Raw genomic sequence first — 142,746 nt, forward strand, 5'->3', positions numbered from 1 at the left:
GCGCATGCCATCGCTATTATATTATTATTGTCTGTATATCATGTGGAAGCAGAAGTACACGTGAATGCAGTTATAAATATATATGTGTATACATTGTATATTATATCGGCCTGCGGCGAGGACGGAAGTTGTCGGAATTAGAGAGTTGTATGTTCCCGGGTCGACGCCGACCGTTCGTTATTGATTTATATCTTATACGATGCGAAACTAATGTTTTTAGGTATATAGAAAATACGAGTACCTACTCGGAATTTATCTTTTATATAATAAATATATATAATATACTGCTGTGACGATGGACAGAATCGAACAAAAAATGTATGTCTGCATTGTATTGTATCCATGTCTTTTTTTCTTCAATTATACATTGTATAATATATGATACTCAAGACGGCAGCTTAGTTTATGTCATATGGAAACCTCGTGTCTATTGAGGTCTATTTTGTACGTAAATAATAATATGCACTAAATAAACAGTGTCAATGTACAACATATGTTGTCTGAATGTGTTGTCCACTTTAGAGTGAATTGCCTATTATCAAATTTAAATATAAAACTATTAATCAAATGCATTTGATGGACGCAATAAACTATATTCTTCAAAATTTTTTTTAACAAATTAAACAACATATTTAAAATGTTTGAATAAACAATGAGTATTTATAAATGTAAACTTTAATATTTCAGTATTTTATTATTATATGGTATATAATATATATATAGTATATATTATAATGAATTCTTTTTTTCATAAATTATTATAGGTACACTTTCATTTAAATATGAAATTATATTGCTTTATTATTTTAGTACTGTCGAGCATTCGTTTTTGTAAAATTAACCACTATGATAAATTTTATAATATAGTCGTGATACTAGTAATGAAACTTGTAAGTATAATAAAATCATTTTTAAATACAAAACTGCAATGTATGATAATTATTTAAATAAATAAAAAAAAAATTTGGTCGCATATTAAACTGGATTTAACTAGGTATTGTACATTACTTGTATATTACTTCTATATTATTTGTCTATTAAATAAAAACATTTCTGGAGTATATAATATACTTGTACACCGTGGCTCGTAAGTCGTAGGTACATCAATTATTGTTTATGTACAAATAATAAGCGACTGAAACACTATATATCTAAATTTCTGATGGAATTGATGAGTCTTCTAAAAAAACTACTGTACATGCTAATATATATGTTATGTAGTATCACGCACCACTGTACACATAAATACAAATATTAATTATTAAGTCACGACAAACGTGATACATAAAATGAACCGTATCTATAAGAAATTATTATGTGAAATTTCATAATTAATTTTTAGAAATTTAAAAATTTAAAAACTATAATTAAAAAGTGAATGAAATCAGAACATTTAAATTTTCTAGATAGTCTAAAATTATTTTGAATTTTCTAAATCTAAGAATTCAACAGTATACAATGAAATAAAATATAATTTAATATTTAAAAAAACCACTGGAAACTTTTTACTTTTAATCTTTATAATGCACCAAAGATATTCACTTTGTCATCGGAAATCACTCCAGAAGTTATGAATTGAAACATTATTTTGACAAGTTAGTGTAGGTACATAGACACAAAAAACACGCATTATTGTAAAATCAATACATTCATCACTTCATTCAGAATCTAAAACATTTACAAAAACTATAAAAACTTTAACACAAATGAGTGTTTAGTGTTTACCTTTAAAAGTATCACACAAATTTGTATGTATCCAATTACTGCATTAACATTGTATGACAGAACAATTTTCATTTATGAATATCGATTATTGGGGTTGTATCGAACCTGTGTTTTGATCTTCGAGCCACAAACCTGTAAAATAACGTTCATCGTTATAATATTTACCATGTTATCCAAGTCGAATAATACGCGTCGTGTATTCGTATACAATAATATAATGGTGCAGATGTCTGAAAATAGTGGACACGCCTGTAATGTTGTGTTTTCAATAACGTACTCATTATTGTTTTTATTTTGTTACAAAACATAATATTTTTCAAAGTGATAGGTAGTATTTTTAATGTATAACAACAACTTTAAATGCGATTCAACGATATAATATTACTATATATAGCTCAAATGACTGTGGGCAATGGTGTGCCGAAAAAGTCTTTTTGAGGCAGATGTCTCAAAATGGGTATGGGTGGATGAAAAATATAAAAATATAAAATAAAGTATGAGAATCAATTTCATTTTTAGCTATATAAAAAAAAAATACAAATATAATGACATAAAAACCCATATTTAGGTGTCGATCCTTATTTTTTCTCAAGTTTGAAAATTGTTCAGCCCAGCATACCACTGAATGTATAGGTTTATAGTATAATATTATAATCACATTGCAGGTGTTATCGATATATTATATTATAGGTATTAGTTTTGTTTCTATCGCCAAAATACAACTCTATAACAGCGTAGCGCGGCATATTATGTACATACAATGTAAAAAAAGTAGGATAATGATTAGTTTTTAGTTTTTACACACCAACCTAAATAGAATAATACGAGTAATCTAATTAAAATATAATTTAAATATTTTAGTACAGTTTTAAAAAAAATGGATATGCGGAAATATTAATTTTTAGTAAATAGGACTTCATTATATTTTAAAAGAAATAATTTACAAATAAATCCAAAAAACTTGAAAATAATAATTTACATCTGATTTGTATTTTCATAAAATTCTGTATGAGGTGTATTATTAATTTTTTTTTATAATATAAAATACTCCTTTCAATCGCCTGTATTTACACGCATTGTTCGCCAACAATAATTCAATCATTTCGAATCACACATACCAATTATTCGTATTTTATAATTTAAGTTCTAATAATCTTTTATGGTATTATAATTCTTTATTATTAATACTGAAATACTACTGCACAAAATATTTAAATAAGTACCACGAACACAAAACGAGTTTTCGTGTGTTTGAGTTGACATTTTTTTCATAGCGAAGTTTGATTAAAAAAAAAAAAATCAAAATACTACATTATAATAATGTAATATTCTGTCATTCAATAAAACAAATAAATAATAACGCTATATAAATATAATAACATTACTAACCAGTAACAAAACACAACGTCGCCGTTTTTCCCCTTCGTAATATTTACAATACAATTTATTATGAATTAATTAAAAATCTAACATTAGCACTTTTTCTGTTCGTTTTTGCGCTAAAAATAATACAAGTGTTACGTGTAATGATAGTACGATGAACTACCTCGTGTGTAAAAACTAAAAACTACTCGTATAACGAATCGGTTGTATTAATGTTTAAATTGCACATAAATTAAACAGTCATTTTAGCTGTGAAAAAAATATAATGTAATAATAAAATGTATATTCTCTTATTTATATAGTAATATATACAATTCTTTATCGAATTAACAAAACGATAATATATATAAAATCATAATATTATTATAATAATAATTATAAGCGCTGCGCTCGCAAAAAGTTGGATGAATTGAATATTTTTTTCAAATGATTTAAAAAAACAACCACACACACGTACACATACGTATACAGTTTTTGAATTATTATTATTTAGTTTTAAGATAACAACGTCCAACAGGACGTCCAACAGGGATAGAGGTTTTGTTGGCACTCTCTGATGACACCGTTTTAAAATATGCAAAATATTATTCTTTTTCTTATTATATTATTATTATCTTATACAAATATTTTTTGTTTAACTTCTAAAACAGCAGTTAGTATAAAATATTTAAAATGAAATTATTGCATTTTTTCATAAAAAACTATAGTTTGCATAAAAGATATAATATTATGTCAAATCCAAGATAAAATTTTTGTTTTTAATTTTTACGACGAGTAATTTTGACTTATTTTACGCATTCATTTTAAATGAAAACGATTCTTCAGCCCTAGGTTTTCAATTGTAGCATAATATATATAGGTAGTAAATATAGCATATACAGGCATTTGTATAGTGCGAGAAATAGATAACGTGTGATGTGTTATTCGTATGTTATGTATTATTATTTATTTATTTATATTCATATTGTACAAGGTATTAGAACTTAAAAGAATACAATTTAAGTTTTAACAAATTAAGGTAATTCCATTTCATTTTTTATTTTCATATTAAAATTCTAAAAATACAAATAGTAACAACTTTTTTATATGCATTTGAAGTTTTTCATAAACATTTACAAGCTACAAACATTTTATAATAAAAAATGTATATAATCTTCAATTTCAATACCTATAATTTTTGGTCATTTTATACGATTTTACCTATATAAAATCAATTCATACTATAACTAAAAGTTACAGTTATTTTAGTATTTGAAGTTCAAATTATTCAAAACCGAACAGTTCAGATTTTCTGAATCGTTTTTCGTATTTGATGACATATTATTAACTTCAAATAAATCATCTATTATAGTGGTTATTAGGTTAAGTTATGTCAATATTTAATAATAATATAATAATTATTATTGCATACTAATTGCGTCCCAAAGATATCTAGGAAAATAATATTTAATTCAAATTGCGGCCCAATTAATTTTTGCCCACATCCTAGCCGTTCCCGTTCGATAGTAACGACTAACGACAGTAAGAACTAAGAAGTCATAACATAGATTTAAAAGTTTAAAACATTATATCAAGATAAATTCTTATCTTAGCTGATAACTTGTTGACTGTTTATAATTACAGCATGAGTAGATAATATATATAAAATAGGTACCAAAAACACAAAGTCGTCTTTTATTTACCGATGAGAATGTGTCATCGCTTACGGATTTCAATTTTAATTTTGTTCGTGTATTACATTTTTTTCTAATGGCTAATAAAATGAAAATTATACATAAAAAAAAAGTTAAGAATATATAATTTTATATTTCAAAAATATTTAATTAATGAAATTTGGGCCGCCATTAGAAAGAAATTTTTACCGCGGGACTCAACTAGTTGCCATCCTCCACTCGACACCTAATGTAGGTACAGCAGAACGGTGTATAGTTATGTAATTATGTCTACATTTTTGTTGAAATTAAAAAAAAATTATATTCGTAATGATTTAAAACATTTAACTCTTGCTTCAAATATAATTGTCTACACTTAGTGAAAGTTTCAAATTTTAATCTATTTATATATTTTTTTATTTTAAATTTTCCAATTCTTTTAGGTTTTTCTTAAACAATTGATAGATGAACGATTCTAAGCTCACATAAAAATTTAATATATTAAGCTGTTTATATACTATAAAAAATTATGTTTTAAAATTTAGACAGTATATAGAAAAATTTTTAGCTATAAGTTATAACCGTATAAGTTCAAATATGAAAATTTTGAAATTTTGAAAACTATAAAGGCTAGACAATTTAATATAAGGTGCCTCATAGATATATTTTTACAACAACCCAAGAGTATAAAAATAATCATGCTTAATTTATTTTTATACAAAATTTCAAGTGACAATTTCGATAAAATTGAATATTATTAAAAAAAAGAAATGATTTGTCTCTATGACCTATGTCTAATTAAAAAAATATATCGTCGAGACTTGAAGAAACTTTTCACCAATACCTACGTATTATTTTGTATTTATTATTATTTATTTTAGATACTATAAAAGTATACACATTCTCAATGAAATTTTAAAAATATTTAGATTTTAAACTATATCTACGAGTATACAATGATATTATAAAAACGTTATACATGTAGATATACAAGCATTATAGTTTTTTTGTATAAATCGTGAATGCACCCATTTATTAAGTGCACTTAATGAACGGTTGTTTGATAATAATCAATTAAATAGCACTTTCCATTTCGTGATAATACGCTTTATTAGCGATATTGTTTATCTCTTATTTATCTTACACGATAATGATTGGATGTTGAAAAAAAAATAGTATGATATGGACATTTGTTATCGTGTTGGTCTGAACCATATCATTAGGTATATATTATTCATAAATTGCTATTCTTACTCAACGATATCGTTGATAGTCATAACGATATACTTTAAACATACTATTTATCGATAAGTCCACAAAGCATAATAAAACATATACCAATATTTATCAATATTTATCAGATGATCAACACATTTTAATTGTTTTTTAGATTCTGAACGAAGTGATGAATGTATTGATTTTACAATGATGTGTGTTTTTTTTTTTTTTTTTTTTTTTTTTTTTTTTTTTTTTTTTGTGTCTGTGTACAGCATAACTAGTCGAAATAATGCTCCAATTTCAAAGAATGGGGGTGGTTTCCGATGTAAAAGTGAATATCCTTGGTGCATTATAGAGGTAAAAAGTTAACATTTTCCAACAGTTTTCAAAAAAATCGAGAAAAACAAAAAAAAATGACGGAAAAACGGCAATTTTTACGCAAAACCAGTTTTCGACCAAATCGATTTTTTTTTATGGTTGTAATTCAAAAACTAATTACTGAAAATACTTGAAATTTTCACCAAATGTTAATGTCAGTGGTATCCGTATATAGTTAAATTTTCAAAAAATTTTGACTTTTTTTGAGTTATTTATAGACCACTGAAATTTTCTATTTTTTTGAGAAATTTTTTTTAAAGTGTCGATAAAAAATTTTTGGATGACCAAAAAGTTTTGAAAATTTAATACAAGGTTCCTTATGAGTTGTTTTTAATGTAGCTAAAAAAAATTAAAAATCGTTAGTCACAATTTTTTTTTATAAGCGTTTTTAGTTCAAATTTTTACGAAATCTGTCGAAAACGCGAAAATTTGCAAGTAATTTTGAAGTTGAAAAATCATAAAATTTTTTTCTTTTATAACTAAGTTTTGAAAATTTGGTACAAGGTTCTCCATACATTTTTCTTCAAATATCTGTAAAAAAAATTCTACCGGATTCAGACAAAAAATTTTTATGAGTGTTTGAAATTTAAATTTTTACAAAAACCGCGTTAAATAACAGTTTAGCCTCAAACGATTTTTGATATTTGTTATTATTCAAAAAGTATAAGTCGTAGATACTTGAAAATTTTACCAGTTATTTAGATTCGCGTTTTCTTTACGTGATTTAAATTTCAAAATATTTTGACTTTTTTTGAGCTATTTATAGACAACTGAAATTTTCAATTTTTCTGAAAAAATATTTTTGAAGTGTCGATAAAATTTTTTTGGCCCTATCAAAATACTTGAAAATTTAATACAAAGTTCCTCATATGTTATTCTTATAGTGATTAAAAAATTATAAGAATACATAGGCACAATTTTTTTTATTAGCATTTGAAGTTCAAATTTTGACGAAAATTCGTCAAAATTATGAATATTTGCGAAATATTTGAAGTTGAAAAATCATAAAATTTTTTGTGTTTATAACTAAGGATTAAAAATACAACACTAAGTTTTCCATAAGTTTACCTTCAAGTATCTATAGAGAAAACTCGAAGCATCATTATAGGAAAAATTTTAAGTGCGTTTGAATTTTAAATTTTAACGAAATAGCGTAACGATAACGATTTATCCTCAAATGATTTTAAATATTTGTTATTATTCAAAAAGTATAAGTCGTAGATACTTGAAAACTTTACCAGTTATTAAGATTCGCGTTTTCTTTACGTGATTTAATTTTCAAAATATTTTTTAATATAAGCTGGTTTTTTTAAACCACCTTTTTTACCAACCACTTGAAATTATATCCTAGGCTGACAAATCATCTTCGTTCAGAATCGTTTTTCGTATACAATGATAACTATCATTGGATTCAAATTTAACACTCCTATAATATATAATAATGATCCATACGGCACCTAATGTACAGCAGAGCGGTACTCACTTGCCCACTTTTTTTTTTTAGATTTTTTTTAGTTTTGACTTTTGACTTAATTGATTGCATTAAACTTTTTTATGTATTTTTGTAGAAGACCTGTATAATCTAACTTACTTCAATTTTTGACTACACTTTATGAGGCATATACCTATATATTTTTACATTTAATTAGTACCGAATAGGAAACATGGTTTTCTATAGGTAAGACATAATATTATATCGCTAACAGTAGGACGCATTAATTACATTTTTCTGAATGCTTTATTGTTGTCAATAAAAATAGAAATATTCAAATTCTATTGATTTTAAAATATTGAAAAAAAAAATATAAAACGCAGAATTAAAAATTAAAAATATTCTTATAATAAATTCATACATATTAATATATTATAACGTAAGACACATAAGAAATGTTATCACAAAATTAATTTTCATAATTGCTTACAAATTACAATATAATATATCAATTATTTTTTTTGTTTATTTGTCTGATGTTAGACATTTGGTGACAGTTTTCATCAAGGTTAGTCTAAAAATATGTTTGGATTAACAACTAAATACATAGATGGATGGATTATATTCCTTTTTGAGCAAATATTCTTTTAACAATATAATATAAAAATAACAAAAAAAGTTTAAAAAAATATAATATTTTAGTCTAATCAAAACTTTTTCAAGTTTTGATATTTATGTAATTAATATAATAAATTGAGCGAAACATTAAAAATATTAATACATCAATAATATCTAATATAATAGCGAATGAAATATAAAAATATAAACTTAATTCGATATAATCACAGTTTCAATATATTATTTTATTAATCTAATTTGATAATATTCTAAATTCTAATTTCTTCTAATCGACGTCACAAGACATACAAATTAGGTATAAAAATATGTTTAGGATGAGTATCTGTAATCGGCAGTCACCAATAACTGGCTGACATTAACTTAAAACTAATAAAATATATTATGTGTATTGTGTAGTGTATAATAGTCTAAAGACTCTAAAGTGCAGGTGTATATACATTAATATCGATCCGGACTATCCTGCGGTGTGGTACAGTGTCTTTTGTCGGACGAAAAATGTTTTTCTTAAAGTCTAATGTGTGATGTGAATATATTGGTGCATACATATAACGAGTGCGATAGTGCGAATATATAGTGAACATTAAATATTATATTTAATGTATTATAGTGCTATTTATGTGTTTGAGTGCGTTTAAAAGTGCGTACAAGCGTGCGTGTCGGTGCAATTGTGCGGATGAAAACCAGTGCGAAAACAGTGCGTAAAATTGTGCATATATATAAATAAAACGTGATGGTGCGCGTGTTAAATAAAATAAATAATATAAAATAAAATATATAACAATATCAAAAAACAACGAAAGACATGAGGTATACGCACGCACACATAATATTATGACGGTTACAATGACGTATAATATTAATTATGTAGTGTGTGCTAGGTAAACTATTTACGATTTCTCCTCCCCCACATCCACCCCACATCCGACTACGAAGAATCAAGTGTGTGGTCGTCGCGGGTCGTTAACGTACAAGTGTTGCAATTTTTCGACCGCATCCGCCGTCGGATTGGTGTAAGCTGACGCCGGTGCGGGTCTCTCGTTCTCCCCATTCTCCAGCATCTCGTTGACCGCGTTCTGGGCGCGTTCTTTGACGTCTGCACGACGGTCGTGCCCAGCCGTAAACAGATTCTCCAGGCTCTTCCAATGCTTGTTTAGGTTCACCCTAGCCGACCTGGTGATCAGTCGCAGACAGTTTGCGTTGTTGTCTCGATACGGTTTCAACGCCTGTAATAACGATAAAAATCGGTCTTAGTAAAGAAATAATAAATACAAAAAACGGCATTTATGACGCGCTTGCGGGCGACCCTATAACCGTGTATTGAAAAGTCGAAATTTATCGGCCGAGGGTGGTCATAGCTCTATATATTCTATAAATTCTACAGTCAAACAATAATTGAGGTAAATTAAATGAGGTACTCACTTGTTTTAAGTTGTTGAGACGGTTAACGTAGGAATTGTTGTTGACGTTGCTGTGGCTGTTCGGGATCAGACCCATTTTCGGATGCGGACGGCTCAATGTTCGGCACATGACTGCGCTGGCGACGGTTCGAACGGCTGATTGAGGTCTGTATGCTATGTAATATTATGATGTTGTATATATATATATAGGTACACGTATGTGTCTACACAATAACGTGGGAGCGCGGAGACCCGTTCTTCCAGGTGCGTCGTTTCTCGGAGAGCGCGACCAAAACTCACAAGGTAGCCGTCGTCGTCGTCGGGTCCCGGATTGGAATGCGGTCCTGATCTCGTCTGCAGCCACCTTATATATACTTACTATATAAGCCAGCCGCCTCCTCGTCTTCGTATGCGAAGAATACAGCGTACCATGTGTATGTGCGCGCACGCGCATGTGTGTGTGCGTGCACACGTCCCATTGTCGTTCACCGTATGGCATATACGCGAGTTACTAACGGCTATGTAAGTTTAGGGACCGCCCCGAAAAAATATGTTTGAAAATCTTATTATGCATAATATAGTTACTATATTATTATGTTTCGTTTTCATTATAATTTACCGATATATTCTATTTAATAGTATAATGTGTATACAACGCTCGACTAATATGAAATAATATGTACAGTTCGTCAATAATAACGGACAACATTCTGTGAGCAGATCTGACTCTCCACTGTACGTACCTACCACAAAAATGTTATCACTTTATCAGCTATTAAAAACCAGAAAACTTTTCATAATGATTATTAATAATAACAAAAAAAAAATACAAAACAATATAGTTCCGCGTGATTGTTCTAAAAGAAAGTTTAGGTACGCTTTTAATGCTGCGAATAAACTTTTTTGAAATATATATTGCGGTATTACACACTAATATTTTTTGTTAATAAAATATTGACATACAATATAAACGGAAAACGTATTCTTGATATCATTCTAATAGAGCCATAAGTCGTCCATCAGTTATCAGCCTGAAGTTTGTGAAGGGATACGCTAAATTGATTGGCACAATATGTTTAAGTAATCGGTCCCCTGCCACCTCTCCATTGCAAAATAAAAAATCAATTATTGAATACGTACCTCATCGTTCTCGCAGGTACATTTTATCGTGCTCGATCACAAAGACGTCACGCGCAATCCAACCTCAACTCTCTCGAGTAAACTATATTTTGCTCGTCATGTACATAATTGTTAATGCAATAAATAATCATATTTATCGGTTTTCATTCCTGCGTAATATACTCGTAATATTATTGTTGTTTTGATATCTTTGTCCAACGGTCGTATTTCTCTCAACACGTATACATGCTCTGCGCCGCGTCATCGTCCGTCCGGAGATGCGTTTAATCGACGAGCATTACGAATTATGATTAATAATTATACCTACTTTAAAATATTATGTTAGTATTGTACGCGTTCAGGGTTATTTTTTGCAGCTTATGTACGCACATGTAACACAGAAATATAAAAATTATGCAGTAAATATTTTCTTCAATGTTATAATATACGCACTCTCGTGTATTGTTGTTTTTGTTGTTGTTGTCGTCGTTTTCATTTTATTGTGATTTTGGCGGGACAGCGAACGTCATGCAAGCCATTACGGGTTTGGATTTATACGCAGTCACAAATTATTTTCTTAAAAATATCTGTTTAAACACCAAAATGCCCGATTAAGTTACAAAAATGTTTATTAATTTATTTATTAGCATATATAATTTCCGAAACAAAAAATTGGTGTTTAATATAGGGTAGAGGTAACTCAATAATATCATTAAAAGATCAAATATATGACCTTAAAATTGTATAATGTACTCTAAAAACTGTAAAATGTTGAATTATATTCACGTGTTATTTCCATGAAACATATTTTGTGCTTCGTATTCGTAAATATACGGCTGACCAGTAAAAATATGCAAATGAATACAAATCCATATAATCATGACATAATACGTATTATTATAATAAAAAACGACTGAGTGTAGGTCACTGTATGCTGTATTATATTATATTGTATCCATATTTCGACGCATACATATTAGTACATTTCTATGTATAAGTAGTGTAATTTATATATATATAATATATACTTTATTGATACTTTCAAAGTTTCAAATTGTACATAAAAAAACTATCAACTCATTTTTTCGGGTAAGTGGCCAGCCCTATACAAAACCGAATTGAACGTGGGTGATTATCTGTTCGTGAAAAAAAAAAAACAAAAATGTAACCAAATGTACTCGTGAATCGACTCACATTACTAAGGACGCCACATCAGCATAATATTATATTATCATAGTGAAATTACATTCAGAAAAATCAATTTTATGTTGCTTGCTTTTTAAATATTATAAATGAATTGATTTATCTACCTGTTGTCAAAACAATTGAAAGTATAGGACATATTATCTGATAATGCATTTCTGATTTTATTATAGCCTATTGCTGGTTCAATATTCACGTGACTGTTTTATCTACTTTGAGTGTAACTTAAATATCATATACATATGCATATTGCATACATTTACGTAATATCACAAACACATAAATTTACTTTACATAATAGACGAAAAATGTCGTCTATAAAAACATTCACTCAGATCAGAAAATTTCTGTATTAAAGCTGCTGTATACAACAATAATAATATTATAATTTATAATAAAATCACAATATCTAACCTAAACGGCTTATTACGGTTCTTTGTGATACTTTGTAATTATATTATTATTTTAAAATTTAAAAAGAATCGTAATTTATATAATTATTTATACTGAAAAGCTCGTTCCATTTTTCAGACTCTTGAAAGTTGCAACGATAAAAATATATTATGATTGCAATACTACAAGACGTATAGTAGTGCAACTTCAACGCTCTCAAATACGACGAAATAACGCTTATCATAGAAAGTTCAATCTCTTTGCAGCTTTATACAGATATATGATGGACAAGACATCGAAACAATAGTTTAATTCAAATGGAAATTAATACTCATCCTCCACCCACACTGAACAAGTAAGTTCTTATATTACTTATAAAGTCATAAACATTATTTGTATAATGCATATCATATACCTATATAATATTATGAGTTCGATGACCATCCGAAACCGACAATGTAACCATCGACTTAACTATTTAGGTCTTCACAATAATTATTATGCATTTATAGCTGTTTATATGCGTCCGCATCAGACCGCATATAATATGTTAGTATTTGTTTTTGTCAGAGCACGATCACTAAAGTGTAGGCAGTAGGTCAAGTTAAATCTCACTATAATATTATAATCATATACTCGATAATGTCCGAAAAAAAATAATAATATTATTTTATTTTATCATTATAAATATTTTTATGGCATAATATAATATAATAAAAGATTCCGTAGAAATAATGTAAGTATAATCTTAAGTTAAGATTCTTAACATAACAGATCTAACATGATTTTTAAGTAATATAAAATTATAAATGAAAAAACAAATCATACTCGTATATAAGCTATATTAAAATGCTTTTATTTGTTAAGTTTCATAATATATTTTTTTTTTTTTTTTGAAAATTATAATTACCAATAAATTGTACACTAAACACTATATGCAACACTTAAATTTCTTGGTTGTTTTGTTTTCGACATCATATCATTAATTGTGCTTTTTTATATTTTTGAAATTGTTAGGTAAATTTTGATTTTGATTAAAAAAATTTAATCGCTCTTAAAATAAACTGCACGGCTCATGCCGAAAACCCGACACGTGCAATTATGTATATATATATAAAGTTATAAGTTGTAATTGATTAATTTCCATACCAATGTCTCCTAACAATGAATACGACTTGGCTAATTCGATAATATTGTACACACATGACAGATGAACTTAAACGAACTCTGAAATTCATCGCTATTATTAAAATGCAGTTTATAATATAATACATATAATATCATTTATCAGCATTACGCAATTATACAAAACAAATCAACTATTAATAACCACGCAATTATAATTATTTTGCTGAATCGACAGAGTCCTTGAATAATTTATACGCGTGTCGGGCACGAGTCGCGTAGGTAGGCACACTCATTACTCATTACAATATAATATTATTGTATTGATACAAGGACGGCGGTCGTGCGCCACAGCGTGTGAACAAAAAAAAATAATAATAATCTATATTATTAAGTATTAACTATATAATGTCGCTAGCTGCAGCTTTCTCGCACCATTGATAATAATGTATACATTATGATATCATATTATGATAATATTATCGATATAATTCTACTTATATCTTGTCCACGCGGTTCGTTTATAAAAGTCTCGCATAGATTATTTAAAACGCGGACGTCCACATAATATAATATATTAATATATTATAATGGAACACTGCTCGCACATAGTATAATAATAATAATAATATAATATTATGTCACAACTTACAGTTCATCGGTCGCGCGTGTATAACACAATATCGTGTTAAGTTATAAGCGCATAACATTATTTCGTGCGCACATATTGAAATAATTCGTATAATTTATATACGTCGCCTATCGCCGTAATGCGTATGCCTATATAATATATTCAGTGTACGCGTAATATTATGCACATTATTTGATACCTAAATTTACTTATAGTGTGTGTTATATATGCGATAATAATATTACAATAATTGCAGCACGGTGCATATATATTGCTATATTACTCAATTACTCTGTGACTCGTTCGTCCGAACAGTAATCGCAGCATCGTTAAACGTTCGACAAATCCATATGATTTACTTGATGTCCAGATCGTGCGATCGCGTAGGTATACTACGTTATGCTTTAAAAACGAATAATAAGGAAATATCGCATTAGGTATTACAATGCAGGACGATTCTTTTAAAAACAGTAAACATTCGTTATTAGTACTTATTATAACGAAGATCGTAAAATGTAAATGTTTTCAAAAAAATATATTTTTTTTCTACATAATAATATGTTTTGTATTATGTCATTACAATAAAATATTTTGAAAAAAAATATACATTGCGCATAATAAGTTAATAACTTTATTGGAAAATCGCATGCATTTATGTTGTCGTATTCCTAAACAGAGTATATTTCCGAGAATTTTAAACTAGTATACAGTTGATTAGTTTAATAAGTTTAGATTAGCATAGTGGAGTGCTGAGAGGGTGGCTGAGGAATAAGGTATTCAAGTTAATAGACGTTAGTTCATTACTCTATTCTTATAAATATTCTAAACTTTATATAGATTAATATAAGACATCGAAAATCGAAATTCTTCAAAAAATAAGAAAGATTGAAAATGATTTCAAATTATGTAGAAAAAATATTTTCTTTAAAGACGTCAAAACGTTTGAATAAAATGTTTTGCGTTTAAAAGATCACTTTGTAAGTACAGTCTACGAATTTTTAGGGATGGCGATCATCGATAAAAACATTCACCCTGTATATATAATATATATATATATTATTTATATGAATATGTTGTTGTTGCACAGATCGTTGATGTATATACTATGTTGGTATGTTAATTTATTTTCGTTTACCTATCAATGTATTGTAATGTATTAAGCTTTGAAAAAAATCATGCCCGGTGCATCGTTCAAAAGGCGACCGGATATTTGTGACGTTGCACTTTTTCACGCATAACGTGTATTTCTATACGATATGAAAATATACAATGCGATTCGTGAATCGCAATATTTCCGGTTTTTGGTGTTCCTTTCAATATATTGATTACTGTCAAGTCTAAACAACTTTGAGTTCCATTATTTTTAAAATATACGTGTAATATCATATATATTACTACATTAGTAAATTTTGAAGCATGCTCGTAGATTTATGCATTAATTAACGTTGTTCAATTATTAAAGTTTATTGAAAAAAATTCTTCACATTATGTTTACTAATCAATTATATGTTCTCATCTGAAATTTAAAGTCGACTCTCAAAACTTTTTCTAAAATATTGTGAAAAATATAAAATTTACAAATAATTTTAGATGTATCTACATATAAATAAACTTTACATTTTTCGCTATTTCAAATATTTATATAGGAATGATAATAAAATGGTTGTAACATATAATGAAATTCATACATTTTGAATAACCCTGTGTAGTTATAACGGCATAATAAATTATTAACGAACGCCTACAATTAATTATTATCGATCAACTATATGTCAATATATTGATCCGCTATATATAACTATATAATTTAATTTGGTCTCGTGGATGCTGACGACGTGGGACGCATTCGATTACGAAACAAACTAACGAAATTCATAGTAGCCTAGGAATTGTATACGCAGCTGATATCGACGAGTAATGACTATTGAGTATTAATTAAAGTCAAATAAAGTACGATTTTTTGTACTGGTTGACAATCTCGTAGGTATTATAAAAGAAATACCATCAATATTATATTTTAATGTATCGTATTTTAGTCGTCACACTGCAAACATACATGGATTTAACATAATTTGCATTTCAAAGGACAGTAATAATATCTAATAGGCAATAAAATAAAATATGTATTATAATTCCAAATCGATGACATATTGGACACTCCCTGTTCTGTTACAAGACGACTGTTTCCCAAGAGTGAATATAATATTATATACGCGTATACGTTTAATAATAATGTATATATATATATTTATGTGTGTGTATTATAGTCGCATGAAACGTCATTACACCCCATCACATTATTTCATCAAAATTTGGTTTCTTCTTATCGAGCGTGTATATTATACGTAGGTTCGATAACAAACGGTTTCTCTTTTTTTTATTTTTTTTTTTACGAGGATCGAATATGGACTCTTAACTGTATGGGTAGGTTATGTATTATATATAGACATTGCATATTATATTATATTGCAGTAGGTGGGTAACGTACTTACGCGTACGCATACATTGTACACTTTTAATTTTTTTTTTAGTGTCCTTTTGTGTGCGCGGTCTGCTACAAGGACGATGGCGTGGTTTTAGGTCATGTGGGATCTCATCGTTCTCAGCGTTAAAAGTAATAACCGTTCAGTGAGCGTTTATCGGCGGGGGTGGCGTGTAGGAAAAAAATCGGAAAAAAAATAATAATAAATAATAATAATAATAACAATAATAAAAATCCGTACACCTTAACGGTCGCATCGTACGCACACACACACACACATACGGTGCATTTGTATATTTAGGAGCCATCGTTTGTATGTGCAGCGGTGGTTTCGCGGACGCTATATATCGGTATGGGGCGCGGGGGTGCGAGCTCGTATATAGGAAAAACGGTGTACGGGCAGGTGATGTTATGGACCACATCTGGACGATGACGGTGAAACGACGTCGTCAATACACCGTGGGAATGACGATCGTTCACCAGTTCCCACGCACCTCCGAATATAAAATAGAAAAAAAAATAATACTGGCCAAACATCACCTGTCGCGTCTTATACACTTTTAACCACTCGAATCGGTAGTACACTGCAGCGATGGCATATTATACACATAATAATAATATATATAAGTTGCACGTGTGTGTGTGTATATATATATACTAGTCGACGCGCTTCGCAGAGGAGGGGTGAGTGGGTGGGGGTTATTCGAGTTCTAGACGTTGTTGGCTCGACGAAGATCGGGAGGCGGGGGGTTAAGCCGTTCTCCTGCACAATCTCGCCTTTCGTTTTCCAACCCCATGATTATTGTAAACAACCCGTCGTAACCCCACACGTGCATATATACAAAGGTACCTACCTCTACCTAAATATACATATATATTATATATACCTACCTACCTGTATACGTATATAATATACAATACGGGTTATATATATATAATATTGTGTGCTATATATATAATATTTATTACGAACGACACGTATCTTACGATACATAACGCACATAATATTGTATAATAAATATATATAGCTAGGACGCACCTGCCATATGGCACGACGACGACCCGAGTGAAAACCCGAGTAGTAAAAGCGTTTTTACCTCCGCAGTCGAATAATAATGGTATTAATAATTATTATCATTGTGGCGTTTTGTATAGTGTGCGCGCACACAACAACTCTTTTATATTTTTCGATTTTCCTTTTTCCTTTCTCGCTGGTAGACGGGCCCCAATAACGCGCGCTATAGTCGTTATACATAACGTACCTACACATTATATCGACGAGACGGTATGCGTATATTATAATATTTTTACCGCTGTGTATTATACACTATATACAGTGTTCGGTCGCGCACCCGTTGTTATTGCGGTCCTGACCACCTCGGCGAGGTCCGGAGAAACACTCGCTTGATGTATATAATATTATAATAACACAATCGTAACACAACACAATGTGTGTACATGAACACGATATAAGGACGCATGCACTTTATTATGCGCGTACTTACAAAACACAATATATACACCTGACTAACCGTTTACGGAATGTGCCGCGAATTCTACCAATCCGTCAATGCATATTATTATAAACATATTACATATAAGCAGGTATGGAAGGTACTCACCCCACTGGTGTGCGTACGGCAGCAAGTGTTTCGCGGGTACAATAAAATAGCGATCTGCGGGGACGACGACTCCGCGGACCACGAGGGGTACGATGACGTACGTGAATACAATTTGGGGGGACCTTTTGATGATAATAATAATAATTTTGTTCCCTACACCTGTAAAACGAATACTTTTGCAAAAACCGATAAACAACAACACCGCCGCCATACCGAGGTCGAAAACACTTTCCAGCGGTCCCCTTTATATTATTTGATATTATTATTAGATGGTTGTAGAATATTATTTAGTAAGATATGCAGTTGTTTTGTGAAATTAAATGTAGTTTTAATTTGCATGTTTTCGCATATTTTATTTTATATGTCTACAAAAAAAAAATGTAGATTATATTCGACAAATTTAAACATATTTACCTATAACGATTTTAAATTTTTGGTATCTTAGTAAATATTTTCTTGAATAATACCGTTTTCTTTTATAACTAAATCATTTTTTTTTCAGTAATTTTATTCATACATATTTCAAATATTGACCGAATCTTACACATATTCCTACCTAATAAATAGTTAAGAAGTTTTTAAGTTTATAGTCAAGAGACTTCAAAGAGTTCGTTTCGGGTACATATAGCATTATGTTATGTTTACGATCGGACTCGGCTGCACGTGACTTCACCCCAGAATTGTGAATGAAACTTAAGACGGATATATTTATATTGCGGTGGTGTCCTTGTCGTCCTCGATTACTGTGCCGCATGTATACAACGCACGTTATAAGGATGTATCGTATATATATTATATATGTTAGTGTTGAATGGGATTCGCGTGACGTAATTGTTTACGCACACGTCTTCGCCAAACACGCGTGCTAGTATGCACACGAGCACACGTATAGTATAGAGAAAGCGGAGCCGTTCGCATATTATATATTATTATGTGTAATATAGGTAGACCGTCGTCTCCACAACGCAGTTTTTTTAGTGTAATTCGATACGTCGTCTGATCACACGGGCGTTAAATTAAGAGATTGTATGCACTATTATGTTAATGTAGCAAGTGACATTTTTACTCGAGTATTAATAATGTCATTCAAAAATAATAAAACGGCATACAATGATAGTAATTTCACGAATACTAAATATGTCTCTGGAAAAAGCTCGAAATAAATTCTTACGTTTTCTAGCTATTTTAATTAGTATAACATACCTAATACTATATACCCAATACCTTCCATTTATCATATAATCCTTCACTTAATTGCTTAAATCTTGAATCCCTAGAGAAACACAAAATCAGACTTATATATATATACTTCATATTTTATAAATTGTTAAATTGATAACATAAATATTAAGCCTATAACCTCTTGCCGTCTAACTTTCCGATATTTCTTTACTCGCGTCCGACCAACAAACCTACCTATTTTATTTAAAACCTTAAATTATGCTACTATAACACACCACTGTTATACGAATATTAATTATAAATGTATATGTTCGGTTCAATTTCTTTTCTTTCATTTACAAATCATTCAGATTTTATTAATCTAATTTCATATACTCATTGAATACCATAATCATTACAAATTTCGTACTCAATAACTAAATATATACCTAACCTAACCTATGTGTATTTAATACATATAATTGAGTCCAAACACATTAATATTTAAAAAATAAATATACGAATCATAGATTTTTGTTTAATGAAAAAAAAGTATTTAATGTAATATAAAAACAACTGTAAGGCAGTAATTTAAAAGGCAAATTTTATGTTTCTAACTATTATAAAAAGAAACACTTTTTACATTTATACTAATTGTTATTCAAGCAGTTTTTTAATTATTTTTACGGGGGTTGGCAAAAGTTCAAATATTATAATTATTTTATTTACCTTATAATAACTACCTATAGTAAAACAATTATTGATAAATTTAACCATTTTAATATTAACCAATATAAAAACTTTCAGAGAAACTAACATAAAATCTAAAAAGCTCTAATAAGAATTATAATAACTTTGTAGTATGTACTTTTCACTATAACACACTTTTTATTTTACATTATAATAAACGCTTAAACCTATAGGCAAAAACACGCCTACTTTAGAACACAGCATCTTACTAGAAAACCTTAATTAGACAACTGATAAGGAAGATATTTCTTTAAGTATATTTATATTTACTGTAAATTAATTTAATATATATTGACATGTTAAAATAGTTAACAAAAAAAATAAAAATATCCCAGATAATATTATTACCTTTAAATTTGATAACAGGTAAATTCACTCAAGTATTAAAGCTAACTGCATAAAATCGATCCCGCTGAACGAAAATTTGCTATATGTTGTACGCGCATGTAAAACCACGGAGACAATAACACATGCCGGTGTGGCGTCCTCTTAACATCACTGTCGTAAATTGTAAGTACATATAAATATATATTATACATAAATACATATTATAGTATGCCCGTTATTCGGTTTACGACTCGGCAAAACTATATACGTGATCAAATATGTCGTCGCAATAGTCGCGGCGATTGTCGTGTCGAGTCGATCGACCGTCCGTTTTTTATTTTTGCACGGTATGTATACACGATACACGCGTGCCCACTCGCCAACTCCGGGAGTCAGAATAATAATTATCTTCACAATAAATCGCAATAATACTATTCAATCTTTATGCGAGAGAATAAAAATAAATAAATAAAACAACACTCCAAACGCGGTAAAAAACGAGAAGCTTATCGAGAACTCGTCCTTCGGTCGCTCGCGAGTATAAAGATAATCGCGCTTGCGTATGCCGCATAGTTTATCTGCAACTGTGTATATATAAGTACGGCTATAATAGTGCCCGTGCGTAGGAAATATTTCATTATAATAACGTGTACGACGAACATACAATATAATATTATCGCGAGATAAAAATCGCGACCAAGAGAAAACGCATTTTGTTTTATTTTTATATAATATAATATTATATATATACGACCGACGGTCGCGTGCACATAGCAGAAACGCCAAGTCGAACGCAAAAATTATTTAGGTATAGGTAGCCTTACGTATATCATTATGTTCATTGATTATCCGTGACTACTACGCATACCATAAATTGAGCATTTATGGAGGCTGTGAAAAACAGACACATTTAATATATAATATACGCAAATGTCATATCGTATACACACTGAACACATAGGTGTAACCGTGTAGGTATTTTATATGCTGAGTTTTTTTTATTGAAAATATATTTATTTTTTTTATACGTGATTTGAAGTTGTCATAAAACGACATTTTTTGAAAAAGTTATTTTTTAAGATTTTTTCATTTTTAAACGACAAAATACACAATCTTTTAAAGTTATAAGTACTTATAATCAACCATTTTCATAAACTCGTTCGAAAACCGATGTTTAATGTTTGAGATTCTCATCAAAAAATTTCTGCTTCGGAATATTAAATCAAAAACACATTTATTCATTAAAAAAAGTAACGTATGCGACAAAAGATAACAACATTTAGTGGAAATTATAAATTGTTTACAAAGAAAATATATACTGAAAAACGTTAATTCATTTCGAAGTAATGAATGTTTACTATTAGGAAATTAAAATAATCAGCCTATTATGTATAAAATACATAATACTTTTGTATTTGGCATGCGCATTACAAGAGTGGAGGCGTTTTTTATAAAACTGCTGCTACAATAACGGGCGTATATCTCATAAAAATAATATTTTATCTTTATTATTATTATTTTTTTCGGTCCGCGGAGGAGTGTCTAAAATATTTGCTTCTCGAACAGAGCTGCTATCGACCAGACACGATAATAGTATGATAATCACAATAAGAAGAGGAAAAAACAAAGAAAACACTACACATACACACACGATTTATTGTTGTTGTTAAATAAATAATATAACGAAGGTGCGGATTTGGGCGGTCGAGACGGTAGGATTATTTAGGGTGATGTGGAGGTGGCGCGCGGAAGGGCGTTAAGTGCGGAGTAGACTCGTATATATACACATAAAAAATAGCAATCGTGTAAAGTCGTTTTTTTTGTTATCAAATATTTTGCTTCCCTACCACTACCGTCGCCTCACTCCCAGGTAGCTCATATTATTATACCTATGTAATGTAATATAACGATGCGCGTACCCAAGTGTTATTATTATTATATACATAATATTATTTGGTATGCTGCAACTCAGATACATGTATATATATATATATATATATATACAGGAAGGTACGTATTACCTATACGCTATTACATCACAGCACGAACGTTACATTATACCATCATTTACACGACAACGTAGCGGTTAAGTACAACAAAAAAAAAAATCCCAAAAAAGGGTTTTGTGAAGGGTGTGCGTGCGACGATTAGACTCGGGTCGGAGAATGTAACCGTATACATAAACACTGCTACATGTACACGGTTGTAATAATATAATAATATATTGTACACAGGTATATAAATTATACAATAATACTTAATAATCTCTTCACGCGTATCTACGGTAAAATAATAACGTATACACACCGCAATGGATATTATATATATATATCAGTATTATAACTGCAGTAAAATGCAGACGAGGATGTGAGCAGTGTGTTTAAGATTCACGTTAAACAATAAAATAATACCGAAAATTATCCACTGAAAAGAACTGCAGTTCGTATACCTCCATAATAATATTATGTATATAATACGTATACAGTTTGAGCGAGCCGTACGTAATAAATATTATTATAATACAATTAAAATACAATGAGGAGATTGCTGCAGAAGTGTTGCTGCATGCAAGCGCACATTCGGCGTGTCCATGAACAGGCTGGAGAAAAATAAACCCTATAACTACCCAAGACCATATTATTATAACATTAAACAGTCACAGTTAGGCGTAATCTAGGATGACATTGGTTGGTCCTCGACAAAACGATTATTTGACCTAAACCCGCAGCCCCATGTTTTGTGTATAACAATACATTAGTTAGGTATTTAAAAAAAAAAACTGTATGTATATAATATTGTATATAGTTATAAACGAGTGAGAAAAACATAGATTACAGTGATATTTGAGATTACTGTATCTCTATATAAAATAAAAGTAATTTATGCATTATCCCGTAAATTAATAAAAATGAAAATGGGTACCTATTTCATCATTTTCTATTTTGTGAAATATTCATATTATTATAAGCTATTTACCGAACCTTGTAATTTCGGTGAAGTTTAACACGGTAATGTATTATATAATACTATGATAAATATACTTACCAATATTTATTGTGATATTTACGCATGTATAAACATTAAACTTCATCACGTCTCGGAGTTTACTTTTTGACTTTTATACCCGTAGGGTACCTGTTATACTCAGAAGCTCATATGTGTGTGTGTGTGTGTTTGATCGAAATTATAATCGCTTTCCAAAACAAGGTCGTGCCGAACATTTACCGTGGTTCATTTTATAATGTACCTACACATACACTATACATAATATATAGTTACGTATACTACATGTATATATTATAGGTATAATATACATCAAACGGAAACTATAAACAACATAATTATGCGAGTATTCTACAATACATTATAAGTATAATGAGTACTTGTATAAGTATATGGACTATAAAGTGAATTTTTACTGAACGGAAAATGTTATGATTTATGTAATACTTGAATGATCTATGCGACATGCGTATTAAACATGGCAAAATGACATATCCTATATCTATAAATATATATTGAGTATAGGTGCATTATACTCATATATTATTATAAACACTTAACGAATGCGTGTATCGTTATCCTGCAGTAGCAAGCGAAGATTCGTTGGACGATCAAATAAAAATCATAATAAATTTGCTTTGATTCGGGTAAATCTTTGTAACAAAATAAATGTAATATTTTTTATTATACATACTAATCGAATATAATATATTTGAGATAAATATACATATTTTCTTGAATATACATGTTTAGCATAATTATTATAATGAAATAAATTATAACAAAATAACATGTTTTAAGAAAAAAAAATTATGTTAATTATTTTAATGACGGCGTAATACAGCATTTTTAATTTCATATTCCAAAACAGAATGTTTACCAGATAATTTCAATGCATAAAAATTGAATTTCGAACGACATTATGGTTCATTAAAATAACATTAACCATACTTAAATAATTACATAAAAAAATCACTACTGGCAACAGTATTGGTGCGTCATCCCCCAATATTTGGCCAAATCATCATCTACATAATAAATTAAAATTTGTTAGTTGCTCGTACACGACTAATGAATGGTGATTCATATCATTGACAACAAAAATAATTGTCGAATGATGACAACTCGCGCATATCGTACCTAATACCTATTAAGTAAAATATATAACATACATTCATGACTAAAAATATAAAACCTGCTATATATATGCAACATTGTCCACCACCAGATTATACTAAACGAGTTATAATATGCGCATACCATACGATATAATGGATATTCGTCTAGACTATAGATAACGCTGACGATTATATTATTATCAGAGCTTGGCCGTTTGAGACTTATAGCATTTGCATATTGATACCGAATGTAGCAAACCGTAGTCAAGTGATATTTATAAAAATATAAATACGTTTCAAAGAAGTTAGGAATTTATAGTTCATGGATGAAATTTTGTTTTGCATATTTCGGAGGTTAATTTTAAGCATTTTGCTTCAATAATGCGTATCAAGTCTGTATTTTATGATTTTTTTTTTGTACATATGCCAGTTGAGCAATGAATAATTATCGAATGTTAATTCAAAAAAAAACAAAACTTCGAATTGAACATTTAGATAATTATGTAACTATACTAAATTTAATTTGATAAAATCGTTGAAATTTATTCAATGTATAAACACTACATATATTACAACTTACGTAATAAAATGCGGCTGGCTGATAGCGTACCTATATACACTGTTTAGTGTTTAGGTACACGCGTTAAGTCATTTAGATGTTAAAAATAGTCATTTGAAATCTACGACATGAAATAGTTGATAGTTATGTTACATCCATCTAAATAATAATAATGTATTTATTACTTTCAGGTGTATATACGATGACATGCGTGTGCATAAATAATATCAATCGATGTGTACGACTGTGATAGCAACTTGTTTATAAACGTCTGGTGGCTGCTACAGATTTTGGACCACACTTTAGCGTCCGAAAACATTCATCCCGACGATCCGACGAATCATTTGATCGAGAATTTGACAGTAATAAATACTCTACATTATAAGGTTAGTCAAACGAAACATGATGTATGGCGCAAAACTCGAATAGGAGCAATGAAAACGCGATTAGTTTCTCTTTATTGACTTTCGATTTTACTGGTTTCTAGTATATTTTGTAGGTACTTAATAAATAATAATATTATTATAATCGTCTATACATAGAAATCAAATGTACTCGTATACCTACGTATAAAGTAAAATCGATCGATATCTGCAGCGACGCAATGAGTGTGACGTTAAATTATTCAATACGCGTATTCTATGAGATCCTATGTGTCGCAGCGTGTAGGACGACTGATATTATGTTGTAACTTTTAATATTATTATTATTTACACTATAATCGCCCTGGCACGACCGGAAAGTAGAAAATATAACATAAAACATCGAAAATATAACTAAAATATACGACGTAGGTAATGATGTTATGATCACACATCGTCTGCAGTATAACGGTGTGGTTTTGACTGTTTCGAGGGGTTATGGGCTTATGGCCTCCGGGGGACCGTATAAACCCGCGTAAAACGCGACGTCTCTATTATTTAATACGTAAAACAAAAAAAATTGATTAAATACAATATAATATACACTATACGTGTGTGTTTAACCTATAAACCTGCAGCGTATAATATACGCATTATAATATCGACGATGAAATTACATCGTCAGTAGCCGCGACAACGAAAATTACGAATAAATAATAATAATAATATTTGGTCTACATAATATACGTGTAAATTATAATAATATTGTGTACGACGGAGTCGCAGGATCACGCGGGTTTGATGCGTAGAAAAAAAAATGTGTTTACTACTCTTCGAACATAATAATAATAATAATAATACGTGCGTGTGTGTGTAAGTGCATAATTTGACGTATATAATTCGATCGTAAAACGACTGTATATACAGCATGTAATAATAATAATAATAATAATATGTATGTGAAACGATTTATTCAGTGCGCCTATCGGGGGGAGAGACGGAGGGTGAGAGAATTAGAAAAAAAAAAAAAAAACTTAACGAAAACAAAACAACAACGCTGCAAGAAAGTAGAGTATACACCACACGCACTACACACGAGCGCGGTCGAGCGCGCGTAAATTAGTGCCGGTAAAGATTTATGCGGCGGAGGCGGCGGTAGCTACGGCGGCGGCGGCGTGCCCCGCGGTACCGTCGTCGGCCGGGGCCGGCGGGGCGGGTCGGGGAGGCGCGCCGCGTGACTTGTGCCGTCGACGGGATACCGGCGCGCACGTTATAATATATTATGTATCCGCCGCCGCCGTCGTCGCCGAACACCTGCTCACGGTTCCCACGGTACGGGTTTGCCTCGTATATAGTAGCGCGCGGCCTCCCCTCGCCCGTCCGCTCCGCTACCGCTGCGGCGCGCAACAATAATATTATATATACGTCGCGTCTTGTGTGTAGCACGAGCGTCACGTAAAATAAATATCTCCACGGGCGCGCGCGCGCGCGATCGGGCTCGCGACCCGCCGACAGCGCGCGCCCGCGTTCTCACACGCGCTCACACGCGCACGATCGCCGCACCCGACGGCGGCAACAATATATTATAATATACCGTCCGTAGTAGTAGTAGTAGTAGTAAGAAGCGTTCACCGCGCGCGTATATATTGTATTACGAACACGATATTACTATATGTATTATGTATAGCGTATATATTATATAGTAGTGGTGTGTGGGAGGCGACTCGCGGGTTTTTTTTTTACTTCTACGTCGCCACTGTTTGCGCGCGATTTTTCACCTCCCCCGCCACTGCTGCACACACTGCAGCATACTGCTCGCGCCGCCTTATTATAGACTATTATTGTGTACGTAGTATACGCCAGTATACGTCATCGACGACGATTTAAACGCGAATCTGAGAAAAATGCCCATTCCGCTTATGTGTTTGAGGTTTTATTTTTCTCATCTCGTTAAATTTACTTGACTTTGATAACTACACTATAGGTGATCCAAACGAGATAGATCGAGATATAATACAATATTACTATATACTATACAGGCGTGGATCTGAGGGGGCTAAGGGGCTTTATCCCCCCTTCTTTCGGCCGTATTTTAAGTTATATAAAATAAAATTACTTTAAAAAATATTTATAAAAAAATCTTTATTTATCATTTTTTGATAATAAACCGGAGGGGGGCTTTAAATGGGGGGATTTGTGATTTCTAGATCCTCGCCTGTATTACTATAATATATTATATACGCATAAGGATACCTGCGCGTGATATAACCACGTGTAGCAGTTTTATACTCATTGCACTTGCATATCGCTGGTGCAGTGTATTTGCTGCAAAGGTATAATGTATTCTTTTATTGTGATATCTGCTGCAGTTCTCACAAGACGAGTGAACGGCTCTTACGGGTATTATATAATAACACGTTTCGGCGGGACCGATGTCGTCATCTTCACGTGGTCCATTGTTCACGCACGTGCAAGGGACACATTTCGGCGGGACACAGACTCACGCACACACCCGCACACCTACACACGCACACGCCGATTGTATATAAGGTTATAGTACAATGCTCGTACAATACGGCGCGCCACAGGCACGTGAAGACGGCGCGGCAAAATCTTATGTCCATTGTGTTGGCCGTCTTTTTGGCGCCCAAAACATCTGCGGGCCCGCGCTTTTCGACTGAAAATTTCCCACCAAAAAAAAATTGTTTTCAACAAATTTCGACCACCTGCGCGCGCCCGCGAAAAAAAACGTCACTACAACAATATAATAAATGCTGCACGCATTATACTATACGCGCCATACCTGTACAGCGCACACGTGCAGCACCCCCGCTGACCATATAGTACGTAGTATACGTAGTAAAAGTGTACCTTTACGCTAAGGCATGATTGTTGTGCACTTCTCGAGCCCATTGTAGCAGGTGTGTTCTGCGACAATCTATGAGTCCACGACGCGCGTATATTACGTATATGATATCGTGTGATAATACCGCCGATACATAATAATAATATATCATCGGTTTATATTATAGTATCTTACCATTGTGATATATTATGCACCTCGTGACAGGTAGGTTTAATACAATAAATATACGATTGTGCATAACTTGTGTTATTTATTATTACGAGACTCGGGTCGTTCGTCGACACGTGGTCTCCTTGGTAGTGTATATGGAAATGTAGCGTGTAGATGCCCAAACCTGTAACGCGTGCGTGGTTTTCGCGTTTTACGCGGATATCATCTATAACTACTCCTAAACGAAATTGCCACGTTAACGAATTTTGTAAAGGAAGTGCATCAGTGAGTGCAATATACCTGCAGGACTTTATTACTTCAATGTTGATAACTGATGGGTTTGTTCTAGGGACTTCGCGTTTTCCTAGATATTTTGACTTTGTAAAAAAAGTAAATAAATATCAAGAATATATCTAAGAATTGCAGCAATGGACTCAATTTTAAGCTCTTAACCATATTTGCAGCGACTCCATTTAATAGATAACTTCGTGAGACATGCAAAAACTAGATAGGTAATTTGTTTTATTTTTTAAAACCATTTCCACTTTAATCAGACAACGAAAAAAATATACAATTAATACATGCGCCATATATGTAGGCCCTATTTGTAAGTAGTTGCTATGCACTAATATTAGTAATTTCTTAATGATTTTCTAAATTTTAAGATTAAAATCATATATATAGGTTTTTTATAATACGTACAAAATATTGTTTAGTGGTGTGGATTTTGATAATGATTTATCTTTAAGTATATTATTATAAGTCTACGAACGATATTATTTTATGAACTCTTCACCACTAATTCAACTTAGTTGGATAAAGGGCGTGAATTATTGTGTAAATCTAAAGTTATCTTAAGTATCTTAATCTCAAGGTAAAGTACTTCTGCAGGTACTTATTAGCTGCACTGTATAATATAAATATTAATATTTGTAATGTCAATTAGATATTATGAAAATTACTCGGTAATAATACACTATCATCATCATCATCATCATCATCATCATAATCATTATTTTTTAGTACGTTTACTATACCTATAATATAAGTATACCTATTACATATTATTACTATCAATTCCTGGCAGTGATACAAATATCGGGTTTTTAACGTTTGACGCGCGTTTGCAGGGCCTATCCATGTATAATTTATAATAATACGCGTATATATAGTCAGCGGCCAACGGGGCGTACGCGGAAATGCGGCCCATATCGGTACCCATATAATAATATAAATGATGCAGTTAGGTATAAAGCAAACATAACGTTTTATGAATGAAATCAGTTAAAGGGTTGAACACGTTCGAAATCTCATTCATCGACCGTTCAACCCTTTCGCGGGAAACTGAAACCACCTGTAGTACCTGTATCTACTACGCGAGATACCGGCGAGTAACAAGTGCACCGCGTTGTACACAAACATACATATTATATGCATATTCACGTATAATATACACAGTCACTCGCTCACCACGAGTCCGACATTTCCGCACTATACAGCAATACGTTTTATAATCAAATAGTATATTGTATATACATTCTTGCTATAAGCCTATATAAGTATATATTGTATTGTATTAATATTTATTTGTCAGTTGTTTGATTAGTCGTTGACGTCATTCAGGATCTTTATAGTCATTAAATATTTAAACGATTCATATAATAATCATATATATTGTTAAAGATTATAGTTCATAATTTATACACTGCGAGCATTATAAGCGAAGATTAGGGGTTGTATTTTTTTGTAATATTAAATAAAAATATGTACATTTATTTTTATTGAAAAATATGTAAAATAGATATATTAAAATGTATTACTAAATATTTGTCGTTTAGTAAATCAGAACAAAAATTAAAAATATTTTACGATGTAATATACCTACCTACTGTACCTACTTTGAACTATTTTATTTAGAAATTCATTTAAGCACGCAGCTACCTTATTACTTGAATTATAAATGTTAATCATTTTAACTAAAAAAAAAAAATAATAATAAATAACAATATTTTCAGTAACAACACAAAATTTTGATCTGCGAAGATACTACGACGCTAGATATAGTAAAACACAGAAAATTGAATAAAACAGAAATTAAACACACGCATATCGGAAAAAAACATTGTTAAGGTATTTATAAAACGTATAGGTACATAATACATATTTACAAAACACATATAAATATGTATTTATACTTAGGTAAAATATATGCAAAATTAAATTAGTATAAAATATGTCCAGGTATACCTAAATCATAAATTTAACCTAAATCAGTAAAATGTGAAATTATACTAAGATCTGTTCCTCGATTTTAATCAATATTTAAAGATTTACTATATTGATTATTATAAATTCATACCGCGTTCTCTTTTGAGTATTTAATAATCCAATGAAATAAAATAATATCTTTTTAATTACAATATTCGCTGAAAGCTATCCCATAGGTACTGTTTTTATATACGATCATTTTATATAATTGTTTCAATTTAAGCAAAAAACAGTAATTTAAATGTTGTGTTTAATATATTTTGTTTGGAGAATTCATTATCCAATACTAGTGTATAATTATAATTCTCAAAAATATTAAACTATATTTTGGAGTTCGGGCCTGACGCATAATCAATACTATATAATATAATATAATGAATATAATAGTATTATAATATTTATTGTACTAACCTGTTTTTGGTACTATGATATTAATGCAGTGGATTATTAAAAACAATATTTTTGAACTCCGTTATTAAAACCATTGATACTACACCTGAAAAAATAAATAAATAAGTAAGTAAGTTATTAATTATTGACTAATATGTGTGTAATAGTAGGTACCTAATAAACTATTATGATCCGAATACTGCATACTTAATTCATATAATATTTAAGTGGATGCTTTTTTCGAGTGTTAACTGTTTTGTCTGTTGATAAACACATATTTTTATTATTTAATAGGTACAGCTTAAATTATTAACTACACAAGCACTTAGTTAAAACCACTATAAGGTTCATCGAGTTTATCCTAAGAATAATCATATTTACCAGTCAGCCTGGTACACCAAAAGCTATAATGAAATATAAAGGCCCAAAAAAAATGTCTTTGACATTTTAATAAGACAATTCATTTTATTAAAATGCTACCATAAATAAAGTTTTACCAATATGAAAATATAAAATAAAATGTGTATTATAAATTCAGGGTTAGGGATTTAAAGCATTTGTAAACATCAAAAGAAGCATTAAAATATGCATTAAAAACCCACAAAATATATAATCAAAATCTAAAAATATGTATTATTCAAGCCAAGCATTAGTATGAGTAGTAAAAATAAAAAAGGCGATATCGTTTTCCTAAAAATAATGTTATTTATTCGTACTCGAAAATTATAACATGCTGTGAATATAGCAAAAACATACGAATATACGATTACATTACTATTTTTTTTAACTTAAAATGTAATATTTTTATGTGGAATAAATAATAATCTATAGTATAGTATTATACACACAATATTAATAAAAAGATAACCACTGAGTTTCTTAATTCTCTATGTGGGTATAATAAAATATTATAATGCTGGAAATAACGAACATTTTTAGAGTATGTATAATACTTACACATGTCGAAAAGTAAAAAAGATTCAAATTTAATTTAAATTTATTAGGATAGCCGCTTTTCTCGATAAGTTTTCATGTAATTCATTATTTTCGGGACAAATCGATCCCAAACCAAACTACCATAAAATAGTAGTTTTTAACAAACATAAACGAAATCGGACTTAAGTAACGACAGGATATTGTGCGTTTAAATATAAAACGGATTTCTGCTGAGAGACTTCAAAGTTAAAATAAGATTCATTTTCACTTAGACCTTCATAATTATTATATTATTCTTATAGTATTTCCAATCGGTTTATGTATTTTTTCAGTAAGATTAATATGGTCTGACCGTATATAATGAATGTAGCATTATATTTTTATGTTTTCGACGGTAAAAACCCGTATGGTTATTTAAATTCATCGATATTAAAAACGGTCGTTGGAGCTCCGATTTTTGTTTAAAAATAATATTACACTCAATACAATGTTGTATCGCGTGCGCCGTTTTCCCGGATAACACGCGCCCCGACGTAGGTTGTTTTGCGGAACCGTCGAGATCGAGGCGCGCTGTTTTGTTCATTTTATTTTCCACCCACAGTCGTCGTTATTATAATATTGTCGTCGTCCACGATTATAGGATTTTTTATAGTTATTTCCAAAGCTACAAACACGACCCTCGCGACAACGAGCTTTTATACGTATACCTTTATATATATATATATATAATTTATAATAAATTATGTAGTATGTTGTCTAAACGAGATTTGGACAGTGTTCGAAACGCGTGTAAAAGTGACCGTAAATCTCCTAGAAATGGCTCACGAAACTTGCACAATCATGAGTGTAGTACACGCGTGACGTCTGCGGACGATCGCATGTACCCGTTTGCGACTAGTATCGGCGCACTCACGATGCGAGCAATAAAAATAACGTCTTTATTGTTATATTATTGTTCTACAACTGCGCAGTCATCCCGAAACCGATCGAAATAAATGTTACGACTTACTACAGTCGTCGCGAATCATTAATCACGCGCGAATCGCGTTGGTCGATTGCGTTATTTTTTTGACGTGTAGATTTCGAGTTTGACTCGCCATCGGCAGACTACTCAAAAGACGACCCAAAACGAACTTATATCTACGTATGTGGGTGCGAACAACGGGCACAACCGTTTAAACGATTTTAAACGACATAAGACAATATGCTTGACAAAAAAAAACATTTTATACTAACCTCAACGTGTGCGGTGTGCGGCGAGCCTTTGTGAGTAGACAGACTTTACGCCGTAGCGGTGCGTCCTGTTTTTTTTTTTTTTTATCGGGGCCGGTTTTTAATCTTTCGGCGCCCACGTTACACCAAGTACCTACGCTGCACAGTCGCTTCGAATTGCTCTCGTCCCGAGTTTATAACGCGCGCGAGCATATTATTATACCCTATTACGATCGTTTGACGGCGAAATCCTCGCTACGATATTATGCGTTTGCGCTCGTCGTTTTACGGCGTACAGCTTCAACTCCAGTTCAGGAGACTATTATATTACAGTGAGATCAAACTGTGGACGATATTATATTATTATTATCGTCACTACCGGGAAAAAAACGTTCGCGTTACAATGTTTTACGACGTATATTACGTATTATACGCGTCATTATCATAATTATTATTATCGTGTTTAGGCCCCGGGGTTGTGGGGAGGAGGGTGTAAGACCGACATAAAATATCACAACGCGGCGTAATAAGTAACACGGGCGTATACTTATACAATCTTGATATTGTAAATTATGATATTATAATATTATATCATACGAGCGAACGCTTGTCTACGAGTTATAATCGAGTTGTCTAACGGCGCCCGTACTCGCGACGAAACGTACGTTTATAAAATAAAATATTAGTGAATCGTTTTGGCCAAGTGGTTTTTATTTTTCCGAGAACCTTAGAATTCTTAAAATTTTCTATAATTACGACGTAGTCTATAATTTAAGTGCGCACGACGTATGACGTGCTGCGGGTCGTGCGCTGTGTCCGTGTGTATACGGATTGTTTCCCCGTCACCCGAAAGTTCGTGTGTATAATAATAATATTATCACAGCTGGAGATCACGGGACGGGGCCACGTCCAAACCGTGGCGGATGCAATGATTATTGGTCTGGCTTTACTTTAGAAATTCGAGTCCGACGAGTGGCCTTCCAAAAACGATGTCCTATAACGAGTTGATGTGTTTTATTTTCGTCTTGAATATAAAACACCTGTGTTTTTACACTCATTTTTATTAGTTAATTGAACAACTATAAAATATAAAACGCTACCTTTACGATATAATGTTATTGCGCATCATTTTTTTATCAAACTATTATCGATATACCGACGGTAGAATTCCAATGATAAAAACAAAACATAACAATATACACTTCTTGTCGTTTTTTTCGAATGATCTTTTTGAATCACATTTAAAATTCAAAATTTAATTTCAAAATCCTAAATTGTTTTAGGTAAAGGTGTTGTAACGGAAAAGTATATTGTCCTGATGTCCCCGATATTTTCTATCAGTGTTTATTATTTTTTTTTGAAATATTTTGAATGATATACAATATGCAAACAAAATGCAAATTATATATAATTTAATTTTCCAGTAATAAGACAACTTCAGCAATGGTTATCGGTTTGTTCAGTGATAATAATGGCTACATAGCAGTGTCAAAAATATGCCGTAACCTAAAACTATTTAATCCAGGTAATAATTCAATTTAAACATCAGAATTTTCTATTTTTTGAAAGGACACATTGAAAAACTTGTGATGTATTCATGTTGAAGCCTATTATTTTTTAAATAGATACATAAATACCTAATATAGTAATATGATTAAATATATAATATCAATGATTTTGTATCAGGATTTATTTCAAAGATTGATATCTCACTTCAAGGCCATAATTGGAAAAATGTGAGATACGTTATTCAAGACACGCTTATGGTTGGAGATAACACAACAGCCCAATTACAAAATATGTTATAAACACCGACTCACAGGTACCTATTACTAAAATATTTTAACTAAAATTATTGTGCTACAAAATTTATAAATTAAATTTATATGCTTCATAAACATCGAAATCGTCGCATAGTATAAATAGTACTATACGCTCGAGTGTAGTATAATAAAATATTATAATGATAACAACAAGAATGAAATTTCTTCAACACAAAATATTATGTTATACATCATGTGCTGTACTCACGAATGGATTTCGCTTCGTTGATGTATCTCGATGCAATTATTATTTTATGCTCGTGTATAACTTTCGAATACGACGTCTTTTTCGCACACCATAATATTATGCTATTATAATTCTAGACCTATAAACGAGTACCTAATAGTTATTGTAGTCAATAAGTCGAGATTATAATAGAAAGAAAAAACGATTCAAATAATATAATAATACATTATTCGTCATATCCGGTCGAAACTAGCGGGTGTTATTTTATATAATATACATTTATTCGTCGAATATGATGTATACTAAGAGTTAAATAAAAAAGTGACTTCTGACCAATTGGCTACAAATGTAGTGAGTTTATTATACATGCCTCAATTATGTTTTAACTGGTAAAACATTTGTAAAACAGGTCTTAATTTAACGTTTATTATTTTAATTTACTAGGTATAAGCGTATGTTTTATATCGGACCCTTTATAAAAATATATTATTATTACATATTTTCCAAGTTGAGGCGTAATAAATACAAACAAATCGTACGCTGGTCCACATCATATAATGGTATAAAATAAAGTATAACATTATTTAGTGTCGACGGCGTCACGAGAGAGATTTTCATATACTATTTCCGTCATAACGTAGCGAGAATGAGCTACAGATACCATATACGTCATATATCTACATAAAATAAAAATAAATAATAATAATAAACAGAGTGGCCTATTAATTGCAGAGTAGCTACTTTCACAGTGAATTTTATAACACCTCATTAATCGAAAATGTAAAAAATAACAAAATACGATTTTAAACGTTATACTCGCGCGCACCGGGGCCGAATGTGGTTCTCGAATTGCTGTAGAACAGTCAACACTATATGTATAATAATATAATATAATATTACGTTAATAATATTACATATAACGACGACGATGAAAAATGGGTGGACTGGATTTCGGCTGCGGATTAGTAATGCAGTAATTTTTAACCAAAAAATTTAGTTCCTAAATAGTTTTTCCCACCGCCGTTGAATGTGTATTATATATAATATATAAAATATATATTATATATGTACTATAATATATACCGTTTTGATCCGTAGATAATCATATAATTTTTTTTAACGGTAGGTGTAACATTATTACAGCGTGGACGGGTAATCGGTGGAAAAAAAGTAGTTAATTATCCCACTGCTGCTGATATCATCTCGCGAGCTCGCATATACGACGTCGCGTCCTGAAGCACTGCAATGATGACGAATATTAGAAAGTCGTATTATTTTATTTTTTTTACGACAAGCGTGCCCCCTCATGTCCAAGTCTTCACAAATGACGGCACCGACTGTAATACATAATAATGATTCGATATATAGCTATTATAATATGCAACGCGTTCGGACGTCGAATTTCAAAATAAAATAATTATTAAATACAAGTTGGCGATATTATATTAGGGTACTTATACAATTTTCATTATAATAAATGAAGATTTTTTCAATTTTTTTTTTTAATCTATGCAGCATTTAAATTTTTTAAAAGTGATTTGCGTTAAGTATTTTCATTTCAAGTTCGTAAGACATTATATAATATATATAGCTAATTTACGTTAGAGCTGCAGTTTGTTCCCGATTGGTTTCTTCAGTTGCATTACTGGATTGATGTGTTCATCGACACAATACGAGTATATCGTCAAATACTATATATAGAGGTATAACAACGATATCTGTGTTCTATCGGTTAACTGTCACGAATTTGCGAGAAGGAGATGACAAATTTTGGCGTATAGCGTCGTTAAACGAAACATAGCGAACGAACACCGAAATCTCGATTCCTTTGATGCGGATTCAGCGTACGTATGCACTCGTTGTTCAGTACCGGTTCTATGTTTCGGAGGGCCAGCGGTGTGCGCAACTACTATAATATTAGAGGCCACTTAAAAAAAAAAATGGTATTTATAAGTCATTTGATGCGCATTAATTATATATATTGTTATTTTATAAATGTGAAAATGGAATAAAAAAAGAAAACATTTCAACCGTATAGGTCCATTAAGGGCATAATACAAAAACCGAGTCCGCGTAATAATTTGAAATGAACGGGTGCAAGTAATTTCTTAAAATACTTTTTTCTTCACCACCATTACCTAGGTATTCAATCTTCTTAATAATTTATCGCTTTAGAGAGTCGGAAAATCTAGCTAGGTTATCAACACGACGGGTCCCCTGAAATAAATTCAGCCCGAGACCCCGGTGCCTTTGTAACCCGCGCACTTTCCTGCGGTCTAGCATCCGGCACTGACTTCCTGACGACAGCGACGGTACAAAAGCGCGTCCAACTCGCTCGTGTCACGCGTTATTGTTGTTTTATGTGCCTACACTGGTTTCGTGTCCTCGGGTAAAAGTCACCGATCACTGAGGCAGCGACACAGTCGTTTAGGCGACAACAATAATAATAAGTGGCGCGATGAGAGTCGTTATCATCGCGTCACACGCTCGCACGCCTTATAGTTATTATTATATATTATGTACACACACACGCACACACACACATACGCGTTAACACTACACCACGACTATTACCAGCACTTTACTGTATAGGAATTATATTTATATATATATATTAAGTACATTATACACACACACGCACCATACGGCCACCTGTTTCGGGTCAAGGAGCGCGGCGGCGGCGGAACCGTGAGAACTCTAGGCAGGTGATGGCTACCTGTGTTACTCTCGCATAAATCTTGGCGGCCGCAGTCCATTTACACGGAACCGGTCCATTGCCGCCGCCGCCAACAGTAATTAACCCGTGACGGTCGCGCGCTCATTACGACCGACCGCCGCCGCCGCCGTTTATATTATATTATCGACAATCGCTTCCGCCACCGTCGCTTATCACACGAAATATTATATATTACCTACCGTAACAGTTTTTATTTTTATTTTTATTTTTTTTTTAGATACGACCCGCTAAAATATGCCACAGTTCATTATATGTTAATATATTAACGATACTAGGAAAACATTTTTCAGTTTTTCTACATTTCCTATCCGCACACCCGCGGGGTTCGACGCAAATTTCTTATTCACACGCGAAACGTGCGATCGGCACGCACTCGGCCGACTATACATATTATATATACTACGTGCATATATAACTGCACGCGTAGGCGTATCGTTTAAACGGTTTTACGTCCGGACAGGTGCAATGTATACTCTATATTATGCATAATATACATTTTAAATGTTATTATTATAACAAACAAACTGTTATCGTGTAAAATCGCACCGTGTGCATACGAAATGCAGCAAGTGTATTTATAACGATCGTAATTCTTTCGAATAATCGTTATCGATCGATCACGAAATCGTCAACAGTCCATCGAAGCGTCCACGGTTTATACCTTTATATATTGAATAATGGTAAATGTCGTACGAAACTGGCACACTTTTAATGTAAAGGCCAGCAAAACCTGACTTTTCGACGACGTATTATACACATGCACGCACACATATACGATTACGACGTCAAACGATAAAACGATATGTCGAAGCACAACAAAAAAAAAATATAAATATATAATTAATATATCCTTCATAATACACACGTTACGGGTAAAGACTAATATAGGTGCGGACGGTGCGGTGTGGTCGACAAATTATCGTCCGGCAGGTCGGCCTATTTGCTCGCGGTTCGACCGACAAGGACGTAGCGGTTCCTATGCGGCTGATGCACAGCAGCAACGGCAGTTGCATTATATGTGTATAATAAATAATATAATGACTCGTCGGACGAAAAACGCATACATTCGTTCGACCGCAATCGTAAATACACGAAGACGTCGTTATATTAAACGAGTGCGTATAATATTATATATACCGTTCCGCGGTTTTGTTTCGTGAACGCAGACGAGAGACGGCGGCGCGCGGCCGACAAAATAATTGAATCGACGATCGCGTCTATTTTCGGTCGTTTCCGCGCGTTTTTCACACGGTGCGCGCGGGCCTTCGAGTATACAGCCCCGCGACAGCGGAGGTCTTAGGAATTCCGAAGAGTAATCACCGGCGATTTGCTACCGTCTGTCACAGTCGTCGCAGACGATAATAATTCAACTACGGTCCCTCTCGGACGGAGACTGGTGCTACAGCGTTCGTCTACGCGACTACGCACAGCGATTATATTATTATTATTATTATTACTGCTATCATCATCGTGTATATACGTATATATAGCTGTGACGATGCGTATAATACGCGTGGTAGTGTGTAATAATACGACGAGGAGACGTTCTCACGGGAGGGATTTCGACGCAATTAAACCACAGATAGCGTCTCGTAACAGTATTATATATTATACAGGTACGTGGTGTGTTTGTTCAGGCATCTCGCGGGGGCGGCGGCGGCGTTACGGGCGACGGGTTAAATTCAATATTTGTTCGGTGACCCAAACGAGCGCGCGGGGAGAGTGAGAGAAAGAAAAAAACCCCCCAAAAAAACACGTTATAATACGAGTGCTCAATTCTTCGCGCGCCTATGCATCGACAATATATATATACGCGCTTATGTAGGTATATAGATAATGATAATATGATTATTATTTTAATATTTTTCTCACACCCCGGCAACGACGACGATGACGACGGCGGTGGCGGAGGCATTGCGTTGTAACACAACCTGCTTGGGAACGTGGTCGTTATGTTCGGCTAAAGGTGTATAAAATATCTGTATAGGTACATGTGATACTATATGTATAGGGCTTGAAGCAACGCGAAGCTCTGCGATACCTATATATTCGATACGTCAAGGCCGAAGGGTATAACGTCCATCGGTTGAGCATCACCGTATTATATATATAACAATATTACGTGCGTTATTTTATTAAATATTAACTACTGTATACACGTATATAATCATATGATATTGGAATAGATGTACGACGACGCGATTAACTATGGCAAACGACCATCGCTTATTCATTAAAGAATAACTGTGTCACGTATTCACATCATACGTCATAATAAAATTATATGCTACTGTTAAATTGTTATGCTTTGTTTTTTTTTTTTTGCTCCAGCTCTTATTTCCCAACGATTTTGCAATATATTAGTATTAGTGTTGAAAAACGACTGAAATCCATCGAAGTCGTATTTAAGGATACACGCACTCATTATCCGGCTCATTATATAGCTCAAATATTATGAAGTTAACTGATTATTGTTGTACACGTCTTGTACCCGCAACAGTTTAAACTTACTTTTGTAGTGGTTTGTTCTTGTATAGTAATTTTAAATACAATAATTATTATCACCTATAAAAACGCATTGCAGAATATTGTATGGCATATTTTTCGGGATAATCGGGATCATGTTAATATTCATAGAGATTCTCTTAACAGTCATAGCGATGTTTCATTATTACAAAGGTTAAAATGTCAACAAGCCACGAAACGAATGTTTAAAGTATTTAAACACTTTGTGTTATATGCGTTTGCATGGTTGTGTACTTCACATTCTATTTACAAAACGTAACCGCATTATTATTATTTTCGGTACACGCGAAGTCATCGATGGGCAATCGTTGGCCATAACGGCATATGCCCTATGGGTATACGTCATGGTTAATTATTATAATAAACAAAATATTATTTTATGGATATAGTTATTAACGCCGTCACTGCAGAGAGAAGTTGATAAGTATATCATATTATTCATATCTGACTGGACCTGAACATATTAATTCCATATCCACACAGACGTGCAAACCGCATTTATAGCTGAAACATATTATATATGTATCAAAACGAGGTCTTTGGCACGTGTAACTACTATACTAAATAGAGTCGTTACGAATATAGACCGCGATGTGATATCACAAACACGAATGTTCAACGTAGGTATACAAATCTACAATTTATTATTATATATCTATGTGCAACGATCGTCGGCGTGTCTGTTGTGTATCGATAATATAGGTATATATAGGTATATAATGTATGTACGGACAATATTATTCGTTTGTACGTTGTGTGTGCATTAGACGTCATTTGTATGTTATATTAATATTATTATTATTTTTTTTTATTCTGTTTCGTATAGCTGCAACCCAAACGAACCGGTTGCCCACCGCCGATTTCCTATATTGGAAAACATGCCCAATTTCCACTCGGCGAGAGCGCCGCGCGCCGAGTCATCTAATCGAGTTATGCAAATGCGGACGCGTATGCACACAGGACACGGCGTTCCCACAGTCCGAGTGGCGGGTAATTAACTATATATAACGCGCGCGTACAGCGAGTAGCTGGAGTGGTCTTTCACCTTGTTTGGACACGTGCGACCGGATCGGAGAGTCGTCGAAAATGACGCGATAGTCGCTAATTAGAATAACACACTTAAATGCGGACGTCGTGGTACCCGTTCATATATATATACATATATATACTTATACTTATATACAGGTAGTTGTTATGTACGTATATACTAATATACTATATATACGTTTATCATTTTCCGCGCTAACGAGTATCTTCCCTCCCCCCCGCCCAACCGTATACTGACCAATGACGCGACAATTTGACCCGCTTTTAACGCGACACGATTTAATAATATACATAAAATTTGTGTATTTTTTTTTTTTTTTTAGTGCGCTTACGTGCGAATCAAAGTACATTTTTATAACGAGACGACGTCAGTAACGGCGCCGCTCAAATTTTTTTTAAGAATTCATATTATTTATTATACACATCATAAATATACGTATTTAAAAAGACTGAAAAATATACATATAAGTACTCGTCTATATTATGTTTGTATTAAAATACCTATAGCGATTCGACAACTACTTTGACCGCCACGATGCAACTTCCCTGGACGTGTACCAATAATACACAATAATTATTGATTATATTATGTATATTATATTAGGATATGCGCGTTTTACAAGAAATTCGTGCGTCCAAACTCGTGTGAAAAATTTCACATCTGGATTCTGGATATTCGCACTATATCATAGACATAGATACTTATTAATATCATTCATTTTCAGGGCGTGTGTCTTATACAATACCGATCTGAACCAACGAATTTATTGATAAGTTTTCATTGATTCCTTGTTATCCGTTCATATTTTTATATAGGTAAGTTATATACTATGTAATATATATATAGATGTAGAAATCAGTCGTTTAAAAACGAAGAATCGTGTTTCGACGTGTTATTTTTTGGGTCAAACTTTACAATTTAAACACAATACATGGTTGATTACATATATAGTTTTTAGTGAGCACGATTTCAAATATATTGTTTATCTATCAAGTCAGATTTGTTACACTGTTACGATATAACCAAATATTCGGGAATCTGTGTTTTAAGTTTCGATTTTCAAAAGGAAAACATATTAAACATATTAGCTATTTAGCAATAATGCGAGATAAATTACATTAAAATTTCAATAGATAGTATTACAATAAAGATAATATATTATTAATATATAGATATTTTAATCATCAGGAGACGAACTTTATAGCTTTTTTTACGCATACATTTAAAACATTAAGAAATACCTATAACAAATTTTGTAAAATAATAAAAAAAGCGAAATAAAAAAATTACCTGTGATATTATACTCTTTATTTATTCATTTTCTTTAAGATTTTAACGCGTTTTGACTTCTTTTATTGTATTCCATTTAAATTTAATAATATTAGTTAAATTTTCTAAATTTACGATTGTATTTTTTAAATTTTCCAATATGCAAAAATATAATTTTATTCATATCTTTATCAACCATCATCCATCCCGACATTATATTTATGTTATATAATATAATACTATTACTTATATAAAATTTGATGTCACGTTATTAAATCGTTTATAAAACATCAATTTGCGTCAAATTATGCATTTTTAAGTGCTATAAAATCCGAATTATTCCAGATTATTTTAATTTTCAAATCTTCAAAACCGTTTAAATATTATAAAATATTATTATTTATTATTTAAATCATTATTAAAAATACAGATTATATTATATAACATTATATAAATAAAATATTGGTTAAATACAAAATAAATCATCCGTCAATTAGTATTAACATTATAATTTTATTGTTAACAAAAAACATAATTTTTTTCTTGTGGTTATTAATCTAGAATATGTATAATTTCATTCATTAATATAATTATAATATTATTTTCATCGTATTAATTAAATAGTTATTTAAAATACGAGTACAATCTTAATTATTATAAATAATATCATATTTTATTATTATGTAAGATAATTATTCTAATAAATTATAAATCACATGTAAATTAGACTGAATGTAAATATACCTAGCCATATTTTACTGAATTTTCCAAATTATATCTAACGCCACATGTCGCAATTTATTACTGTTAGTAAACACCTGCAGGAACTAATATTTGGAAACCAATTATTTAGGTGCAGCCATAATTCATATTTTTGATTAAAAGAAATACGAATAACCCAACCCGATGAATTGCACATTGAAATGTATTTAAATTTTAAATAGTCAATAAGTATTTTGTGAAATGTGAATGGGTAAATAATAGGTAAATAACACTTCTAATGGTATAATGTCTACCTAATAATACTTATTCCCTTGAGCAGAATAGCAGAAGTGGGCGTGATGTGTTATGTATAATGTGTATTATATTATACACATAATGTGTATTATTACTTATAAGTTATATTATATGAGATATGAAGAAAGTTGTAAGCGATTATAATATAAACGTATGTTTTTAAAAAAAAGTACTTAAATATAAGCATTTTAAACAATAGCCGTTAAGTATGGGTATTTGTTTCATATAATTAGTATTATTAATACTAATTATCTACAATATTTGCGAAGTAAAGAAAACAAAACGCATCTATTGTAGACGTCATAACGTCATAAAAGTAGGTATAGTTATAAACAAAAATTATAAGTCCTATATTAAACTAACCTAACCTAATCATAATATAACTTTAAAAAGTTCCAGTAAAGCATATAACTACGATAGACTAAAAATATACTTGACTGTTTATTATCATTATTACACAATGTGTAGTAGGTGTACCTATCGTTTTACTAACGTTACAGTAACATTTTATTGCGGCATGCGAAAATAGTTGAAAATACGAATTTGCATTATATACTATATCGCCAATATAAATGCCATCGATTATAATAATATATTATATAAATTAATATGATCTTGTTTCGCGAAAAAAACACACTTATATCTTTCAAACTTGGCGTGTTTTTATGCAATTATTTTTAAAATTCCCACAGTCTATGATCGTTTAATAATATTTTGAGCGTGTTTATAATGTTATAGCAATAATCTTAATATTTTATAAGTGCATACAAATATAAATACACACACAAACCTGACATACGAAGCACTATAGGTAAATATTATATATAGAATACATATTGCGCATTTCAAATTTCCATCTCATTGCACGGTGTGCAGTCATTATCGAAACGTTATAGCCGTTTATGTTTGTTGGTTTCGACAATAAAATATAAAAATGGTGTTTCATCAGGCATACTCAATTCCATTTAAATAGGTATACTGAAATTTTTTTACAATTCAAGAGTTTCTTGCAGTGATACAAACTACTTTTTTTTAAACAAATCACCTTTTTCTTTAAACAGTTTAGATGTATAAATGATTTTTTTTTATTGTACCTATGTGAATAAATCAAAAATCAAATAAGTATAGTTATAGTTTTTGAATACACTTAAAAAACATGTGGAATGAAATTTATATTCGTCTCAGATAGTAAGCTATAAATATCTATTTTTATAAATTAATGGACTATTATATATATTTGAGTACCTATATAATAAGTACTATTTTATCACATATATTTTATACTTTATACTTCTATTATTTAAATCATAATGTGAAACCGTTGTTAAGGACTATTATTTATTATACAGTATAATATTATCTTGTAAATTTCATAAAATTTGACTCGGTAATTACTCTTTAGAATTTGATTTAAATGCATTTCAACATTTTCTAAACAATAAAATAAATTACACTTTAAAAATAAAAACGTATACGAAATTCCTTTGACAGAATTCTTACCTTTAAGTTTAACTTGATCAACTCACATTAAACGATTAAACCTATTAGATCTGACAACACGAAATCAATTAGGTTGAACATAATCTTATCGTGTTGTAAATATTTCGTGTAAGACCAAGGTGACAACACGTGTGGGCATCGGGGATCCAACTTCATGGACGTGAAATGCTTGAGAATTATTTCACTCGAGTATTAGCGTTACGTTCCGTATTGCAGCAATAGCGTGGTTTAGACCACGCCCCTATAATCGCGCGCGTGACGGGACGCTCGTGGTAGCTGCAAGTTGTAACTTATATGACGGAAACGCCAATAATTTCGTGATACGTGAGTCACATCAATTATCTCAATCAACATTCACGTATTTATTTTATGCGATATGTACGTATACCTATAGATATTTATAGTAAACTCGACTACAAATTATTATTTAAGGCTTCTGTTTGCTTAAATCTATTTGCCAATGTATAAATTATACATTTCGTAGTTTCTTTTTAGTTGAATGACCCACCCAAATTTTATTTCCTTTTCATTCTGGACCCAAAAACCATGGACTGGTAAAGTTTCAATAGCATGAACCAAAACAACGAACAAGTTTTGTATCGTTATACTACATCAACTATATTCCAGGGGCGGCCAAACGGTCGATAACAATTATAGTCATTCAAAAATAAAAAAAATTTCTATGGAAGTCGATCCTCAAATAGGTGAAGTATATTGTTATTAGATCGTGAACAAAAAAAGTTTGACCCCCTCTAATAGTTACCATTCATTAAATTATTAATTTATAATAATATCGACTAATAATTGGTAAAAAAAAAATGTGTTTGTGTGCTTATTTGTCAATTATTTAAAAAATTAAAAATTCGATTTTTCATTAACTTATATATAGAATCCGAAATAGGCTTCCGAAACCTGCTCCGCACGCGATGTGCTCTTTTATTGAAAAAAAAAAATCAAAATGTTCACCACAACAGTGTAATATGTATAGATAATAATATATAATCGTACTATATAGTTTTATTGCTTTGATAAACATTATTTTCTTTTTAATGAATTATTATTATAGTAAGGATTTGTATATACACTTTTTTTATTAACAGGTGTTATAATATAATTAAGTACCTACCGAGTGCTATTTACTCTAAGCGGTAAATAAACAGTAATTTACACGTAGGCATATACGTATTAATAAACCTATATTTCTTTAATCGCCTCATGTTTTGTCAGCGTCAGGGGATTTAGGCATCGATGGTATCACGCGACGAGTCTTACTATATCGAAAAAAATCACACGTGTCATAGATACCGAAACCTTTTTATATACATAAATTAGTAATTCGATAGAAATCAATATCGTCTTACTCTATATTCGTTATAATATAGTATGAAGAACGGGCGTTGACTGCGATTACATAAGAACGATACGATGATCACGATCGTACACGCTTCCCTAGTTTATATTGACACATTCGCGTCCTATACATCATAATTATTATTGTACTATTTTCTTAGATAGATATTCGACGTTACGTAGTAAACTCTGCACCCGGTCAATCTAAATACACGCGAAAATTTTACAATTATTATAATCTATGACATTGGTTAAGAGTTAAGAACCATTAATTACATGATTTCGAAATAGTTTAATATGAGACAAATAATATTGGTTATTATTTCTTCACATATTTAAATTTTAACGGGGAAAAAGCGATAATTTAATACTGTTGTGTTTATGCTTTGTATAATATGATATAGATAGTGAATCTATCGAAGCCCATTATGATGGATCACAGATTTTGATATTTTAATAACCTTTACTTTGAGTATTATATTGTTACAAAACAAACGTTACTAAAATCATGGAAACTTTAAAACACGTTTAATTATTGTTAAATACTGTTTATCAATACGGTTAAAAAAAAAAAAAGCGGTATATTATTTTAACTTGAAATCAATACGTAAAAGTCGTTATCGAGTTATATAAGATATAACAAATCCAGTATAATATACAACAATAATAATACTAGGTAAGACTAGTTCGCACTGGTCTCGTTAGCACCGTGGTAGTTGTAGAAGTTTCTCGTTAGGTTCGGTCACTTAATTCTCCGATTTATCGGACGCCGAAGCAATATAACGCGTTGTACGTGCGTTGTCGGCGTTGACCACTAAAACTTCAATTGTGACAGTAATGGACATTGAAAATCGGTTGGTATTATAACTGGTGCGAAAATCCTAAGTAATCACTTTATATGCTATACCTAGTATATACCTATTATAATAATATAATATATGGCGTATTATAATATTTAAACGCGTGAATAATCAATTCGTATCGCCGGATAATAATCTCCGTGGACCGCTATATAATACAACCATATAGCCGCATATAATAATATAATATACGAGCGTCTTCGTCGCCAATCGACTTGTTATTTATTGCGGTTCTCCATACAATTTAACCATGCATATAATATTATAAATTTATAAATATTATGTATTAGGTACGCGTATATACGGTCGTATAAAGAATTCGTCGAACTTATCTGCGCTATAGTAATAATAGTGATAATAGTATATAATATACAGCTTTTTTGTACATAGCTGGTTGGTGTATTTAACAATTTTAATACGTATATAAACACTATAAACGTATAATATTGCAATATAATGATGATATTATTATATGTTTTACATAATATGATTTATAGAAGTACAAGTACCTACCTACTAGAAAAGAGACACTTTGGCAACAGTGCAGGGGATATACGAAAATACTGCCACGATGTTTCCATATTATTATTATTTATTATGTTTCTATAATTCGCTAGTATTACCTATATAATAGTATAAAACATGTATGATAATATGCAGACTCGCAGCAGAATAAATGCTTCAACCATGCCATAAGCATAGAGCTATATGAGAGAAAAGAAAAATTTTTGAATAAATAACATTATAAGAATTAATGTCACGAGGTAAAAGTACAGATACACGTAAATTTATTTTATTATAAAAAAGTACTTATACATTTTTAACCATTTAGGAATATTGAGGTGCCACTGTTTGATGCTGGGCAATTTGACGAGCGGGTACATGCACGATTGCAACAGGTATAATATACTCTCTTATTGTCAATCTGTAATGGTTTCGAGTTAGAGTACGAGTCAGGAATAATTTATTAGTCGAGAGATAAAATATAAAGAGGTTATAGGCAATTTATCAAAGTGTCAGTTATCTTCTATTATATAACTGCAGTCTATAAACGGCATCCTTATAACTCCATCACCGCTAGGCTGAACAAAATGAAGAAGTTAAAAAATCAAAAAAAAAAGTCAATATTAACTTTAATTTAACACTTATATAACAATAGACGATGTATTATTAACGTTTAAAAATTATATAAGACGTGTGCAATAAAAAACAAACTGCAGACTGCAGCAATAGGCTATACTCACTTCATCACGCAATAACAATCGAACGGGTTCGCGAACGGAAAAAAATCGCGAGACATAAGATCGGCGGTAATATGTAATACTCACACAAACACACATAGTGAAGGATTTATGGTGGCGGGACTTTTCTCGGCTTGCAGCGGGCTGTTTTTTTTTTATATGTAATTAATGGACTCTAGAGGCATTTCTGACCTATGTCTGTAGAGAAAAATGTATTGAATATTATCGATAGGTCATTGTGTTAAAAAAATAAAAGTGAACTTTGAGGGCGACTTGTAAAACGTTCTCGTTGGAACTCCGATACGAAGAGTGTATTCATACCTCGATTCACCATTACGATATCCGATTTCCAGGATAATACTTAAACAAATCGTTGGGGATCGAATAGTCGAATAGTTTTCGCGAGCCGAATTCGGTTTTTTTTCGCAGGTCCGCCACTGCGCATAACACGCAGAACAATATATAAACAACAACGCGATAACCGGTCGGCTTGCGATTAAGGTAGCTGTGCAGGACGCGCATAATAATATAATATATAGCGAGTGGCGTGCGCTCGTTCGCTCGCGCGTGTGTGTGTTTCGCGTGCCCCGACGGCTGCGACGGCAATATTCCTTATTCTTCTTTTACCCGCGCGCACACACACACACACACATATTATATATGTATTATACGTATAGTAGTCGCGGGCCGTGGGAACGCGCCGCCCGACCGCTTCACAAACCTTTTATTGTACTTTATTATTATTATTGTTGTATTTGTATATATATATATACGCCTTGTACAGGTATATTATTACTATTATATATATTGTGTAGCGGCTCCTCACACTCTTCTCGTACGTAATTTTTTTTTTTTTTTACAATATATAATACATCGCTCGTGACGTCGTCTTACACACACACACACACACCGTAGCCGTGAGCGTGCACCCGTATTGTGTACAATATAAAATAATATAATATCGCGTGTATGTGTGTGTGTCGGCGCGCGCGTACGGTCGCGAGCGGAACGTGCGATACATCTCGCCCCCCCGCGCCACGACGTCCCCCCGGGTCCAGATAGGTGGGAAATATACGAGGTGGCTTTTTATATATGATATTATTATTATTATTATATACATCACGTCAGTCACGCCGCCGCCGCCGCCGATTGATATTATTATTTATTGTTATTACGGTGTACCTATATAATATAATATATAAAACATTATAAACGTGCACAAGCATAAGCCACCGCCGCCGCTGCCGACACGGAGTGTTGAGAAACCGATCGCTCCTCCCGTCCGCCGCGCCACCGCTGCAGCGTCCGCTACGTGAAAAAACACAATTGTATTCGTATGTTATAATATATGCGATCTCCGATCGATTCCGTCCACGGTTCGTTTAAAATTATATCGACGAGTTCGAATATGTGCAATACGCCACTCTGAACATTTCGACGGTGCAGTTTGTCATGATTATACAACGCGTCAATAATAATAATATTATGCATTTATTACGTATAATAATCGTACCGTCATTTGTACGCAACCACGACATCGTATTTCGACTATTACGCGTCTTATATCTTATAGGTACTTCGTGCGAGTCGTCTTCGATAAAAATCTACTCGAAAGTTCAAAGCGTTTATAGGTTTTTCGAAGCACCATTATACTCGTATTATTGGGTCGTATATACCTATAAAATACGGAGTGCTCACTCTAAATTTTTCCTCAAATCGTAAATTTATTTAAATTTTGGATTTTGGAATTTTTACACACATTATTATAAACAGCACGCTCGATAACCATAATATTTTCTAAATTGAAATACTTGGGTATTTTGAATTCAAATGAGTCACAGTTTTGGAGACAATATACCTTATTAGTTATTACAGCCTATCGATAATATATGTAATGGTCTATATATTGGTCCTATCTTTAATTCATTTGGTACATTAAAAAAAAAGTGATAATTATAAAAGTACGTAGCGCGATTTGTAATTCGTATTTAACATAATATTATTATATTTGTTTTAGGGCCGTTCTTACAATGGCCGGTTAGTGTCTGATAACGCTAACCGGCAGAATTTATTATGTGTTAACCGACAGAATTTTATTGGTTAGTTTTAACCGACACTTAACCGGACATTGTAAGTACGGCCCTAAGTCGATTATGTATTATTACTTTATATTTCTGTCGAACTAAAGTGTAATCTTAGCACAAAAAATATGAAGGTAAATTGATGCAATTTTAAACATAATAACGAATGAAATTATATATAATTAAACTTTGAAAAATACATACAATCTGGACACGCCAGGGGGACCCACTTATATATAATAATAAAATCCATTTTAATGTAGTAATACAGTCAGATGTTTTAACTGTTTATACAAAGTACAATGTTCACAGTTTATTCATTATAACGATTAACTGGTACCTGAAAATTGATAAACGGAGTCTAAAATGTAAAACCCGAATTTTAAATTACTATTACACTGTACTTATCGAGTTATCAAATAATGTAAAATGTAAAAGGGTTAGATATACATATTATATAGAATTGTACTTGTTCACTATCAAACATTAGGCAATATTCCACCTCTCTATATCTATTTATTTATATTTTATACCTATTTGAATATATGTATAGTCTGATATAGATATAAATATATTTTTTTTATTAGTATAAGTGGTTAATGAAAGTATTTATATATATATATATAGAAAAAAATTAACACTAAATTATCAATTTCACCTGAAATTTTTCATAATTATTATATAATATGTATAATGTATATTTATACATATTTTTTTTTTGTTTATCAATTCAATAAATAGCAAATAAAATACTTACATTTATGTTTTTGTGATATGTTCTTAAAATAATGGGATTATTTTTAAATGTTTTGATTCAACTTGAAAAAAAACAATTTATAATTATTTGAATTACATTTGGAGTCCTATTAAATTCTGCTGATCTGTTAAAAAATACATTTTTTTTTTATAAGTTTGCTTCTCAACTATTTAACAATGTTTTCGATCGCATCAGTTGTTCAGGAATATATTCAATTTTGATTATTTGTTTTTTTGATTTTAAACATTTAATAGTCAACGAAAAAAAATTTGTTGATGTGGGATGGTTTCATCAAAATAATTCTCGTGTTCTGACTATCACCATGTTATACCTTATTCTTTACCCAATTCGTGTGTTGTCGAAATTAAAAAAAAAAAATCTAACATTTAAATGATTTTTTTCAGTTGTGTTTTAATATACATATTATAATGTATATATTATACTATATTATATTGGTTTATTTAAGCGTCACAGGTATTCTTAAATTACCAGTCACATTAAAATCTTGTTTTTTTCAACATTATTAGCATAATATATTTATATATTTAGCGGTACCTATTAGAAATACCTAATATAATTAATTAATGGCCATTTAATTTTTCGATACAAAATTGTGTAATATCAACCTAATGGTGCAATATTTTAAATTTTTATCCTAATACCAAATTTATTCATGACTGAAACACAACTAATTCCATCGCATTCCATATTCTAAAATCAAGCGTATCGAAGTATAGCTATAACCAATGTGTATTTACGAGGAAATACTATGTATGACAGGTAGATGTTAAAAAAAGCGATTTACAACGTAAACACTTAAGTGCTTTTAATTAAAATAAAACTCTCCATTTAAAACATACACACACACACACACACACGGTGCACAGGTTATGTCCATACGTTTAATCGGTGGTAAATTATTGTTCCACTATTCCGATAATGTTGGAATATATTTTATCGTATAACAGCTGTTGTACAGACACGCATTACATAATTTCGACTGTATAAATAGAAAAACTTAAATGCGAGTATAAGGTATTTTTCTTCACTCCGTTTGATCATCAAATCATTTCAACCACCGTCGTTTTTCTTGACCACGGCCATAGCGCTTCTAGGTCAATAAAAATATAATACATCTATTATTTTATTTATTAGATAGTTTTTTTTTTTTTAAAACAAACCCATTTTAATGCGTAGCAGATTGGATTCTAATTTATGACCGTCAAGTCTGATTGCATTTCTGTAGTTTACCAATATACCTAGTTGTTTATAATATTTTTAACTAAACTCAATCACCTACAGAACGAAACACTATTTATCGTGACCTAACCTTCCTAACCTATTAAAGTCGTGATCTGATTTGAGTGATTTTTCCTTTTTTTCAAGACTTCGTCGATGACGTTTAATAAATCCGGAATAAAATACGACCTCGATGACAGGATCAATAATTTCTGTATAACTGCTGCACGCGTACTATTAAAATATCAATATAATAACACTATATAATTATACGTACAAAGTGTATACGACGGGAATTAAGTTTTGTTTTTCAATTTGTTCACGGCTATATCATTGTATATAGGAAATAGAACGGTCTTGTACACAGAAAGTCATTCTATAATGATTGTTTCTAATTGCTATAACACTTATAATATTCAATGTAATGTTATGAAATGATACAAGTATAAGTGACTTGACTTAAAACTCGTTTTAATAAACCTAGAGAATATATATATATATATATATATACATCAATAGTCAATAGTTAATAGATAAGTATAAGTAATAGCATATATGTATAATGCGTTTATTCTGATATAATAACATGGTAGAGGTTTTAAGTTTAATTTAAGTATTATATATTCGATTTCAATAAACACGTATATATATATGAAATGCGGTTCTACAACCTCTTCAATAACTCTGTAATTTATCGTTCGTTAACGAGGCGCCTAGCTGCCTATATCCATTAACTCGCCGTTGTACGTATTTGTGGTATTAAATGCTGAGTATATGATATTAATAGTAATAATAATATTTAGTTTATATGTTCTTTTACCGTGCGCCGCTGCGTATAATAATTACGCAGTGCACACTGCACCTATATAGGGTCCTATAGGAGGTCATTACACGTTATGTAATATAAAAAAAAGCAACGCTTGCGGACGACGATAAGATATAGACGATTTAGCTGGTCATATAGGCTTAGTACACGGTGACACGGTGTATTGGCTTTGGCTGTGCTTAGGAGACAATATTTACATATCGCGGGAATTGCGTCAACATTGCCATTATGTACAACTACAGTTCTATATGGAGTGGATATTATTCGTGCACAATCGTGGACTCGCAGTGCTTGAATTTATTTGAAAAAAAAAAAACGATCGTCCCGAATATCGTGATGTTGACCAGTGTCCAGTGATATAGGTATAATTTACACATTTATAAAATATAATGTGAATATTGTGTATAAACGTATAAAATATTATGTATACGTAGAATCTGGTTTCGACGCTTAGGCCTGCAGGTCGTATACTATAATATTATTTAAAAATTACTTTTTCGAGAAAAACATCAAAAAATCTCGACGTCGTGTACGCACCTGCAACGCGTTTATATTAGTATATTTAATTCCAGGCCTGCGTGTATAATAATTTATTCTATTATATAGTCGCCAGTTTAAGCGAAATCGTTCGCTGTTATTCTGTAGTAATTCAGCAGTTGGCAAATAATATAGACTTCGTGTAGTGTAATAATTTTTGGATTTACAATAATACGTCAACGTCAACGCGCCTACTCTGATAGTGTGAATACTCGTGTGGGCATCTGCAGCGTTAATAATCAGACACGATATTAACGTACTATACGGAGTTTGAAATTTTTAATTTTACATCATATATAAAGCTGCTGAGGCGCGCTTGATCGGCTGGCAGGGTGTATTTTCTAAGAAATATTTTGATTTTCTAAGAATGAATTATTAGAAAACACTCGGCCGCTCGTTTCATATAATTTTTAATTTCTGTATCGTTTTCCGTGCCCAATGATTCCCGCACACGCCAATAAATTTTCTTACGATAGAGCCTCCCGAGCTCCTCTCGCCTTCTCGTACCTATATAATACCATTATGACTTTTCGGATTCGACGATAATTATATACACAGCGATATCATAATATTATTATCATCGTCGTGAAATAGTAATAAAACAATTTACCACTGCATTATAATTTACAATATATACCTACATCTCGAAGCGCTGTCGAACGCGTATTTTCTGTATTTCCTCCGATCCAAAACACGAGTATATTCTCGGAACACGAGTTCACGTACACGCATATAATTATTATTATATATTGTGTATAGTATTAAACGCGAGGTACAATCAACCGAACTATTATGATATATTACACTGCTGCACGTGCATCGTGCCGAGACGAATAGAAAATATTATTAATAATAATTACCGGTTTCCGTAATAATGAGATTTAAAAAATTAACGAGAACGTATACACCTATCGTATATCGTAATATAACGTTTTGATTACAAGTGAGCATAATATTATTATACACAAGTCTATTACATATTTTATGTTTGAATGCGCCTCGCACGCGTACGTGTATCGTACGCTGTCCTAACCTAACCTATGCATTTATATTTATTAATTATTATATACAGATTATTACGATAATATACATACCTATGGATTGTATCCGAACCGTTGTCCAATTTCAATTTATGTCTTATATAGATCCGTTTTGTACCTCTTTTAACATTTTAAATCAAATTACCTACATGTATACCACGGTTAATTAATAGTTTTCGTTTTATTTTGATTTCGTTATGAACTTTATTTGTAAAAAATCGTATGCTGCTTATATCGATTACAGTTTATCAAATATTATATAAGATACCTACTACTTAATAATCTAAAATGTCAAGGTATATAATATTATTATCATGGCACATATTCTGGTTTTTATCAAACACGTGACATTCAACTGTACTTACTATTTAAACAATACAATTTAAATTATATAATAGTACTCATGAATTAACTTATCGCCGATATTAATATAATATACATGTATACATAAAAATTAACACAAATCTGTACAATTATAATGTAATAATCGTTATATATTTTAACATTATACCTATTCGACTTTTATGCATCGGCCTGATTCGGCCGAATTATTTAAATATAAATCGGACCGTTGGAGCGTTTGTAAATTTTATAACAGGTGAATATTATAACGCGGAAAAAAATAAGGGTGCTAAATTACATCCTACCGCTCTACAAAGACACCCCTAGACGTATAATACCTATATTTCATTTATTTGAATAATTAGTCGATTTTTGTCTGCAGTTATATATTATAAAATATGATACTTATATACTGTATTATACAAATGATTTAAAATATGATTAGAGTGACTGTTATTTATTTTTTGTATTTTATTGTTTATAAATTCTAACACGTATGATTTTAAACAGGTACTAACCAAATCTATACAGGAGTATGACATACTGTTTTGATAAGTGCAATTAATTCGATAGTCCATGGTTTCAAGAGTATTCACACTACAACCAACAAATCATAATAGATATCAGTACATGTATATGTCTACTGTCTAGTTATTGACTAATTCACCACGACAGTGAGTTATTAAGATAATTACTTTAATTAGCTTAAGTTACCATAAGTTCCACCTTCCTACACTGTCAAACGACTATCAACCAATACTGATTTTATTTATATCATTTATTATATAGGTACTAGGATACGGTAACCAAGTTTCGACAGTTGTATACGAATTAATAACACGTCTGTGTAAGGACTAAGGACTATCGACTGCGTTTAAGGAGTAAGTATAGGCAATATGTCATTAAGCTTATATTTTAATGTTTCATGTGCATTGTTAATTATTACAGGGCCCTGTTAACATTTAATGACTTAGATCAACTTTATACTTAAATATTTAATAATAATTTAATAATTTGATAATATACCAACTCAATAACCAGGTTTCTTTCCCTAAATTTTTGAATAAAATACGGCGCTATATCCGTGTATTTCGATTTTTCTGTACACCGTAGTGCTAGGGAAAATAGTGTTATCGGTGTACCTTGGTTGTTATCAAATTTATCCGAGATGGCCAATCTACCTATGATGGTTAAAACTACTCTCTAAGTTTATTGATATCTCTAAGAACAATCTCTAAAAATTTCTTAGAAATCTGTTAAAATACACAAATAGATTTTTCTGTTAAGTATCAGTTGAATAACAAAAAATAAATATAATATATTATTTTATTTGGAAAAAAAAATCCTATAGAGACTCATAGTGGTTTGGTTAGTTGTGAAATTGTTTTAAAATGTTATTGCTATTACCAATGGTAACTCTATATTTAAAAAAAAAATGCAACTTACCTATGTGCAATTATATAAAAAATATGTAGTCATTTTTTACTCAAATATTATGCAAAACTATTAAAAATTATAAAAATATACCGTTAGACTTTAGGTATATGTTACAAAAACGGTAACATTTTTAATTAAAATTATTTTAAGTAAGTTGTAAAAGAATATGCTTTTCCAAACAACTTAGTTATAATTTTACATATTATATAGTTTTTGTGCAAGAACCGTGGTTATATTATGATATATTATATTATATTATACCAAGACATAATTTTATTGATAACATTTTGTTATTATTAATAATAATAACAATATTATATTATACTATATTATATTATATTATTATGTGGTTTTTAGTTTTTACCGCTCATCCCACATTCTCAACCAAATGTTCACAATACGTAGAAATTAAACCGTTATTGTCTACAAAATATTATTATAATATCGCTAAAAATCTGTAGAAATATATAAGCGCTGTATAATAATTATATAATCTTAGATTATCACTACCTACCTCTATACCATTACAGGGCTATGGCTAATAAATAACTGTGACAACCGTAAAATATATTATATCATTACGATTATTTATTAAAATTCACATATTGAATGGTGCATAATAAGGGTACTATATTGATATTATTTCTTCAAACTTTAACTCGGATTTTACAAACCTATATTGTGTATAGTATTATGTACACACTGTGTTCGAACAACACAATTAATTCTAAATAATTCGGTTTTTTAATTAATAATTGAAACCATTTATACATACCTATATATTCCTACAATAAATCTGTGGGCTGTGAATAATAATATATGTACATTTGATTTATGCTCGTCGAAAAAGTACACAGACAAAGCCTTGGCTATAGTGGAAAACGGTCGATCTGTTTTTTTTTGGTTAGACCGGACCTCCGGTGTAGGTAGTTATTAACTAATAAGATTGAAGGGAATTTCGTCACAATGCACATAATTTATGAATCAATCAATTTTTAGCATTAGCAATAATGGATGTCATCATATAGTCGCATTCGCAGATGGAAGCTCGAAAACAGCTTGATTAAAAATCGGACATAATAATTGCACATTAAGTATAAAGAACGGCATATTCTAAGTATTTAAATTTTTTAAACAGTTTATATATTTCGTTATATTGTTTAACTTATGAAAGGTGTTTTACGTAAGATTATCGCTGCATTGAAGTCTAGACTTTGCTGCCTACATCTAAAATATTATACCGAAAACGCTTTGGAATACGTAGAGGTACTTATATTATATAGATAAATATCTATTTGGAATTTAAAACTAATCAGTTTTTCTACTATCCGATTCGATATCATGAAAATGATTACCTATTTTTTCTCTCACAATCAATAAAATTCTGATATACCGGCATTTATTGTCAGTTGGACTTATATGAAAATCTACATATACTTTTATGTGCGTATTGAGCTGCATTATACAGTTATAGTTAATACTGTGCACGATACGGTCGTCAAAAAATTGAAAACGTTTAAAAAATATCCCAGATATACCTGCCTTTCTACAGCAGCTCTACATGTATAAGATATTATAACGACCGAAACAGATGCATAATAGTAATTATGAAAAAAATAATGTATACTTTGCGGAAACGCCGTGTCTCGTGTACAACAATAAAGTAATAATAATAATATGATATTATTATATTATACTACTTAGGTATATACATAGCGATAATACGGTTTCGATCGGATACACGGCCTTTCCCTCTCTATTATGTCGAAAACGTCGTACTTATTACAAATACAACGGTATATACCAGCACGACAATGTTTTCGATTTCCAAACACTGTCGCCAGGCGTTTGAAAAGGATGCGAATCCGTTTCCATTGTCGTCTGCTGCCGTACATAATGTTATTATACACTATTAGAATATAATATAAATAATAATATAAAAGCGATGGCTGCAGCCTGCTCTTGTGCCGTAAATCGCAGCAATATAATATTATTATGTACCAATAATATATTATATTGTATTGCAATGCGCGACGATAAAAAACGTATACATATTATATTATTAGTTTTATATATATATTATTCCTTTACTATATATATACGCTATATAAGTGCGTATTGCGGACGCGAAAGAGTTAAAAATCGTCTCGTCGATTGTCGGTGGCACGGGAAGGCGTGTGCTAGCGTTTAGGCGGAGCGTGCTTTGTACCAATGCTCACGAGTGGGTGGCGGCGGCGCGGCCTTCCGCCGAGCACCTGCCGACGGTTCCCACGATTCGGCGACGGCGGCGACAGAGACAGAGAGTTCATCAAACTCGACTGTTTTTTTTTTTATTTAATATTATTATTTTCAAATGATTTTTTTCCACTCGTTTTTCGGTAGTTTCTCCCGTAGATACCGTTTACATGCTGTAACTACCATGTACGTGTATATAGGTATATACAGAGATTGTCCTCTTCGACACCCACTCCTCTACCCTCTCGTCCATATCGACCGTGAAAAGTGAGTGAGAAAAAAATATAGAAACCGCATTTACGCATGTACCGCGATAAAATAATATGACGTGTATATATACCTATATATATTATATTTATGTATAGGCGACTCGGTGCAGGCGGTCGCGATAAGGCGCGCGTGTTTTTACGCGAATGATTTGGTCGAGAGGGTTTTTTTTTTTAAATTTTTTTTTCGCTCCGTTAAATTATACTTAATATATACGCGTATTTCCGTTGCTGGACACTGCATAACAACATGTTATGTGTTTCATAAACTTGAAACGACCGCTCAAGATATACCCATATATTATATATATTGCTGCAGAGTGCAGACCTGCAGTACTGCGAAATTATAATCATCGTCATATATTATATAGACGGTAATCAGAGGGGGGTCTTTTGGTTGTTTGAAAAAATTTTCGCTTATTTTATATCACGATGGCCAATATAATGTATTGGAACGATTTATGAATCGTACTTAATATGATATTTTTGGCATTCTGCAGAGTCAATATAGTTTTTATCTTTTGTCCAACCATATGATATATATCGTTCCGGAAATAAAAACATTTTATTTTAACATCACAGGTATTCGATTAAAATATACGTAATACTATAAACGCAGTTAACTACATTTTTGATTTATTGGTTGTGTTACATAGAATTATTCTATACCTATACGTTTGATTGTTATCAACCCTGTTGACCTGTCTTCCATGCTTTACGTGCATAAGTTTCACGCTGCATATCAATATTTATTGGCAATAACTGCAGTGTGTTAGTGTTGCAATATTTATGATTAAAAGGAAACAGTATTGATATTTTAAATCATTGCTATGCATTCGTTTGACTGTATATGAGTTTAATTCACGATCAAGTAGGGAGACCCAAGAGGAGATCCAAGGGGGTCCTTGGATTCGACTAAATATCCCCCAATATCTATAACAATATAGGTAATAATAAAATATGCGCAATAAGCAGTAGCAAACCATATCAACTCACGCCCATGTCCGATTTATCTCGAATCCAATAATATAATCCGCGAAATTCTCTTAAAAGGCTAACGAGAAACTGGCGTGCCAGTTATGGCATAGGGAAAAAAATCACGTACGAAAAGAATCACTTTGCAGACTTACTGCTAGATAATTCATTTTAGCTCGTCTCTCATGGTCGTATAAATGTTTGAATGTTTACCTATAGACTGCTCTACATACAATATGATCTGGTCGAGTCGACAGGATAATTTAGTCGGGTCGGACGTCATATCAGGTCGTGTGTATAGACGTGTAATCTGACAAGCATCCTGTCGATCCTGTCGGGTCTTGTCGGGTGGTCGAGCCATATCCGACTGCGCTATAAAACATGCAAACAGCTAGTATTGGAAGTAAGATTCAACCGACCACTTGGTCATCCGTCTGCACACAACATATATAATAATATAATACTCAGTACCTATACTCACATATTATATATTATAGTTATTATTGTGATGTAATATATATATAATATATCAAATAAATATTAAAAAAAATATATATATATTATAAAAATCCTACGACTACGATGAGGTAATACAGTCGCGCTGTTGTTATTGCGATCGAGTTCTGGTCGTCGTCATCACTCGTATATATAATCGTTTCCCGCACATTACGCGTCGTTAATTCTCACGCTCTCGATCTTTTCATACGCGCGCGCCAGACACAGTGACGTCACACGCTGCTGCATCACGGTCGACGCGAGCGTGCGTGAGTTATTATCATATTTTATTTATTTATTTATTATTACTATTACTATTGTTTATCGGTCGAATGAATATAATATGCGTGTGTGTGCATATTATACACCGACTGACGTCCACCTTGGTAGGCATATACGCCCCTAAGTGTATGTATAATATGTGTGTGTGTGTGTGTGTGTGTGTGGATACGGTTCGCGAGATCGTATACACATATATATAGGTATATATCGTTTTTTAATAACGATCGCCGCCGGTCACGACGTTATCTGAATCTCACGTTTCGGGAGCGAATCGGTCACGATCTCTTATCTCGGAACCCCGTTCGCTCTTGCATCGATCCGCTGCTGCCGTGGAAAAGTTAGGTATACGATATTATAGTATTATTATTATTATTATGTACTTACGATGAGCATATTGTAATATGTATATAAGTGCCGTAGCGGCGTATATCCCATACGATTACGAGCTCGGCGTAGGTGCCGCGTCTGTGATTATGTAATAAAATAATAATATAGTCGTCTCGCCGCGCGCGTTAATAATAACATTATCTCGCGTCGCGACCGTCGACATCGTCGCCGTAGTCTTTCCCGCGGCTAGAATATATTATAGGTATAATGAGGGTAGGTAGGTAGGTACCCGAGTGGTAAATACGTACTCGTGTCGTAGACTTTAACACCGTAGTCGTAACGAAACGATGGCGTTTAACGGAAGAACATAGTACGTCGTTATTATAGGTACTTCGATCCCCTTGAGCTCCACACAATATATATAATATTATTAACACCCTCGTGTTGTTGATTGTTCGTAAACTTATAAGCTAGTGTACACGCCGAGATTTTGGGGGCGGTCGGTGGGAAAGTCGGAAAACGCAGGACGTCGTTATTACCATATATACTTACATTATTGTTATTAGAAGATATAGGCGAGGACGAGGACGTGGCAACGAGTACGCTTTACTGCGCGGTGTATAACTTATATAATATGGTTCTGTGTGTATACGATTATGTTATAATATTATAGACGAGTCGACGGGATAATATTATGTAGTAATTGCAGTGGTGGACGGAGACGACGAAGAGCAGCGCTCGGAACGATTGAAGTGTCCAGTGCCCGATTTGACGAACACGTATACAGTAATAATTCATTATAAAAAATGCATACCTACTAAATAGTGTATCCTTTCTGTATGTTTTTTTCATAATATTTATGTGAATAAAAGTGTGTGTTTGGGCACGCGGAAGAAAACTGTTTTCGAAACGCCAGTCGAAATCGCCTCGGCCTGTATGCCGTACGTATATTACATACCGATATATTACACATATTATTATATATACTTATATACTTACACGCGATATGCTCCGTCGAAACGCAACCTAATACGAGTATTATTGGTACTTACTCGCACACACGTATAGGTACTAACAGTGAATAATATTACCTACCACGTATTTTACCGTACACGCTTTGCTGCGCATGTCGTCTACATCGTCGTAGATAATAATAATATATGCCCCCCCGTGAGACGTAATATTAGGTATATATAATATAGTCTTGTACGCGCGCCGGTCGAACCGATTAACAGCAGCTCGTTTAGATTTCGCCCGACGATTTTCCCGGATCGATATAGGATTTCTCCGCGTGATTATGTACATAGTTGTTGTGGGTATATAGTATTTCATTGAACGGCGGCGATCTACGCGTACAGGTATATTATGCAATTAAACCGGTTCGATAATAAACGATTCCGTCAATCAGTATGGGTCGGACAAACGGATAAAACGGATATAATAGATAATACGAGGATATAATAATATTATACTTATAATAAATATATTACGTGCCATGCGTGATATCGAATGTTAAACACTATGTTTTTTTAAAAATCTAAAAAAAACCCACAACTTCTTAACTATACTTATACGAGTTGGCGTGCTTATAATATATAGACCGCGGTGTATTATAATCACTCCGTTGAAAAAAATCTCTATTAATCTATATTTTATTTTATTCTAGGTATGTATATTATAATTATAGTTCGGGGAAATGTTGCATGCGGATATTCCCCTTCACCAAACCACCGAGTGATCAACAGTGCGACATATACCTACATTTTTTTTTTAATATCACCTTTAAATACAAGCTATGACCCAATTCACATGGTTTAGACTTATTCAGAGTAACATTTTTTGCCGATGCTCAGCCTCGAAGTCAGCGAATCCATTGCAGATGATTGTATACTTATCAATTCGAAGTGCCTCGAAAATATCATTTAATTGATCATATGTTGTGAGTATATAATCGATTTAAATCACATATATTAATATTCAATACTGTAGGCAGTTACGTGTCTATAGACTCCAGAAACATTTTTATAGGTTTCCGACATTTTTATTAGAAATTCATACTATTTTTTACTTGTTAGTTGTTATACACCCATAACTAGATATAAGTTATATTGTTATGACGATTAAAAATATAATTACTACTGGAATTAAAAATATATGTATTTATTCGGTTGATAACAGTGAACCAATTCACTGCAGTATTTTGATTGCTATATAGATAGATAACACAATTGATACTTTTGGGATGCAATTAACAAATTCAATTTTGTGATGTAATACGTTTACATAATTTATCGGATTTATCAAATCGCTTCTATGCTTAATATTTACCTCTCGTTTTTGAAAAACTATAATTATTTTTGTCTTTTTAAATTGTTTATAGTTTTGTATTTAAAACTTAAAAAACAACCATTATAGATATTATATATTATAATAATAACCACGGGGCTTGTCGATACCTATAATACCGCAGTAATTGTCCAAAAATATTATTATAAATATATATGCGACTGATTGGAAAATAATAAGTTTTCTGCGGACACGCGCAGTGAAAAGTCCTGCTGTAGTAACAAACCAATCGATCGAAGATAATATCGACTAACCATTATGATGTCCGTATATAATACTGCGCAACAATAATACCTATATCATTACGGTAATGCGTATTATTACATAGTATTAAATCGCAGCCTCCATACGGTTGCCACCGTTCGCGCGGGCGGTCGTTCGCGTGTCTTAGCTAGCTATACGTGCCAACTCGTTCGTATAGCCACCTCGATTCCTGGGTCTCACGTATACCTAAACTCGTGTGTACAGCTATATACACCGTGTACGTATATACAATATGTAATATATAAATGGCCACGCGGACGTATCATTATTTTAATGATCGGTTGAGGAAATGGATCGAGTCGGACTCGATCGAAACAAACTGGAATATCAGAGCATATGATAATGTATATTTCGATTAAAAAAAATAAACGTTTAGCTCGGCCGAGAGCACTGCAAGTGGGCGTAAACGAAAGTTTTACTATTATAGACTAAATATTATTATACATAGGTAATACGTATATAAATGGTGATAAATACAACATCCGCCGCGCGGACTCGCGCCCTGACGAAAAATAAACGTTACATACAAGTAATAATAAACATATAAATTTAGTATACTTGTAGTGTTATATTAAAGTCACCGACTTTCATGAGTCATATAGTAGCAATTATACACCGACGTGTCACATTATTTCGTACATAACAATATATTATATAAATAAAGATGTTTTATGGCGTTTGAGAGAAAAGATTCGTCACCAAATTATTCCCTATAGTTTTCAGGAGATACTAAAAACTCATTTTGAAGTTTTGAATACATCTTTTAACATGAATTCGTATATCAAATAAAATTACAACCCGCGATATTCATATTATTATGGTCATGGTCACTATCGGTCCATATCTGCAAAAAAATTTCCTAGAAATTAATGTATATCAAGCAAATAATTATTAAAAGGAGTAAAAGGGATTGCATATACCTCCCCCCGTATACCATCACTTCGACCACTTCATAAATATCAATTTATTATACACTCAATACATTAAATAACTTGTAAGTTATAATTATACATGTAATTATGACTATTATACTCGAAGACAGAGATTCCCTTTGGCATATCCGTCATATTTTGCAACGCGCGTAAACCGAATATTATTATCGCGTGGCGGAAGTATAATAATAATATATATTATTTGTGTAGGTACTAATATAGCCAATGACGCCTAAAGCCCAATATAAGTGCCATAAGTACGCCGTTACTTGTGCGATCACGCACGTAATGTATGAACGAATACAGGCATTGTGTTCACAGCGGGGTCCAGACAATTTCATTCAACAACTGCAGCAACAGATTAAGGAATATTTATATTTACCATATGCGTATGTGTCATGCGTGTGTGTGCGTACAACGCAAATTTAAGTTTTTGTATGGAACCGGAAGAAATGATTATTTATTTATTGAATTAAGTATACAGTAAGTATAATAACTTAAAAATTAATTCAAAAATATTTAACAGTGTACCTACCTACTATATCTATATATGTAGACGTGAAATTGGAACAGAATACAGTTAAAGCAATTTATTTTTATTTATTATTTAATTTTTGAGATTTAAAATAAAAATGTTATCCTCGCCTAATTTTTCATTTTTATTTATCGATACCTATAATATTGTTATTTGTTCATGACATTTTTGGTTAGGTTAGATTATTTCCAATTTATCATAATGTTTTTATAAAAGACAATATGTTATATTTCAAAATTAATAATACATCAAAAATAATATATAGTCATTTAACAAGTATTATTTTTTTATAACCAGAGTGGTGTTTAGTATACATATACTTCTTAGTTATTAGTGAGTAGTGAGGGAGAAAGGAATTGTGTACCATTTCATGGTTAGTTGTTTGGTGCACCGCAAATTTCATATTATTATCAACATATTTTATTTTATATAATTATATGTATTTATGCATATTACCTATGGTTAGACTAATAAACATTAAACAGCAGTAATCGTTTAACGTGACATTGTAGCTATAGTATACTTTAGTCGTGTAATATGTATATAACATAACGACCATCGGGTGTTAAAAAGTTTCAAATCCGACGAATTAAACTTTTCTGGTTTTCAAGATTATTTTTTATTTAGATTTAAGTACGTAGATATGATTTTTAAATAATTAACTACATGAATATTATTATAGCACACACCGTTTAAATCAAATACTTCTTAATTTTATTCTAGGCGTGTTTATTGCAGGTTTCGTTATATATATATAGCTGTTTCTATTTCCTTTTACAGGATGCATGATATTATTGTAATGGTCTGTATTATAACTCTGTATAGTGACTAATGACACATTAACAAGGCATAATAAATACGGCTCTCGTCAATAGTAAACTATTTGAATAAATCATATTTGTCACGATGACGTATTACAGAGCAAATACAACATTAAAACTGTTTAGCCAAATCGTCGGATGCTCTATATAATATTATACACTGCATTTAAATACTATAATATATGGTCATGGGCGTAATGAAGTTGTATTTTAACCACAGTAAAACCAAAAGAAAAATTACGAACAATGTATGCGTTATTTGCATAGGTCGCAATATTATCGTACACAATTATTTCTTCACGAGGGCTATATTTTGTCCTTCTTTTAATGATCGCAATCGGCGTACTTCGGTATTTGTTAAAAATAGATAGTATATCTCATTAAATTAAATTAAAACGAAGGATAAAAGACCAAATTAAAAATTATTGACCAGCCCGCTTTAATTGAATTAAGGGCTGCAGTCGTTCTATAATAGCTTATCTGCTCCTATTCTAGAGTTATCCGGGTATATACGACGGCGCAGGATAAAAAGGAGTATAACACGACATTTGTAATCTTCAATTCCTTGTAATCTCTTTCAATATATGTCGTGGAACTATTTTAATAGCAACGGGTTTAAAACCACTAAACTAGAGAAATTTAAGTAATCACAATCACGATGGTAAATAGATTTAACGATATTAACAATTTGAAATTTATAAACCAAGTCAACCCTCGAGGTTCAAAACTTTGGAATCAATGTTTTTAATACATTCAGAATGCCATAATGCCATGAAACCAGTACACCGAAAGACAAACTCATTAATTTTGTAAGTTTGATACTTGGGTTACAAATTCTTACTAATTGAGTGTTAATTTCCAAGGAAAATGTAGTTAAAACTTTTGAATTCAAGGTGTCACGATGGTGTTAGGACTCAGGTTACAAATTTTTAAATGTTGGTTTCAAATCCAAATAGAACTAATTTTCTAAAAAGTTGAAATAAAAAAAGTTTTTGTTCTAGAGTACCATAAAAAAAATATCGATGGAACTTTTGCGGCCAACGACTGTAGCAGTGCGTAAGTACGACTGGCTCCTATATTATTTAATAATAATTATCATTTATCACGCATCGTCGTAACCAATAAATTAATAGGTACCTATTATATACAAATAACAAATGTACGCGCACACATTAATATTATATTGTTTTCAGACTATACACTACGGTTGAGCCGGGTAAACACCTTAAACATAGAGTATTAAATGTATAATATTATGCGATATTATATTGTTGTATTGCGTCCGTTCGGCGCGCGCGCTAGTAATAATATAAATAATAATGACGGTTTCCACGAAATAACCGTCGTTAAATCTATGTGGCAGGACGGTGTTGTACGACATAGTAATACGTACCTATGTGTTTTATCGTTATTATTATGTCGCCCTACGCCTGTCGGTGACGTTGCGGCTAGACGTTTCCGCCTCGAAACGGACGACACGTTTTTACGATCGCGATTTCCGCATTTCGATCGCACCGGTATGTTCTATTAGAAATATCATAACGATTTTTTACGGGCTGTGTAGCGATCGTCCGTTGTCCATTTTACGATCGACGAAAAATAACGCGCCGTAAACGACCGCACCTATGTACCAACACGAGTGAACGCGGTCGATCACAATATTTACAATTTTCTTTCGTATCAGCATAGGTATTGGCGGCTACAAAGGAGAGAAAAAAAGGGAAACGCCGCGTACCTTTCGCTGCAAACCCGTAATATAATATACCGCAATAACGTATATTATAATACGCAGGTACTCGGAAGAGTTTTTGAAAATCGAACGCTGTTGCAGTTCCGCCGCCGCGACACCGTCAACACGGAAACCGCGCTGTACCACATGTGACCCTCCTGCGGGTGTAACAACCCCCGAAATTCTCGTTTATGTATTTTAATATACTTTCCCCCTTATACCCACGTCGCTCGCACGTATAACGGTACCCATATCCGTGAGATAGTTATCGACCCGGCCGCGATGAATCTCTGCAGCAAACGCGTCCCTCTCACGCATACCGCGCAGTGTACCTGTTGCTCGACGCCACCACCTGTTGCATATAGAGCGCAACAACAATATACCTGTTGATCATCACACACACATATTATATGTATAATATTACCATGTGGCAAACAATATATAGTAATGCACCTACCTTCAGTGTGTGTAATGTGTATCGTATATATATATATACAGCGGAGAACAGTATAGAAAAAAAGCGAAGACCGCAACACCCTTCGCTTTCACGGGACGTGAGTACAAAAAATAAAGTACAAACAACCGTTTTCCGTTTCCCTTTCGGTATATACATGCGCGCATCGCTCGGGCTGTGCGGGCTGCTGCGGAACCGTCTCATCCTCCGTCGTCTCGGCCGTCGCGGACCTTGCTGCAGGTGCGTGTGCGGTAATAACGTCGACGACGACCCGCGGGTCGTGGACGGGACCTATCCGCTTTATATTTATTTGTTTATATTTTTTTTCGGGATGCCAACTGTTATTTTATTATGTTTTTTACGTACCAAAATAATAATACATATTATAATATACGGCAGTTGTGTGTACACCTAACGGAACTCGGGTTCTTATAGCTATATGATGCCTGTATTGTATATTATAATATACAGTTAGGTGTACTTACCTGACGACTAGCACAGATTTCTTACATGTTTATGTTTATATATAGAACGCTGCATTATGTATACTCGCGACTAATGTGTGTGTGCGCAGACCCTGCACGACCGTGGCCGAGACGATATTGTAAATTATGATAAACGCACAGTTCGATTTTTTTTTGTTCTCGTTCGTTTGAAAGGGACATTGAAAGAAAGAAAAAACGACGGATAAACTTTGTTTCATTATCGTTGTCATTATAATACGTACGCGAACCATAAAAATAAGCATAATGTATATGTTTTCGGAATATACGTATACCTATATGTATATACGTATAGTATAATCATGGGCTGCAGGTACAAGGCGATTCTTCTAAAGATAGGTTATTTTCTCATAATATAATATATAATATACATGCTAAAAATATATTTTTTTTTTAAACTACTTGTACTCATTATAAAGTAACGTTTTTAAGATGAAATTATGTATTTTAATCGTCTTTTAAGTTTTATTCTTCTATTTTGAAGAAAAGCTAGCTTATTTTAATTCAATATGAAGTAGAATACTTTTTTGAGAATCTCAATGTATTGACATCTCATTTTTAAGTGTTTAAGTTTAGAGGAGCGTACTGTTTCGGAATATGAACATAAAAATGTTTGTTTTTCCAAAAAAAAATTAAAATTAAAAAACGATAATAACTGTAAATTTTTTCTAATGTTATTTAATTTGTCTTGAAATATCTTCAAATTACAAATCGTTCCGTAAACATTAAGCAAACGTTTTCAAAACAATGATTGTTTTCCTTTAAAAAATCATCTTGCATGATATCATAATGTACAACACACATACATGTGTGCGTGCGGCGTGACCATACAGGTATAGTTTTCCGAAGCAATTGCGTTGCCAGTTGTGGGTTTTCTGTTGGAAACCTGTTCGTCGTATAGACGTATAGTATAGTATTATATAAGTAACGAGTATACACTATATCTTCACTAAGTCCAAACGTGTTGAGAAAAAAAAACCACTGAGTTACGTTTTCAACAACACTTCGGGGAGATTATTTTGACCAATAAATCAAATCGGATTTATTACAATCGTACCGTTCAACGTTATATATATATTATAAACGATATATCGTATACCTATTACTGTATATATATCTACCTATATCATTATATATTATCAGCGAACACAAGTCGAACGCGCGCGGCTTTTAGATTATGCGTTAATATTTTATTTTCGTCCTATGCGTTAAAATATGTTTATATTGTGTGTACACAAGAAGAAAATCAAATGCATTATTCATAAACAGAGTTCAACATATTATTATACATGATATCGGTACACCGTCGACTTCCAACACCTATTATATGGCGAATTATTATACAAACGCCTATAATATTATGTATATATAGGGACACGAAAAAATTCCACGAGCGCAATTTTTTTCCTACACATTTCGTCGCTACATAGCTCATATTATATGCTGCAATTCCTGCAAGCAGGTACACACAGTGATCTCTTGCATTGAACTCGGCCGCAGGATCGTGATCGAAAACGTAAAGTATAATCGTGTCGTACAGGGCTTGAACTATATCCGTTTCGGTGCTTTTTTCCGAGTTCGGCATACCACCTCACGTATCCTATATATATATACAGTATACATACATAATTTATACCGACAAACTTTCACTCATCGGATGGTAAAATAAATACCTCAGCCGGGAGTGTTTAAAAATACCCCATATAGCTCTTATTCACGCCGGGAAATATATTCCAACAGGAAATCGTTAATGTGCATTGAAATTATGCGTTTCTGGTGTAAAAAAAAACGTGACACTTTGACACAGCGCGGCGGGTTATATGCGTTGTTGCATAAACATTACTCCCTGTTAAAAACGTATGTACGAATATCAATATTCTCATTTACATAATATAATACATACTGGATGATTCACCAAGTACGCTCACCCCTTTTTCTTTTTAACGTGTAGTTCTTCGAAAACTGATTTTTAAATTTTTATAAAAATGCTTTAAGACCGTATTTTTAAATCCTTGAGATTTTTTTTAATTGTTACTTGAAAGAGAAGCCTTGGATATACCGTGATCTGCTACAGTTTTACATAAGTTCCCCCTTACTTACTGTAAATTATTTAGTAATTTTTTTGAAAATACTCAAAATTCGAACGAATATTTAGTTCTCTAACTTTGTATAACAAAGTATGTAAGGTCTATAATTGGATTTGAAAGACATAAGGCCTATATTCCTAATGATGATGATTTGAACATTTTAGTAAAATTATAATTTTAAAAAAAGGTCCAATATGTTAATTATTTAATGCAATATTTACCTACATATTATATTTTTTGCAAAATCATTTTTAATAGCTATTTTCTTCTTGGTTATAAATATACTCGTATCTAAGAGTTTCAAAAATCAGATTTTGAATAAATCCATGTTTTAAGAATGACTCTATTCAAGTATCGACAGCGATCTTTATTTTTTACAAAATGTATAAATCATTAAATATTTGATTACATTATAGATAGGTATAAATTATATTATTGTATCCGCATAGTAACATACGCATAAAGAGTTAAGATTTTAGTTAAAAAAAAAAAATTATTTGATATGTCAATATTGTTATAATATGACATTGTTGTTTGTGAACATAAATTTACACGACATAATAACTTACTCATTTTAATTCAGTAAAACAAAATTGATTTTAATGCGGATGTAATACAAGTAAATTAAAATACAAAACAGTTAATAAAACTTGTAAGCGAAATATAAAAATATCATATCATCTATTCTATACTCCGTCTATAACAAAAAGTATACATTACATGAGATTATTATCAATAAACGCGTTGTTAAATTTAAAATTCATATTACAAATACAGGTCATCAATAAAATATAAAATACGAACATTTATGATCTCTTGAAGTTTCGAGTATATATATAATTAAAATTCAATTTTCGTTATCCTAAACTACAATGATAAACGATCAACACAATATGTATAGTATAATATCATAATCCACATAATATTGTATAATTTGGGTTTTTCAATGCGATTTCGAATCAGTAACAAGTGTTTATAGTTGTTTGACTAAGCCACTATAGATTTATGAATCATACTTGCATCGGTAAAAGTAATATTTTTTATTTTTAGCGATGTATCAAAATCTATCAAAATGTCTTATTGATCACACTGACAACAAAATAATAAAGAAAAATATATTTTAATAATATTAAGCAAGAATGAGAACACTTGATTTATGTGGGACATGATGTTTTTAATTAAGAAATTTGTGGAAAATTCTTCCAAAAGTATTTGGTATATTTGAATTTTGAGGAATACTACCTATTTGTTATATTTCTTCATGAAGAAATCGTGATCAGAAATTAATTTTTTTAATGGCTAGCTTTCCAAATAAACTTATATTTGCATATTATACTGATCCATTTTATTAGATAGCGATTAACATAATGTAGTCGAGTAAATGTAATTAGAAATCTAAAACATTATCGTGTAAAATTATATAAAGGATAAACGTATCGCAGCTATATACCTGCTATTAGAACTATTCAAAACATGTAAAACGTGCGTCGTAGTGAGTACTTATAATATGTGCGTATCTAAAAATGTGTAACATATTATAATATTACTGTAGTACTAGAACACGTATCGATACATTGGTGAAATCACAGACGAATAAACATGCGACGCGATAAACAATATAATGATCAAAAATGATTGGAAAAAAAGACCTGTTCTAATGTTTTCACCGTGTAAAAAAAGAAAATCTCAATGATTATTTTTTTTACTCTATGCCTATATCCATCTACAGATACCTAACTCTAGGTGGATGTTTAGGCCCAACACATAGCCGCCCAATCGTGCTACCTATGTGGTCTTATTGATATTTAATTATATACGTTTGAATCGTTTGATACACTGTATATGGTAGTATTGTATCTACCTACGGCGTGATTAATGACGTACCTGATGTAATAAAATCTGTTTTTATCATTTTATATAATATAATATTTTATAACAGTGTCCATAGGTGCAACAAATTCAACGCGCGCAATGTAAGGGCGTTGCCACATTACTTCTCGACTGTCAAAATTAATAATATTGTTTTGACATATTAAATCGCTTGTTAAAGTTAATGTGTTATAACTTATAACAATTGTCAATTATTATAATAATTGATAATCTATGTATACCAACGGGAAAAAGAAAGAAATTATCGTTTAATAACAGCTCCGAGTTGTCGTTTTGACTCTTTTGATTGCTCTTACGTGCAGACATGGTGTGATTATGATCATAATATATATTGTGTTCAACTACATTCTATAATAACGTATTGCTGAAATATTGTTCTCACTAAGCATTTTTATTTATTACTGAAATTGTGGGACTTTGATGTCTGATTCTATCAGACTGCAAGGTAGTAGTATTACAATAGGTCGTTTTCAAAATCAACAAGTTTGGAGTTATCATACGAGAGTTTAAAAGCTACTATACACTTTAGTACAAAATGTCGTAATTGTTGTCCTCAAATTATATATATTTTTAATTTTAATGTATTATTATAGGTATATTAATGCTTGTACCGCATTTTCGATAATAAGTTTTTGTTAGGTAAATATTTAGTTGTGTACAATTATTTTGGAGAAGATTGGAGAGAGTTGGTGGCACTAAAATGTTAAGTCACTCGTCACTACAGTGTACAATTACCACTAGCCGCCACTAATGAGTAACTATATAGTATAAAATCTATAAGTATTTACTATTTTCATTGCCGCAATAAAACTGTATTCAACACTCATAGATGTCAAGTTGGACGCAATATGCATTACAAAAAAAAATCGCTAGAAGTTTACTAGATTCTGCTGTTATTTTCGGAATCTCACCAAATCGAACACGAGAATTTGAGTACATACTAGGCGTCTACTGTCTAGGTTCAATTTAATTTAAAGTTACAGGTACAAATCAGTCGAAAAAACTATTGCATACGATACTATTACAACATATTGTTTTCACTTGCATATTTTGAATCGATAACCGATATAGGCATATTATTTTCACCGTATCGTCGAGGAAAACGGTTTAGACGATATACCTACGTATCATCGGGAAAATGAATGAAAAAGGAGGAAAATACGACTCGAGTACCTATATAATATAGGTATCGGACGCCCGCGAGTCGGCGGCGCGTACGACACGTACGCACGGCGTGAGTTTAAATAAATACGCGAGCGCGCACACACGCGCACACACACACGTTCACGACGACGACGACCGTGGGAGCCGAATCTTAATAATAATAATAATAATATAATCGACGAGGACGCGAAAAGCCGTCGCGTACAAAAGGTTAGGGGAGCGCGTGCGCGTCTGTTATAATAATAATAATATATAATATATTAATGATAATAATATGCGTACCTATACCACCGCGCGGACAATGACTACGACCACGGTATATACACACGCTCGTGCTTGTGTGTGTGTGTGTGGAAGCGCGCGCCGCCGTACCTCTAAATTAGCGCGTGGCAGGTGTGCGCGCGTGTTGTGCACGTCTACCGCTCTCGGTTACCGGGCGGACGAAGAGGACGGGGGGGACGGCCCGAGGCGGCGCCCCTCTCGCGGGCATGCCTACGACGTACGTGTATTGTCGTCGTCGTCGTCGTTGTGTGCGTGTCCCGCGCGCCGCTGCACAACCGGCGGCGGCGGCGGTGCGCGCACTGTGGGAATGCGACCAAGATTCCCACGGGCGCCCCGTCACACGCCGCCGCAGCACACTTCCCGCCGTCGCCGACCCGGCGCGGCCGTCTATATAAAACCAGCCGTGCCCTTGGGTCATGCCGTCATTCGTACGATCCGTACCGAACCGTCAACACGCGCTCTCCAGAGAAGAGAAGTCTTCGCCACGTCTATTCGTTTTTTATTTTTTTTCGTCCAAGTTACGAAGTCACGTTACGAGTTTCCACATTATTATTATTATTATTATTATTGTTATTATTACGATAATAATAACACGATCGTGTGTGTGTGCGTGTCCGAAAAAAATATCGTTTCGAGTGCCGTTTCCGAGTGTGTCCACTCACGTCGATATTTTATCATATTATAATATTAACCACAACAGTTTCGACATGCGTCCAGCCGCCGAACTCAGACCGTCGTACCGGGTACAGATGCACATGCAAATGCAACAGCAACAATATCATCAGCAACACCAGCACCAGACCGGATCCGAATACGACGAACAACCAGTGTCCCGGACTTATCAATATAGAAAGGTAAGAACGGATTACGTTTATATATTTTTAATTTTTTTGGTTTCTCGTCGTTCGATCGAATTTTTGATACGTTCGGTTTCGAAAACGCGATCGATTAACGACAATAAAATAATAACACGGACGATGGTAGTACGTCGTACCTATATATTATCATATACTTTTATAAAAATACTTGGTTTCCGTTTTTAATAAAAAAATTTCTCTATCAGGTTATGAAACCGCTGTTAGAACGGAAACGCCGCGCCCGGATCAACCGGTGCCTAGACGAGCTCAAGGACCTGATGGTGGTCACGCTGCAGGCCGAAGGCGAGAACGTCAGTAAGCTGGAAAAGGCGGATATACTTGAACTCACGGTCCGGCACTTGCACAAGCTCAAGCGGCACAACGCTCTCGGCCTGACTGGCGTCGACTCAGTGTACGCCGACAAGTTCCGCGCCGGATTCGCTCACTGCGCCACCGAAGTGTCCAACTACCTGACATCCGACGTCCGGTCCCCGCCCGTCGACCCATCAGCCGGTGTCAAGCTCCTCCATCATTTGGGAGCTTGCATGCGCAAAATCGACGTCGACTCCAACCGTTCCGCTTCCGGTAATGCCGCCAACACTGCCGTCACCACCACCGCCGCCGACCAGTATAGACCGTACACGCCGCCGTCCACGCCCGGAAGCGAGCTCAAAGAAGACCCGAATTCCGTCTGCTGGAGACCGTGGTAAACACCGAGTGTTTATTTCCGACCCTTTACCTCCCCCCCGTACCCAACTCGATCCCACCAACGCCCCCGACTAAGACTGATATTCGACCCCGGGGGTCGAGATATTTTTATGTTACATAAAGACAGTTATAGGTTATATTATATAGGTATTATTATTATATTATTGTGCGTATGACTATATCATATTGTCGTTCGCTCATTATAATATTATATAATTTATTTTTTTTTCGAGATAGTATTATTTTTATGTTGTAATAATTTTTTTTCCATTTATTCGTTGACGACCATTCGTTTTTTGGGTATAGAGTATATTTTTTAAATGTATAATATTATAATGGTTGCAGTGGATACGGCATTACTACGGCTATTTACCAAAAAAAAAAAACTTCAAAAATACCTCTTTCTCTGTGCTTATATATATGTATATTATTTTAATATATATTGCATTGAAATAGAATTTAAGACATTTTTTGATTGTATAATGATATAATATGTAAAAAACAAAAAAAAAAATGTATCCTATACGGACACGATGCGTAATATTATATTATAATATTATGTATACATGAATTCCGCGTTTGTGCGGAAGACATAAAAAAAAAAAAAAAAAAAGCATATCTGTGATAATAACAATAATATATAATATGTGTTTTACTAGAATACATTATAAGTCTATTTAAACATCTTAAGCGTCTTGTTGTTGTTTTTTTCCCTAAAAAACTGAAAAAATAAAAAATAAAGAAATATCGATCAATCAATCAATTTGCTGTCGTCGTCGTCGTCGAAACGATGATATGATCGCCGCATCGTATAATGTACGCATAATGCCCCCTCCGCGGCCGACGACGACGATAAGTCAATTTGTGCTCGTACGTGACTAAACCGTTCGGTTCTGGGAACGACCGGTCGAAAGGGGAACGCGATGAGAGAGTAAAAAAAAATCGAAAAAAAAAAAAACTGTTCTCTGAACAAGGGTAATATACGCGCGCGACACGGTACAGGTATTATAATTTACACATGACTAGTGGCAGTGCGCGTATACATAGGAAACGATAATAACGACAACGACGACCGTATTATAAGACGGCTATATAATAATAATAATAATATGACGATTCACCGCCGGGGCCGGTATTGTTCGGACTACGGAGGCGAAGCAGAAGACGGCCAAGTTCTCACGGTGTGCCGGACCGGTGCGGTGGCGCGCAGAAACCGTGACCGATTATGCGGGCGCGCACATACACGCACACACGCTGGCAGGACAAAAAATACACAATCCGATACGTGTCGTCGTCGTGACGAGCTCGGCGCGCGCTCACGTATCTCCGGGCGCGCGTCAGCCCCCCCCCCCTCAAGCCACACATCGTAAGTATACGATAAGTATGTATATAATATTTTTATTATTACGCGTGTTTGTATATTATATTATTATTATATTGACGTTATTGGTTCCGGTATTTACGACCGGTGCGTCGGTGTGTGTTCACGTCCGTAAGCGGCCCGCCGTACGTGACCGGCGATTGCCCGCGCCGTCACACGCCGTAATCGCCGCGTCCGCGCCGGACGGCTCAGGAAAAAAAAGGACGCGAGTCGCGCGGTGTGTTCCAGGGTTAGGGCTAGAGATTTGCACGTTTTTCAAAAAATCGTTCAAAACATAGCTCTAGGTATAAGCGTCAAGCGATATTATATAACGATTTGTTTCGTGACGCACTAGGGGTTTGAAGCGATCGCGGTTTTCGCATATAGATACGACTTTGCACGTTCAGCTCTTTTATTCCCCCAATGAGCTCACATTTTGATATACTCTCAGAACTTTAAATGTACACACGTTTATCCTCGACCGTGCTTGTTATAAAAAATTATACGTATTAAAAAATAAAATAAAAATAAATATATTTCACTATTTTATTCAAAAAAAAAAAAAAAAAGTTTAAAGCAATATACCTATATGATATGGAAAATAATATTTTATATTAATTATTATACAATAATTAACGTGATTTTTTTAGAAATTGGAAAAAAATAGATTAAAATGATTAAATGTAAATAATTATTAACTTAATCTATCTACCGTGGGTTTTCCCGATAATTCCTGTATTGCGAAAACATAAAATCGGCCGATAAGGAAAACGCCGATTACGATCAGTTGATGTCCATCGTCCGTTCGTTATCGTTACCTTTACCGTAACCGTTTTCATCTGACATCTTGTGTCAATATAACTAGTGTAATATTCTAAACTAGATAAAGTTTTTTTTTTTTTTTTTTTTTAATAATAAATAAATTTGTTACGTTTTTGGTTTTTTAATGAAAAATGTAAAACTTCAGGGGTGGTTTCCGGTGACAATGTGAATATCGTATCCTTGGAGCATTATAGAGGTCAAAAATAAGAATTTTCCAGTAGTTATCAAAAAATCGGGAAAAACAAAAAAAAGGTACTGAAAATTTTTTTTGTATTTATATTTAAGTTTGAAAAATTCGACATTAAGCTTTCCTTTAAATAGATATAGAAAACTCGAAGCCTCATTACAGAAAAATGTTATGAGCATTTGAATTTTTAATGTTTACGAAATCGCGTAACGCTAACGATTTTCAATATTTGTTGTTATTCAAAAAGTGTAAGTCGTAGATACTTGAAAATTTCACCAGTTTTTTAGATTAGCATTATCTTTATTTACATAATTTAATTTTAAAAATATTTCGTTTTTAAGGCTATTTATAGGCATTTGAAGTATTAGTTTTTTATAAATCATTATATTCGCTCAAGATGACATACGAGACTATATATTTATCAATTTAATTTTCATAGTTTTGTACCTATCACTATGACACTTGTAAGTTGTATTAGAATATTTAAAATTATGCATATAGATATAAAATTACGATAAAATCATAATGTACATTGTACTTTTAAGATTTTTCTTTAAAAAAATATGATGATCCACTCCCCGTTCAATATTACGGTCGGACGATTTTCGTGATGTGCACATCGGAGGGACGGGACAATATTATTAATTCGACGTGTATAATAATATGCCACCGATTTCAGGTCTGTCGTGAATACCCGGAAAAATCGTCTTGAGTTTCGGTTGGAAGAGGAGAAAATAATCGTCTGAATAGTTATATTTTGTCTCATAATTTTTAAAATTAGTAAGTTTTCAAGGGCAACTACTTATTAAAAATCACTTGCCGCCACTACATGTGTTCTCAAAGTTTTTTTTATTTAGCATACAGATTATATTTATATAGGTACTCTCCTATTTTCGAGTATGTTACTATACATAATTTGGACTCAACTTCCTGACTGTACTGTTCGTGCCTTCATGAACATACGATAAATATTAAGTTTTTGAATAGCCTTAGTGGTGGCGATCCTTATATCTGTTGAGACCGTAACACAATATATTAAGTTAGGTGGGTGGGTTTGTTGAGTAGACGAATTAGAATAGACGTTTCAATCGTTACACAAAAACAAATACATAATATACACCTGCTTCGAGTACTATAAGATAAATCAAGAAAAAGATGTGTATACGTGATCGGTGGCGCCGTGGTGGGTGGTTAAATTAATTGGGTCCAGTTGGCAACATAAAGTTTTTGATATACATCGGCGCCACTGAACAGACTTCTTAAACATAAAACAGACTCTTCTATCTGATGTCTTTCCAAACTGCCCTCTCATCCTATAATACCTACTCACCAATCTTTCGAACTTCGTACATGTAAACCACTGCTTTATTTTTATTATATCTTTTAGGGGAGGAAGGTGATCAGACTGGAAGTTTTAAATGTTTTGTTTTTATAGATAAACAAATAGGTAGTTATTGATAACCCAAAAATGTATAGAATGAAATTGGTGGGGGCGGTGCACATCAGTGTGTTATAGTTGTTCGTATATTCGCACGACGCGCAAAACATATTATATTATACGACCGTCCGTAAAAAATTGGTTCAAGCAAATAAAAAAATAAGACTTCCCCGTCACACACGCGCGAGTATACAAATGTCTATCTATCTACAATACAAGCAATGCCATATAAGTATACACATCTGCAGCAATGACTTTATTATATCACGTGCACGTGATACGTGTATGGTGTGCGTGTGTGAACATTTGGACACAATATACCGCGAACGGTACTGCGCAAGTGCAACGCTGCAACGGACGATGCAGGTCGGGCGCGCAACGAGTGAGATGAAAAACGGTGTTTTTTTTTTTAGGAGAGGTCGAAGACTCGACGATGTGGTGGCACGGCGTGCGGAGAAGAAAAAGACCGTAGTGAAATCCATTTAGTAGAGGCCGTCCCCATCCGGTCCGGTACACACCGGAAACGCATATAACATAATAATAATATATAATAACGTACTGTACATAATATACGAACATCGCGCGTCATACACAGTCGTATTTCGTTTTTTACTCCTCTGTCCGTCGGTCCGCGACTCTGCGTTCATCTCTCTGTCTCTCTCTCTCTTTCGAGGCGGCACGGACGGACGAGAGGGCATAGCATTGCCGTTCGTGTGTTGTAGCGGCCTAATCAACTCTGCTATTATTACCATTATTTTCTAACTCGACGCCACCGTCGATTTAGCCGAGCATATACCATGACATTATCTATAAATTAATGTTGTTTGTTTGTCCGCTGTACGTGTAGGCTGAAAACTTATATCGGATCGTTTTCGATAAAAGTCAAATACCAATAAAGATTTCTCGAGACTCGAAAGGACGCGTTTACTGCTTATACTTTTCAATCCCTATTGGCTGTTATATATAGGAGGATCACACGTTCGAACATAAACTAGGTTTTATAGCTCGTGATAATAGCACGTCTTTTTTGTTTATTTAATAGTTGCCATCGTTGATTTCAGAATTATACTACTAATATATAACAAATTATACTTTAAATGTGATACTCGTGAACACAATCATAGTATATGACTATTACATTTATGATTTACAAATGTTCTCCGAATTTTGAACACGTTTCTGAAGTAAACATGAAACATACAAAATATACAACATTGTATTGACGTCGACTTTTATGTATTCTTTTAATTTGTCTCTATAGTTTTTCTTGTGTTTACATAAAAAAATATGTCAGAATTAAGAAGCGGAAAATCATAAAATTAATCATTGTAATTGTGTCGGTATTATGCATTTCAACTGAAGCAAAACGAAAACGATAGAAAAATAGTTAAACATTAACACGGATGAACTCGGGTATTACAGCTAGTAATATATATTATAGCTATAGGATGATTCTCCGAGCATGCTTATCGTCTATTTTTTAATTTATTTTAAGTATGATTGTTGAAATTTTAACGTTTAATAATATGCTTCATTAATAACAAATCATATTTTCAAATAAACTTAAATTATTTATACTATTTAAAGTACCTACGGTCCTTGCAGGCTGCTATATCAATTTCTTTTCTTTTCAAATGATAATCACACGTTTTTTCCTTAAATTTTTATCCAGATGACATTATTTTAAATATTTCGATATATCTGAATGAAAATTAAAAATTTTAACCAGCAGTTTTTGAATTTTGTAAGTTTAAGTACTATAATACCATTATAGTTTATAATAATGATTAGTTCGATGATGATAATATTGAGTTGGAAGATATAACATTGCAACGGCTTTATGATCTGACATTTTACAATTTTTAAAAATTGTCAGAGTATAATAAATATTATATTATTATATAGAAATTACTCGTATTTAATATTTTTGAAAACTATTCTAATATTATTATTAAAAATTAGTATCTAGCTATATACATATTTTAATAACTCAGAAATTACTTGCTTGAATTTTGATTTTTATATATTATTTTAAAATAAAAATCAACTGGTAACAATTACAAGTAAACCGTGGTTGGGTTTCATTCAAAAATTAGAAAATTGTGATGTATGTGTATTTATATTATAAATATTTTTTATGATATAAAAATCTAAATAATTTAAGTCCTTAAATAACATTTTATATATATCTACTTGACGTTTTTAGAAATCAGAATTTAAACAATACTAGGAACCCATAATAGGTATGAGCTTGTTTGTTACATCATTTTGTATTATACTTAAGTTACTATGTACATAATATAATTGTACACTGCTTTAGCTACTCAAATGTAACACTATATATTATATTACTATATTAGGTATAGGAACTTCACCGTGATGATGACCCGTTTCCCGCTCGTCAACGCCCATAATATAATAATAATACCGACGACGTATATAAATAATTATATTATACAATTGTCGCCACGAAAAGTCGACAAAATGATATCAACCACCTCATCGCCACTGCCGCAGGACATGACAGTAATAATTTATTCTATGAATATTACGTATATATAAATATTACATGTGTTGTTGAAATCGTCTATAATATATAATGATATATTATAAAAGGAACCATCGCAGCGAAAGTGCTGTTTTCGAATAATATAGTTAAAATATACCACAACACAGGTGGTAGAAAGAAGAATAAATAAATTTTCAGGAAATTTTTTTTGAGTTGTCTAGTCGAAAACAATGTTCTACAATGTTTTTTTTTTGTTACTGGCACATAAAATATTATCGTCTTATGGTTTTTAATTAATCTCAAATTGGCTGTGATCAATGAAAAATCTCGTATACCTTTTATTCCATGTAAAGCAGTAGTTGCGATTTATATACTTTTCTCTATTTGAATACCGTCCAATTAATGTTTGTACGTGTTCAATTGCACATAAACTTTATAATAGTCGCAATGACAATTCGACGGGGTGCATCACTGTTGTCGCGCGAAAAGACACGTTGCAAGGTCCTCATACACAGGTTTAGTTACCGATGTATCATATTCATTACACACAAGACACGCGCTGTGATGAACTTAAAAAATCTTCCCCAAATTCGGTCATTTTATCCCACGGCCGTGCCCTCTTATACCCACACATATCCCGACACCCCTGCCCTCATCTACTATATTATAGCCCTCTGCAGGGTGACAGGCCCCCTGAATGCTGTATCCCCCTTTATTGTACCTTTTAGAATACGTACCACGTGTCCACGTACCACCTTTTGATCCACGAGCCACGTGACATATATATATATATATACTGTTATATCTCTTAAAATCTCGGAGGTAGCTAATTCTCAAACACAGAAAAAAATGATTTTTACTACACCGTTACGTACATCACTACGCCGCATGTGATTTAGGTACACGGCGAACATTTAAACACGCTTTAATAATAATTTATATTATTGTATAATAAAATACCTATGTAAATTATAGAAAATTTACATAATATACTGTAAGTAACCATATACGAGCAAAATCAATGAAAAATTGTTAAAATGTTAGAGTTTAAAAATATTCAAATTAACATCATAAAATTTTATAATATATAGGAATCTACGCCACGCATATTAATGCATTAAATACTAAGTATAGTATTAGGCGGGGCTAACATTTTTTAGACGATTTATAAAGCTGTTTAACCTAATCGTGTTGATAAAAAGCAGTCTGCATTTTATCATTCCGCTCCTCCTCCCCCCAACCACGCATTTTTATACTATTTCTTTGATTATAATTATTGTAAGAAAATTCATAAAAACTTTTTTTCTATTACGATTTCCTGTCTACTGACGTATTCTTGAAGTTCTGCTCTCATTCTGGCACGACAAAAATTCTGATAATAGTCCCCTAGGAATAATATAAATGTCTAATAGATAAATAATTAATCGAGAACAATCAGTACGATAAAATAATATAGATCGGTATCGTACCAAACAGCCTATATGATATATCTGCAGGATAAAAAAGTCGGCTATAGTGGGATATCGTTTAATCGCTCTCGAGTCTCGACCCACCTCCTCCCACTAACCGGAGGACAAATTTGTTACGTAATATGAACAAATTATGTTATTATTTTTTTTCTGGACTCGTTCGCGGGGCAGCTCGCCGATCGCTCGCGTATACGTTTTATTGCAAGCGTCGAATTAGTTTTTTTAACGTTTGTTTTCCGTCGCACAGGTTTCCGAGACGCAACATAATTATAAGCACACATATAATACGTACGTGTACGGTAAACATATTTTGAATCACAGATATTACCGCACAAGACATCCCATAAAATAATAAGCTATGGCAGACGGCGTGTGTTGGTCCGAGAATTACAAAACGAGAAGTATATAGGAGTGTACCTACTCTATAAGTAGTATTTATTTTATTTTATTCATGCTAATCCGGTAATGCGTTTCTATAGTATCCAGTTTCGAATATCGTTACGTAGACGCGTGCAATTATAAGTTTACAACTTGCACGCGATTTCAGTTTAACCGCTGCTTTGATTTCTCACGATCTGAAAATGTATTTCAATCAGCGAGTACAACGCGTCGTCTAATAATTATAGTGTTATAGGTATACATGATTAGTAATCATAGAGTAATTCGCCAAGCATTTTTACCCTTGTTTTATTCAAATTTTAATTTTGACTGTAAATGTAACCCCTTTTCAATTGTAAATTATTTGATGGATAATTTTTTTGAAAATGTTGGTTTAAACTCTTCGTGCTTCTAAGTTTTTCAGATCTTCATTGTTTAATATCTAATTAAAAGTATAAACAAATAATTTCCCTGCAATCAAAATGTGTTAATACTAAGGAAAATATAAAATAGATGTAATATTGCATCTAATAAATTTTGACCGTTTTCGAAAATTATAAATGTTGATAGATTATAATTATAATTTAAAACCACTATATTATCATTGCGTATCATTAATTTATTATCAATGAAACACAAAGTCATAAATAACTCAAAAACTACTAGTTTATGTTAGGACGACAAATTTTTCAGAATAATTATTTACTAAATAATTTATTACGTATTCATAAAAGAGTAGGGTTGTCATTTGAAAAAAATGTTCAAAAGACACTCTTTAAGTAGTATAAAAAATCTCAAGAATGTGAAAATATGGTCTTTAAGTACATTTAAAAATTTCAAAAATATCTTAAAATAATATTTTAAAAATATAAGTAGGTACTGAAGAAAAAAATGGTGAGCATATTTGGTAAATCATACTCATATATCCTCATATAAAGCTATTTTACAAGTTTATACAAATATAAGTAGATCTCAGATTTAAGCGCGATATAAAATAAATGAAAATCTATGTAATTAAATATATATATTTATAAAAAAAAATAATTTATTAAATAGTTTATTTTAATATGTTTATAATATTTTAATAAAAATTAAATTTTACCTTAACATTCTTCTAAATTTCGCAATAATAAACTATATCTTATTAATAATATTATATTTATATTGATTGTATATTTTTGACTGATGTATAGTATAACCCAGAGGCTTGTTGACTTTTAAATATAAAAACTGATGAAGTATATAAAACATCTCGAGTGTTATTGAATATACATAGAAAAAATATTAGGCACGTCGAAAAATGTTTGTGTAACCAATTTAATATTATCGTACAAAAACATGTATTTACGTCAATGGAATTATAAGTTTGCGTTTGCGCTGTCGTGTTTGTAAAAAAAAGTCTATGACGTAAACTGCATAGACATAATATGTGTATAGTATATTGTTTAAAATGATGTTTGCGATGTTGATTTGGTCCTATCGTCATAGTGTTTCGGTGCAAATCGTACGTTGGATCGTTTTTTAATTTTTTTGCCAATGCTTTACACAATGGTTTATCTCTTGTTTCATCATTCAAGGACATGATATTATTATTGTTATCATTAGCGTGGCCTACCCGACAGTACCCGTGTTTAAAAATAATAACGGCAAACGACCAGCTATACGTATATCGCAAGTATATAATATATGCAACTTATCGACATATTTAAATATACACTGTTTAAATGCATATTATACATTTATACGATATGACGCGTTTGATTTGGCAATATTATTTGTTTCTTATAATACACGGTTTTACATAAATATATTGTTATACATCTGATATCACATTAGTCATCGAAAATGTAAATTGATTATTATTTGATTGAATCACAAATTAAAATGAATTACATAATATTATATTGTATTATATCATTTCATCTACCTACGTCGATTCGTGTCTCATTAAATATTTTTAATGTTATATTAATTAAAACTAATGATGAAACAAAAAAATATATTTCCTCGTATCTCAACATTTAAAACGATCATAAACGACCAAGTATATCAAAATGATATGTATATAGGTAAATAACACAACAAGTATACTATAGCATATATATATACCTACCTCACATGACGTATATATTATTATACCTGTATAGGTAGGTCTTCAATTTCGTTTTTTAAAATGATTAACGTATAGGTATATGCGTTTTAATCACCGTGATGACATTATAAATAAGTTTCGAATAATTATATTTAAGCCGTATATTATGACGATGGAGAAACTCGTTAATTGCAATGTTTCTCTTTGTGTAGGTAGTGGATAATTATTAATTTATAAAACATGTTCAATTTTCAAGGAAAAAACAGAGTTTAATATAATTAATATAATACACTATACGAAGTACAAGTCTATTAGTAAAAACGAAGCGGGGTGGGTATAACGGTAATTATTATAAGCGCTTAATTTTTATGATTATATTAGTCGGTACTCAGTTTTGTGGACGTTTTTTTTTTTATACTCACGTTTTTTGTATGTAATATATAATATTCCATAACCGTAAACATAAAAATTTATATTTTAGTTCTAAATATGTATAATATTATGTTGTTTGAACGGCGTACATGTCTTATATAGCGTGGAATATTATATATAACAAATTACAATATATTATTATATTATATGAGGTTAAAACTATTATTACGCTGTAATGTATAAGTGCCGAATACAATTATAGTACATATATATTTAAGGCATTGTTATAAATATTATATATTACAAAGGTATTTTGAGGATTGCGAGATTTAAGTATTCCTGTTTCGCTTTACACGTGTTGACGTGTTGTATGAAAAAACAACAAGTGTTGAAGTGTGTAAAACACGAATACGTTTTAGATTCTATAAGTTGACTGATTAATGTATAGATTTTACAATGATATGTGTGTTTACTGTTTTTTGTGTATGTATACACGATAAGCAGTTGAAAAAATCCTTCAGGATTTTAATTTTATTATTTAATTTTCTAAACTCTGTTTCGGATAAAAAAAAAAATGGATTTAGTTTGTGTTTTGAAAAGGTAAAATTAAAAATGCCCAGTATTTTTCAAAATAACCGAGAAAAAACAAAACAAAAAAAGGTAGTCAAGTGGGTACCGATCTGCTGTAGGTACATCAGGTGTCGAGTGAGTCACAGTCGCTGTAATGGGCGAGTTAAATTTTAACACATTGTAGAATTCAATGATATATACGTTATACACAAAAGACAATGCTGAGCGGAGACGGCCTGTCAGCGTGATATATATCAAATAAATTTGATGATATTATGTGTTTTTGATATATAGTTGTTATAAAGTCATTTATTTTATTTTTAGTATTACGTTAGGTTGGTTTATTTATTTTTTCAAAAATATTACATTTATTATATTATTGTTATTATGAATTAATACTACCTTAATGTAAACACCTTAAATCAATGTGAATAGGTTCGTAGACCAAAGTATAAATAGATGTAACCTAATCTAAGTTATTCAACATATTTTGAAAATATCACCATCGCATGTAGTGAAATTCATAATATAGGTACTTACGTAAAAGTTGCGAATCCCTCGAATAATATTTCTTAATTATTTTGAACAAAAAAACTAAAAATCGTTATTTTTTGTTTAAATATTCAATTTCATCGAAATTTGAACTGAAAGTCTGTTTATACCTTTAATGGTGTTACCCTTCAAAGACTGATGATGAAATGATACATCATGATGTAGTATGTCCTAACTCTGATCAACAATTTATAGCCTGAGGACTGCATTTAATTGCAGTGATACGTTTAATAAGCTAACCGTTTAGTACACGTGTACCTACCTACTTTTTTCTATCCGGATTAAGATGTAAAAATTTTTTAAAAAAATTTTATACTAACCCATTACATAATAACTGCTATTATTGTGTGTATTAATTTTAGAATCATTTAATGTGTACTGTACAAATAATATTTTCTGATTTTCAACTTAACTATATTATATTTTGCAGATTGGTGTATTTCATAGAATTTTTAATCATTCAATGCATTGAAAAATTTTAAATTCTGAGTCGAGTGATCATCTTTTTTATGGTAAGTATGCGCTTAGTATGGTTTAAATATGAATATATATATATATTTTTAAAGTAATTATCATTTTATTTTTCTCACGTTTTTTAATGGACATGCACTGCGATGTGTTAGGTATTTGTAATAATACCTAATGCATAACAGAAAATTATGTATCAGTCACCGCAGTCACGTAAATCATTTCCGGTGCTTAATTATAGTTTCGTTTTATGGACATACCTATGTAATATAGTTAATTCATAAATATTATTGTTATTGAGTTTGTTTTATATTTGCAACAATATAATGAGAGATCATTAGTCAACTTTTGTTTGAAAAATTACCGTATTTTATATTTTTCAGTGGCTGTAACATATTCTAGAGACGTCTTCTAAGAACTACCAAGAATAGTATGCATGTAATAGTGTCTCTCGATATATTCTCTACTATGTACAATGATTACAATTTTTTATTTAACGATGAGTAGCGACGGATAGACCAAGTCATACTTTGAACTTTAAAGTACAGTAATTAATAACGGTGACTACTGACTATATGACATTTGGAATTTGCATAATTATAATGTTTTAATCGTCATATTAGGTATACTGCAGGTACACATAGATATTATTGTATAATGGTAGAGGAAGGGTAGAGTCCCGTGCTAAATATTAATAATAAATATAATATATAAAAAATATTTCGTATTTGCGATGAAATTTATGGGGGGGGGGGGGGGTGACATTATATTATTAAAAATTATTTAATTATATGTTCTAGCTATATGATACCGGTGTTGGCGTTTAGTTTGGCGAATGATAATTAATAGGTAATATTAAACTATAAATGAAGAGCGTTATGACTGTTGAACGTAGTTTTATGAAGACCATAAAAGGATTCGAGCAATTGAACACAATATATCATCTCGTGTATACAACTATACTACAACTACTATGGCTATACTATAGGTACCTACAATATTACACTATATAGTATTAATACTGCTACTACTAATAATAATAATAGTAATAATAAATCTGTCCAACGCGCGGATAATTACATTAGGTATATATTATAGTTGCGCGAGATCGACCTGGATTAGTACAGGAGAGCACAATAAAATATAATAATGTATAGAAAATAGATTATTTTTTTTTCATTTATAAAACGCGAGCGTATCACGAGGACGCGATGACCTACCGCATCGTTGCCACTGCGGTCGAGATATTGACCATTTATCCACTTAAATTAATTAACAGTCTCCGGGGTATATATTAAATGCTCATCATAATACGCATACGGTGTAACGAAACGAAACAACTGAAAAATAATAATTGTTAAATAAAAATTTTTATTAATGTCCTCGTATAATAATAATTAGTATCCATAATAATATTATTAAACGATATTTTTTTAGGAAAGACCGATGATGATCGCACTTCCGAGTGTCCGTCTCAAACACTAATAATAATAATAATAATAATAAAATAGTGTCGTCACTGTCTTCTGAACGGCGGACGAACGGTGTCCGGTATTTAGAGGTTCACTGTATATTCTATGATTATAACAACTCGAAAAACGAAATGAAATCGAAAGCCGCGGAGACTTGAACCACACGTCGCATAATATTTTTACATTATTACAATATACGGCCGGCACGGTGTATATAGCTGGTTCGCGCACGCTCGCCTACCCGTCGACGACTGTATAATATTATTATTATTATCATCATTATATCAGGTACATCGGGTCTTGCTCTGCGGTAATTGAATACGAGAGCCACCGCCGCGCGTCATTTGCCCGGGAGACGTGCACGCGCTTTGCGCGGGTCCGGTCCTCTCCGGGCGGCTTTAATGCGAGACGCGTAATATTACTTATGATATTATAATCTAACGCCGAGTAAATGTGTGCACGGTACACCCGAGGCTGGCCATTAACGACGGTCTACTACACGTACGTAATATACATTATAATAATATAATACGCGTATACAAATCGACGAGCTCGAGTCCGGTCGATTTCCATCACTCGATAATAATACGCGCGATTGGCTTTTCACCGTAATACGCGTGGTTGTTTATACGTCGAGACTTTTGACTTGTAACACTTCGATCGCAGCAGGCGTAGTATGCGATGCACTCGTAGATGTAATACGAAAGTACTACAGCATTATTATTATACCTATATAGTAGTTTGTATAGGGACTTGGCGTAAGTCGTTTACACACCAATGAGTGTATAACCGATTAAATTTTGAACGCAAAGTGAGAGATCAAAATTAAAAATCAAATTGATTATTAACTTTGTCTTGCTACTTAACCCGTACATACGTATCGTTATTATTTACTGCAGTTTTATCGCGTAGTACTTTTATTTAATAAAATGTACATGTAGATGTATAAAATCCAAGTAGGCGCAGTACGTTGTTTTTCATACTAGACAGTAATATTTCAATGTTGTTATTTCGACATAAATACTTCTCGTACTATTTATTGAAGTTAATGCCTCGCGTAGTGCTGTTTTGTTCACCTTTCATCGATTTACTCACATAACTCACTGCTTACTATGTTATATTTTCACCACGAAAGCCACATCAGTTCGAGGACGAATAATTTGTAACAATGATAATTTTGCGATACCGATCGATTATAGTGTAGTACACATACACTAGATAAGACATACATTGAAATCATTTCATCATACAACAATAACTTTAAAAAAAACTAATTTACTGTTACCTTATCTTGCCCATAAATTAGAGTAAAATTTGAGTCTTAAAGCTGACTTTTTTTTATTATATTTGAATACCCGAAATGATCCGAGTTTTGTCAAAGTTATAACATTGTATGACAAGAAAAAATGAGATTTATAATGATATCTGCTTGTTTTAAGAAATATTCGTGATGTTGATATAGAGAGTTACAAACAGTTATACAATAGTTTATAATAGAGTTAGTAAGTGATCTAGAAAAAAGTTAAGCATAAGTATAATAAATTTAAGATAGTATTTAAGAACTGTAAAAAAAATGTATAATAGGTACTTTATAAGAAAAAAAAAGAAAAGAATAGAAACCGATATTATTAATACAAATATCAATAATACAGGTAATAATAATTATATCTATTATGGATACATAATTCGCTACTTTTCAAGTTGCATGACGTATCGCATCTATAAATAAATACTATAGAGTGCATTGACGTAAATAGTCAATTAACAATGCCCAGATAATAATAATTATTAAGATTCCCGGTGTTATTATTAATAAGAACATTTTTTTAACATTTTATTACAGCACGAGTGTAACATTCAAAGATGCACTTCGGAATTGACATAAGTGTATCGATAAATACGTACGTAGGTTATAAATTATAACTATTGTGATTGAAGTATGCATTAGACTATTAGAACGACGTCCCATAGTATAGAATCCATAAATCCAAATCCAAAACGAACCGCTCCTATTATACTTATTATATATTTCCAAACTAATAAAATTAAATAAACCAAATATATTTTTATAAGTTATTATTCATATTAATCAGTCATCATGAATATAAAAATTTTGTTAAAACGATTGTTTAAACGTGTTACGTCAACCTTACCTCTGCCCCCTCCCATTGTCGACATATGTTTCGTCAGAAATCCGACATGTGAATGACTTACAAACATTTTACGACTTGGAAAATTAACGTTCAGAAGAACCGAATTTGTGTTGTTATCTTTAAACAGTTTAATCTCAAAGTTAATTGAACTGTCGTCTGCAAAGTAAAATGTGATAACACTATCTGTGCTTAGGCAATGGTAATATTTCAACAGTACTCACATCGTCTTGCTTACAAGTTAAAATTCGATAAAAGCCAATGTTTAGGCACGTTTAATAACGATAAAAGGACGATTCACTCTAATATTTTAAATTCACAAATTCGATTTCTCTATTTCTCTAATATAGATTTGTAAGACTTAGCAACCCATACTGGGTATAGGGTTCTAATATTAATCGGATTATCGATTTGTTTACAACAAGAACTCTTGCGATATTATCGTACTGGAAAACTTTTTCTCGATACTGAGAATTCTCGAAAAAAGCGATTTTTGACGATGTAGTTATTAAATAAAAGCGATAAAAATAAAAAATGACTTGGAATTTCATCGTCCGAATTGTAGTTACGTGATGGTACGATTGAAATAAGATATCAAAAATTGAGGAGGGGAGGGGTTGCGTTGAGTTTATTTAAATAGGTAATGAAAACCTTCTCCACGCGTCGTTTTCACAAAATAACACGATAGTATTGACCTTGCTCTGCGTCGATGCGATTTGGCGCGTAACGGTCGCGTGCGCCGATCGTCGAAAACGTCGCGATGTTTTACGTATATATATACAGTATACACAGACGATGTATACGACATTGTAATATTATAATATATTAATAATTTACTCGACTGTTCTTTCAGTCGATCTCCATCGATTCGCCTCGGACCGAACTATTTCTGTACGAGTGCGTGAAAAACATCATATTGTGCAGTACGCGCATACGACGACGATGGCATTCGACACGAAGTGCAGTACAACACGGTACGTACCCATAAAACGTACCTACGTATGATACGTCTCATAATTATTATATTATGCGATGAGAAGTGCGCGTACAGGCGTCGGATCTCTCTCGGGCGGACCGAACAATGACAGGTGTATCATATATATATATATCGTACACACTTGTATATATATATAGGTAGATATATTATATTATATTATAAAAACGCGGGCCGGTAGTGACTGCCCACATTTTTTATAGTCGTAAGTCGGACCGACGCCGCCGCCGCCGACATCCAGTAGCCCGAGATGAGTATTATAACGGGCGACGACGCGCGCGTTGGGTGGTCGCGTTCCGGTGGCAGCGGCGGAGGCGAGCACGGGCGCCGCGACCGACGAGCATATAATAATATAAAAGGCGTTCCACCGAAACTGTACGTCTATCGTACATATATATATAATATATAATATACGTATGTATACAGTCGTATTATATATGTCGTCGTCGTTGTCGTGTACTAATAGAGTATAATAATATAATGTAATAAAATGTAATGTTACGCGCGCTGTTTAAAGGTATGTATATGTAAGTACACCGCTATTATGTGTATCGTATATATGTATATATATTATATACACGATAATACACGAAATGTCCGGGACCGACGATACGCGCGGTCCGTATAAAATAGATAATAATTATAACTCGGCGAGAGTATAGCCGGCAACACTTTATACATATACTTACGAGAGGGTAGGTATTTGACTACTATACCTGCTGCACGTGCAGTAATAATACATATATATTATATTTTATTATTAGGGCACACGTTTAGGACGTCCTAAAAATTATACGATTTAACGACGACTAATAAACTCGTAAAAATCTATTCGTACCTATTATTTAAATTTACGTGATTTTATGTGATCGCGATCAATCCGCGTCGTAAATAAAACGACCTATACCTATTTATATTACACTATCTATCATTATGTACGATTCGTCTACACTTATGATAATATATAAGTGATGAACATTTCGCTTATCGCTGTAGAACGTTGTAAGTACAGCCGCCACCGATTTCGTCTGGTTATTGTAGGTAAACATAAAATATTTGATAGAAAAAAAATAGTATGACGAAGCGCGATCAATAATATTATCTATGTTAACGTTTTAGTGTGATAGTTGATATTGTACACTTATGTCGAGTTTATTCGTTCTTTTAAAATATGATATGAAAAATATAACTAATTAAAAATAGGATTGCCCTATAAATATAAAATAAAAGTTTCGTTTTTAAGTTTTTCGATGAATAAAACAAATTTGTTTAAAGTTTAGATGAACGGAATAGTGAGTATAAATAGTAGAGGAGTGTTTTATTGTACTGCGTAGACATAATAATTAGACTATAAAAAATATACGGTAGACCGTAGACTAATATTTTGTGAGGTAACACATCGTGTATTCATGTGCAACTCACTACATTTATCTAAACGCTAAACCCATTTGTGAACGCGAAATCAGAAAAAATTTTAAAATTAAATTACCTGACGAACAAATTAAGTATTTATTTAAATTTTCCGTGAGACTTTCAGGAAAAAAAATAATAAAAAATAAATAACGATAAATAACCTTTGAATAATGTATATGCGAGTACTTAAAATTTAAAATGATACAGCATGATATGTATGAATTATTTACATTTATATTATTATTGAAAAAAGTAATTAAGTTAAAAAAAAATTATTACCGAAAATGTCGAATGAATTTGAATAAATTAATAAAATAAAAACCACTATTATTAGCGCCTGGAATACGTGTAAATAATACAGCGTTCAGTTCGTTTCGTTTAAGACGTGTACAGTAGTCGAGACGTCGAGTCCTATGTATAAAATTTTTTTATCACGGTAAAAAAATGCGCGTTAAAAGAATAATATACAGATCGAATGGATGCGTCATAATGGATACGAACGATCTGTGATGGTCTTGATAACTTTATTTCATCGATTTTTTTTTTTATTATTCACTATATCTATTTTCCTATTTGATCTTCAGTGTTTGATTGAAACGGAAGCTACTATACCGAGGTTATTCGCAAGACGACAAGACCGCAAGCACAATTATACAATATAGCAATAAATTATAATTATAACTAATATTATTTGTCGTCAAATAATCGAACGCGAACTTTACTTAACCTTATCCATAATTGAACCACATGTCATCAATCGTGAAATATTACACGTGTGAACATTTACAATTTTTTGTTGCAGGAATTCGCGCGTGCCGCATTATTTTAGGGGTTAAAATGACATTAAACGACAAAGAATATATATATTATGTAATCTCTATCGTATTGAACGTTTCATTTAAACTTAAATAAAAAATTTCAACATCATTATTTATTTTTTAAGTATATTCAATTCCTGGAATTTAACCCCCCTAAAATTGGCTTACACTTGAAAATCAAATTAAGAAGTTATTTTGTTCGATCTATCAACAACCGTTCAATTATCTTAAAGCGTAAAAGCATAATTTTGACATTGTGTATACACGCTCGTAGCTATGTGTATAAATGTATATATAATGTATTATACTATTATGTATCATAATAATTTAAAACGAAACATGTGAAACTAAACCACACGTGTTTCAGATTTCTCGGAACTAAAATATTGTAAAATAGTGTTAATTGGTCCTCGCCTAAGAGGGTAAATGAGCATTTTCTAAACAACATTTAATATACCTATAAATATTTAACTGTAAGAGTCAAGTGGGAAAGTCGGTATTACATTTCCCGTCGATGCGGTTGCGGCCGAACGTAAACAAAACAGGAACGATTATAAAACGTATAAAAAATTGTGAGTACTGTTTTTTTCTCTGATATCAAATTTCAACAATCTCATAAAAACCCACGAGTCGAACGAACTAAAAATGATAAAAAAAAAATATATCAACAACGAGGAAATGTTAAATGTTTAATGGTATAAAAATCTTACAGAATTAGTAAAACAAAACGCGTGTGTATACCTATAATATACCTATTAATAATATTATGTACTTATGAGCGAAGTGCCCAGATGCTACTGAAGAACACAAGCCAAAAAATCCGATGATGCCTTCGATCGTAAGTCATTATATTGTCTTTTACGATGGTTTCGATATAATATGGTATTGAACGGGTTTGTTTTTTATCTACATCAATTATCGTTAACGTGTTTTTCCCTCAGATCGGTTTTGGACGGCAAACTCCAAGATAAATAAATACATTAAAAAAAAATACCGAGGTCATAACAACCATTTATCGTTCCAATTACGTGTTTACATAACAGTCTTAAATTTTTAACTACCTACTGTCGACTTCTTATTTTTCGTGTTATTGTAAATAACATTAGAAGATAATATGTACAATTTGCCTACCACACAATGTAGGTACCTATTGATTGTACGACTGTGTAAGATTTCAAATTTTTAAGTGTACCTACTTACTTTAATACTTTAATACTTTAAGTAATTGTAGCAATATATTATATAATACGGACGTTGTACATATGCACAATATATACAGGGTGTCCCGTGAGGATTTACCCATTGCGATATCTCGTTATCTGTATTTGTTACCACTATGGTATTAAATAATTCACTGTTTTTCTAGAAACTAGAAAAAATATTAAAAATCAGGAAATTAATGAAATCAAAATGTTGAAACGTCAATATTTTCAGAAAAATTAACTCTACAAAATGGCTATCTTCAATTTTTTTGAAAATAATTAAATAAAAAAATATATTTTTTAACTTTTTTACCAAAACATTAAAATAAATTAAAACATAAAATATTTGTAGTTCTTATTCCTGTGAGTCTTATTAAAAAATCAGAATTATGATATGTCCATTATTTCAGGAGATATCGCAATGGGTAAATCCTCACGGGACACCCTGTATACATAGGTGGAATCGCAATATCTCGGAGTTCGACAAAACTCGAAAAAACTTCGAGTCTTAACCTATATGGATTTCTATTATAATTTATAACAAGTACCTCAATATTGTTTTAGTCCCCTCGTATCGATTTTCGAACATAAATAATGTAAAGCTGGGAGATGACTCGAAGTTTTACTATGGATGAATTAAATTTCATGTTCTCCCTGTAAAAATATGATAATTTTAATTTTTAAACTAGAAATACATTATTACATATAAAATATACTGATTGTACGTCATAAAATTAAAAAATGCTACAAGTAGACATGAAAAAAAAAATATTTTATTACTTTTAAATATAAACCAATAGTTTTTTTGTGCATAGTGGAATTTCAAGATCTGCTTCATATGTAACCTTTGAAATATCGTAAAAAACACAGAAAAAATTGAAACAATGCTAGTAGTAGATTTTAAGATTAACACAAAAAATACATTATCAGCTTTATTTATTAATTATTATTATTAAGTATATAGAATACTGCAAAAACTAAAAAAATAAACACGATACAATAAATATTATCGTATATTGTACGACTTAATGTTTTCAAACTTAAATATTGCCATAAATCATAAATTTTATTGTTTTGTAGTGTAATAAAAGTGAATATTTTGAATACACAATTCATATAATATTATGTGTTCAAAAAATTTCATTACTGTTATTCGATTTTTAGTACAATATGTATATTATTGTGTATACTATATAGTATATATTATAATATAATAATATGTATTACTAGAAAATTATAGAGTTCAGCATTTTATAGTAAAATATTCGTCTTTTATTTTGATACAACAATTGACAAAAAAGCATTTACATTGTCAATAAGTATACAAATATATACAATATATTATATGCCAAACCCCTGGCAAAGTTATTGGAAGTGTATTTAATTGATATAAAATAATATAAATAAACACTAAATTAATATTATTTTACAATAATTTTATGTTTTAGCCAAAAAAATTAAGTATTTTGAAGTTCTATTTTAATCTTAGGAATTGTATAGATGTTAGTCTAAGCATAATTTAAAATAAAATTACAATTAATTCATTGCGAAATAATACAATGTATTTTATAAAAATAAATAAGAATACCTAGAATTACTTCAAATTTAATACATTCAGCTCGTAGCTTGGTAAAATCATATTATAATTATATGCAAACAATATATATATTATAATAGGTTTATAAATACTACATCTATGACGTATACTGCGAAAATAATAAAGCAGCTGTCGACTGCAACATTTTAGGTTAACCAATAAACTTTTGACTACACAATTACACTGCGCCACTATTATAATATAGTATATTATACTCATTACTCTAGTACAAGTTTTAAATCGTAATTAAAATAAATTATTCAATTTTTTTTTTAAGAGCAACAACTGTGTTAATCATTAGTAATTTTGGTAATTGTTTGCGGGTAAAACTCGACCGACTTTGGGTGTACATTGTACGGAGCAAAACGCGCGTTTATATACAAGTAATAACGATTAACGGCGATAACTCGCTATTAAAACGTATATAAAATTATTATTATATGTGAATTAAAATGGTTAGTAGTACAACGAGTATATTAAATAGTATTATATTATAGGTATGTGCATATTATAATTTAGTCGGTACATTCGATAAAAAAAATATATAACTAGTAGGTACCTAGACAATTTATTGCTGTACTATTTTATGTTTCGGATACCTCTACAAGGTCGGTGTACACAGACGATAAAGATACGATCGGGTTTATTCCGGTCGCGGATTGCATCAGGTCCGTATAGAAAATTCAAACCGTCATCTCCGTCGCCGCCAAAAACGCCTCGTGGGTGGTGGTAGAAGTGCAGGGGACGACGGAAGTGTGTGAAAAAAATTTTACGACGACGACCTGCATAATAACATAATTATTATACGTATACCTATCAGATCTTGTCCAATTTGCAGTTGCCAGCGTATTCCGTCGCAGGCAAATTTTATGCAAATCCGTTTGCGAACAAAAAAAAATCAAATCTTTTTATACCTACAAGGGGACGCGTATAAATAAATATCCTACGGCGTGGTACACGTTTTATACATAGGGACGACCATATTATTATTATATATATAGTTACAATAAGTCTCGGCGTAGCGTGTGAAAAACTGTGCCGGACGATTTTCGCAACCGGACATATCGCGCGCAAACGGTCATCGCGCGTATGATATTACGCAATACGTCTGCGGGGGAGTCGACCTGCGTGGGACTGTGGGAGGGAAGAGAAAATATAACCGAAAACGAGACACTCTCGTTTGATATACGATGTGTACTTCTCAAGCCCATATATACATAGGTATATACATATTGTGTATAGAAGAGTGAAACCCGTATTGAATGTATTATTATTATACTGCCGTCGTCATCGGTGCGGGAGGGGCGAACACCACTTTCGGATGTATCGGGGTCGGTTTGCGGGACGTTGTCGTCGTCGTCTTTGCCCAGAAACCCGTTGCAATCCCTACTCATATAATATATTTATATACACATATAAGACGCGTGATGGAGGGTGTGGTGATGATTCCCTGTTACGCGGATGTACAGGGTGCTCTAAAAATGTGTTAAAAAAAAAAATCATATTTATTTTACAATTCTAGTACCTATAGGCATACCCGATCACGATCTATATTAGTTTTCTGTTACAGTTATAAACGGCGACTTTTCGGTTACCCAATCCGTAGATCCTTCCGTTTTCTCTGCAGCGTGTAGACCGGAAGAAAAAATCGCTGTGAGCAATGAGGTCCGGCGTTTGTAGGGGTTGGCGTTTGGACAGCAATCGACATTCGCGGAATTCGTTCGATTCATATGTGTTGCTCTGCAACACGCGCCTGAAATAGTCAACTAAAGTAAGTCACCTGAGTAAACCTTTCTTTCGCTCGTTAGCCATCGACGTATAACCTACTTATGTATATATATATATATATGTTGAAATATTTCGTAACACTCTGTATACACGTCATATATAGGTACATCGATCGTATACGAATACGCGTGTTGGGCAATGCGTGGTATATACACACACATTAAATTTAATAATGTATACATATACAGTTCGGCGGCCACCCTTCTCGTTTATACTTACACCAAAAATACTCTCGCACACACACACACACGCATTCACCCGCAGTATATATACGTATATAATATGCGCATAGGTACGCGAGCTCGCGCCCTCCCGTGTGCGTGTGCGAGTATGCGAGTAAACTCCTTTTCACCGGTGGTGCGTGCGTTTACCCGAGGGGTAGCGTGTGTGCAGTACCTATGTGTGTACTCGGTGTGTGTGAGAATGCCGGTCCATAGCTTCCCACGGTCAGCAGGGAACCGCTGCTGCTGCTGCTGCTGCTGCCGCCGCCGCCGCCACCACTGCTGTCGTTGCAGTTATAATGGGCCACCTGTTTATTTAAAACATAATATCACCGCCGCCGCTATGTATGGGTATATATATATAGTTATATTATGTACGCACGAATATAATACGTGTCGGGAAATAATAATAATAATAATATGTCGTAGAAGAAAAAAAATATATAAAACCGAGTCCCCTTGACCCGGGCGACGACGGAGAAGGGGGTCAGGGTTAAAACTATAAGTCGTCCGGATACGGCCGATGGACGGGGTCGCGGCTCTTCTGGGGGTTGTTCGTGCCCGCGACGCGTCGGAACGGCGGAAAAAAACCGCCGTCTTCTTAGCGCGAGCGTCACACGCGCCCGGCACACACCGCGAATTTCTATCCGCGCGTACCCATAAAATATATATACATCGCACACGGTGTGTGCCCTCCGTCGCGGGGACCACACCGCGGGTCTTTTATTCAATATTATTATTAATTTTTTTTTCCCATCGTCCGATTCGATTTCGGGACACGTCGTGAAAAACGAACGTGCTGGCGCGCGTCCCCCCCTCGACCTTTTTTTTGAGCTGCACGCGTGATAAATGACTCGGAAGACGCGCAACAGTGACTACTATACATAATATTTTACACATAGCTATGTATAGGTAAGTACGATAATAATAATATTAAAATGTGCGCGCGCGACCCGAACGGGGACCGGACGCGTGTCTCACGCGCGCTCGCTACATTTCTTTTACACACCTATATTTATTTATACCTACGATCGGGAATGGGTGAAATACTCGAAAAAAAAATAAGTGTACTATATTTTTTACCAATCGATGTACACACGACGTTACGAAGACAATCATTATAACTTTACTCCGTTGACTATTATATATTGTCAAATCGGATACAATTATTGTTAAACACGCGCAGTAATAATATTGTTATTGGAACAGACGTCGACGTCGTCGTCCGGTAATTATAACTGTTTTTTCTTCTCCGTTAATCTCCGACGACTCTGAAGGGTCCGATCGAACGTTGTCGGTCCTACACATTTTAATGACGTCCGCTCTGACGTCGAAATCACACGTTTTATCACCACGACAGATGATAAGAACCGCTCACGTGTACCAATAAATCATAGACCGTTATAGGTTTTAAGAGAACGCCACTCGTCGAACTAATGCCGAGGAAACGGTGGCTAATGATATTAATACCTACACGTTGTGTGTGTATATTGGTATTTTTAGTTTCTATCACGCCGAACGTTTGAACGGTGCGCGTGATCGCACGATGGCACCGCGAAATCTGCGAGCATGTAACCGACAGACGTATGTGTTTAATCGCGAACGCACGTCATAATTTTTTGGCAATAGTTTGTTTTCAGCGGGTCGCTATTTATAGGTATTTACGAGTGCACGTTTTCAGATAATGCGCAATCTCTATAGCGTAATATTCTACAACGATTTAACCGGTTTCGAGGCGTATATAGGTACTATATTTAATAATATTATGCGTATACCAATACAACGACTTTAGGAGAAAAAAAAACTGCAAAACCGTCGTATCATCTGTTCAGAAGTCTGAAGTCCAAACTCATAGCGCTATAATTATAATTTGTTTTTTTTTTATATGACGTAGAAATCCGGCTTTTTACCCGGACTCGGACCGTTCGTTTTTATACGCTTTTGTGCATTTCGTTATAGATAGTCTATATAGTTAAGCATTGAAACAGTTATTTTTTTTCCAACATTTTGTGTAATTGTATTTTTTTATGTTTTACCGTAAGATTTACTATACAGATGACATTTTGCGTATTGGAAGTTAGTCTCTCCTAGACCGTTATGGAAATCCACGGACTACGTCAGTCTTGTCTCGCCGCAATGTTTCTGGTTCTTATTATAATCTACCAATATTACAGTCCGAACACTAAATAATATAATATATGCGTATTATATTTTATTATTTTTACCTTTCGGAAACATTTGAACGTGGCGCGTAACGGTGCGTTTGAAATCAACGACAGACAAACCGTATTTTTTTATTTTTTTTTTTGTTACATTATAAAATTATTGTCGTATCACAGGTAGTATATCGTTCGTTTACGATTTTATGCGGCAGTGAAAAGTCAATTTGTGTACGCCATCAACGAGAAAAGTAACACTTAAATATTCTCATACCGGGCAAGCGTGATGAACGCTTTAATAATTTCTACGAACACTATGGCGATTTCTATTGTGTATCGCGATCAATAACAACAATGTAATGTAGTATAGGCACCTATAATATAATATTGTCCTGGCCACGCGACAACAAATTATCACAACACCTACTTTCTCCTGGTTAAGGGTGATTTCCACGTGCGCCCAATACAGCTCATCGTATATATATTTTACACGCTCCTGTTATAATGAAACGATTTCACCGGAGGAATTGACATTCATCGAACGCGCATATACTGCTCGTTTATTATACATTTAATATTTTTCATTCATTATTGAACGAAAACATCGGTATATATGCGTGTCGGATTCATCGCTCGATCTCGATCTATAAATTACATCGGATAATAATAGATACGATGTAGTAAGTACGCGTTTTAGATGACCTACTGCGTGCTTTAAATTATCGAAATCGTATCGACCAATAATTAACCGTCGCTTTAAAATGTGTTTAATTTTTATATACACGCACGTACGCACACACTCATATGTATATATAATTATTCCATCTATCGCTGACTTATAAAAGCTACTCTTAACGAATTCCGTTTAAATTCACGAGCATGACAAAGTTTAAGCGTGTCCATCCGCGATATTGAGCCCAAACAAATGGTTTTTTTCCTCGGCACGATGTCACCGCTGCAGGAATCGATTCAAAAGGTTATTCAAACGTATATTCTTAGTATTGATCTGATATCGAGGAAAAAAATATTAATGACGACACGCTCTAGTTTTGTCGTAGAGAAATCTTTTCGCCAAATCTAAAAAAGTATGTCCAGGAATACGTCCAAAATTCTACGTCGGTTAAAAGAAAAAAAAAGTCGGCGGCGATCTCGATGAGACGATGAATGGACCACCGAAACGATGGCGACACGCGGTGATTTGAACACAGTTTTCGAGCCGATTTTTTGTATTATTATAATTTAACGAGTTCCGGAGCTTCTCCTGCAGTGATGTGAACACAATATAATGAACGCACAGAAGACTGCAGCAGTGCAGTGTCTAATCGCCCAAAATGGTATGAATATTTACGCAAACAATATACCGAAACGTATAGACTTTAATGTAATAACATAATACGTATATTATAATAAAACCATTCGAGCGTGTTATATTCACGATTATTGTTCGCGATCTTTATTTTTTTAACCGCGGTAACTCTTCTCCGATTAAACTATTAAACCATTGACTGTGCAGGTATATTATATTATAATTTGTCTCTGCGTCGTCGATATAATCATCGTCGTCCCGCGATACACTATATCGTTATTATTATGGTTTTAATATTTATAGTCGCACTGTTTTCTGCAATAATAATGATTTATAATATATGAATCGCCGCGCAATGACCTTAATAATATATAATAATAATTGTCGAATCGATCACATTCATAGCGTGAGCTTGTACATAGGTAGGTAGTCGATCCATGGGAAATTCGTCTTTTTTTTTTTTTTTACTGCAATACCTTCATGCGATAAATTTACGAGATCGAAAACCGGATTGGCCCGGACTTTCGGTCCGTCTGCGGTCGGCTCGACACCTTTATCGTACACATACACCTATAGGTACTGTAGACGACGGTTCACGCGCGTTCGAATACGTATACGTAATATATTATACGTACATACATACACGAGTATAAATCTCCTATATACATACCGAAATAAAAACCCGTCGTCGAGCTACCGTTTTTTTTTTCCTTTCATTTCCCGATCTCCACCGCTATCGCACACACACCGGAGAACGACACGAGCGCAAAGAACACGTAAAAAAAAAAAAGATAACGTCTAACGCTTTTTTTTTGCCTCGACACACACACACACACACATACACACTCACACACACACATATATGTATTATTATAATATGGGTTCGATGTAATTTACAATCTCCAGACGAGAATCACGCGACGCCCGCGTAGCCGCGGTATACGATATATTATATTATAATAATATCAAAAAACACGCGGGTAAGTATTCCATATTATTATTATTATAATATAGCTGAGACGTATAAATATTACGCCGCCGCCGAAGCGGTAGCAGTCTGCCGGCGGCGGCGACCGCGCCTAGTAATTAATCAATTAATCGGTGTGTACGCTATATATCATACTATTATTATTATTATTATTGTTATTACTGTATACAGGTACGATTATTATTAAATCGTTGCCGTTATTATATTACACACACACGACGTACGGCGTAGGTATACATATATATATATACCGTTCGGCGTGCCCGCGCGATTATAATGCCGTCGTAACACGCGCATTTTTGTACGGAATTATTACTATATTATTATACCGCGCGCGTACAACACGTACCATGGGAACGCGACCGGCCGACAAAAACCTTTGGGTTCCCACAGGAGCTGCAGCCACCGCGCGGCGCGTAACAAGTACCTACACACACACACACACACACACACATACCTATACATAATATTATATATTGTATGACGTATATAATGTACGCGTTCGTTCAATGCTCAGGTATCTCTCAGGTATATATATTTATACGCGTGTGTGTGTTAAAGACAAGCGGGCACACACGATCGGATATTGCGTTACATACAGGGCGATTCTTTTGACTATATCTGTTTTTTTGTCGAAAAGTACCTATATATTTTATAACGTGTTTTTGGAAAGTTTTTGCAAAAGATTATTATACAGAACGCCCTATATAGATTTTAATGTGAAAAGATATTTTTTATAATTATACATAAGTATTTTCTATTTTTTTTTTTTTTTTTTTTTTTTTTTTTTTTTTTTTTTTTTTTTATTACATACGATGAGGACTTTAAAGTACGGAAATCGAATTTTGAACGAACGGCTAATTGTTATAGTAAACGTTGAGGATGTAAGAGTGTTATAAAATATATAGCGGACATAAACCTTTTGCGAGTTATATCTTTGTACCGCGGTGGTACTTCACTCCACTCGTCAAAACGCCACGCATTTGTAAACATTATAATAATCAACCGCACACGTTCGAAATTCTCGGGAAAAAAAAACATTCTGCTTCGAGGATTGTGAAATTTAAACAGTGAACGCTGATGTCATTGTACAAACCTAAAACAATTTATAGGAAATTTGGTAAAAACAGTAATAGTTTTTGTCATCAGAAATGTCGTTTTGAGCGGAGACTTCGCGCAGCGAGTAGAAACCATATTATAGAAACTAAGTATAGATACCTACGAAGAAAACAAAGATTTCCGAAAACGTGAAAATCGTTACCACGGAACAAGTGTTGATACCGTTTTTTACAGAATCACCCTGTAATCGTGTATATCATTATGAATTATAATATTGTGCGCGTATAGGTATATAGAAAAGGATAGAAAAGTGTACATAATAATAATACTATAATACAATATAATAATAATAAAAATAATATATGGTTGGCTGCTATACGGCTCCCGTGCACGACGGCGGTAGTTTTGTGTTGTGTTATTAACACGTCACGACCCACGCAAACGCGCGCACACTATTCATCAGACTCTCTCTCGACGAGCACGCACACATTATACGTATACATTATACGGACGGCTATATACATATATATACGACGTGTGTACCTACGTATATAATAATAAATATTATGCGCGTACACGATAATCCTTATAATAACAATTATCATCGATATACGCCGCCGCCTTCGTGCGAGGAGGTATATATATATAAAATAAAATAATGTGTACACACACACTCACACACACACACACACACACATTGTATGACGTGTTATTATATATATATATATTTTTTTTATACTTACTTACGAGCGCACATTACTATATATATCATTATGGATACACACTAAATGTGTGTCGTCTGAAGAATTATATGTGTGAACGGTCCGCCGAGGCTACTGCGACGGGCAATTAGGCGTCCGTATATATATATATAGCTACCTAACCGGCAACGCAGTTACAGCAGTGTATACAGTAAGTACGACAAGTGTTATTACACGCATTATTATTATATACATCGTCGTGCTATATATATATATACAATTTTATACATTTTTTATTATACGACGGTCGCACACACACACGGGGCAAAAAAAAAATCGTAGTAAAAAATAATTTAGAAAAAGTGTATAATAGTGTATATTATGTACATATTATACATCCATATAAAAACGACCGATATAATAATCGTCGTCGTCGTTTGTCGTTGTTGCCGCCGCCGCCGACCAAGGACGAAATTGCTTCATTTGACTCGGTGCAGGCGTGTTATTATAATACACGCGGATGGCGTCACTGAGCAGCTATATACGTATACCTATATGGCTGCTCGGCTAGCTCTGTGAATATAGTACGACAACGTAATAATATATACGTATAAAACGACATGATGACAATATTATTATTAGTAAGATTTATGTATAATAATATTATTACCTATGTAGTATTCTCTCGGCGGCCTCTTCCCGAGACTTACGACGCGTGTGTGCAATCTCTACATATAGGTATATAAATCGCATATATAATACGCGTAATATTTTATGGTATCTAATACATATGCCTAAGCTGTACGACGATGCGGATTGTGAACGCGTGGTGAAGTCGTAATACAGAATGTTTAGTAGGTAATATTATGTAGATAACCATTTACGAGCATATAACCAACCGCGATGTGGTTAAACTATCGAAAACATTTCTAAGGTACCTTATGTATTCGAACAGTACGATATTCGATTTAAAATTTAACGTCTTTAAATATTACAATACCCCAAACATAATTTTATGCAGATATAAATTTATTGTTTATAGGTTTTAATGTTTTATATTATACCCACCCACCTGTTGAAACATAAATGCGGTGAGACCGCGGGCAAAAACGTTTTCGCTGAAACGCATACGTATTAGACGTATACGGAATGACTATCAGCATATTCTTACCCTTATGATTTTACCCATCAATAATTGATTTTTAAATTCTCAATTATAAAACGATGAAGTTTATGTTGGTTTTAGTTTCTATAGTTTATAGTTTTTTTGATACATTTAAAGAGTGTTCTCTTGTAATTAATACGAGCAATTATTTTTTTGGAAATAAGGATTACTTTTATTTTTCTTTTTTGGAGTTGTTAAACTAGAACCTATGTATAAAAAATATTAATAATATAGATTTAAAAGTTATGCTGTGACACTAACAAAAATATTTATTCATAAATCTGTATAAACGAGTAGCATGGACGAGGTATCACGTACAGGGTAAATGTAATAAAAAAAAACCTTTTAAAAATGTTTTTTAAAAACCTCCAATACAAGGGAAATCGCCTATATTGCTTATATTATGAATACCTTACTTAAGGAGTAATGTACGTTGTTGATAGACGACAATCATTACAGTACTATGTGTCTATATCGTATAAAAAAAAAATGATTGAAAAACTAATAGCTCAATGTGCCTATAATAAAATTATTAAAAATACAATTTAACTTATAGGTAACTGATTCTATTCATCATACCAAACACGTAAATCATCACCTGCAGGAGGCTGGACACCGCTCATTTGGAATTTTCGAAAACTGTTGACCAACAGGTTAGCTTTTATGTTTGATTTTATGAAACAGATTTATAAATTGATCAGAAATGTACACGTGTGACTAATTTAAAAAGTACGTAAGAGTTATAAAGATTCTAATCATAATCCTAACCATAAAACCCTAATTATTAAACTATTGCGTTGTCGACCGAGATTTGATTACGCACGTATTTCCGTGTAATGTACAAGTACAGAGTGGGCGCGTCATGTATAATATGAAAATATATTAACGTCCTGTGAGTGCAAACATACCGATTTACGTATAAAGTCGCTTGAATAAATCGTTCAATCAACGTTACAGGACATTCCTTCAATTGCATGAAGATATTTAAAGAGTTATAAAGCTAAGAGTAAATTAAAATTGAGGTGAGTACGATCCGGGAATCGCAATATTTATAATATAGCTTTAGCGTATATAAATGTTGCTATGCAGTTAAAGTGCATATCTATATAATAAGTACGTACAATTAATATATTATTATTTTAATATCAATAATAATATCGTTATAATAGTATAATACGACGTATGAATTAACAATAATTATTATAAACCATTTGAAAACACATTTTTCTTCGTCGTCCACTTTCTTTGCCGTCGTATATTACACGTCTTATAACACCCTGTTTACACGCTAATAATTGGTTGTGAATTTGTGAAAATAATTTTCGTTTCTCTGTTTTTTTTGCGTTTAACACGGATAGATAAAATCGATTTTTTATAAGACGTAACTGCACATGCCTTTCCAATATTACACACAAAACGCTTTCAATAAGCCCATTGCGGGAGGCTGAGAAAATTCACGTATTTTTTTGCAGTACAACAACGATCCGTAACTTGGGTAAAACATTATTTGTCTTCGTGTTTCTTCTGTGATGTTATATAAGCGTCAAATGAAAGTATTCGTTCTCGGAAATCGACTTGTTCGGTGTCTCAATCACTGCTGTACCTCGGATAATCGGGTAATCTACAATTTACAAATATTGTAAAACTCTTTTGAACGGTCAGTTTGTAGGTATATATGAAAATAGGTTCCTACGTCATATGATGTAAGTTACTTAACACTTTGGAATTGAAGCCGGAAACCTCGCCCGCCTATTATAAATTAAACATTATCATTAGTGGGATATTATTTACGCATAATAGGTATAGGTACTCAAATACTCAAGTACTGTCACACTGATGTGATCTACCGAAACGATAAATGGAATTAATCTTACCTTAAATTACTGAATTATGGGTATGTCCTTAAGTCGAGCAGAAAATTGAGAAAAACATTGTATACATTTATCATATAGGTATGGGACACAATCATTCTACTACACGAACATAAACAAAAATCGAATTAAATCATAACCATTAAATATATAAACAAGTTTTATTAACGGATTTATCGACTATTTTCACGGGTATATGATACAGGTGGTAGTTGGTTTCGGTAGGTACTCTGTCACCCTATATGTCATCTCAAAAGTCATGTACCGGGTTTCTGGTTATACACACATGATCAAATAGCACCACGTATTGGTATAAAAGAGAGTTCTCTATTCAATTTTTGTTTTTATTTTTTTATTTTTTCCTATACGACTGCTGAAAATTGTTCTCAATATGAACGATATTAAAAAATATTATTTATTATAATATTTTGATATTTCTGCTTTATAAAACATTATTATTTTATATATTTCTAAATAATTCTGTATATTATATACAACGCTCTGAATAATTCACCGGCATATCCGCATATCACTATATATAATATTAGGTATTATAATGTATTGTACAACGCAATGCTTTCGACTATGCGATTATAATATTATATTTTACTGTACAGTGTTTACTACAGATTAAAAGCTTACGGTGATTATTCATCGACTAATGTCCTAACGAATCTTCGGAGCAAACGTTCGGCGAGGTAGTTATAAAATGCATTAAATCGCCCCAACAGGCAACAACCTAATGTGTTTGTCAGGTCATCGTCATATAAATGTAATCGTGGTAATAATGGGACCACGATTTCCATAATATTTTCTCCGATAAACAGTGTAAGTATACCTATAATATTAAACCTATTACGGTAATAATAATATTGCTATTACTTGATATACTATTTTAATAACGCACAGCCACTGTACAATAATAATTATCATTATATGCAATGGCTAAGCACATATTATACAGTTAATAATTTTGGTTTACGTTTCCGTCGTTGTCCATTTCCGGTGATGTATAATATATATTATATTATGTATGTATATATATTTACTACGGGAGTCGAGTTTATATTAATTGTGTAGTGTTCGCTCGTCGTTTATATCTAAAATATGTAATAATTAATAGTAATTAGTGTCGTCGAATAATACAATATTTAACGTACATTTTTTTTCAGCAGATTATGTTTTCCTCTTATATATTTATATTTTACTACAATTTCGTCCAAAAAATCACCAAATAGTTCATGTACGCACAGATAATAAAATTTTTCGGGCTGCTATTATACTTATAATATTATATTTATTATTATTATTGTGTAATTATTATATTTTGCGTACTGTTTTATTGTTGTAGAACGCAATACGCGCTGAATATATTGTGCGGCTAAAAACAATAAATAATTCAACACCGGTATAATGTGATTAATTTTTTTTATTAATTTTGTGATAAACGAATTGTAAATATTATTTTCAAATAATTTACATATGAATGCTAATCGTGTACGGTTCTTATAAACATTTTTCACATCGATAATTCACATATAATATTATAGAACATGCGTGTAGCAATATTAATGATTTCATGAATATTCAATTGATTTATCGATAAGAATGTTATTGTTTATAAGTGAATACAATAATTCTCGCATAGTTTAATAACAGTAACACGAACTGAAAACAAATCGAACAAGACAGTATAATATACTGTTATGAGTAAACAATAACATCAACCGCAGACTTTTTTTTTATTGTTTTTACTATAGACCACAACATTGCAAGAGTGGGTGGGATATAATATTATATTGACCTATAAGTACTATAATAATAAGTGTAATAAATACCATATAAATTATTTTAGGGAAATGGTTTGAGTTCATAACCAACGATATTATGAAAATAAATTCAAATATTAAGCGTTTTCGTCATCAAACATAAAGCCTATCTACAAACTTATTGAAATTTTTTACACAAACGTCTTAGATAAAATGTTATTTGAAATTAATTAGCCCCGTCGACGTCCGCGCGTTCCGAATCGTTAGGTCCAGCTAAATCAAACAAGCAAAATCAATAATAGAAAAGGGGTAAAAATGTTACTGGATAATAACTTGATTTGCGAATAATAACAGTTAATATATTCCAAATTGAAAAATTCATGAGAAAGCGTTTTTTGCATTATTGACTGTTACCTACTCAAAAGTAACGATTTAAGCAATTTTGCGATTTTGACTGTTATAAAAATAAATGAATGTTTATTTCGTACGATCAATCCATTAACTTAACTTATAAAGTAATCTTATGTGTATGTATAATATTTAAAAACTCGAATATTACTTAAAACGTAAATACCTAATGATAAATTAAAAATGTATACATAGTCGTATACTAACCATTATAGCTCGTTTGCTCGGTTCAGGATTTAAAATGTACTTTAATATATTAATATGTGTGTTGTATAGCTTTACATTATGTAAATTTAATTAAACATAATATTATACGCAACATATAATTTTAGTTACATCGCACGAATACTACGTTTTATATATAATATATATATAATATACCAATAAAATAATTTTATTACTATTATAACTGTAGTATATAATACGTCATGGATTTTAAAATCGCTTTTATAGTTAATTTCCAAATCCATTTAACGGATCGATGTGGCGATTGTTTTTATTTTTTTTTACATATTAAACAACAAAAAACGTATAAATACTTCTCATGTTTAGACCGTCTTTAAAGATAACTACACAATTAAAACAATACTTCTGTTCGTTCGATAAGATTATAATTTAAAGAGTACTTATTTACAAAATTATATCTATCCTATATCGAACGTGTCTTAATCAATTCTCATAATATAATATAATATATTGTTCGATTGATAATTTCGATATTAAATTATTTTATATAGGTACACGGGCGAGACCATCCTGTAATCTTATTATCGCGTTCGATCTAAAAAAAAAAAAAAAAAGACAAAAGGACCAGTTCTCGGGGCCGCTCATTAACAAGCGCGTGCTGCTGCTGCAGGGGTATCATGTAATAATATAATATAATAATATGTATTATTAATATTATTATTATTATCGCGTCGGTACCTTTTACTTTTCCTAATGGATCTTTATTTCTCATCTCCGCTACCTATGTAATAAAATAATATATTCGATCCAAAATAATATAGGTACCTACGTTAGGTATATTATACCTATACAGGTACTTTTGGTCCTTTTTCCTCGTCGTTTTCTAATCAAGAGGGATCACAATATAATAAAAAACGGTACAATAATATTATGACGATATAATATTGTGTATTATACCGAAGTAACTGAAATATATAGCATTAAATCAACATCACAGAATACATTATACATATTGATACCGTTTTCCTCGAGTTCGAAAAGAAGAATTTACCGATTTATGTATAATATTATACTAATAATATACTATATAACAGAACCTATGCCTTAAGTTACGTTTATAGCAAGCGGTTAAGTGCGGTTCCATGTCTATAATTATACTATTATCGTCATAAATTATTATCATCATCATCGATTTATTACATAATAATAAATATACAATATATGTATATAATATTATAGGTAAATTAAAATATATTATATTATTATAATACACATAATGATAACCGATAAGTATGAAACTCGTATATGAAAAAACCCACTCCACCGAAATTCGACCGACGATGAGTAACGATTTTACGACACGATGAAAACGGACGATTGCGAAAACGCACAAGCATCAACTCATCATTGAGGTTATAAGTTATAACTTAAAATATATAAATTACGAACTCAGGTGTTTAATAAGTATAAAACATAATATACGGGTTTCGATATACACGTTTAGGTGTAGTAATATCCGGCTACAATTATTAATCATTTTTTGTTGATATTGGGGTTATTAAAAAAAATAAAAAATATTCTTATTATATTATACAGTTTAGAGTAATTCCATATTTATTTATTTGTTGTACCTACCAACCTACTTGTCTACTATTGTTACAAAGATAAATATTTTTACATAATTTTAACCGAATAGAGGTTTGGCCGTTTGAACGTTGAAATAATTTATTGGACATATATATAATAAAAATTAATAATTAATAAATCTATACAAATATTAGTATTAAAAATTATAATAATAAAAAAAACTATAGTATTAAAAAAGTTATTTATTTTATATACAAAAATTTTTTTTAAGAATATTATTACAAACAAAATGTATTATGATATAATAATTATTAATTCATTAAAATATTTTGAGTGGTTCCACGTAAATTTTATGTTTTAGTTTTATTTTCATAATTTTGAATAATTCTTAAAATTCGGTTATCCGTATATTTTTTAGTAGATACTGTTATTTGCAGTACCTATATATTTATACAAACCAAAACTACAACATAATAATTCAAAAAATTTCACTTAATTATTATTATGTATTACAATACCTATTTTTAATGTTTTTTAATTTTTCATTAAGTATTTTATAAACCTATTTTTGACGTCATACCTTCAATAATTTTTTTTTTTTCTTATAATTATTCCAACCTCTAAACGACCGTCCTAGATCGGATTTGTACACATTAATAGCGAATATTGATAAAATGTTTGTTTTATAATTATTAAAATATTATATAAGCATTTAAAGTTCATATGAGTGGTGTATAGTTATAGATCATGACATCATTATTTTGTTCATCTAAAATTTAAACTCTATTTATTACATAATACAATTAATTTAAAATATTATTTACAATTTATATAAGTAGATTGTTAATATGTTATATTCTTCACTTTAATTCTCTAAGAAATATTAGTATTTATATGTTTGATTGAAAATAAAACTGTAATATAATCGCTGTTTGTAGATGATATTTGTTACTTATAATATCTCCATAATATAATTAAGTTAACTATATTTTATTTAATACTTGAAATAATTTGGAAAAAGTGTCTTTCTTTAAGGATCACAAAATAAATTTTTCTTTATCAACAAATAAAAAAAAAAAATATAAGATTTAATAAAAAAAAAAAATTACATTAACTATAATAATATTATATATTATATAAAATATTTTCGTTTTATTTTTTTAGTACAAAGATTTATTAAAGGAAGTTGAAGCCACAGTGACAAGATAGATCGTAGTTGTTCACAATGACATGTACCCAAGCTTAGTTAAATACATGCGGCCTGCAGTGCAGTGTAAAGGTAAAATATATAACTCTTCGATTAACTGACAATAACTTGAATTTACAAAGATCTTTTATAATTTATAATTGATACATTTTTATAGATTTGTTGAATTTATTAATACCTAAGGATTAACAAGATAAATCATCTTTATTTTATGCTAAAATAAACACCGTTTTAATACGAAAAAAAATAAACTATTTTATCCAATTAATTGCATACACTCATAAATTGCATGATTAAAAACGCAATCTATGCCATTGTCCATTATGATTAATTTTGTTTAAAACTTTATCTTTATAAAATATATTTTAAATAACTAGGTATTATATTGTGTAGAGATTGACCTTAATACGATGTGTATATAAGTAATGAAAAAATCAATAAATGCGAATTTATTGCGACTTATGAATTACTGATTATACAGACATAATTATCATAGATTTCACTCCACGCAATGGTTAACCATATTATGAAAAAAACTGCAGTACATATAAGTAACAGTACACGGTTAATTGTACTGGCCACTGGTATAGTCATAGGTATACTTGGTATAATTTTAATTTGCTATTTATCTATTAATATTTATAGTAAAATATAGTATAATACTATGTATATTTTTGCAATATTAAATTGAAAAAAAATAGTGTGCAAAAGAATGGAAACAGCAATGTAATGTATAGTATTTGTTATAAAAAACATAAATAGCATAAATTATAAATATAAAAATAATAATTACCGAATTCACATCATCAAACACATTTTTGTATAGTGCATACCTACTAGAGTACCAATTTTATCATTTGAGATTAAATTATTTATCGTGGAATGTACCTAACAAATAATTATTATTGTGTTTTGATTGAAAGAAAATAGGTGTATAAAATAAATCATTGTTTCTGGTTAACTGGTTAGAATTTGTGTTTTTACACGCTGTCGTATTTTAATAATAATAATAATAGTAATAATATTTAAAAAAAATTATAAACGTTCGGCCTTCAGGCGTACAATAATAATATATTGTCCGCGTACTTTTTGCGGAGCGTTCATTGTATATTATATTATTATTATATATTATGAACACGAACGCTGCAATAATATTATATTATGATATATCATGCCAGATCCGCGGGTTTTTCCATTATTATAATCATCATCATTATCGTCATTCGTCATCGTTGAAGTATAATAATATATTCGAGGGCCCCACGTAGATTTTTTTATTGTTTCGAATCGTAAAACTTAATATATTAGAAAATCATTATTTACAACAGTTTTGATATCATATTCAAATGACCATAAAGACTATTATATATTTTGATGATAAAGGCTACGCGTGGAGCTCAAAATGTTAAAATATTATAGAACTCCAGACATGAAAAATCAAAACGTTCCAAAAAAAAAAAATCATTCACCGCCCAACAGTATTATTATATAATATACCTATTTTACAGTAAAAAAAAAAAGTTATAGGTAGTTAAAGATAAAATAAGAAGTTTGTATCTCCTCGGGACATTCTCCTTTCCAATAAACGGTCTAAAAAATCCGAGTTATTAAAAATACAGTCATTTAAAGTGCACTGAAGAGAAAAAGGGTGCTCCAGAGCCATCGCCCTGCAGTATATATAATACAATAATAATATTGTGACAAAACGATAAACGGGTAGCATAATATATTATAATTATTATTAGAGCAAGGACTTTCGCACATTCGCATATTTATTTTGGTTAACTTTTTCGTATGTGCAGAGTAAGTACACAATATATTTCACATTGTTTGTGACCAAAAGCTCAAAGTTTTTAGTGCATATTTTTGCATATTTCGACATTTTTGGGTTTAAAGGATATATTTTTTGATTATTAGAGCGTACTGCGTAGGTACTTTAAGTTTGTAGTGCATATTTTGAAAGTTGTTTTGGAAATCATGAACCTACTTTGGTGAATATTTTTCATGATCAATTGGACACAATTTATTTTATACTTATAACTGTTCCTATATGATTTCTCATAAAGACGATAGAGGCTCATCTGTATAGATTAGATGATATTATCATACAATATTAAGTTATATCAAATTTAGTTAAAACTCAGGTAATAAAAAATTGGTAAAATTAAATATTTAAAGAAAATTATACAATCTTTAGAGCCATAAATTTTAGTGTATCGATTTTTTCGAGGGCATATTTAACAGCATATTTTTAATTTTTCGATGCGTAAGTGCACCAATCGTTTTATCGTATAGGTGAGACACGGTCGGTATCGATCGCGGGCGAGGTCACAACACATCATAACATCACACGATATACGCGCACACGTGCGGCCAGACGAAGCGTCCGCGTGCCGATAGAAAGCGCGCAGGAAACGATCCGGCGCGCGCGGCGGTTTCTCCCCGAGCCGGTGTCGCGTGTGTCGCGCGCACATTTCGCACGGTAGAGGCGACGACAGGCGGTCAACCCGTGACGGTCGGACGGCCATCAGCGGCGGCAGCAGCGGCTAACGACGCGGCCGTCGTGTCGATGTGTTTTTTTTTTTTTTCATTTCGGAGGGGAGCGGCGCGTCACGGTAATAATAATAATATAATATTATTGTATTATTACTATTATTATTATGTTATCCTCTCTCACCGCCGCCGCCGCCGCCGCCGGCGGCTAATTGTTTTACACGGGAAACGCGCACGTTCCCACGGACGTCGTTAAATTCCGACGCGATGTGACGATGACTGCTCCTCGTCGACCCGCGCGCACCCACCCCCCACCCGTGGCCGCTACTTATCTCGCCGTTAACGCGCGGTCGCCACTGCCACTGCCAACGCCGCCGCCGCCACTAATTACCCGGCGGTCGTCACCGAATAATAATTTATATACATTTGTATATAATAATATCTCTACGAGGGGGGTCAACGATCGACGAGCTGCAGTGTCGCGTACCCCGTTTTCCACCCGAACAACCGCGCGGCACGAGCGCCGACACGAAATTTTATTATGAAATTTTCAGTTCCGCGCGAAATTACGGGCAAATGCGTATAATGCACTTCGAACTGTTACTATATATTTTAGATTTACAGACATCAGTGGCGTAACAAAAAAAATGGGTCTCTAAAATACTGTTATACAAAATAACCCAATAATCAAAGGCCCCAAATTACCGTACCTCCCCCCCACGCAACGCGGGGTCTGTGGGCCCACAGTTACGCCACTGTCAATAGAGGATAGTCCGGAGGATTCGTGATTGCAGATTGCAGATGCCGATATCATGACGTGCTCAGACGTTAATAGGTGACTATATTATATGAACTATGAATTTGCAAAAAAATTATGTTTTTAAAATATGTAATACGCGTACGTTCCGATTATTTGCAATGCTTGAATAACACCGACGAATGATCGGGTGTAAATCTGCACTGTAAGAATTGAAAAAAATACGTACGTGCCACCACGAAGATGCGTTGGGGCGTCACTCTGCAGCAATAAATTGTATATAATACTGCAGTTATCCTTTGTATTTACCGTGTCTATTATATTATGTTCGCCTCAACGTCAGCTGCCAGGACGCTCACTGCATGTGGCCGGGAAATTCGGACTGATGTAAACAAAAATTGTGACATTATTTCCCTTATAGTTCTTCTTTTTTTTTATTTTTACATTTTTACTGTGAAATTTGTCATTTTAGTATTGAAAATGATATATCTGTACCGTTATTTTTATCCCGGCACGTCAGGAATTTGCAAGCTTCCTGGAAATCGGGTCCGAAACGATTTCTCGCGTTTTTTTATACATAATATTATATTCTACGTCCTTCAAGAGTATGAGTATCTGTATGTGCACCGATCCGGTTTTGGAAGATGGAACACTTTTGTTTTTTCCTTTTAAATCTATATCCGGCACGTCCTTTTCTACAAACACCATTATATCTTTGGGTACCTACGATGTATAATAATACTACTTATATATAATATATGTACTTACTGGTTTATTGGATATACTAGCCGTATTATAATAAGCCAGTATTTCAATTCCAGTTACCACAACTCATGAAATACATTTTATTACAATTCTAATAAATTTAAGATGTCTATGATTTTGTCAAAATTTAAACTTCAAGCGTTTATTATAATATAAAATTGATCACAATGTATTTTTATATATTTTTGAACTATACAGTAAGAGCAGCTTATATGAAGACTTTGTTTTAATCTTTTTGACTTAGAAATATTATCAACACAAAAAAAAAAAATAAAAACCAAAAAAGTGGACTTTTTTAAATTTCTATAAATGCGAAATTATTTTAAATATAATATTATGTATAGAAAGTTATAATATTTATATTACATATCTGGACAGATTTTAAGTGTCGAATAAGTCATTAGTTTTTGAATTAACATCACAAGATAAATTGCAATTGCCCGCCCGACTTCGTTAGTTTTTATTTAGTTTATGATAGTTTTGTTCCTCCCAAGTGCCAATTATATTCAATTTACATTTAACTATATCAGAAACTACACTCTGAACTAAAGATTAAAGTAGGTACTTTCTTCTGTTTAAAAACTACGACTGCTGCAGATTTAAAAATGTATAATAATGTATTATGAATATGAGACTGTTGTAAGTTAGATGGAATATTGATAAACTTTATCGGTGTGTACTATAATAACGTTGAGATCAACTATAAATTTCCTCTACAATTTCCAGTTTGTTGGAGACTTAAACGATTCATGCTCTAGCGCTTATACCGAATGTTACCATTCAAGTAAGAGTAATATCGTTAATGTCGTACCCTCGCTGCAGGTAACACACTTGTTAATGGTGTATACATATCTGTGTATGAAAATAATATATAACATGTTTTTTTAATCTCCACCGACTCTGCGTTATAACAAACCATACCTACGATGTTATAGGAGAAATAAAGTATAACTTACGTGGCGGTGCGTCAATTACGTGTCATTATATATCGTACGTAATGTAACACAGCTATTATGGTGAAATAATTGTTTTACATTTTATAGTATGTTTTTTTTAGGTTCGTTCGTTTTACCAATTACACTTCGACCTATACTTAAAAAGTGTGCGTAACAGTAATGTTATAGTTGTAACGCTGATTGTTTATATATAGCTAGGTATACGCGCCCCCATCTAGATTTATGTGTTGGTTTGTGCGGTTATAATATATAGGTAATATATAGTATTATCGTTATTTATTACTAATATTATATTGAATTTATAGAAGTTTACACGTATAGGAGTGAACAAATTTCAATTTTCCACAAAACGATTGTATTTTCGACATTAATAAAAAAAAATTAAGAAAACTCAGTTGCTTCCCGTAAAAAACTAATTTATTCTGTGAAATCGACGAAACGCGTATAGCTGGTATAGGTACTATACTTACAATATATTAAAGGCGTGTCACTGTTGCAGCGGTATGTGTGAACTCGTGAAGTGTATATTTTCGGAAATTATACGTCTTACACGCGTTGTGCAATACAAGACTTGAATGAGTTTTTTAAGGACTTGAAAAAAATCACTTCTTACTATTATGTGTTTGAACAACGATTGTTTATGCTGCAGCAGTATTATATGCATTTCCGTTCCTCAAGTGTAAAAATTTAGCTTTTTAACTGTCTTTTGTTTGTTATGTGATTCTTTCTGTATTTCTGAATATGAAATACAATGAATACATGCGTTATCATGCGCTCTCAGCTCTTTCATTCTTCCGAATCCATTGTAATGCGCGTATGTATATATTTTATATACACTTATTTTGAGGGAATAAGTGATCAAAATCATACAAGAAAAAAAATGTTAAACGTAAAAAAATCAATACATTTCACTCGGAACATATTATACTATATTAGCGCGAATTTTCCGTGGCACAAAAATCGTATATTATGTATTTGAGTATTTCCAAACATTTGAGACGATTGAATTTGAGCTTCATTCGGGACCACACCGATGTCATGAACCGGTTCTGTAACCGGAACTCAACAGCAACACTTGTTTATTTATTCACCGGAACCGATACGTTGACAGTAAGTCTTTTTTCATGTTTAAATGCTTTGCTCGTTTTTATTTTTTCGAGTACGTTATTATTACTATTTATGTACTTTTCTAAATACTATTGGAACCACTCAAAATAAGTATCATGGAAACAGACAATTCGAAGAACCGGAAATAAAACTGGAACAGAGTATATCGCATTTAATGAATAGGTACTTACAATTCTCTGCAGGGTTATCGAGTGCGTCGCTATAACACATATTATATTATTATCTTTCTACAACAAACTCGAAACGCGTAAACAATAAAATCTAACCCCCATCTATAGCGTCATATTTTTTAAACATTTTAATATAATATGATATATTGAATCGACTCTTCTCATTGGACACAGTGACGTTCGTGCATTTCAGACGAATTTGCATAATATTATTATTGCGCATTATTCGCAATCCGCGCAGATGACCATTATAATATAATATATATTTGCAACCCATTGTGCTGTGAAGTCGCTTATAATATATCGATGTTATCTGTAAGGTTTCATGTCACGCGAAACCGTATATATGCGTACGTATACAGCCTATTCCTCGGTGCGGGCGTACCTACGTATATATTCGTATCGGTTACGCGGAGCGCAAACGGAAAGGAAAAGAAGAAATAATTACACGAGATGATAAAAAAAAAAAGACCCAACAGAATTATTGATCACATGCACACATAATACTCATTTGTGTCAGACAGAAGCTATGCCGACCGGACCGCCGCCTTGTAAAACGGCCATCCGCCTCGGCAGACATCGGCACACGCACGCGCTGAGACCCCACACTATGATAATTTATAACTACATAATAACAATAATTAAACCGCCGTAACGAACGCGTAATCGATGTACATAAATAATTAATACGCCGTGCGTGTGTGCGCGTGCGAATGAAGCAGGTAATATTATAATATGATATTTTTATAAATCGCGATCGAAAAATATAATATAAAACGTATAAATCATATAATATGCGTAGGTATACACGGTATCGGCGAAATCATCCGGAAAAACGTGCTCGTCAATCCTCCGCCGCCGCCGCCGCCACCGCCGTGGTACACATAATACGATTAAACGTGTCTATTATTATGTATACCCACCCATACATTATAGTCAGAGTTATGACGGGTACCTGCTCGTAAGCATATATATTTTTTCCAATTTAGATTTCGGCAGCAGTGGTCCGATCGGGTCGGCTAAACGGGCGCGATCATACCCTGCACCGCGAATAATATTTATTACGATTATAATATATACACGTGTATACCATTGTCCATTGTGATGTAATATTAAATATTGTCGGTATAACATTGACGTAATACGCATACTGACCGCTAAATGTAAATGTACAAGACGATATTATTCTTGTTTATCACACGAAACACTCTTCATCGTTTAAAATTTGAAATGAACGAAGAACAATATGAGTGTCTCGAGGTAAAAAAGATATACTCCAATTTAGTATTATTAACCTAAATGATACTCACCTACACCGTCATCGTCCTCATCGTTACATATATATACACATTATTAGGATTGGAAAAAAATCAACTAGACATAAAAAATATAACGTGAGACAGGCACGTACACAAAAAAAAAATTCGGGGGGAGGGTTCATAAAAAATATTCAATATTTATCGATGAATGATGATACAAATAAACTACACAACTATTAATTTTCGGGGGGGGGTTGAACCCCCCCCCCCCCTGTGTACGTGCCTGACGCGAGATATGAAAGAAAACTGAGTACGGTTAAAATAATGTATACGGTTGTGTGTGCGTGACATAATTGTATAATATCGAAGGGTGGCGAACCATTTTCGAGTCGCTTGCCTAAATGTCGTAATCAAAGTCTTAAAAAATATTCACGTGCCAGTAATATATATGTTTTTAGATAAGCATCTATTTATACACCATTTTTTTCTTTGGTCGACGAGAAGGGGAGATCTTAAACAATTTCAGCGTAAATGTTTTAATATCATTATATCAGTAAAGTTGTGGATTTTATTAGTGTTCGATATTTTAATTAAAACAGGCAGCATAATATTATTAGTTACCTTCTTTCAACGTTGTATTATTCCTATATTTTGATTTGAAAAGATTCAGTGTGAAAAATAAACTTTCACACATCTCGTATTGTATAATAAACTGAAGTAAAAATTGACTTTATTCAAATAAACTAATTTTTTTTTTCAACGTAAAAAATATTATATCAGGAAGTAGTGAATTCCAAACTTTTATATAATTGATGATTATGTTTTTTAGTAATAATAAATAATTTTGTTTACTATTATTTGTTTCACTTAACGCAACCTCAAACAATGAAAAAAACATTATAGTAAGCCGACATGCCACAGGTTGGTTTGCCATCCCTGGCGATGGAATAAATATTTAAAAATGCATTTATGCTTTTTTTTATACAACTTAATGAAAAACACAATTTTCACAAAAAAATGATTTATTAATAACGAATTTGATTTTAAATTATATACATTTTTATTTTTTATTGTGTACTATTACACTTTTAAGGGCTTTGTAATGCATTCTATAATTCATAAATCTAATATTATTTAAAGTAGAACAACTGCAGTGTATAAGTAAACATGAACAGACTTTGTATTGAATTACCGACGAGTCTATATATAACGGTATACAATATAGTATAATTTAATTAAATATATCATTAAACACACATTGATTTCAAACGAATATTGCTTTTGCAAAAATTGCTTCATTTCATTCAAAAATACTTCATTTAAATGCGTGTGTTATAGTATATATGGCTGTACCTCGGAATGCAACCACTCAATCGTGTTATATTATACAATAATACGAGTACCAATAATATACATTATATATTATGATATTGACAGAAAATTTCTGTAGTAGTTTTATGGTCTACTACAGTTGTCGTCAGGTTCCGGAGATTATCAGGGCGAATGCAACGGGAATCAGAACGCTATAATATTATGTATTATTATATTAAGTATTGTGTAAAAGAATTATTGGATAGGCCGCATAGAAATTATATAATAACTTATAAATGAAATCTACTCACAAATCGATATAATATAAGTGGACATTGAAAATATAATAAATAATAATACTTTTAAGTACATCACATTTTAAATTTAAAACGAAGTACCTATACGGACAAATCTGCTCGCTGATATACATCATATACCTATTTCGCCGAGATCCTGTGTTCCAAGTCAAGTATATATTAATATATTATAATATATACCAATTTTAGTATACACGCTCAGGACAATATTTCGATAAATTAATTTTATTTTTATTATTGATATTGATATTTATTAATAACTTTGGCAGTGATATAGGCATCAGTTGGGCCCATTTTTGTGTTTACAGATTATTTTAACAGTAGTGGTCAGGTCAGTGGCGTGTTTTTGAGGAGGGTTGATGATAGGGGTGATAGGGGCTTCACTGAGTTGGGTAAATTGTAATAGGTATACCACTGCTCACTTAAATTTCAAGTTTTTTGAATTTTTCAGGATCACCGTATTTGATTTAAAAAGTAAATAATAATAATTAAAATTAAAAATAATATTTTAGTTTGGAGTTGGTTCAAGCGATGAGTCAAGACCGAATCGATGGTATCGTTAACGTTCAGTTAGAATGTGTTTTGTTGTTAGCTATTCACGTAATATGGGTATCCATTATGCGTTATAGTTTATTTTAGATGAATTATATTTATTGAGACATCGTGTTATTTGTACAGCAATATTTCAATAAAATACGTATATTCAATAATAATTGAAAAATACGTGTTATTAGTTCGTAATAACCATATTAAAAACTTGAACAAAATGTTCCAATGTTATAATATGAGATTATAGGTATGTTATTTTTTTACACGTTACGTAATTTTTAACTAATCAATTTTTAAATGAAAATATATTATGACGTGTGCCTCTGAGCATTTTGTATTGTCGAGTATATGCATACATTTGTGTTCCTACTAAATTTTGTGTTGAATATTCCAATGTTTAGGTTTTTCGGAGGTCATTTAACATTCCAAACTATAACAGATCTCGATCTAATGACCACACTAATTTCCTGAGAATATGTTGGTAATTAAGTATAAACGACTGATGACTTAGGGCTAAATGAAATATCAGAAATAAATTATAGACCATGTTATAGGAAAAAGTTGTATATAATAAAAACTCGTTTAATCAATGTCTTGTAAAATAATATAATATTATAATGTATACCGTATAGTCACATACATACGTCTATATAATCTATGCATCGACTATTTTAAAATATCGACTCTTAAATCGTCAATAAATTGTAATGAGTTTATAAAATATCGTGTAATCTTGTTGTTTATGTAAATGATGGTAACAATTAGGTCGCTTGTTATTTTTCCTGCGAATATATTTATAATGTGTGTGCTAAATAACAAATTTTCTTTAAAATCTACATGATTAAAATTAGTATTAATTATACTATTATCAGTTGATTTATATTCAAACTACATGGTTTATAATTTATTTTTTTGTCGAATATCACACGCACGGTGCATCCACGGTAGCAACAGTTATTGGAGATTATAGAAAAGGTTTAGAAACGTGATTAAAATTAAAAAAGTATAAATTATTGTTTTATTGTAATACTGGTACCTATCCATACTAAGGATTATTTTAAGATGAGTAGAGGAGAGATTAGGTCTTGACGTTCGAATATTTCATTTTATTTGTAGTTCACTTAGTGTACGCAATACGAGTATAATATTAAAGTTATAAATCTTTTCGTACTATTTTAATTCAAAACCTGAGGTTTATGAAAAAATCTTCCATCAATAATAACTACCATAACAACTTCTAGTTTTATAAATTTAAAATTTAGAATAGTAAAAAAAAGAAATATTTAAATAACTATACTGTAGGTAGTTGTAAGTTGTATGATGATTTTATATATTTTTGTTAAATCACTTTATTGATTATATTATTTACACTATAAAATACCAATTTTGTGTATTTATTATAAATACCGCGGCATTCATTTTAACAATAAGAACTTAAAATTAAATATGGTCACCTATATGAAACCACCAAATTAAATTTTTTAATTTGATTTCGAACCCGAAAATACCTATTGTTTGGTCTGCAATACGAGAATGTATACGTGTTTGGCTGCAAAACCAAGTTTAATATACTTAACCGCATTACGCGAAATAACTACAACCGTATATTTATTGACAGCTAATTTGTACAATGCATACGAATGCAAAAAATAAAATGTTATTTTTAATCCGACTTGTGGCGGGGAAAAATGTATCTAGCAGATTATTAGTTATTACTACAGCAGTCGGATTACAGCAGAAAAAACTCGTTATTGCAGCACTGCAATGGATTGATAATAGCTGTATGGTGCCATTGAAAATCAATTTGGACGGGCTAAATATAAGAAATTCTCGATATCGACCAACAGTATTTGTCCATTATTATTAGATATTAAATATGTTTAAAGTGAACGTACAATTTTAATTTTTAAGTAGATAGGTACATCAATGCGCTTGAAATATTATATTTGCATGATGTTTCACGAAAAACTATAATCGTTGACTTCCCCGCTGGTTTGTATAATATTGTTATCACAAATTGTACACTGGAAGTAGTTCCGTTTGGATTCGAGAACAGTAAATGTCTGCGTTTCGTTGATCGAAAAATGTTCAACATGATGATAAAAAAGAGACTTCACTTAAGGATTGGTGCACATCGGTCCACTGAATACGGGAAGCAATATTCGGTGCATATAATATATTTTTTATGTATACCTATATAACTTCACCACCCCTCGGTAATATACAGCACGACACATGTCGGTAGTAGACCTATAAGATAAGGTTAGGCTAGGCATCTCTAAGGTCAAACCACTTCTCGTAGGAACCCGAAACATCGCACGGGTATACAATTTTCATTTCCTGCCCACCACTTCCAGCGCGTTACGACCAAAGGATGTTTTCACGAATAAGTACAATTTGTTTTTTTTTTGTGATTATTATTTTATACGTTGTATTATTGAAAATATATTCTACGTATTATCAAAATAACCTTTACACTGCAACAGAAATAACAGAAATGAAACTTTTTATTTGTCATTAAAAATAATAATCATTATTATTACTTCCCTTTTACCCGGATAAAAAAAAATACATAAAAAATACACACACACTACAAGTGTACGCTCGCGAGAATTTTTTTCAATTGTTCTAAATACTTAAATCAGTTAAATCGATTAAAAAAAAAAATAAGTAACCACTACAAGACAGACGGCCATAACTGTTAATAGATTTCGCAAAAAGTGGATCGCACAATAACGATTATTTATTCGTGGACAATGATTAAATCGGCCACAACGTTTGACATATTTTATTGTATTTTCGATTGGTCAATCGATACGAACATACATTTTGTTTTAAAAAAATTAACAGTTATCTATTTGTTTATTGACGTTTCTGCAGATCCGAATTATTCGTTGGCTCAAAACCCGCAGACAATAACATTATACTATGTTACTGTTATGGATGTGAGCTAAATTACGTCATATTTTACTAGATTAATCAGTTTCCGCAGCGGTCAGCGCAATAAAAACCACTGATTGATGCGACCGTCGATTAAAGTTAGTGTTCAAAAGGTATATATTATTATTATAATATCGAAGATAAATCTTCGAGAGCCACAAACGAGATCTGCAGTTGCGCTATCCGACTATCCGACGGTAGTTCGCTTCGGGAAGGAGACTGATAATTTGTTTTATAGGGTCTCTCTGCACGCGGCAGATAAATCGCGGGGAGAATAGCATTTTAGACTTTTGCAGCGGTCTCGGTAAAAACAATCCGATCGTAGTACGTCATAATATACGCTGCAGGTGACCCACGCGTATACGACACGTTCATGCGTCGGAACGTTCAAAGCGCATCCCTATATTATATAGTAATTAGATTTTCATGAAAATTTTCCGAGAGGACTGCCGAGTGTACCTGTATAATCTCTCTCTCTCTCCGTATTCGCATTGTACACACGACGACAACGACGGTAGGCATAATATGACAATAATATATTATGTAAACGACTTTATTATCATATTATCATATTATTATAATATTATTATTATTGCTATATTATACGTACAAACGTGCAGGAACGGTATATATAATTATATTACGGACGCGTGCGCGGGACTAACCTAACCCGGGAACACGAGGGGGGGACCGTGCGCGGGGGCTCGGTACGCAATACGCATAACACACATACGTCGTCGACTTATTATAATTATTATATATATGTATACAGTGATAGTCTCGGCGGGCGGCCGCAGTCGATCTCACCACGCGCGAGCGCGCGCGCGAGCCCACTCTCGCACACAATATATATATATATGTGTGTGTTGTATATATAGTATAATGTGTACACGAACCGTCTTGTGTTGCTACACTCGCGCGCCGTTCCCACGCTTCCTGAGAAGTCCGTTTCACGACGAGTGTTTTATTATCGTAGTCGTCGTAGTCGTTTTGTTTTTTTTTTTTTATTTCGTTTTATTATTATTATTATTCTTTTTTTTATATTCGTCTTGGATTTTTTATTATTATTATCGTCGTCGTCGTCGTCGTCGTTCGTTCGTTCTCCGTCTTATGCACGCGTTAAGCATGATATTATGAGGTACCGTATTATTATTATATTGTTATATTCGTTTCCGCGCGCGCTCGCATACACGGTATACATAATATTATATTATATCTATATACACGGCCGCTTATGCTCGAGGTTCGGCGTTGCATAAAACGAAAATCGACTCGGCTTGCCCGTGAGTACACTATATACCTACGGTCAGAGTCGACGTTCGGCGAGAGGAGATGACTGCAGGGGGTGCGCGCTTTGGCGCCCTTATTTTTTTTCGGCGTCTCTAGCTCCTACCTGTTGTATATAAATATAATATGGCGTGTGGCCTAAAATACATCATACGATTTCAGTCGACACACTTATCAATTTAACTGTTACACCTTTGTGCTTTGACAGATTATATGTACCATTTACCTTACACAATATTATTTACCTAGATGGTACTAAAAATGTATAAAATAAATACGAGTAAAAGTTCAAAATATTTTAAATTGTGTTGAAATTCCTAAATGTTTCTTATTACTTACTTATTTCGGAGATCAAAACTAAAAACACGTTATAAAACTTGGACACACGCGTTTGATATTCAGGGGACACGCAGTATTTTAGACCCTGATATGACACTTATATACAATCATACATCGTATGATAAATTAGATTGCAGGCAATTTTTATTTTATTTTAAAACAGTAAATATGATATTATGACCTTTCAACACCACATACATGAAATACACATAATTTTGACAAAAAAATTGGACCGCTCAAATTTTGACACCCCTTTCAAAAACTCAAATATCTCCACTGCGTACACAGCGCCCTGCAGTTCCGACACGAATACCGCGTTCTCATTTAGGCGCCCGCGGTTTGATTTTAAATTTATTCGTGGCTCGAACGATCTTATGTAAATACAATATAGGCGTATACTTAGCATCGTTCATTTAATATTATTTACGTAAGATTTCGATTTTAAAATCTGGACATCGCGGAGCCTGTCTATATATATTTGTATATATATATAGTTCGTGTCCGTGTACGAATAAATCATATTACATACCTACGTCTGACAAAATGTCGCCCATAAACGATATTATTTTAAATTATAATATTATAATGGTTTATTGGGGCGTATATACGTAACGGTTTTTGGTTTTGGATCGATAAATGTAGCAGTAAACGTTTTTCGCATCATATATCATCATAGTACCTATACTTAAATAATATGTATACTATGACTTATGTTCTATTTTTATTATATTTATATATCAACTCTAATTTTATAATTTTATATCGTATTATTATGTATTGATAAGCAGCTATGAATCGAGATGAAAAATCGCTCTGTATACGATATTATACATAGGTAAGTATATAAAGTATACATTATAAGCGTGTCGTACCATCGGTACCTCGATGTACCTATGCATTATTTCCCACAGCGATCGCACGCGATCCGCGGCCGACGACCAAGTCGCTTTTATTTTCGTTTCCTTTTTTTTTTATCCCCTCTTACCGTGGAGGACGACTTTGACGGATGAATGGACGCGATTCGTGACGGCCCGCACTATTATTATAATATAGGTACATTGTATTGTATTATATTACATTTTATTATTTCGTGTACATAATAATAATAATAATATATATATATATCACCATAGGTACATTACCGGATTATGTCTGCGATAATTCCGCGTTCACTCCATTTGACCGTGTCCTTCGCGTGCGCCTCCTCCTCACCGTCGGCCAACTTTTTTTTAATAATATATATATATCATAAGATAATACATAATACCTATCGAGAGAGAGAGAGAGAGGTATTGCTATGGAGTATATAGTACTTATATAAAAAAAAATTCACGTGTTTTTCTCGATTTCCCACTCGTCTCGTTCTTTCTTGTACACATCGTATTAAATTCGTTTCTTCTTATTAAATTATATTATTTCACCGCGAACCTCTTCTACCCCTCCTACAAGACAATATAATATATTTATCGTACATCACTGTGAGTATTGTCGTTGTAAGTGTATAACATAATATTATATTATATATAAGTATAGTGATGTCGCCTTACCTTATGATGTTTTATTGGTGCAGCGACTGCTTCGTATATATTTTAAACGTCCGTAAAACGTGTTCCGATTTGTTTTTTCTGTATACCGATTTGTCCCGCAGCAGACCGTTTCCGCCGGACGAGACTTATTTTCGATACCATAAAAATATCAGATAATGACTGCATAATGTATTATTATTACAATAATATCTGTGTCCTAATATATGTTATACGCCAATTTCAAAAGTTTAAACCATTAAATTATGTGTATATAAATAACAACGCCATTACGTCATACCTATACTTCTGCAGCTGATTTCTGTATAATTCGATAATGACGACGAATTCGTTGAAACATAAGACTTAGGTCAAAAAAAAAAAAATAAACACGAACCTATATTATACGTATAGCGAGATGATAAAACATATACATATCATATTTTATTATGCGATTCCCTTTTTTACATCTGCGCTGTTCCCTGTTCGATTTACCCTAAATCTATTATAAGGGTTGTTATGTATTTTATATTAATGAAGCGTCTAACCCTGATGATTAAATCTGTATAACTTCTCAATCTCTGCAGAGTGATTGATATATCTAATAATGTGAAAAAATTGATTTTTTTCATCGTATATAATAAAAGCATTATAGTACTTAATAATTATTATCCTATTATGACAATGTGTATTGTCATAAGTATAAGTAAACGGCACAAAAATAAAACTTTAGTAACAAAGTATTTTTTTATAATTTTGTATGGTTGTCATTAAGATATAATAGACTTATTATCAAACTTATGCATATAAGAAAATTATATTTTTTAGGATCAATAAATTTCGGTACTAATAAACACAGATTCCTTGTGTTAACACAAAATATATTGTTGTTTTAATGAATGTTATTAACTGTTGAAAACAAAACTCCAAGACAATAATAATAATAAAATAAAAACGCATTTGTACGAGTTTATGTTAAGTAGTTTGATTGTACCTACTTAAACTAATATAATAAAAGTATACATTTTTATTTTAAAAATCTAATCCAAATCCATTTATTGCGAAAGACTATTATACACTTTTATGCATTTATTCAATAATACTTGGAATAACAAGATGAAACATCATTGCGGTCGAGTAAAATAATAAGACGGCGAAGTTGATTTGAATACGTTTTACATTTTACATGTTAATTAGTTTATTGCACTTGAATTAAATTTTATTAGCGATTCCCATAGCACGTATAAGTGTAGTATAATAATTACGTATAATAAAGCGATTAACTGTTGAGTATAATTTAATATTATGTACATCGTATACGGTACAAGTATTTTAAAAAAATCTAAAAGTATAATTTTCACGGGTCACAGTCTTATATAAAAAAAAAAAATGTTGATAGATGTGATTTAAATTTGTCCATTTATACAAGCAAAGAAGTAGTGAACATAATGATATTATGACGTCATAATAATTAATGCATTTGAATAGATAATCTTCAAACCTAAAAAATAATGTCTAGTACGTATTAAAAATAAATTATACTACGAAAACTGTTTTACTATAATATATTATGTATATGTTACATGACGTACAACGTTAATTTTTTATTTTTTTTTCACAAAGCAGTGAATTAAATGATGAAGTTATAAATTAGCAACAGGTATAATAATCAACATTTATAAATTATCTAATATTTATACTAACATGGGTCGATCATAATTCTATAACACCTTTATTTTTGTAATTTAGAAAACGTAAAAATTGTGAATTTTCGCGGACTTAACATCATTATTTATTTTTAAATATGCTTTACTTATAAAATTCTATCTCTAATTAGTAGCCAAGTAAAGATGATCAACAATAAATTACGTTAATATTACAGTATCATATGCGATTTTTTTATTTTCTAGAAAATTATGATTAAAATCCATAAAAAAAAAAATGGTTCAGATCACATTCCAAACGTTTATCAATTCGTAAAAATATATTAGTATAAAAGTATAAAAGATTAGGAGAAATTTTTAAGTAAATAATTGTTATTATATTTTATAAGCAATAAATTAGAACATTATGATGGCACGCGAAATTGATAGTTATGGCTTATACTACAAATATATATAATAAATATAAGTATAATTATGTATTGTATAGATTTTTTTTTGAACAATTGAAACATTAAAAAAAATATATATATATCAGACAATCTTATCAGTTTAAAAATTTGGAAAAATCTCGTTTTTTAAATAAACAACTAACTTTTGGATATTTTATTTACATTCTTATAGATATCGATAAGTTTTCGACTAATAATAATAAATAATATAGTAAATACTCATGTGAAAATAGTTTCATAATTAATACGGTTATTAGAAAACGTATAAAATTGTATAAAATTGTGTTCGATGCTGCTGTTTGGCGTTGTTTCCGAATTTCCGGGGCACAGAGCACGTGGCCCGCGAATAGCGTCTCCGTCCGTATCGGGGCGCGGCGTCGCGGGGAGCAAAATAATAATATAAATAGGAAGCTGTGGGGGACGCGCACGCCACCTTACCAGACGACCCGAGCGAGACTCACCTTTACCTATATGCGCAATACGCGCGGACGAACGGAATAATGTAATTACGGGCGCGCGCGCTCGCGACGATCTCGGGCGGACGGGCGCCGAAGGGGGTGTGAACGGCGTATCCGTGGGAACCGAACGACAGCTCTCCCGAGGGGGTTACGCACGCGAAGGGTACGAGGGACCCGAGAGATCGTGTGTCGGTGGCGCGCGAGCCGATATCATCCCCCCCGGTACGAGTGTTTTTTTTTAGAAGGGGAGCGACGGCAGTGGCGGCGACGGAAGAGGAAGAAGCGCGTCGGCGGTGGCGGCGGCGGCGGCGGAGTGAGACGGGCAACAGGCACGCCGCCGTCGTAGGTTCAGTCCGATACCCACCGTCGTCCGGCGAGCATTTCGCGCTCGCGTGTTCGCCGATTGTCGATACTATTATTATTATTATTCGAATGGTTTATTATTTACGCGTTTTCGCGACGGTATAATATTATAACACTATAATATTGTTGTTGTTTTTTATTCCCGGTTTACGGCCGTCGGATTTGTTTTTTTTTTTTTTTTTTGTTTAACCAGCTATAGTCGACTGCACGTCATGTTTTCGCCAACTCCGTCGCCGATTTCTCGGACCGTAACCTACAGAAAGGTAAGCCATATTGTTTTTTTTTTTCCCATCATCACTCATTCACGCGCAGGTCGCATATATGAATAATAATTATCACAATAATATATGATTCCGCGATGATGTCGTTTGTTTTATGAAATAATATAATATAGCGTTTATCGTTGAGTTTACTGGCAGCGAACAACACTTTGGCATTTTTTTATACGATTTTCAGATTATGTCGGGTAGTTTATAGACTATAAAGTATGAACGTCCGGGCTATGCTATAAATTTCATATCGTATACATTATTTGTATTTAAGTATAACTATGAGTATTATAAACGATTTGATTTAGAATACAGATCTTATCGTTAATATGAATGGTTTTAAATCGATTTTCCCTCCACTATAACCTCCCTGACAGCAAACATTCATCCCATAAAATATATCCATCATATAATATAAGGCTGTATAATATAGTATTGTTATAAGAATATTATAAAAGAAATACATACCACCCGTATGCACGATGTCACGCACAATAATAAAACAACCATATCAGTATATCACGGTAAATAGAAAAATAAGATATTATCTATACACGAATAAATTTTAAAACTATTGATCAAATATCGTGTTTGTATTGTATCGTAATTTTTGAACTAAGCGATTTTCCAGATCGTATCTTAGCATTTTTCCATAGTATCCTCCGTATGTTAGATTCCGATATGTTCATATCACACTCGACAAAAATTGCGCAACCACACAAATTTTAAATATATACTTACTTCATTAAATGTATAGAAATTAAAATTTATTTTACCGTTCGCGTTTTTAATACATATTATTATATTATACGATTTAACAAAGGCTATGCTTGTATAAACTACGATTTTATAATGTTTTTTTTAGCTTTACGTATTAGTGGTTTGACGTGTGGACCGGGAGAGAAGTGAAAATATAAGGTTCTGTATATTATAAATACATCTATATTTTAATAGTTTACTATATTCGAGTTTTTGTTTGATTAATTTTTAGTATAGAATACGTTTTGTGATTTTGGGATGATCGATGAATGCGTTTCGTGTGGATTTTAAAACTGTGTGTAGTGTGTACATCGTAGTTTGGTATTAATAAATGACATACAGTCACGTGTTTCATATTACCTAAGTTAGTTTGGTTTGGTTTGTAGTAGGTAGCAAGTATATAATTATGCCGACTAAATTACTTAGTTAATCGACTAAAATGCTCGAGGAAATATGTGTTTTATTATTTTGAAACTTTTTTTATCATATATTTATTCTATTTGTATTTTATTGTAGAAATTGATTTTTTTTTAAATTATCACCATCTATAATAATTATTATTTTGATTAACAGATAACAAAACCGTTATTGGAACGAAAGCGACGTGCTCGCATCAATCGGTGTTTAGACGAATTGAAGGATCTAATGTTTTCTGCCTTAGAGGTTAGAGGACATTTTAAAATAATTGCTTTATTTAAAAATTTATTGAATGCAATGTTGGTTTTATTTTTAGGCTGAAGGTGAAAATGTTGATAAACTCGAAAAGGCAGACATTTTGGAATTTACCGTTAAACATCTGCAAAAGATTACTAGGAGAGATCCTGTAGAAGAAGCTTATAAATTTCAAGTAAGTTTAAAATAATTATGTATTTGATGTACCAAGACTATTATTACGGTTCATTATCATTTGATGACATTAAGTATCATACAAGTTATATAAAAGCCAAAGTCACTTTCATTTGTCATTATGCGTACTAATTTTTATTTTTCGATTGCGTGGTAACAATTACATTATTATATCTACAATTTTATTATGTGCAGGGTTAATGTAGAAGAGGTTAAATGAAATTTAAAATATATTAATTTAGTTTTAAAGTACCTAAGTAATTCTAATCAGTGAACATCTAATGTGACGAAATAAAAAAAAAATTACTAGAGTGTAATAGTTATAATATTATTTCTTCTAGTATATTAATATACCACATTAAATACACTTTCACTCAGTATAAAAAATAATACCAGGTATTTATTATTAAAATTTAAAACACAAACAAATTATTATTTTATTAAAATATTTTGTAAAATTAGTAAGAATCTAAAAGTTTATCTGAAAACGCCATACAAAATAGTTTTGTAAATTAAAATATACACGCAAAGGTATGTACAGGCTAATAGCATAATATCATTGTTATATTATACTCGTGTTCTTATAAATATTATAATGTGATTAATTTTAAAAAGAATTGATGCTCACGAAAATAAAATCATAATTTGTATAACATAACAGTTATTTTAGAAGAATGAAACACATCCAAGTTATAGTATTTCTAACACATTTCCGGGTTTCCAGAGCGTATCCGGAGACATCGGCATAATGTAGAGTTTAACAATAAATGTCATATTTCATTAGGTCAAGGCCACATTCATGTTTATCTTTTAATTAATTGTTTATTACTGATAAAACGCATGTAAAAAAAAATGGTTCCTCCTCCCAAAAAAAAACAGTTCAGAGCAACTCGGGGTCATTGTTTACGGTTACCTACCGAATTATGAGCGTGGTGGTGAGGCGAGGGGAAACACACATGGGGCGTCGGAAGTTCGCGTGAGAACTGAGAATAGTATTTATACACTATACAGGTATATACATATTTAAAACAAAATTACGATTATGGTATACATAATATAAACGGTACACGCTTTAGAATATCAGTGACGTGTGGGAGTGTTATCGCCACTGCGGCGGTGGCATTCTATACAATTTAAACATATTATCGTAAAGGTATACACACGCGTAATGTATCACGGCTATGATGGAATATTTTTTTTTTTTTTTTTTTGATAATTTTCGCGTTAAACACAGCTTGTTATAACACACAAACACGCGGGGTCTCTGATTTTGAAATAAAAACAAATGCGCATAATATTGTGATTTTTAACATTTTAACCTGTATATAGATTTTTAAATATTATAATACCTAATATTATATCTACGCGAGTCATTTGTGAAAACTATACCGTTATTATCAAGTCAGGATTAATACTGATATAATATTTAATCGTTTATGTAAGAACAGAGTCAAAAAACGAAAAAAAAATGCATGTTCACAAATCGCATATAATTACTTGTCATTTATAAAAATACAATACTATACTATATATATTATTATTTGTCGATGCACTTTACGATCGATCGCTAAACAATTCCGTTATATGAATTTGTCGTGTTAATATTTTCAACTGTCCGCAGGAAGGATTCAGCCACTGCGCCAGCGAAGCGTGCAGTTTCCTGTTGTCGCTGCCCGGCCTGGACTCGGTGGTCGGCCGACGGTTGGTCGAGTACCTGGCCAAATCGGTGTCGCGCGCGCTCGAATCCCAACTGCCGGCCGCCGCAGCAGCCGCCACCGCAGCCGCGGCCGCGGCGATGGCCGCCACCGACAAGCGACAGATCGCCCCCGCGGCAGCGTCCGACGACCGGACGCCGCCGACCAGGGCGCCCGACAACACGCCGCCGACGCCCCCGCCGTCGGCCTCGACCGTGTTCGCGCCTCCGTGCCAGACCGGAAACGCCGCGGAAGCCGTCCACTTTGCCGCCATCGCCGCCGCCTCCCCGACGACGCTCAAGCCCGTCGCTCTGAACGCGTCGAACCGGGGCCCGCCGCACACGGTCGTCAGGCCGAAACCCACCAGGCCCGCGTTCGGCCGGTCGCCGCCTACTCTGCAGCAAGACGCCGCCGCCGCCGCTGCCCTTCGCGATCCCATGTGGCGGCCGTGGTGAGGGGGACGACTTTGAGCAGGAAGAACGCAAAGCCAGCTGTTAACCTATATATATTTTAATGTTACGATATTTTAAACTGTTTTCTGTAAGTCGCGTACACGGGAGGGAGGCGAATAGCATCGTGTTCGTGTGTAGTCGAACATTTATTTGTATGTTTTTTTTTTTTTTTTTTTTAAGTTTGGGTGGGAAACGGGTTCCTACCTACGCGTCAGAGTCGCAACGAAGCGAGTTCAGTGATTTTTGGTTTATTTTTGACTAAGTATAATTGTTTCGTGTTTTTCAACAATCGCAAATTTATTATTTTAATACGTTGCATAGCGAGTTTGCCTCAGCAACTATTTTCGGGTATACTCGATTACACAAACTTTTTTGATTTTAGAATTTTTTTTCTGGGGGGGGGGGGGGAGCAGATAGAATTTGTTATAAGTACGAAGTGTATGTCATCGTTTGATTTGGCGCGATATCACTCGCGGTAATTTATTATGTTTTCAGCTTTTGTAAATATAAACATTATTTATTATTATTATTATCACTACTATTATTTTAATTATTATTATTATTTTATGAGTACCAATATCATACGTTGTTGAAACGTATATAATATTACTATTATGCTTGATTTTATTTTATGTTATTAATATTATTCTATTGTGTTCACGAGTGTTTGAATGTGTATATTGATTTCGATTGAGTTTTGTGTATAATAATATATATACTCGAAAATAAAAAGTATTGTGCTTTAATGATGATCTCATCCACGACGTCGATCGGGAAATCTATTATAAAATAAAAACTTTGATATCCTAATAATGTTATAAACTGTGACTTATACTATAATTATCTATAAAAATAAAAAAACCGATCGCTCGTATATTGATTAAAAATACGAATAGGTACACAACTTATTTTTATTTTATTATCCGTGTTGCGGAAACACTGTGGTAACGAATTTCGATTGTATAAATATTATAACTTTCGAATTTTATCGTCGTTTTACTTTCGTACATTCGATATCATAATATTATTATTATTAAGCATATATAATATGAATTAGAATAATATCATGTATTATATTTATTTCGTCACTGTACGAGTCCTTAGTTCTAACGTGTTACAATAATAGTCTTTGTTTAAAACACTTAAAACAATATCCGCTTGTCGTTTAGTAATGAGTATATTATATTAATCGTATTTTAGTACACAGAAATAAGACAGTTCGTGTATAATGATATTATAATAACTATAAGTATCTACCTATAATATTATATATTTATATAGTATAAATAATTATTGTGTATAGTTAGATTGTGTTTATTTCACCGTAACTCGTGAAATATTTTAACACTTAGAATGTGTATAATTATATAATATAACAGCTGCTAAAACAGCAACATCGTTACACGCATGATAATGTTATACGATTTTATAGAGACATCGCTATTTCGATGTTTATTTTATTGAAATAATATTGAGGTTAATCGATGTGCATAGGATCGAATATTCCTGCCCAATTTTTACTTTAATCTCGCAGTTAGAGTTTAGTATCTAAATTTGTATGCATCTAGTTTTGAAATTTGACCAAGTAGTTCCCGAGTTATTAAAACGCGTATGTACTAATAGGATTTAAAGATAATAATATAGTCCTTAAAATTGTTTTTTACAAAAATATAAAATATATGTCTTATCGAATCTATAAAATGTTTTACGCTAGTTGCTGATTTTTTTTGTAGAACAGTGCGTCGATCGCGTCCCAGTCCCGGTCAGACGTCATGACACGTTTCACAAAAAAATGTCAAGTATTCGAAAACATGCTTGTCTGTAAGTAGATATAGCTGTTTAAAATAATTTAAAAAATCATATTTGAAATAACAGCATTATATATTAAAATATGGTAACAATAAAGTCCTTCTCAAAATTGCCTATATTAAACCCCTTAAATAGCGGGGTGTATTGTTTTGGTTGCCTTGCCAAATGTTGTACGCCGTGCAAGTGTGCACAGTCCAACAGACTCGATAGGTGTTCGGGCTGGAAGACTCGAGTTGAAAATTGTTCCTCTATTGTGCATAGTAAGATAGGATGGTATTTAGTTAGTCAAAAATACGATTTTTCAATATTCATAAAATATCGAGTGTGAAATTATATTTTTAATAGTATATTAAAAGTAAATTCTCAAAATTAATAATTTCATTTTTGAACGACCTAAAAGTCGTCGGCGTACTGTTGAGCTGCACGGAGTGCGATTTTCATCACGTGTCGATCGCAATACTCCTTCTAAACACTGCAGTGTCACTCTTAAGTCCGATTTACTGGCGTCTAGGTACTTTTTCCTTTGTGGGGGGTGGTCAGTACGTTAAACGTACGTAAAAAAAAAAATTTTTTTTGGTCAAACGTCATCCTGTCACACCGTGCGGCGGTGGCCTCACACGGAATATTATAAGACATAAATCACGCGGGCATGGATTACCTAGTGCGACGTGTGCGTCGTCGCCGTCGTTGCGGTCCGAAAATCAGACGCACGTCCGGCCACGGTTCGCCTGAGCCACGTAGAGCGTCGGACAAACACTTCGAATTACACGCTCGATCGTACACAACAATAATCACGATAATATATCATATTAATAATAATATTATTATTTTTTTATTTGTATTTACGAGTGCCTACGACGACCTACCTATATACGAGTCGTAAATCGTATCGCCTCGTTTACTCGCGTCAGCGTATATTATTTTATGATTATAAACCCGTTTACACACGTCTCGTGTGCTGGTACATTGTGTAGATCTTGTAATATCGCTATTATATGGCTGAGGACTTGTAGTTTGATGGGTGTCACGGAATAATGCGAATGACCTATGTATATACTTATACCGAAAATGGTCATTGATTATAGTAGAAAAGTCAAAAGTTAGAAAAAATACTTCGGTTTAATATTCTTGTCTGTAATTGCCGCCGTCATAGCCGATTGTGTTTTCACGTATTTATTGAACTACTGTTATTTTCGATAATCTGAGAATTTGTGTAAATATAGATAATAATAATGAAGTAATAAAATTCAAAAAAATAAAATAAAAGGTAGGCAAGTGCCAAGTGGGTACCTCTCTGCTGCAGTGCAGTCATAGGTGTCGAGTGAGTCACTGTAATCGCTGCAATAGATGTGTTAAATTTGAATTCAATGATATTGTGTTGTTGTGAGATTGCAGTGTACGAAAAACGATTCTGAACGAAGACGGTAAATCGGCCTAAATCACCAAGTATATTAATTCATTATACATAAGCTTATTGATACTACTATTAAACTATTAAAACAATCTATTTTTGATATTAGTAAAAAATCTTAATTTTTATTAGAAAAAGTAATGGAAAAACTTATTTTTGGGGCATTTCGTATAATTTTGAGTTGGTGAGGGAAGGAGTTTTGAATGAATTTCAAGTATGCATGATCGAGAAATGGCGTGTTTTACATTCACAAAACAAACGAAAAATTGTTAAAGTTAATTTTTACTATTGAAATGTATTGTGTATTGGTGAATTCTGTTGATTGCCGTTTTCTTGTATTGTTCTGGTGAATACAGAATACACATAATTTCGTACAAATTTGAACTTCAAACCTCATATAGAAAATGAATCAGACTTTTCAGTAGCTGATCATGATTTCGAATACATTATAACTTTTTTTTAAAAAAAAAACATATATTTTGAAGGGCATATATATTATTTTTTTTGTGCGTATTTTGAAATATTTAAGTACCACAGGTCCTCAACCTTAATCATAATAATACCACATAAACAAAATACATATAACAAAATGTGTGTACGGAGCGATGCGGTTAACCGCACTGACCACTGATAATATCGTTACGAATGTTCTCTTTATTTATTTATTATTGTTATATATTATTATACCATCGTCGTCATCGATTTTTCTTCTTTCCAAAAGGTGTGATGTGCGTCTATGATATTATTATATTGTTATAACACTGCACACATCTAGTGTCTCGGATTATTATACTTCGATCACGTTCCACGGCGGTTGTTATGATATATTATTTATATATTATTATATCGTATATGATATACTTATGAACAGGTCGCGGTCAAGTGGCAGTCCCGAGATTATATAGTAGTAGTAATAATAATAATGATGATAATAATATTATAATATATAGGTACGATATGATATATTTTCCACGTACTTGTGCGTGTATTGTTATAATGCGTTGCACTCAATATTATGTATTGTTTAGGCGGCGAAGCGTTCAAGTGTCATAATATCGTCGAGGGCTCGGATCAGCGATAAAAAACAAAGATCCGATGTGCGTGCATATGCATTAAAAAATCTTAAATATGCAAAATAATTCGTATATTTATTATTATTTTCTTATTAAACGTGCATTTTTATGAAAATAAATTTCAAAAAAGCATACTTACTATAAAACTATATAATAAAATGCTCACATATATGCATAATAATAAAATGTTATTATTATTATTATTGTCAAAACGACACGTTTTACTTTTTTGATTTAAACTCGCAGTATTAATATTACATAAACATAAGTAATATACAATTACTATGAAATCTATGTAGTGTGTGATTTAAAATATAGTTGACGATACAATACGTTAGATATAAGTGAACGTTCTTTATTTTTAAATTAAATTAATTTTATAACTGTAATTCTGTAATTTAATTTGGTCCATTATAGTCAATACTAAGACGTGTATACTATTTAAACATAAATTTGGTAAAATTCAATAAATGAAATGTTGAATTTGTGTTGTACGTATATAAAACGAATTTGTGTATGGTCAGATTTTTAATACGCAACTCCATAATATAATATAATATACATTACACAAAAAGTAAGTCTTGATAGACGTATAAATTATGTCTCTGCACTCAGAAAAAAATAATATACTGTCTAGAGTTTGTAGAAAAAATATTGTTGAGGATTTAATTGAAAATAAAATACATCAGGGGTCACCAACTAATTTCTATGGGGGTCCGTTTTGAAACTTACCAAACTTTACGAGGTCAAACAGTTAGATAAAAACTATTTCGTAGATAAGGCCCGTTTCACATGGACGCGTATCATACGCGACGTATCGTACGTGCGCGTTTTAATTTACATTGGTCAAATTCATACGCGTCACTCCGACGACGGCGCGTTTCCCTCGCCGGTTTGGCGCGTATGAACTTAATCAATGTAAAATGAAAACGCACTCGCGGTCCGTAAAAATAGTGC

At 32.2% G+C, this 142,746-nt stretch overlaps 3 protein-coding genes and 2 long non-coding RNA genes across 8 annotated transcripts; 4 read left to right on the plus strand and 1 right to left on the minus strand.

Annotated features, from left to right (window-relative positions):
- Positions 1-8,173: 8,173 nt before the first annotated feature.
- Positions 8,174-11,217, minus strand: LOC114131557 (uncharacterized). Its single transcript, XM_027996805.2, has 2 exons — positions 9,847-11,217; positions 8,174-9,650 (listed from the first exon to the last, which is right to left on the minus strand). The coding sequence occupies exons 1-2, from the start codon at positions 9,952-9,954 to the stop codon at positions 9,363-9,365; spliced, it is 396 nt and encodes a 131-aa protein (XP_027852606.2). The 5' UTR covers positions 9,955-11,217; the 3' UTR covers positions 8,174-9,362.
- A 769-nt stretch (positions 11,218-11,986) lies between these two features.
- Positions 11,987-71,753, plus strand: LOC126550854 (uncharacterized). Its single transcript, XR_007604897.1, has 13 exons — positions 11,987-12,594; positions 12,678-12,894; positions 20,677-20,820; positions 25,509-25,703; positions 34,926-35,026; positions 35,188-35,323; positions 41,601-41,764; positions 42,547-42,637; positions 56,392-56,555; positions 56,671-56,762; positions 63,565-63,837; positions 65,651-65,923; positions 67,798-71,753. It is a non-coding gene; the product is annotated as an uncharacterized LOC126550854 (long non-coding RNA).
- Positions 71,754-75,304: 3,551 nt separating this feature from the next.
- Positions 75,305-77,160, plus strand: LOC114132939 (enhancer of split mbeta protein-like). Its single transcript, XM_027998548.2, has 2 exons — positions 75,305-75,759; positions 75,969-77,160. The coding sequence occupies exons 1-2, from the start codon at positions 75,322-75,324 to the stop codon at positions 76,470-76,472; spliced, it is 942 nt and encodes a 313-aa protein (XP_027854349.2). The 5' UTR covers positions 75,305-75,321; the 3' UTR covers positions 76,473-77,160.
- Positions 77,161-78,615: 1,455 nt separating this feature from the next.
- LOC126551302 (uncharacterized) lies at positions 78,616-115,462 on the plus strand. 3 transcript variants are annotated; one of them, XR_007605172.1, is made up of 11 exons: positions 78,616-78,904; positions 88,650-88,731; positions 89,071-89,321; positions 89,488-89,675; positions 93,163-93,283; positions 108,277-108,373; positions 109,193-109,336; positions 110,209-110,419; positions 112,506-112,633; positions 114,706-114,820; positions 114,906-115,462. It is a non-coding gene; the product is annotated as an uncharacterized LOC126551302 (long non-coding RNA). The 3 variants fall into 3 exon arrangements; XR_007605170.1 differs by lacking the exon at positions 112,506-112,633; XR_007605171.1 differs by lacking the exons at positions 78,616-78,904; positions 88,650-88,731; positions 89,071-89,321; ... (1 more) ...; positions 93,163-93,283; positions 112,506-112,633 and adding an exon at positions 106,605-106,766.
- Positions 115,463-132,899: 17,437 nt separating this feature from the next.
- LOC114133058 (enhancer of split mgamma protein-like) lies at positions 132,900-138,025 on the plus strand. Of its 2 annotated transcripts, none has more exons than XM_050203504.1 (4): positions 132,900-133,739; positions 135,078-135,167; positions 135,238-135,351; positions 136,972-138,025. In XM_050203504.1, the coding sequence occupies exons 1-4, from the start codon at positions 133,689-133,691 to the stop codon at positions 137,497-137,499; spliced, it is 783 nt and encodes a 260-aa protein (XP_050059461.1). In that variant the 5' UTR covers positions 132,900-133,688; the 3' UTR covers positions 137,500-138,025. The 2 variants fall into 2 exon arrangements, with proteins under 2 accessions (XP_050059461.1, XP_050059462.1); XM_050203505.1 differs by lacking the exon at positions 132,900-133,739 and adding an exon at positions 133,791-134,663.
- Positions 138,026-142,746: the final 4,721 nt, after the last annotated feature.

This window comes from Aphis gossypii, chromosome 3, assembly GCF_020184175.1.
Source record: "Aphis gossypii isolate Hap1 chromosome 3, ASM2018417v2, whole genome shotgun sequence".
NCBI lineage: Eukaryota > Metazoa > Arthropoda > Insecta > Hemiptera > Aphididae > Aphis > Aphis gossypii.

Bases quoted from the DNA above. Each gene is read 5' to 3' on its own strand.
- LOC114131557 (XM_027996805.2), bottom strand. From the start codon at position 9,954: ATGTGCCGAACATTGAGCCGTCCGCATCCGAAAATGGGTCTGATCCCG. The intron at 9,651-9,846 runs GTGAGTACCTCA...TCGTTATTACAG, and splicing joins GTCTCAACAACTTAAAACAA to GCGTTGAAACCGTATCGAGA.
- LOC114132939 (XM_027998548.2), top strand. From the start codon at position 75,322: ATGCCGTCATTCGTACGATCCGTACCGAACCGTCAACACGCGCTCTCC. The intron at 75,760-75,968 runs GTAAGAACGGAT...TTTCTCTATCAG, and splicing joins GGACTTATCAATATAGAAAG to GTTATGAAACCGCTGTTAGA.
- LOC114133058 (XM_050203504.1), top strand. From the start codon at position 133,689: ATGTTTTCGCCAACTCCGTCGCCGATTTCTCGGACCGTAACCTACAGA. The intron at 135,168-135,237 runs GTTAGAGGACAT...TTTTATTTTTAG, and splicing joins TAATGTTTTCTGCCTTAGAG to GCTGAAGGTGAAAATGTTGA. The intron at 135,352-136,971 runs GTAAGTTTAAAA...AACTGTCCGCAG, and splicing joins AAGAAGCTTATAAATTTCAA to GAAGGATTCAGCCACTGCGC.